This window comes from Stegodyphus dumicola, chromosome 8 (assembly GCF_044657685.1).
Source record: "Stegodyphus dumicola isolate Sdum_Otavi_A_Nest chromosome 8, ASM4465768v1".
NCBI classification, from domain to species: Eukaryota; Metazoa; Arthropoda; class Arachnida; order Araneae; family Eresidae; genus Stegodyphus; species Stegodyphus dumicola.
This window is the reverse complement of record NC_140775.1, coordinates 133,929,192-134,059,056: the sequence shown is the minus strand read 5'-3', so window position 1 is coordinate 134,059,056 and position 129,865 is coordinate 133,929,192. Positions and strand designations below refer to the sequence as shown.

The following is a 129,865-nucleotide window of genomic DNA, read 5'->3' as shown; positions in this document are numbered from 1 at the left end:
AAAAATATGTTTTGCCATTTGCACAGCCTATTGGCAATTTGCATTAAATATTCACGCATAAGAAATATCAGATTAGAAATTGGTTACTATTTTAATTATCAAAATTTAAGTTTTAATACTTAAATTCTAAACTGAAATGTGAAATTTGAACCTGTTTAAGAGAGACCAGTTTCTTTACGTCTGGTATTATTTCACTTAGTTTTAACCGCAAATTAGAATACACTTTTAATTTTGTTCTGTGTTTATTTTTCAAATATAACATGAAAAAAAAATTCTTGTTCACACAAATAGGTTCTGTAAAAAGGCACTAAACATTTAATAACTTAATTTGAAATGCCTTTAAATACTTTTTTTCGGTTCAGCCAAAAATCAACAAGTTCTTCAGTTAAATCTCGATCACAGGAAATTTCTATCAATTACTCCTTTTCTTCGCGAAATAAAATTTCAAGTACATTTGAATTAATCCAATTTTCTTTTTTAAAGCCCTCGGGAATATCCATGTTGAAGTTATTTATCAATGAAAAATAATGATTTTTTATGTCGGATACTAACTCTTATTTTATTTTCATATTATTTTCGGTTAGGAACTTTCAAAAAGTAGTAAAAAACTTAAAATATTATTATCCAATTATTTTATTATTAGCTCGAGTTTTCTTATCATTGCGTTTATTTTACCTCTAATGATAAACAAATTAACATTTTGTCCTTGTAATCCTAACTTTAATTCATTTAACTTTCCAAAAATATCAACTAAATATTCTAAACTCGTCAACCATAATTCGCTAAATAAACAATTTTGCAATTCAAATTTGAATCACAAAGAAAAATGAATAATTTTCTATAAACAATTTTTCTTTTCATTTCAAAATTCTTGATGCTAGTAGATTGTCTTGGATCTATCATTTGTGAATCATCACTTTTCCGCTTAGTCAATCCTAGTCAATTTTTCATTTTTAAAATCTATATTTGTTTTATTATTTTTGCACAAAAATTTAAATGTACAAGATTTAAAATAAATCCATAATATTGTTACGAATTTGGTATTTAAATAGCTAATGTTAGTTCAATTATGAATTAAATGGTTTTATCTCTCGCGCAATGCAGCGCGTGACGAATATTAAAAGAAAGCTAAGCCAGAAAATTGAAAATGCAAGAGCGCGTGCATTAAATAAATAAATATCTCTTTTTGATTTCGAGAAAGTACTGGAAAATTCTAGCGCGTGATTTTAAAATCTTATAAAAGGAGGAAAACATCTCAGTTTGTGGTACTCTACAAGCTGCACCTTGTTCATCTGCCCATCAGTTTTATTAAGCTCATGAAAAGCTATCTTAAAAACAGGACCTTTCAGGTAAAAATTAATGACTCTCTCTCTTCAAGAAAAAGAATTAAAAGCGGAGTGGCTCAAGGAAGCGTTCTGGGACCGCTTCTGTTTAATATCTACACGAATGATATGCCGGTTCCTTTGAATGCAAAAGTAGTGAAATATGCCGACGACACAGCAATTTTAACCAAGTCGCTAAAACCTCAGCTCGCTGTAGATAAACTTGAAAGCGCAGTAAATATCATAGCACACTATTATGATTCATGGAAATTAAAAGTAAATCCGTCAAAGAGCCAAATTCTCCTTTTCAGACGTCATCGGAAGTTCACTCCTGTAAATGTAAATATAAAAATTAATGATCAAGCCCTAGCAATTGTTTCAAGTACCAAGTATCTAGGAGTGGTCTTCGACTCACAGCTGTTATTCAAAGAACACACGGAGTATGCCTTGCGCAAAGCCACCGCTGCTAAAATGTCTCTTTACCCTTTAATAAGAAGAAATGCTAAATTAAATATCAGTCTCAAGAAGAAGATCTATACCAGCTTAATAAGACCCACCCTACTTTATGCAGTGCCTATCTGGGCCACTGTGTACAAGACTTATAGACACAAACTACAGGTCTTTCAGAACAAAATACTCAGACAAATTGTTGACTCCCCATGGTTCGTACGTAACCTGCAGATACATAAAGAACTAAAAATAAGACCCATAGATGATCAAATTCTCACCACGAGCCACAATTTCTATGCTAAAATAGAACTTTCTCAATACGAACATATCCGTAATCTGATAAATTATGATCCTACTATAGAAATTGCAGCAAAGCGCCCAAGAGGCATCTTCCATAACAGTAAATGGTGAAATGTGTATATATTGTACATAGTACTATTATCTTTATTTTATCTTCATTGTGTCATTTTACCAGTGTCTTTGAAACTTTATAGACTTATGGACATGATCCGTGTACCTGGATCTTCAAAGCACTGATCTTATATTTGTCATTTTCGTAATCTTCTTATTGTTATATCAGAGACTTTGTAATATTGTGGACTTATGGACATGATCCGTGTACCTGGATCTTCAAAGCTCTGATTATTTATTGCTAGTGTAAAATGTTTTTCACCATTTGCCACTTCGCTCAAATACCGCCGTCCCTATATGTACATAGTGTATAGTTACAGTAACTCATGTGCCTCAGTGTTGTACAAGAACTTTAGTGTTTAATTTCTCAGACCAAGACTTCACTGAATTGTGATATCTACTATTTCAAGATGCATTGGGCTGTGGACAGTTCACGGGAGGGTGACTCCCACGTGACTACCACTGTCCAATCTGTGTTTTACAGAAAGGATGAATTTGAATATTTTGTTTAGCTAATCTGTTGCACTTAGTTGTGTCATTTGTCTTCATTTAGATCGCGATATTAGTTTAATTATTCCAATCTAGATAACCTGTTTCAAAACTTGATAATTATTAATATTTCCAATATTTCTCATTGTACGCGTAAGCTGGTGACCACCCACGTGACAGGCTCCTGCCAATCATCTCCCTTACTCCACCTACATTTCCCAAAATTTGACAAGTTTCGCCTAGTTGGCGCGGCGTAAATCGCCTTAATTAAAATCTTAAGTACCAACGCCTTAGGGCAATTTACCAACAGAGACGGTTAAAGTAGCGGTTGGCTACTAATTGCCGCCTAGCCATTGACTCGATTTCGATTTCAGTTTGTGGTAGTTGCTTAGTTTGTTGTTGTTTAGAAAACTGCTCTTGTTGATTGTAGCGAATTCGCGGATTAGCGTTCTTTAGCTGTTTTGAATTACGTTCTATTGGACATTTGAGTAGTTAAAAGATAACTACTGTGAGATATTGTAATACTGCATGATAATTTGAGAATATTTAAGCATTTTTGTTGTGATAATAATAAATTTTTGTTCATTTTTCATCGAACTTGTGCTTTCATTTCATAACGAACCCATACGCACGCAACAATTTTTGGTGTCAGGAGTGGGATTTGAATGCCAATAACAAGAGCGATGGAAGAGCAATTAAGGCAGTTGATCTCAGCCTTTGCCTCGTTGAAAGAAGATATGAAATCTAATCAGGAAAGGATTGAAGCGGGACAAGAATCCGTTAAGGAAGAGTTGAAGGCCATTCAAGCTGGTCAATTAACTTTTAAAGACGAAATAAAAGCCGTACAAGTAAAGATTGAAGAAAGTCAATACGAAAAGAAAAGAGAAATTGCCTGCATAATGGAAACCAAATTCGATGCTATGGAAGGCAGAATAGATGAGGTTGAAAATAAAGTTGGGCAAATTGAAGAAAAAGTTTCTTCCGTAAAAGGTCAAATTGAAGAAAGAGTTTCTTCGATGAAAGAAGAAATAGAAGAAAGAGTTTCTTCTGTAAAAGACCATATAGAAGAGCGAGTTTCTGCCGTCGAGCAACAAATTGATGATAGGGTTTCAGCCGTTGCGAAAGAAGTTGACACTGTAAAGAAGAGCATAGCGAACGAAAGAAGCAATTCTGAGGGTTTTAAATTCTTACCGATGCCTGCTCGTCCATCTCTGAAGCTATCCACATATGATGGGAAGACATCCTGGCAAGTGTATAAAACACAATTTTCTATCGTTTCGGATGCGAATGGATGGGATTCCCAAACTAAGGCCTGTCATCTCGCCGCTTCTCTGAGAGCCGACGCAGCGGATATCCTGCAGACACTTCCAGAAAACCAAAGACTTGACTTCGAAGCTTTATCCGGCGCATTGGAGCTGCGCTATGGCGAGAAATGTTTAAAAGACTACAGCAGGTTTCAATTAAAATCCCGTCAACAGAAGCCCACCGAATCACTTCAGGTGCTCGCCACGGATGTTGAAAGGCTGTCACATCACGCCTTTTCGGAGTGCCCGACAGAAACAAGGGAATTCCTGTCCCTGCAATATTTCATCGATGGCATCCGGGATCCCGAAATACAGAAGGCTCTATGAATGGCAGATGTAAAGGATGTAAAAAGCGCTCTGTTGTACGCCGTGAAATTGGAGGCAGCCCAGCAGGCAACTCTTAGAGATCGCTACCCAGTCAGAGCTGTGCGAGTCCACGACCCAGGGGACCAATTGATGGCTCGTTTAGATGATTTATCCAGACAAGTTGATGCTTTGATACGGAGTAGCAGTGAGAACAAAGTAGCTGAGGTGATGATACAGCACTGGATTTCCAGGTTCGGGGTGCCTCTTCAGTTACATTCCGATCAGGGAAGGAATTTTACCTCGGTAGTAATCAAAGAACTATGCAAACTACTCGGCATTGACAAAACCCAAACGACGCCATTACATCCCCAGTCGGACGGCATGGTAGAGAGGTTCAATCGAACCATCCTTAATAACCTCTCATTAGTGGTTTCCAGAAACCAGCAGGACTGGGACAAGAAATTACCACTGTTTTTACTGGCTTACCGCAGTGCTGTTCACGAGACTACCGGCTATTCCCCATCACAGATGCTCTTCGGTCGTGACCTTCGTCTCCCTTGTGATCTATTGTTTGGTCGCCCTCCGGATTCTCCTTCATCGTCTGAGGAATATATTCAAGATCTCCAGGCCCGGTTTGAAGTGATGCACAACTTTGCACGAGAGAGAGTCAACTTGGCGACAGAGAAGATGAAGACCGGCTACGACACAAGAGCTACTGAACATCAATTCCACGAAGGAGACAAGGTGTGGTTGTGGAATCCGACTCGACGGAAAGGACTTTGTCCGAAATTACAGTCACCTTGGGATGGCCTGTACACAGTCCTAAATAGGCTGAATGACGTCGTGGTTCGGATTCGTAAGTCTTCGAACTCTAAACCTAAAGTCGTTCATTACGACAGGTTAGCCCATTATTATGGCCATAGTACGTAATGTAAATAATTGTAAATAGTATAAGACCATGGTCCTTTTTGTTTTTAAATGTATATTTGATTTGACTTGTATTTAGTATTTGATTTGCATTTAGTATTTGATTTGTATTTGATAGCATTTGATTTGTTTTATTTATTGCATTTATTGTTCATGTTGTTTATTATTGTAATGTAATGCTTATTAATGCATCTACGCCACAGTTGTAAGTTTGGCTTCCTGTCCAGGGATTGTACTGCCCGGGACGTGCATTGCTTGGGAAGGGGGCAGTGTTACGAATTTGGTATTTAAATAGTTAATGTTAGTTCAATTATGAATTAAATGGTTTTATCTCTTGCGCAGTGCAGCGCGTGACGAATATTAAAAGAAAGCTAAGCCAGAAAATTGAAAATGCAAGAGCGCGTGCATTAAATAAATAAATATCTCTTTTTGATTTCGAGAAAGTACTGGAAAATTCTAGCGCGTGATTTTAAAATCTTATAAAAGGAGGAAAACATCTCAGTTTGTGGTAGTTGCTTAGTTTGTTTTTGTTTAGAAAACTGCTCTCGTTGATTGTAGCGAATTCGAGGATTAGCGTTCTTTAGCTGTTTTGAATTACGTTCTATTGGACATTTGAGTAGTTAAAAGATAACTACTGTGAGATATTGTAATACTGCATGATAATTTGAGAATATTTAAGCATTTTTGTTGTGATAATAATAAATTTTTGTTCATTTTTCATCGGACTTGTGCATTCATTTCATAACGAACCCGTAAGTACGCAACAATATTAATATAAGTGCTCAAAATTTAAATGCGCGGCTTCTTCAAAAACAAAGGACGATGTTCTCAAATCGTGTAGAAGTAAGGAATACAAAGCAACAAGAAGATAGATACCTGCTGTTAGAGACAGCAAATCGACGTAAAAAAAATATTCTAATTGGAAATAGGACAATATGAGCCCGAAACATCTATTTCTATGACTCTTTTTAAAAACATCATTTATGACAATACTTTTATGTTTGTGGCTTAAAGAATATTTGTGATAATAAAAACGGATTGCTTAGCTAAAATCTATGAGCGGTTATTAACCTTGAACAAAGCTCCGATCGCATAAATTTACGAGTGTTGAGAAACCTTAAGCAGGTTGTTGGATTATTTAATTTTTTAAAAATACTTTGTTTCTTTGCATACCACCTATTTTTCTCTTGCGTACCACCGGTTGAGAATCGCTGATCTAGAGTTATCATAAACATGAAACAGAAACTCATCACGGTAGACCACTAATACTTATAATGTTATACATGTGTAAATGGGGGATATGGTGAGGAAAGAATAAAGCATATAGAACCGCGTTTGACAGGAGGATCAGTAACCATATTTCGTTGTGAAAGATCGTATCCGGCCACTTCAATGACTGTTATGGGACTGGATCGCTATCTGAAATACTTTTGATAATAGCAGAGTTGAGAACTGTCCCGGGTGCTGTAAAAGTTATTCATCTAAGTTATCCTTAATAGTTTCAGCTAAATTAGACGAAATCACTGGGGAAAAGATTATCATAGAAAACATAGATCATTTCACATAGTTACTTAATTTCCGTTTCTTCTCTGTTATAGTTCAGAATCCAAATTTTAACCTGTCTGCTTAGCTTAGATCTAAGAGCTTTACTTAAACTACGCTTACTGTCAAGCGAGAAGGCAGTCTTAAAAAGTACTTAAATAAATAAAAAACGAAAATTTATTTATTTATTTTGACTATCATTTGTTGTTTTTTTCTTAAATAAATTGCATGCAAAAATGAAGAGGGCAGCTGCCTACGAACAGCCGCAAAAACGTGGTGTAAAATATTTAACTTGGGGACCTAATTCAGCAGACTTTGGGAATAGTCTAGCTTTGATTATAGCAATTCAGAATCGATCTCTCACTTCCTGCTAAAATTTATAAATTTATAATGAATAGCAGCGTGAAGATACATGCAAAGTAATGAGCAATTATCTGAAGCAAGTATATGTTTTAGATACTTTAAAGATTAAGTAATGAATAGAATTAGTACTTAAATAGCTTGACTTTGTAACTTGCTAAGGTGTTGAAAGTTTGTGTAAGATTTGGACGAACTAATGCTTACATTTGATTGCAACTCCGAAACGTTTTAGGAGTACCTTCTCCAAAATAAGCTTACTACCATTTCCTCTTGTTTGTCTGAAAATGGCGATAAAATGGGGATGTGTAGGCATCATATTCATAAAATGTATTTTCGTGCAGGTTATGAGAAAACTTTACTGCATATTACCAGAAAACTAATTACGGCATACTGAAGAAGTAAATTGAATACTTGCTTGCTGTTTTCTTCACAGAAAATAAATTTCTATCGTAAAAATTAGCTTACTTTCGGAGAAGAATTTTTTTAGATTTCTTCCTCAAAAATCGTACTGTGGATGCAGTAAAGCGTAACATTATGTTTTCCCTAAAATTATTAGAAATAAAGCCATTTGATACTATTTTAAAATATAATATTTAGTATGAGTAACTAGATAGTTTGGAATTTTTTCACTTAAAGTTTTTTCTGATTTTATATCTTAATCTCAGAGGATGATTTGAAAAGTTTGTATGTTTATCTAACCTTAAATAAATTTTACAATTACAATTTCGTATTAGCCATAAAAATGGAATGATCCTTCAAATGAGCAATCCTTGAGTATGTGCAATACTTAAATAGCTCTTCTTGAGATGGAAATATGAATTTTAACATTATAATTTCATTTCGTAATCGTAATTGAGTAATCTATCCATTGATAATTCTGGGCCATTTTGGTATAAAAAATAATTTGAACAACGTATAGAAATTCACATCACATTGCAAAGGAATTTTGAATCTAAATTTTGTAATTTTAGTAAATATCTCCCAATGATTGCTCATTGTCTTATTTCCGATTGATTGATATTCAAATAGTTATTGTTCTTTGATATTTAAATGGAAATGCAAAGGAATGACAAATATGTGACGAAAAAATAATTTATTTACATCGCGCACATCTCTAAACACAAAAGCAGGTAAAGCGACGCAAATTTTAAGATATATATTTTAATAACTTTTTAGCTTTTTTTTCCTCTTTCAATACAACATAATTTTGGAAATCCCACAAACACAAGCAAACTTGTTTCCATTTCTTCGTAATATCTGCAAGAAAAACAAAAAAGCATAAATTATTATCTCTTTTTCAAAAATTTCAGTGAAGAACATGTACATAAATTTTAATATATGATTAATTTTTTAAACTATTATTTCATTGCAAATCCAGACGCATTAAGCAAAATTGAACACCTGTAACTAAGTGCTGCCTCAAATGTGTTTGTATGTAATTATTAATGGCACCGTAAAGGGCGGTGATTTGGTTAATCAGGTTAACCTTCACGTATCGGAAATTTAACGATTATTTTACGAATAAGTCAATTTATAGAGTGATCATATATGAACGTACTAGAAATGGTAGCGTACTTGAAAGTTATTTCAGTTGTAAAACTATATATATGCGGGAATATTATTTTTAAATAATATCGAACAATGCGAACAGAATTCTCATGCATACTTTTTGCCTTGACATGAAAATTTACAATTTCGATTATATAAATGTCTACGTATTTTAGCCATGTTTGAGACCTTTTTACTTCCTAGGAAGTATTGTAATAGCGAAAAATTTCAGGCATCACATTTCAACGAAAATATCCATTTTGATCGCTATCGAATGCAATTTAACGATGTGTTTGGGTGACATCTGTACGTAACGACAGAATAAAGGACTCTTTTTCCCCCAAAATAATTATAAAACTGATTTAAAATGAATTATCAAGAGAATTTTTTGGGGCGTTTGTGTGTACGTATCTCGCATAACTCAAAAACGAGTAGCCTCAGAGCGTTGATACTCGTATTTTGTATATAGAACTGCTATAACATGTAGATGTGCACCTCGTATTTTGGTTGCAATCGGCCTCACCAAACGTATATAAATATATTTATATATATATCCACTTTGTTACCCGGCTCAGTGATCTCAGTTTCTGCACCAAAAGTATATAAATATATGTATCTTTATTCTTATATGTTTGTAAATTGTGCATTTTTTGCTTTAAAAAAGATTGAATTATGTCGTTCTTAGCTTACGATTAAGGTTTTTATGCCTTTAGTGAATCTGCATGCAATATTTGTAGAATTATCAAAAATTTAAAAGTTGTTTATGTGCGGCTAAGCCTAATTATTTTTGCCATGGCGGCCGTGTTTGTTTACATTTGAAACAGCAGAATAGTGGATTTGTTGCTAATCTAGAGAAACTAAGCTTCGCAACAACAAAGATAATACCTTCTTTTATTATTGCGAATTAAATCGTGCTTAATCCATTCTGGAATTTATTCGAGGAAATAAGTGTTTAAGATTTACTTCGTAGATTTTAAGATAGATATTTTGAATTTTTATGTATTTTGCCTAGTCGCGAAGTGAGAACTGAATTAATTGAATGAGAAGTACTGAATCGTCTGTAAAAAATTGTTTGTTTGTTTCTTTTCTTTTTTTTTTTTTTTTTGCTTAATTTCTTTTATACATCGTTTTAGATTCATTAAAGTATTTGGATAGAATATGTGGCAACGATTAGATAATTCTTGAAATCATATAAATTTTGTGCATTCTGAGTTATGATATGAACAAGTAAATGTTACGAGTACAAATTTTAACTTACTGTAAAAAACTCTTTGAAGTTGATGCTAGGAAATAAGATACTAGATAGAGTGATAATAATAAGATGAATGAAATGTAACGCTGTTAAGTGAACCTAGCGCCAGAGTGTCGCTATGATAAAGAAATATAGTGAATTTTAAAAAGTGCATTTATTCTACGGTGGTTTATGCGCTATCGACGAAGTAGATTTAATTCAATCCAATAAGTTTAAATGAAATGCATGAAAAATGCGTATAATTTAATACTATTTCATACAAGGAAGTCATGTGGTGTACACATGAGCTGTTTTTTAAAGAATGTTACCATTGCAGATAAGTGATTATCTTTGAATATTCTACTGTAAAATTTAATAAATCTAAGTATCACACGATCATTGTAGATAATATCTGAATGCCTTACTGAAATCCATTAAATGAAATATTGGTTTTGTAGTTTAAATATAAAAGAATATTTGATGCAATTTTCCCCCTCAATTCAGAATTACAAATATTTGCATTATTTAAGTTTAGATGCAGGTTTGCAATCGCATTTTTGTTGTACCTACATGAACACAGTTAGGGCTATATGAAACGCACTCAAGGTGAATTATTTACAATCATAAATTCGAATAGTTATAGCTAATTACAATAGTTATAGCTAACCAGGAAAATATTGTGGTTAAATTACTGTAGAAAGAAACAGTTCACACTTAATATTATTTTCACACGGCCTCAGTTCAAAGCTTTAAATTGTTGTTGGATTCACTTTAAATGGTGAAATGTATTATTAGTGAAAGCAAAAATTATGTACTTAAGGACATCTTGATAGCTCAGCTGTCCTATAGTGTGTAGGTGAAACGTTACTATATTTCACGGGAATGAAGAGCAAAACATGCTCAAAAAGAAAACCCATTGTAGATAACACTATTCTCATTAGTATTTCAGTAGTCCAAATACATTTACTCGAAAAGATTCTTTCGAAGACAATGTTTAATTCTTTTTCATAAAGACAAGTATTAGACAAAAAACGTTTACAAAATGCAGTTATTTATATATCGAATTCATTACAATAGAATAATTATTAATGAACATGTACAGGCGAACTTCTGTCAGCGGACCCTCACGGGAACAAATCTGTTGCCCTGATCAGAGACTGTTTACAAACTGCGCACTGGTCTTCTATTTCGAGGATCCCGAGATTCAGGAATTGTTTAGCATTGTGGAGTAGCTATTGGCAGAAGTCCGACTGTATTTAAATAAAAATTATTGAAAGATATGCAAAATCCAATTTTACCTTAAGCAAAAATTATTCATACTTAAGCAAACATTTGGTTTATTGAATAATTAAGAACAGATACACATTAGAAAAGAACTATTTAAGTAGACAAGATTAGGCAGGCATTAGAAATGGCAACATTTTATATGTTATTCTTATGGAAAAATATTGAAAAATAATTACATGAACACTATTTCTACATTTGAAATGAAACTTTTGTTATATTTCTTGTCCCACGATATGTGCTGATGTATTTTTATCAGTAGAGATCGCATGATGGCTGTTATCACGTAAATAAAAGGTAAAGTGATCGCTAAGTCCGGTAAGCTTCTTGTTGTAGGTTGATATGTTAAAATAGCACTTTGCGTCTTTTCTTTGATGGAGGTAATTTAATCACATAGTTTTCTAATCAATGGAGGTAATTTAATCGCATTTCATCAGCAGAGATCTCATGGTTGCGGTTATCACTTTAATGTAAGGTATAGCGATCGCTTAGTAAGGTAAGCTTCTTGGTGTAGGTCGATATCATGATGGAATAGCACTTTGCGTCTTCTCTTCGATGGAGAAGTGTTATAGGGTTGCCACAGGGAATAGTGCCATAGGGATGTGTGATGCTTTGCTTGGGTACCATTAGGCTATAGCGTTTTTTCATAGATGAAAACATTAGGATTCACAGAAGTCACCTCTTCCAGGATTTGCTCGAGTAGGAGAATGCTTGTGTAATAGAGTAGACATTTTAGATTTAATCTTATTTCTATTTATAAATAGAGCGGAGAAGGAAGGAAGGAAAATGTGCACAGGAAGGCCAACACATCATCTACATCCTAGTATCTCTGAATTGAAATCTATTGCTGTAGAAGTGCAGGGCTTAGGGCAGAAGCTTCTTAATAACTTTGTCATTGGCAAGAAGGACAATTACGAGACCTATTTAGCTTCCCGCTCTCCGTTGTGAGACATGTATATAACTATTCCTTGTTCCAGAAAGTTGAGATAATCTTCCTGGATTATCTAAGGCGTCAAACTCTGAGAATCATTTTTTAAATTCGCATATCACAGGAATTTAATCTGCTTTTCATTTTGCTTACCTCGTGAAAGAGCTATCTCTGTACAAAAGTTCAGTGAAATTCACAAAGCACTTTATTGGGGTTGTATCCGCAATTTGAGCTTATTACATTAATTTTGTTCATACACATAGCATATTTAGTTTTTATTATAAAAATATTAGTTTTTTTCCTTTAATAACTAATCAAAAATGAAGCTGAGAAAGCAGGAACCCATAAAAGTGCTGTTTCATAGAAAGTGTTTCAAACATTTACCAATTTTGAACTTCTGCTAGGCGCAGTAAGAATAATAACAGAATTCTGCGAATAGACATTTTGCTGAATAGTTTTTAAATGCATGATTTGAATGAATATTACATTATCTTTTACCTTTAATGAAGAAGGAGCACATTTTACTTCCTGTCTTCGTCTTCATTCTGTAGGACATATTCCCTCAGAAGATCCTTCAGAAAGTAATCCTCGTTTATGTCATTCAAATCACTAAGAAAAGAGATATAAAACGTATTAATTACATAAACATTCGTAGATTTCTAAACTTTAAACTTGAACAGAAGCAAAATATTTGTTTATTCACTACCCCACAATTCCTCTTAAGTCGTACTCTGCGGAGAAAAATGTCGCTGCTGGGATTTAGCGAAATTAGAAGACAAGATCTGTTTATGTCTTAGGATACAACTGAAGTGCCCCTTGTATTTACGTTTAACTTAATTGCATCTAATATAAAACTTCCCTATGCGACTACTATAGGAAATTATGTAATTGATTTAAATGCAATTTTTTTCTGTCTGTACATTCTAGCTCTCAGCATCAGAGAAGGCAATAAAAGACTCCATTTTAACTTAAGATATTGTAGTAAAAGATATTAACTCTTGAACTCATGGAGTTCCCAAATCTTCTTCAAGAAAGAAAAGAAACAGTGCGAAAAAGTTCTATTAGAAATTTCATTTTGCATTCTGTTAACGATCTAAAATTTATTTTTTAGAATACGAAAATGTCGTACATTGGATTAATTTTTAAACTGTTAAGTAATTATTTTTGAAACCATTTCTTAATAAAGTTAATAAATGCTATTTCCAGCTAACAGTTGACATTTCAAAAATGTCTTATAATCTTATTGATTTTAATCGAAAATTTTGTTATTATTTATTATATTATTACCCATAAGCAACAGCCGTGCTTGATAACTGATAATAAATTACGGCAAAAATATTCCGATTAAAATCAGAAAACTCTTTGCTTGAAGTCACGTTCACCCAAGTTGATGCCATTCTTAATTTTTAACGAATACGCCATATTAATGTAATTATTTAGTTCGTTTGAATTGTTGGTCTTAAAATGATTCAAGTTAAATTATTCAACATTCAGCTATTAGTTTGTGTCCCTGACATATGATTTCTTTATGTTTTTTTAATCAAAAGCGAAATAAACGAAAATGAGACTGCGAAATATTCCGCTGAAATATCTTCGTCTGGAAGCTGTATTCAGAAAAGGTATAAACGATTTTCTTACAATAACGAAGTCACATATTTCCCTTTAAATGTCGTAGCATTAACTAGAAGATATTCTATATATAGTTCAGCTTTTTATATATATTTGACGGGCTTTCGGTTGCTCCTTTATCTCCAAATAATCTGTTAAATTATTAAGAATAAATAAGATTACAGTGATAAAGATAATTTAATTAAGTGGCGTCTGTAATAAATTCCATCGATCTAGAAACATTTATTTCCTTTCCGGTTTGTATGAGGCCCACCAGCAGCTGAGCGGTAAAATTGCTGAACACAGGTAGTTTGACCTGCCTTCGATTCCAGGCAAACAGACTGGCTGCATGTTTTCCCTATGCGCAACGCGGATATAAGCCGGTTTCTCTTAGAAAATCATTCCTTTTCTGAGGCAAATAGACCTTGCCTGCTTTGCCATAATCAAATTAGCCAAGCCAAACCGTTCCGTAATAGAATAAACAAAATTACTGTAATTATGGCACATTACTGTGGTAAAGTAGATTTAAATAAGGATCACTCATAAGTGAAGTCTATTCATCCTATTGAGCAGTTCATTTTCGAACTTGAGACATCCAATTCCATTCCATTTCTCGATGTCCTAATCGAACATAATTTAACTAATTTCAGTAATACTGTGTTCTGTAAACCTTTATATGTAAACCTTTCAGTAATACTGGGTTCTGTAAACCTAATTAACCTTGCATTACCCTTCAGATACTAGTATTCTGGTAAATTCTGCTATTAGAAGTTGGCTTTAATTTGTTCTTCCGTCTTCTGTGCATTCAAAGTTTGCTCCTCTAATTCAGATCTTGATTAAGAATTAAATTATTTAAAAACGACTGCAATTTACAGAGGTTTGTCATTTCGTATTATTGACCAAATGGTTTAGAAGTATTTTTCTCAGCACAAGAAAGTATAATCCTTCCTTTTGAGTAATTATAAGTATCCTGTCATTATTCTTTTTTCCACCTGTTAGTTATAAAACTGCCCGTATTTTACGTAAGTTTAACCTTCGTGTCCTTCTTATTATTAAATTCGCATCTTGATACGTAAGGACCATATTCAGACTGAACTCCTGGGATATCAATTGTATTCCTCTCCAGTGTGGTTGAGTATACATTGGTCAAACAAGGAGAAGCTTTAAATTTTGTATTAAAAAGTATGAGATTTATGTTCAGAAAAACCGAAATTTAAAAGACCTCTACTGCGCATCATTGCTGGTCAAAAAATCACATTTTCTATTTCTTTGCAGCCAAAATTACTTAAAAAAGAAAGCCTTTATTTTTCACAAAACGAATTAGAATTTCTGAAGATGTTTCACATACATAATATTATTCCAATACTGGTTAATGTTCCCGACTCTAATCACTCCTTCAGTGTGCCTTTTATTTCTCAGTTGTTTTCCGTCATGATTTTGATAATAGATGGCACTAGTAACTTTGCTTTTTAACAGTTAGCTGGAACCATCTCGAATATTTTGTCTCTTGTTATCCCGTAAGCAGACATTTTTTCACACTTTCGTCATTAATTTCCTCTACTTAACACTCGCAGCTGAAGAAAAACTTTCTATATAACCTTCGAAACTATCGTCCTGGAAATTATTCATGTTACCCCAAATTTTGTTGCTTAATATTGGTTTCTATAAAGGAGGTTTTATTGTTCATGAGTTAGAATCCATATTTTCGCTCTTTCATTATTCAAGTAAAATTGTTGCCATATTCAAAATTTTTTCAAACCATGAAAGCTACATATTTAGAGTGCATTTATTATTATTATTATTTTAGTTAGAGTTCTAAATTTTCTGATTTTTTAAAAAAGATCTGATGTTCCTAAGATAAGAGATTTAAGTATCTACACGAGTTTAATTATCAATACCAGTCATTCCAAAATTATGGCAAGATATAAAAATATTCCAAGTTTTCGCAATCTACGTCATTTCTCTAGAACTGTTTTTTAATTGCTTGTTTTAGGAAATCCCGGGTACTCTCAGATCCAGGGCGCCTAATATAGAAATAATGAATAGATTATTTTCGACGCAGTAATACGAAAATAGAACTGTATGTTTTGACTATCCAAAATAGCACAATTTTATGAACATTATTACGAAGCAGTTGACGTTGAGGTTTAACGAATGGTGGAAATTTGATCTTTAAAGTGTAGTTCTTAACTATGCATTTATTTCTCAGAAAGTCTAAATGAAATATGTCTTTAAGTTTTCGATTTCTAACTTCACTTCAAAGAAAATTTATTATTTTTAAAAATCATTATCTTTTATTCGACGACAGTAACAACTTTAAATAAAAAGAATTTATTTCTCAGTCATTAAAATAGTTATTTTGTGGTACGCATCATTATACTCATCTCAAATGTCAATTATTTATTTTTATTTAATTTGGTCATTTTATTTCATGCGCCATATCTCCCTAAAAGTTTCTGAAGCTCTCGTTTTTCAGATGATTAAGTGAAAAAAGCGAATAGAATATGATTGATTTGGTGATTAATGATTTGAAAACAAACGGTATGTATTCTTAAAATTAATATTTTTATTATTTACTTAAATTAACTGCATTTAAATTCCTGAGCATGAAGAAAATAAACAACTTATAAAGCAATATTTTTGGAACCAGGAAAAATGTGAGACAGTTATGCCGTCGCCGAAGTTCGAACTACAGACCTTCCAACGAAAAGCATGGAAAAAAAAAAAAAAAAAAAAAAAAAAAAAAAAACTTCTATTTTCCCCCACTTAAAGCGGCGATTGGGATGAATGTGGGGGCAGTCGCCAAATATAAGTGGAGACAAATTATCGTTCAAACACATTAATGTCCGAAGGCCATTTGTAGAAGGATTCAGAATTTTTGTGGAAGAAAACACTAAGATTCTCCGATGGTGTTTTTCGCTAAAATTGGGATGTAACTTCTCCGTTCTCACTGGTGTAAAATCGGTTGCGGCCTTATGGTGCCCCGTTTTCGCCGCGACATTCTCAGTGATGAGATGGCTGAGTGACCGATCAAATTGACAATTCCAAACAAATCCCAGTAGTAAATGGCCGACCTTTTGAAACCACAACAATATATAATTTCCTTAACCATATGTGAAATTTACTACATATTACCTAATAACAGAAAATTAAACACTCTACACAGTTTTAGAACCAACAAAAAGTTGCATAAAATTAGTTTCTACAGCAAAATAAATTTAATACAAGCAAGAAGGGGCAAATGAATGCATTTGGTTGCTAAATCGCAAAACAGAAATATATAGTTATGTATGGTAATAAAAAGCTACGAGAGCTGCGAATTTACTATTTGAAAAAAATCTGATGTGTACACCACATGACTTCCTTGTACGGAATATTAAATTATGCGCATTTTTTCTTGAATTTTATTTAAACTTATTAGATTGAATTAAACCTACTTCGCCGACAGCGCATAAACCACAATAGAATAAATGCATTCTTTAAAATTCACTTTATTTACCATAGCGACACTCTGGAGCTAGGTTTACTTAACAGTATTATATTTCATTCGTATTATAACCCAGAATGCACAAAATGTATATCATTTAAAGAATTATCTAATCGTTGCCACATGTTCTATTCAAATACTATAATAAAACTAGAACTATGTATAAAAGAAATTAAGAAAACAAAACAAAAAAAAAAACAGTTTTTCACAGACGATTGAGTATTTCTCATATAATTAATTCAGTTCTCACTTCGCGAGAAGGAAAAAATACATAAAAACTCAAAATATCTATATTAAAAATTACGAAGTAAATCTCAAACGCTTATTTCCTCGAAAAAGTTCCAGAAAGAATTAAGCATGATTTAATTGGCAATAATAAATGAATGCGTTATCTTTGTTGTTGCGAAGCTAAGTTTCTCTAGATTGGCAACGAATCCACTAGTCTCCTGTTTCAAATGCAAACATCAATGGCCGCCATTAAAAACAGGCTTAGCGGCAATTAAACAACTTTAAAATTGCTGATAATTCTAAACATATTGCACACAGATTTACTAAAAGCATAAAATCCTTAACAGGAAGATAAAAACAATATAATTCAATCATTTTTAAAGCAAAAAATGTACAATTTACAAACATATAAGAGTAAAGAAACTGAGATCACTGAGCCGGGTAACAAAGTGGATATATATATAAATATATTTATATACATTTGGTGAGGCCGATTGCAACCAAAATACGAGGTGCACATCTACATGTTATAGCAGTTCTATATACAAAATATCGACGCTCTGAGGCTACTCGTTTTTGAGTTATGCGAGATACGTACGCACAAACGCACGTACGTGCATACGTTCGTACAGACGCCACGAAAAATTCTCTTCAGAATTCAATTTAAAGCAGTTTTATAATTTTTTTGAAGGAAAAGAGTATTTTATTCTGTCCTTACTTACAGATATCACGCAAAAACATCGTTAAATTGCATTCGATAGCGGTCAAAATGGATATTTTCGTTGAAATATGCTGCCTGAAACTTTTCGCGATTATAATATTTCCTTTTTACTTCGTACAAGGAAGTAAAAAATAGTGCTGATAAAAAGGCAGTAATTGTTTTTAATAATTTAGGGAACATACAATGAATTTGTAATACATGGTATCTGTTTCTGGCCACGTAAATTGCCTAAAGGTTTAAATGGTTATTAAAATTTAATAATGATTTCATCTGATTTTAAATTAGTTTTGAAAAATGATGTAGAATTTAATTAAATTTAACAGCGTTCAGTTTTAAAATGCTGAATTAAAAATGATTATTAAATTTGCATGTGAAAGTACTAAGAGTTAGGAAATAGAGTTATGGTTAAAATGTCTTCATCATACAGAGCTGGATAATGTGTCGTAAAATAATTAACTGATTGGAGTATATGGCATCTATTTGTATGCCAGCATCTAACGAAGCGTCATCAGAATTGCAACTCTGAGAAAGTTCGTTATTGCAGTTCTTTCTTCGTAATTTATATTAGAGACATGTTCTGCATTTCCTAGTATTGTTCATTCGAAGAATACCTCTCGCTTGTGTGGTTAGAGCAGGAGTTAGTGTTTTGGAAAATTCAATTGAGCAAAAAGAATCTTTAAGTGTTTTCACATTTTCTTTTTGCCTTACTTCTCAACTTCCAGCTTTCTTTGAGAATATTGACGAATCATACTAATGCTATTTATTGCTGAGAATAATAACGATATCCTGAATATTAAATATATGCTAACCGTAATTTCTCCCGTGAAGAAAACATATCAAACGATCAGCATCGAACGTACCTCTCAACACTTACGAATGGGGAATGAACTTTCACTGAATCACAGAGGTAGATGTGTTCAAGAGATATACATGTAAATGTCCAAGATATAGTTAGAATACATTATTTATACTTTAAAAAATTAGTTTATAAATGTAAAACTGCTTTGATTTTATATTTAATATATGGTAAAACTAAGCACAAACAAAATTGAAGAATTCAAGTACACAAAAGTTTCATACTTCTCGAGATTTCTGGAAAGCTATAAGAGGATGAAATTACGGTTACAGCTAACACAGCAGTAAATTTGTAACATTTATTCAATTTCCATACAAGTTACCGAGATATCCACTTCAATGTAAAATGCACGAGCTCCTGTATTTTTACTTTTCCAGCGTAGCACTTTTTTAAAATTTGTCTCGTGCACGGGGGAATACAACAATTTATTTATAATTCTACTAAAATTAGCTATCTAAATACAAAATTCAGAACAATAAATATAATAATATTGTAATATTATTACAGTGTGTATTGCTTTTAAATAAATTGCACAGTTTGTTAATCAGTAACAGAAAGATTGAATCTAAGAGAAAAATTAAATACTTTACGCTTTGAAGAGTGGCTACACACTGGCACGTGGGGGATAAACATGTATTATTTCGGAAAATGGCAATACATGTCTTTTAAATTGCTATGGAAGAATTTAAGAACACACAAGTTTCATGTCCATGCTGAATCAAATTTTGATATTTGCAATAAACGTTTTATTTTTATGTAAAATTTGATTCTGATCGTCTGCTCTAAGCTGAGAATTTTCAAAAGCTAACTGCATGGATTTTATTCATATAAACATTCAAATAGGTTAATAAAATTGTAGAGAATGGGTGAATAATCGCCATAAGTACGCAGAATGTTAATGATTTTCATAGTTTGTTACAGATCAGCCAACTTGTGTTACATGAAATAACTTATTACCTATCCCTAGGCACAAAGTTTTTTGGGTTAGTTTTAAATCAATGCAATGAATCTTTATGTGCAACAAAAATGAAAATCATTCTAACACTAATATGGAAAGAGTTTTACGTCTATTAATATTATTCACAACTAACTCTAACTTGCTCATACTTCTGCATAAGTATTTAATGTGTTTTTTTCTCATATAAACAATTAGAAATATTCGACCTGTTTTTCTTATACATATCACTTAAAAAGAATTTTAATATTATGTATTTATAAATAGTTATGCACTTTATTCAGTGATTGAAATTTAATTTGATAATCTAAATGCTATATAAAATAAAAATGAAGCAAAATGAGTTACATAAAATGATCGAAATAGCTTTTCCGTGATTTAAAAAATGTTTTGTATGTGCGTATTTTTTGCAGGGGAAGTTTTGTCTGAAGTGCTTTCCTAGAATGTCATATTTTGCTTTAGTTTCTGGCTTTGTCAGCGTAGCTCCTCTGCTTCGCATGGAAATTAATAACTACCCTTAAAATATGAAGTGCATCTTCTTCTAATTAAACATCGAAAATTTTTCTGTCATTTTTTAACAATGAGATCTAGACAAATAATGTTCATCTAATTAAACAATGCCAGAATGTTCCACAAATAGATAGAATAGACAATTCAGCAAATCTCAAAACTATCGATGTTACTAAGAATGAATGAAAAAGATACTTATATCAAATTTGAAACTGCACTTTTTCAAAATTTAAAATTTTCAGACTATTGAATTTTAAATTGCTTAGATATTTTATAAATAAAACTTTTGATTCAGAATTTTATTAAAAGTATTACATTTTTTCTCAAAATTTAGAAGTATAGAAATAGTAACAAAAATTAAAAATAATATTTATTTGTTGTTTAAATTAAATTAACCCCTTTGAAACATGATAACGGACCATGTCGTTACTATTATTAAATCTTCAGTCTGATGCATCTCAGTAAATGGCGTGGTTGAAAATATTAGGACAGCTCGTGTATTTATTAGGTATATAGGCTATCCTACTAGGTTCTACAGTTTATATATCTATAACGACGGCATATACAACTAGCTATTTTCATTGTTAAGTTAACCATGATGAAATTCAGACAGAATAACTCCTTAGTAAATATTTAATTTTTTTATAACTTATTAAATAAATGGCTAAACAGTAAAGCATAAATAAGAATAAAACATGTTTAGATTATTTTTGCTCCTTCTATTAAACATGTTTAAATTATTTTTCTTCCTTCTTGATTTTCTGTGTATTAATTTAATACCTACGTATTCATTAAATACGTGTAATTAAATCCTAAAGGCAAATACTTTAGTTTAACCTAAGAGAGGAAAATGACAGCACTTTATGTGACAAGTTATCAAAGGTAACAGATACAGAGTAATTTCCAAATAAATTTTACATTTTCTCATTCGAGTATTTGCTAAGAAATATTTTTTTCCTCATAAATTTACTGTATTCGTCAAATCAAAGCAATTTAATTTTCAAAGAGAATATTTTAAAGTTCCTATTTTACTGTGAAATGAATTTTTGTTAAGTGAAGTTAATACATTCTTTTGGTACTTATTTGCTAATGTTCATTTTAGTCTGATTAACGACATAATTTCAACCTTACGTTGAGACTGTTATTTTATGAAATGTACAATTATGGTCTATTTTTCAAAATCCTTGATGTTCCGTTTTAAGTACTTTTGAGGGGAAAATGTTTTTTAAATTCCTAATTATTTTGAAAACGGTCCAAGAAGTTACTTTCAGCTCAATTATCTGAACATTATGTTAGCAGTTTTAAGAACATTTGCCGAAGTCTATACACACATATAAATATATGGTATTGCATGTATGAAAACAAAATGTGCTAGATTTCTTTAATTTTTTTATAGTTGTAATTTGCCCGTTTTCAGACTGGCTCATTTACTAAGATTAATTATTATTTAAAAAATTCGTTATACAACTTTCCCTTTGAAACAAACCTATCTCTATGAAAAAGCAACCACAAATTAAAGAATTTAAAAAGATCTTACACGTCTGTTGTTTTATCTCACCATCTATTTAACAGCTTAACGGGAGCGTTTTCTACTTGGGCGGAAAGGAGTGAGATATATGAGTTGAAGCAGTCCGGGGTAGCAAGAAGTAGCTACATGCTTTAATATAATGATCGGGTCTTCAAAACGTGGAGTGTTAAATAATGAGGACTATTTACATGTTTGTATTTTACATTTCATATTTTGGAACAGTTTGCATTCTAGCAGAAATACTTCTGCTGAGGTTTGATTTATAACATAACGAAATACAAAATCAAGAATGTTTTAACGTACTAAGGTATTTCTCCCACTTCCCTACGGTTGCATATTTTTCATGTTTTCTGCTTCCAATTAACCTAATGACTCTACAACGTGAAATGAACTGAATGCTAATTTTTAGATTTTACCCGATTCAACTAAATTCATCTATTCATCCATTTCAGTATCCACACGTATTATTCAATCATTTATGTGCTCGTAAGAGATATTCTTGGATTATAAATTATAGTGCTATAGAAAGCAGAGCATACTTTAAAATTATTCAAAAAGGAATAAATCCATTTATTTTATACATAACAGGAATTCCAAACGTACTTGTTCTCCCGTTTGATTCCAAATTCACGACCGACACATCTTGAATTCCAAGCTCATGTCTGACGTGATTATTATTTTATTTTATGAATCGAAACCTTTAATTTCATACCGTTATTTTAAATAAAAATGACATTTACCCAAGCTATTTATTTGCAAGTTAGATTTAAGAGGAGAGACGTATCAAACTTTATAGTAAGCAGCTCACAATAGAAATTACAAAGGCCTTCTTAACGATTCATTTCACCTGCATTTTGTAAGAGTTAAGCCTTTAGTTTTGTTTACAAGTTGCATATAAGCTTCACGAATGTTGTTTATGTTTTGAATACTGCAGTCGTTTAGTTTATTCAGAAATAGGGCAAAGCAAAGGTGTATGTAGAGAATACTGATAAACGATATATGAAATCTAAACTTAATTTTTTTCATATCAGATAAAGTCATGTGATCAAACTTATACCGTTAGCTAAGATGGCGCAGTCATTTACAAAAACAATTGGAACATGGATATTTAAAACTGACCAATGCCACTAATCATTCCCAGATCATTTTCAACAGTGATCTGGATAATAAACGATTATTGCACGGAATAACTTTCAGAGCGTGAGAACGGACGACATGGTCTCAATGCAATGTTGTTACCGTTGGCTCTGGCATAGTGCAAGAAACAACAGCTTGCAACGGGAAACATCCAGAAAAGAAGATAATATAAAAGGATTCGCTGCAGTTTTCGTGAGGGCTTTGAAGTGTTGGAAACGGGGAGCAGTTTAAAATAATTAAGCAAATCTATTAGTTTTGCTGATTATTGTACTTCAGTTTGCCGACGTAACATTTCAATGGTACTGTCTCATTTCCTCTAACCATGATGCAATCATGTATGGAACCGTATTTACGACTAGCCTCGTATTTACTAGCCTCATATAATTTCCGACTAGCCTCGTATAATTCATTTATTTAACTTTGTCATTACGACTGAATGGCAACAACTCATTTTATAACACAATATTCTAGAGATCACACAATACTTTAGAAATTACACAATATTTTAAAGGCTGTACGAGATACTATAAATGGGAATCTTCCGTAAAAGCGTACGAATTGTTGCACTCATTACTCGGAAAATAATAGTTGAATGATAAAAAAAATAAGACTGATTTTGGAATTTTGATATTTTTACTAATATTTGAAGAATATTTAAACTATTCCGAGAAACTGTATTGTCTGAAGATGCTATGCGGATTAGAAAAACTCGGATATCGGTCAGACTTTTAACTGCCAGTTTGTGTTGTCCGTTAGTCACTGAAACTGTTTGAAGAATAGAATGAATCCATCAAAAGCAATGATAAAAAATGAGTAGAAACAAATAAAAAGTCTTAATTTAAAGAAATATGCATTGTGCAATGAAATGAAATTGTTTTGTTACCTTATTTAAACTATAAGACCAGAACTCTGTTTAAAGACTGCACTATTGTAATATTAAATATAATGACACAGAAAAATATATCCAGAAAAAATTGCTATGTATATTCAGTAATCACGGGGCATCGCATTATTTAGGAATAATTTATCGGGAAGTTCGTAAATCTTCATGTACCAATACGTGAAATTTAAACAGGAATTATTCAATCTATGATAACTAAAACTTATTTGACATGGTAATGTTAAAGATATTTAACATTTAATAGAGCTGCGGCTAGAGAATTTGGATTTATTTTAAGTATTATACTTTTAATAAACATAATACGCTACAATATCAATTTGCAATCATAATTTAGATTTCTTATTATAAAATGTTCTATGATACAAATGGATCTTCTTGACCGATCATCTGTATCTGGTGCTACTGGCGAGACAAGTTGTCTAATGGTCGATGTTCCACTTTACGTAAACCTCTCACTCTTAAAAACTTGAGCAAACGGATTATTCGATACCGAGAAACGTATTGTTAGAAGTATCTTTTATTAATTATGGTAATAGACTAGAATAGGAATTATCTTAATGCTGCAAATGTTTACAAAAATAACCAGTTATATATATTATACATCATATGAAAATACATTATAAATTATATATTAGACATTTAATTTAAAATCAAATAAGGACCTAAATTATTATAAAATGCATGCATAAGCTTTTAAATCGTTGAGTTAGGTAAGTAATGCATGTTTTAACTTAAAAGTCTTATTCCACGTCGAACGAGAACACTTCTGAGAAATAGCGATTTGCCAAGTTTCATGGAATGGATGGTAAAAATAGGTTGTAAATTAATGAACATATGCCTCGTAAAATGGCAACATTTTTGATAGGCCACGTAGTATACGCATAAAGATTGTTAAACAAGTAGGTCTGTTCAACGGGGTCGACCGATGTATTTTCGGTTATGTTTCCCATTTCAATGAAATTTTAAAATATAAAAATGTAGAGGCATTTTCATGAAGATAGCCTGAAAAACGTTTTGGCCATATTTTGAGCATTAACTCAAGGAATCGCATATCAATCAAGTGCTGTTTAATTCAGAAAATAATATTGTTGACGACGATAAAAACAATATAGCGGAAAACTATTGGCAAAAGAAGTCATATATTCAGTTTTTTAGCATATGTTTTATTAAAATACAGAAAAGTATGTAAAGATGTAGGAAATAATATTCAAAATAATACATCTGTTTTATTCATCTGAATCCATAATTAATTCGGAATTAATCCATAATTAATTCGGAAAAGCTGCTGGGTATTTGTTATAGCAACGTTTTTAAAATTGCTATAAATTTCTGTTTATTTTTTATCAGTTTTTAATAATTTATAATTAAATACAAGTATACGGTTTGCTTGTAGCAGTGAGTAAGTGACGAAAAGGTAAATGACAAGTAAATGACGAAAAAGAAATCAGAGCAATAAATAACTTTTGATAGTTCAATTATCGAAAATAATAAGCACCAGAAAAATACAACATGCACTTCTACCAAGAATAAATTAAAAAATTAGCAGTAGTTCATGTGTCCTCGTTCATTGTTGCCAATTTCCGCTGAAATTATTATAGTGCTATTAAGGGTGTAAAAGGGTCACATAGCTATTATTATAGTCCTCTAAACTGTGAAATAGCCCAATTAATGAATGCTGGATATGCATTTATTTTCACACATCTTTAACAGAACTCAGATGACAACGTTTTTTCACTTAATTATTCTTTTTACAACTGCAAAAAATCTAATGACGTACATTTGAACGCCACAAGCTCAAACGAAGAAAAACCGAGGCCTGTAGCAGAAAGAAAATGTTAGATTGATATAGTACACTAAATACACAAGAAAGAGAGAGCAACTTGCAGATTTTTATAGGTTATAATCAACATCTGGTAGGATTATTTAAAATTAAATTTTTTTGAAAATAAGCTAGGAAACATGTCTAGAAATTTAAGCTCAAATTGCAGATCATATAGAAATAGAAAAAGAAAAATTGATTGAAAAAAAGTATTATCACAGATTTCAGTTATCCTCATGGAAATGAAATATTGAGCGCTAATTTAAAAATGAGGTGCCTCAACAATATTTTAAAAAATTATTTAAATTTTAGACGCAGACTATGAAAGAATTAGGGATGAAATTTAAATAATTCGCCTTTATTTCAAAAATTAGTTTTTGAATATGCGATATATAAATTCAATGTTTATCCTATGTCGTTCCTTTGAAACTCGAAAAGTATACTTTACGAAATTTTGTCAATCAGTCAATTTCAACCGAAAATATTTTAATCTTATTTTGCGCGCGGCTTAGCCTACGCACACATACATATATTTTTATAGTTTGAAACTTAAATTAAAAATTTTATGTAGCCTAGAATTGTGATTTCCAAAGAAAACAGTTATTTAGAAAGATTTTAAGAAGAGCTTCGTGATTCTACTTAACATTTTACGTGTAAGTAGATTAAAATATATATAATTTTTCCTCTTACTGCAAATCTCTGAAACCACCCACTTCTCATAATTTTTTGTTATACTAGTACAAATACTAGTTATTGATAAAAATGAGTGATTTGATGTTTGTCTATGGTTATTTATCCAGCTTGGGGTTTTAATCCTATGTCTCTGACGGCTAATTTGACATGAGAAGAAAAGGATTTATGTATTTTGCTTACTCTTCGTTGATACGCTTAAATAATAAGTATAAACACTACTGGTTTGGATCCCCAACCCAAATGCTATTGTCTTTATAATTTAACTTGTGTTATACATAGAATTATGAATTACACAGTGGATTGTTTCTGATTTAGAAGATTGTGAGGTTTATCTATTTATTAATTAATAGTTCATTTTAAGTTGAAAAGTCTTTCCTATTACTCTCTTTTCACAACTTTTCATGACAGAATGTAAATGAGATTAAGGTAGAAAAAGTGCTATTTAAGAAAGAGTAGATCCTGTCTGCCCATTCCAGGCCACGTTGTGCAGTGATTATAAGTGACGTTGAGTGTTTTAGCCATTGGGCTTTGTCTCGCCGATTTACTACAAACCAGAACCCTTTCTACATGTTAAAGTATTCTGTGAGACGTTAGAATAATCTAACACACTTGAATTTATTATTTGTTACGTATTTCTGTTCAGCCAGAAGTGTTTGGCTTTTTGTAACCCAATTTGGGTCATTTATTAATTTTATGTTTGGATAAAAGGGTATTATACACCCTTCTTCTGATTTCTGTTTCGGTTCAGAAGGCTAGAAGATAATTCTTCAATAGTCCTTTAAGTCTATGTTCCCATAAAGGCATAGGCTTTACAAGATAATGAAGTTTTAAAGTAGTTCCTTCTTGTGCCTGAGAATAATCAAGAATTATTTATAGAGTTTGATTTAAAATGCAAACTTTAAGTAAACCCTTTCTCTAGTTTATAACTAGATATAGAAAACTACATACTTAATTACTAAATCATGTGCTAAAAAATTCTGAAAATATAAAGTAAATACAGTGTATATCCAGATATAAACTGCGAAGTAAGATTTTTCAGCAAAACGTTAGCCGAATTGAAAAGCCATAAATAGCAGTTTGTAAAGAAAAAAAGTGGGGTACCAATATGTTTTCTTTTTGAATTCTCCCAACGTTTTAGCAAGTGCATCATTTCGCGCATTGCCAAGAGCTAACGAAGTTTACTTTGAATTTTAATTGTTGTAACCATTCTGGAGTAGTCGCAAGATTTCTCCCCCAATTTAGTAGCGCTCTTGCTAAAGACAAAAAAGGACAGCTTATTCAACTAGTTTTGAATAAAAAGTTGTCACTTTTCTAAGCAGTTCTATACATGAAACTGAAGATAATATTATCTACTAAGCGAATGACAACGAAATTACATAGGACGATGAAATTTAACAGGATTTGCCTCCAGAAAAAAAACTTCGCAAAATTACTGGAACTCCCAGAGTCAGATACTAACTACATTTGATTAAGGAACATTAGGATTAAATAAAAAATATGTTTTCAGTTACTTGGTCTATAATATCATTTTTCTGTTCAAATTATATACAAACAGAACTAAATTCGCATGTAACGCAACCTCTTAGTAATAAAATATTTATTAAAATTTCTTTGGTTATACATGGAAAGGTACGACAAATTTATTGTCGCAAATTATGAACATGAAATTTAAATTTTTGTTAACTGAAAATGTATCTCACTGTAAAGTTTACACATTTTTCCTGCAGAAGATGCTTGAGAAAAAGAAAATAATTTAACCTTACTACAAGTTGTGAATAAGTCTGCGATAGAAATGGGAAGATAATATAAGTAGCGAACTTATCAATTTCCTATTTTCTTTTACGAAGATGCTGTCATACTTTGCAACTATGAATGAACTGTAGCTCTTTCTTGGAGGAAACATTGTTCCTGATAGAAAAGCACATTGTTAACCGTGACCGGCTTTGAAAAAGTAGCCCCGAATTTAGTTGCCTAAGAATTATAGCCTTTGAAAAAGGACACATTCGTTCACATACTGTCAAAAGGATTTCTAGACAGTGCATTTTTTTCTGAATTTATGTTTTACTGAGAAGATGGCAACAACACCATATGGTTGCAGATAATTGGCTGCCCTCATGTCAAAAAAATAAGTTGTCCTTTGAGTCCATGCTCAATGATAATTTTAGCAGCATCTAGTTCACACTGAAATAAAATATACACATTAATTCTCCTTTTACCAAGTCATTAAAATAATAATTTTTTTTATTATAGGCGGATTGTGATAACTCTTAAATTAAAAATAATTGGTTTCCTAAAGTTAAATTTTTCGTGTAAAAGAGTTTTGCGATTACAGTCGTGCTAAATAAGATTGGAATCTAATGTACCTAAAAATAATGATGAAATCATGCCGAATCAGGAATACATATCTTCTATAAATGCTAAAATAAAAGTGCATTCAGTAGAAATGTGTAATTTTTTATTTATACAATATTTATTGCTTATTGTTAACAATAAAATAATTATAATATCAGTGTTGAACATAATCCTCAGGTAAGTTCAATGCACTTACCTGAGAAAGTATTTCATAAACATGTATAAGTACCACGAGGAAAGCATTGTTTCGGGGAAGTGCATAGCTGGGAGAACTTCGTCATTTTTCAAGAGCTTCTTCCTACTGAAAAATCGACTAAAAGCCAATTTCTAGCAATGATGTAGTGTTGAAAATCTTCATCATTACCCCCACATTGATGCAGAATCTCTTGCAAGCACAGCATGTCCTTTCATATAAGGTGCACTCTTGCGTACTTCTCTTGCGCACGCTTATCGAAATTTCAGGTCGGCATATAAGGTAGGATGAGATGATACTTTTCTAATGTCCATCAGTAATACTGTAGAAACATTAGGTTAATTGGGAAAGTCGGATAGATGAAAAATGAGCAACCGCCTTCGCCGGGAATCGAACCATGGACTTCTAGAATACCGGCCTAGTGTTCAGACCACCACTACACACCAAGGCACCCCAAGACGGTGGGTGAAATACCTCATAATATTATCTTTTGAATTGTAATGCGCTAGCGTTTCCTTTCCATGATTTCCATAACTGAAATATTGTCTTCCTGTGAGTACTGGGACAGGGCATGAATATTAATGATACCGTTTATCACAGTTCTTCAGTTATGTGCAAATTATTAACCTATCACCATATTGAATTTTCATCCGACGATGATCTTGAACAGATTTTACCCCGTAACTAAACAAAAACCTCTCAGAACTTCACTGCCCTTACTTGATACTCTGTTGTAATGCAGCCACAATTTATTGGAACTGCTTTTAATGTTTGTATTGGGTATCTTAACTATGTTATCATCATCCTTGACAGTTCTATGGCACTATCAAGCCTGATAAAGCTATAGAGCTATTACGGCCTTGCATAAACGACATAATACTTATGTAGGTAATATATTTAATCTTTATAAAACAATTTTCTGTATTCTACTGATGTTTTAATATTATGTATAATCTTATCTACGATTACAACGTTATTTGATTTCCAACTGGAAGAGATATGCAGAGGCTAAATCAAACCTTTCTAAGCAGTTTAATACTTTTCATATTCAAGAAGTAAACAAGATTAATGTCATTGCTAAATTAACTCCGCTTATATAAAAATTCATTTAAAGTCGCCAAATGAAACATCGAATAACAGAATATTTGGCTTTTAAAGGAATAAACATCCGACATCCCAACCCGCGATAACTGAATACAACGATGAATTGCTTTTATTAATGCAGCAAGAGATTCCGCTTTTCCTGATTTGACTGAGTGGACGCGGAAATGCTAACAAATGTGGATGAAGTCTGCAATCAGTTTTTTTTCCTCAATTTAGCATTCATCATCTGTGAATAGTTTGCTGACTAAAGTGCAAAAGTTCTGTTTCTGACCACGATTGATATTCCAATATTTGTCATTGCATTGGCATCGTAGTCAGCCACATACCCAGAAGAATTCATAGCGTCACAGTACTGGATGGAAGACTTCATTCAGCGGTGTGAAGTGTAAGAAAATCTACAACATTGCTCAAGCTGAAAGATACTGAAATAATTAAATCTGAAAGTTATAAGGAACTAGTTCGATACATTGTTACCACATATTTGACGGTGTCGAAAAAGAGATGTGCTAGTCTGGCTTTCAGCAGGTACTCATCATTCTAAAGACATGGATAAACTCCTGGCAGAAGGAAGAATGGATTAAATAATAATTACCACAGGAATGACTGCTATTTCCAAATTTTTTATATTGAAAAAACAAGCTGTTAAAGGACAATGTGCTCATGGAAATCAATGACTGCATTGAAAATATTTAAAATTAAATGAAGCGTAATCAGCGTGGAAACTTTGTGAAGCTTGTAGAGACATTAGGCATTATTTTGAACGCAGACAAGATGAAAAATAGCAAACGCGTTCCCCGGGAATCGAACCACGGACCTCTGGAATACCGGCCCAGCGTGCTGAACCACTACACCACGAAGGACGCTAGGAAAGTGGGAGAAATACCTTATATACTCCCTTTTTAAAGGACGACTAGGGTTTTAGGGGATCTAGTCGCCAAATCCTGGGTGCGGAGAATCATCATCCACAACCCTTTTAGTTCGGGCGCCACTGTAGTGTCATTAGGTATTTTGGAAGAAAGAGAAAAATATGCAAATATGCAACCGCCTTCACCGGGAATCGAACCACGGACCTCTGGAATACCGGCCCAGCGTGCTACCGTTACACCACGGAGGCACGCTAGGAAAGTGGGAGAAATACCTTATAAGCTTAACCTGAGAGATCACTATGAATATATTTGGATAAATATAAATTATTGTACATAAATAAATGTACAAATGTAGATATATTTACATGAGATTATTACATGTAGATTTATTTATTGATTTATATAAGTAAATATTAATTTCTGTGCGAGAAAAAATGAGACATACTTTGATAATAAGATGTAATGCGTCTTTATAAGTAAATATTAGTATAAGACTCTTATTTTCGAGGAAAAGGAAAATTATGCTAATTTCAATGAATAATGAAAGTAATAATCTCGGTAGCCTCCCTGCTTTATTCAAGCTGTCATAGTGTGAAAACGTTTTCAGCAGTCTTTTTGTAATGTAACAGTTTATTCGTCCATGAGTTGCTTAAAAAGTGCTACTTGGTTTTTTGCTAAAGGCTTAATAAGTTCAAGTCAATCTTATTATGCATAATTACTTCATAATAACTGTAGTTTTGGAAAACTGTATTTGTTAAATGTATTTGCATGTACATACATGCACATATATACATTTCTGAATCCGATCTCGATAACAGAAGGTACTGTAATTAATTTCAATTCGAAAATAAAGTAGTGCTATTGGTTATAAATGAAATATTTCTTTAATTCGATTTCATTATCAGTAATTATAAGGATGTTTTTCTGAATGTGCGTTATTAAAAGCATTAGACAGCACAAATTGTACTTTTCTCACAGACAAACATATTTGCAAATGTATTTGTATGATTTCAGGAAGAAATTTAACAATTGTATTTAGATTTAAAAAAGTATTTTTTAAAAAAACACCCTTTCGAAAGTTACATTTTCAACTACCAAATTTCAGAACTTTACGTCTGAGAGATAATTTGAGATATACATTTTTCAGAAAACTAATTGAAATACACTTGTTTTCTTCGGAGCTTAGAAAAAATACCAACGAAAATTTAAGTCCAATCATGCTTTATGGAATCAATTTCGGAGAGGAGATAATAAAGGAAGCTGTAACTTGGCAAGAAATAGTAATTTCATATTTGATAGTTGGATTTTTAAATTTGATTAATTTATTGTTCTTAATTATTTGTTATTAATTTCATCTTTAGTGAACAAGTACCCATGAAGTAAAAATACGTGTGAAGCTTGCAGATGTCAGATATTTTCCTCCAAATGCTTCATTTTAAAAATAGAAATTTAAATTGCTGAGAAGGGATATGCAAAATAATACTCATTTCTAACAAAATTTCTTTCTCTGATTTCTGTGATTATAAAGTATTTTTTCATTTTCTCTATCGCCAAAATGCTTTCTTTATTAACTTAAATCAACAATAATTATTCAAACATCAGAATTTCTAAGAAGTAGTCAGTTGAAAATAAGAATATCTTTACGATAAAAAATATTTTTATAATTTATTCATTCTGAAGAAGTAATGTATTAAACAGGATAAAGGAGTATTATGCTTGGAGCTCTGAAAATTCTTTACTTGTATATTCTTTAGGAGAGCTAAATGTTTTCATTGTAATAAAAATTTCTGTTTTGGTTTTTAGCACAATGTTTCGAATGATTAGATTTATAATTGAGATTTATTATATTTAATTATATTTCTACTAAATTATTAACTCAGTTTTATTAAAATGAATAAAATTTAACTTTCTGCTATATTCTAGTTTAAAACCCCTGCTAAATTTGGACATGAAACAGGTTTTGCTGCAGATGTCAGCTTAAGCAACTCAGTACAGTTGTTGTCTGTCACACTTATAACAACAATTTCTCAGCAATACAAATAGAAGTGTTAAAATAAGCAAAAGAATCGCATACTCAAATTCAGTCTTGATGGAATCTGTAAGATTTTCTAAAATTATTTAAATTTATTTCTGACGATCAGAGTGCAAACTACAAGTTACTTAAAATGTCTTGAAGATAATAATAAATAATAAGTACTGAAATCAAGGCTTTGAGATCGCTCTCTCTTCAATCTAATTCACATAAGAAGTTAAAAGAATCTCACATTCCAGATCTGACACCTTGTTTATTTTTGAGTGAGGTTTTCAGTTTCCATCGCGATGACCTAATTTATAGCAGCCAACCTATAGTGAAGACATGAAGCTCCTGGTTAGTTTGGTAAGATGAGGATTTTGCTTGTAATGTTAAGTTCACTATTTAATACTATGTTCACTATTACGCATTATTATATACTGTTTTTGAACTATCATGCATGCTATCTAAATTTAGTTATATGTGAAGACTATTAGACTTTTGAAAGGGAGAAACGTGAAAAATAAATTTTGACTTAGGATTTGCCATGGATTCGAACCATGGATTTTCCTGTTTCTAGCTGGATATGCTAATCACTCGGCAAGAATATGCAAGGAAGAATGCGATGATAACTTGCATTCTCTCGAACTTGAGACTAGGTAGGAGCTTCAAACGCAGTCTACCGTACACAGGAAGTGATTAGTGATTGTAGAAATTATTAAGCCTTTGGAAGTTTCAACATGAATAATCAGCTGTGCTTTCGATGAGGAGTGAATAACGGATTTTCCAGTTGCTAACTGGAGGTGCTAAGTGCTTGCAACACAACAGCATATACGGAAGAAAGGCGATAATTTTTATACAAACACAAATTTATATTAAGTCGCCCAACCGGTGCTGTGGTTAACGTCACTGATTGCGGTCCCGAAGGGCCCGGGTTCGGATCCCGGAAAAGGCATGGATGTTTGTAAATATATAAGGTCTCTGCGGCATGAGGACACTTTAAATATGCAGGGAGACGAAAGTTCTCTTGAGAGGTTCTCGGTAAGGGATGGGGAAGAGACCCTCGGACCCGTCCCTCCGCGTTGCTCTCCATCAAAAGTGGGGGCAGAACTGAGCCAATTCACCCTGTCAACTGTTAGGTGCTCCAGGCTGTTGCCAACGACAGGCGTAATCTAGCAATCCTTGCAACGAGAAATTTCAGGGGCTTAGAATGACTACTTCAGACAAGTGACCATAAGCAACAACAACAACATTATTAAACAAGAACGTCTATTCAACGGGGTTGACCAATCAATTTTCGGTTATGTTTTTAATTTTCATGAAATTTTAAAATATACAAATGTGGAAGTATTTTCATGAAGATAAGCTGGCCATATTATGAGCATTAACCCAATGAGTCACGTATCAATCTAGTACTGTTTAATTCAGATGATAATAATGTTGACGATGATAAAAACAATATAGCGGAACACAATTGCCAAAAGAAGTCATACATTCAGTTTTGTAGCATATTTTTCACTGAAATGCCGAAATGTGTGTAAAGATGCAAGAAAATAATATTCAAAATAATACAACTGTTTCACTAAGTTCCACAAAAGTTTAAATTCCATTAAGCCAAGCGACGCCGCAATTTGTTTACATTTGAAACTTAGTAGCGTAGGGAATTAAGTCAACTTCTGCGCCAACTTTAGTGTCTTTTTGGCGTGTCGGGCCGAAAGTTTTGTGGCCCCAAAACTTTGTCCTTCTACCTAATTTTAATTAATTTAAATTATAATTTTAATTGCAAAAATTGTTTCTTTAACGGTTTTTAACTTCATTTGGTGTTTTAGGTTTTTCTATATTTTATTTTACAGTCTATGAGGATGTTTCAAATTTTTACGTATTTTTTCCTTGACGTGAAGTCAGAAATATATCTGCCGCCCAACCGGTACAGTGATTAGCGTCACTGACTCTCATGCCGAAGGCCCCGGGCTCGAATCCAGGAGAAGGCATGGGTGTTTGTAAATGTACAGTGTCCGTGCAGCACGGGGCACTCTAAATATGCAAATATGCGGCGAGCTGAAAATTCTCTCGTGAGGTTGGTGGTAGTGAAGAGGGGTGGGAGACACTCGGACCCGTCCCTCGGGGTGCTCTCCATCAAGATTGGGGCGGAGCTGAGCTAAATCGCACTGCCACTTGTAAGGTGTTCTAGGCTGTTGCCAACGACAGGCGTAAACTTGCGCTCCTTGCGCTGTCTTGAGGAATTTCGTGGGCTTGGCCTGACTATAGGTCAGACAAATGAGCATTAGCAACAACATATGTATTAAAAGTAATGGATTGTACAATACTATGCATTTATGCATGTTTATAAGATTATATTTAGGATTAAGCTAAGCACAATTTTTATGTGAGTAATTTTTTATCAGGTAAACATTTTTGTTTAAAATATTTTTTTTTAATTAATAGCTCATAAAATAATGTGAAGGAAACAAAGTTTTAAAATAAAATTTGAATTTCAATTTAGAAAAGCATTACATTCAGGGAACTAGAGTAACAGTAAAAATATTACACCTTTAAATTTTAATACAAAATTATAAAACAATAACGATTAATGTCTAGTTTGACCATTTTTAGCTTATGAGACATTAAGAATTTCCTTTAATGTCTGAAAGTAACGACTTTAGCATTCATTAGATGTAATGGAACCTCAAGATTTGATTAACATCCTTTAATTTCAATTTCGCTGAGGGCATTTTTATTCACATTCCGTGTAGGAATATCCCATAGTTTCTCGATAGGACTTGGCACGGTATTTTAGAGGGGATTCGTTTAACAAATTTTAAATCTAAGCAAGATATAGATATTTATTTTCATCACCATCCAAACCGTTGATAAATTGTTTCTTAGAAATCGAAATAAAAAATAATGGAAATGAAAATTGAATTTATACATTTGTTTAATTATACGGTGTACTCAAAAAAGGGGCTACAGTTTTACTTTTTTAGATATTATCAAAAACTTTTCAGAGAATTTTATGAAAATAGACTCAATTCAATGGATCGGAAGAACCGTGAATATTAAATCTAATGTTTTACATGGTTTCATAGAGCAAACAAGCCAATTAGCAAAATAAGCATAACTCTTTTATACGTCAAATAAAAACAATCTCCTTTCCCAAAATCTGCAGAAAGCTGTGTAACTAATACTTTAATGGCGTTACCATAAATTCAATAACATAGGCTATTTAACTATCCATTAATCATGGATCCATTAATCTTGAAAATGAGCCATCTTTTTGTTTTGAAATTTATCCCTAAATATAAGGCCTACAATAGCCAGTGTATAAAACGGCTGAGCAGTGGTCTTATTCACTAGCAAATGCTCTGACTGCATGAGAGTTTATATGGCTTTCCTTATGTGTAACATGTATTCACTGGAATGTCTTCCACAAAAGCATCCTTCATCCGAGACGGGAATGAGAATTAGATATAAAGCAAGAACTTTCGTTGTTGATGATAGATGTTGGAGAATGATCTCAGTTATGCTATTCTGGAATAATTCCACGATTTAACGCTTGACAACGTGGAACAATTTCCATTTAGGTTTTTAATGAATGGAAAGCATTCAACTATCTCAGGTTGATGCGCTACATAGAAGATAAAAGTTTTATTTTATTCATACAGTGAACTCATATAAAATTTATGCAGAATCTTTGCCCTTTGCTGCGAACTCGTGAAATCATTCATAGCTAATAATTTAATCCGTTATGAATTCAAATAAGTATTCGAATTATTTAATCATGGAGTAAGAAAGACCTCGTGGAGATATTTGTGACCTCGTGGATATATAATAAGTATTCGAATTATTTAATCATGGAGTAAGAAAGACCTCGTGGAGATATTTGCACTTATTTAATAATGAAAAGGCTTATTAATTCAAACGTAACAGTACACCTTTTCCACCGAATCCCGTGCACGCGAAATTTGGGGCGAAATTCTCCCATAAGTGATATTTATTTTCCCAGGATAGGAAATTCGCTTAGTAAAAAAAAAAATAGCTGATTTTAATAGGGAAAACATCTGATCTGGACACCACATGACGTCTTTGTACGGCCTATTTAATTATATAAATTTTTGTTGCACTTCATTTAAATTTATTTTTTCGAATTTTATTGGAGATCTAATTTTCATTCAATCACAAGACACTGAAGTTCTACACAAACTGACTTAATTCACTATTCTAATAAGAGTTTCAAGTGTAAACAAATGGCTACCTCGTTAGGCCTAGCGCCACTTAAACTTTTATATTGTTATTAATTCTAAAACTATTGTATGAAAACAAGCTAATTCAACCACTTTTAAAGCAAAAATGCACATTTTCCCAACATATAAGAATCAAAATCCTGAGCTCGCCAAGCCGAGTAACAGGTTGGGAATATATATATATAGATAGATAGATATAGACAGACGTTTGATGCTGCCGATTGCAACGAAGGAGGGAGAGGCACAACTGAATGTAATGACAGTCTCATATATCAAATTTCAGCTTTCTATGTTTATTCATTTTTGAGTTATGCAAGATACATACATACGAACGTACCTTCGTACGTATGTACAGACGTTGCGAATAAAAGTCTTTTGAATCCATTTTAAATTCCCTTTACAGTCTGTTTTAGAAAAAAGATATTCTGTCCATACGTGCAAAAAATCATTCAAATGGATTCGAGAGTGGTCAAAATGTCAATTTTTTTTAAATACATTACCGAAATTTTTCGCCAGTACATTCTTTACTTCGTACAAGTAAAAAAAGTAAGAGTGAGTTTATACAGATGTTTATCATTTTTTTATCAGAGATAGCGGTCAAAATGGCTATTTTCTTTGAAATATGAAACCCGAAATTTTTTGCCATTACAGTATATTCTTAATTTCGCACAAGGAAGTAACAATAAAAAGAAGAGTGATTTTTTTTACAGATAATTATCACATTTTTTATCAGAGCTTTATTCAAACTTTTCTAATTAATGAATTTCGCGCATTTATAAGAAAATTTAGTTACATTTTTTGAGACAGCTTTTTGAGATTAATAGATGAAACATTTAATTAGTTTTATATATATCAACTCTTTGCGAATCAATGGTAGCAAATTTAATGTCTCTGATGATCTGAATGTTAAGTGAAATATAAGATTTCATTAAACTTTTAACAGTTTATTTTTCAAATTGTCTCAGGTAAACTCAAAATATTTTGTATCAAAAGTTTAAATATAAACAATAGTGCTGGTGCATGTCGATATATAAGTGTTTTACTATAATGAACGTCCGATATCTTTAATTGAGTATTGAACGAAGGGCGAAAAGTGACATAAAGCCAGGATAAACAGAACATTTTGAAATTTGAAGTAGCTCTGCATCCTAGCTAGTACTGATATAACATCCTTAGAATAAGGTGGCTATGAAGTGCTTAATACTGGCTAATTATTATTCTTATATAAAAAAAATTCAATCAAAATATGCCCACTCGAAATAAAATAAGAATACTTCAATTTCTTGGAAACTGACTTTCACTACTGTAGTTTTAATTTTCTGATATTTTACTTTCGTTCAGAGCTTTTGGTAAAGATTTTTGTTATGTAAACAGGGTATCACTAACTTAGCTATAATCAGTGGCGGGAAACTCCAGCGAGAAAAAAGTGGAATTAGTGTTTTCGCACCTATTACAATGTATGTCTTCTTGGAGGCTTTTTTTCATTAAGAGTGTTTTGAGGTCTACTGACTATCTAGATTTGTATTGTTGTGCTGTGACTTATCTCACTTTTCTGACAGTAACATCGGAACAAGCCCACGAAATTCATCGTGGCAAGGGGTGCAAGATTACACCTGTCGTTGGCAAGAACCTTGAGCACCATAAAGGTGACAGTATGACTTTGCTTAGCTCCGCCCCCCTCGAAATCATAAACAGCACCGCGGGGGACAAGTCCGAGAGTTTTCCACCCCCTCTTTCCCTACCACCAATATCACGAGAAGACTTTCGGCTCGCCGCATATTTAGAGTGCCCCGTATGCCGCGCAGACACTCTACACGTACAAACATCCATGCCTTTCCCGCGATTAGAACTGTGGCCTTTCGGTACGGTAGTCAGCGTCGCTAACCACTATACCGGTTAGGCGGCACTATCTAGATCTCAAAAGGCTTCTTTATAATAATGTAGTTATTGGTAAAATTGTTAATGTTTTTTCTTTGAAAAAAATATGATTTTATGCATTATTTTCATAGAAATTGCCTTGAAATGTACGCATTTGTTTATTTATTTGAATTATTAGAATGCTAAAACCAAATGGGACACTTATGGACATATTTTACTCTATGCTGAAACAAATATTTCACAATATCTTTTGTTTAAAATACTTAAAAGGAAGGAAAACCTCCGATCAGTATCCAGAATCACTCTAAACACAAATCTGCAGCCGTAATACCGAAATATATTTTTCTGGTGCCAATCTACATGATGAAATGAAAAGAAATTCAGTTGAGATCTTGTTAAATTGGAATGCTGAGTTCCCACTTTCCCTCTCTGTGTAGTTTTGAACTTAGCAATCGTGGGATTTGTTATCGTTGCCGTTTTTGTTTTGTTTATACGCTTGATATTCAGACTTTTTCATTGTTATGCACAAACAAAACGAAACGAACAAAACAAAAATAAACAAAACGAAATAACAAAACGAAAGACTCTTTTTATGAATTTGCGTATGACATCGCGTTGAATAAGAAAGGGCATTGTTGGTATGCAATATTAAAAAAGTAGCTGATGAGACTCGAGAAAGATACCGAATTTAAAACCATAAAGGCGATATATTATTTTGGGAATAAAAAATGATTCCTGCTTTGATATAGCGCTTTAATATTTAATCAGAAAGGGAAGCCAATAATATGATTCTTGTTCAAGCGATTTTAGCTGATCTCTTTAGAAATATTGCAAGTGATATCCTGAGCTGGCATCTGACTTAAAATTAAAAGATATAGAAATGTTTAAGTTCATTATTTAATTGGATGTTTTAATTAAATTCGTGAAAAAGCAAAATATGTTTTTACTATTACAATATTCTTTGTTGCATACATAAAACTAAAACTAAAATAAATTTGTTAACAATAGCGCATGTTTAATCAAAATATTCAGTGAGAAATTAAATTTAATCTCTATCTCTACATATAATAAAAGAAAGAGTCTGCGTCAAGAATAATTCACTTAGCGAACTTCTTAGTTTACAGCCACCTATTTTCCTTTCCCTTTTTACTTCCTTGTACGAAGTAAAAAGGAAGTATTGTAATCGCGAAAAGTTTCAGGCAGCATATTTCAACGAAAATATCCATTTTGACCGCTATCGAATACAATTTAACGATGTTTTTGCGTGATATCTGTACGTAAGAACAGAATAAAAGACTCGTTTCCTCCAAGAAAATTATAAAACTGCTGTAAAATTAATTCTAAAGAGAATTCTTCGTGGCGTCTGTACGAACGTATGTACGTACGTGCGAACGTACGTACGTATCTTGCATAACTCAAAAACGAGTAGCCTCAGAACGTTGAAATTTTGTATATAGGATTGCTATAACATGTAGATGTGCACCTCGTATTTTGGTTGCAATCGGCCGCACCAAACGTATATAAATATATTTATATATATATCCACTCTGTTACCCGGCTCAGTGATCTCAGCTTCTTTACTCGTATATGTTTGTAAATTGTACATTTTTTGCTTTAAAAATGATTGAATTATGTTGTTTTATCTTCCGGTTAATGTTTTTATGCCTTTAGTAAATCTGTATGCAATATGTTTAGAATTATCAGCAATTTTAAAGTTGTTTAATTGCCGCTAAGCCTGTTTTTAATGGCGGCCATTGATGTTTACATTTGAAACAGGAGACTAGTGGATTTGTTGCCAATCTAGAGAAACTTAGCTTCGCAACAACAAAGATAACGCATTCATTTATTATTGCCAATTAAATCATGCTTAATTCTTTCTGGAACTTTTTCGAGGAAATAAGCGTTTGAGATTTACTTCGTAATTTTTAATATAGATATTTTGAGTTTTTATGTATTTGTGCCTTCTCGCGAAGTGAGAACTGAATTAATTGAATGAGAAATACTCAATCGTCTGTGAAAAACTGTTTCTTCTTTGTTTTGTTTGCTTAATTTCTTTTATACATCATTCTAGTTTTATTATAGTATTTGAATAGAACATGTGGCAACGATTAGATAATTCTATTCTTTAAATGATATAAATTTTGTGCATTATGAGTTATAATATGAACGAAATATAATACTATTAAGTGAATCTAGCGCCAGAGTGTCGCTATGGTAAACAAATAGAGTAAATTTTAAAGAATGCATTTATTCTATTGGTCGGCAAAGTAGATTTAATTCAATGCTATAAGTTTAAATGAAATGCAAGAAAAATGCATAAAATGTAATATTCCGTATAAGAAAGTTATGTGGTGTACACATCAGATTTTTTGCATTGTACACGAGCGGGAAAAAGTTTTATCGTTCATACTGTCAAATAATTTTAACAAAGTGTGTAAACAACATTTGGCGTTATTAATGCTTATAACATACGTGCCACGTTTCGAAACGCGCCTGTATGTAAACTTACGTGTATCTTAAGAAATTTGGAATAAAAAAACTCTAACATTTTGCAGGTGTGGTTAGAAATATATCTACTTTAAGATAATGTAAATTACAGGTAAAAAAATTACAGTTTATAACACAAAAATGTTTTCCGAAAAATTTATAAAAAATAAGTAAAAATAAAATTTAAAAATAAATCATAAAACATGTGCGAATTTTATTTGGTTTCTTAAATTTCGAATTCTGGAAGAAGGATTCAAGTAAGTTTAATAAAAAAAGAGATATTAATAAATATATATCAATTTCAATTAACACTGAGGAGCTAAAATTGTGAGAGCTAATTTTTTAAAAACTATTAGGGCGATTTTTACAAAACTTGGTAATTTGGCGTAATTTGAGTCATAGAATCGAAGTATGGAAAAACATTAGCATGTCATTTTAGAAAAAGTCCATTTTTTTTTTGTCAAAATACCTACACATATCCTAAGTCTCTCTCTTTTTTTTCCACAGTGTGCATTTCTAAGCAATAGTTTTCAAACACTCTGTAGAAGTAATACTGCCTACTTTATGTAGCTGTGGTACTAACTACTATAATGACAATGTTTCATGTTTAATATTACATTAGAGTACTATTGAGTATTAAAATGTTAAAACGTTGTTACAAATGGGAAGTCAATGCATTGATTTACTTGTAAAATAAATGCGAAATAATGTCTTTATAACAAGCAGCCAATGTATCAAAATTTATTGTAATGTGTTTCATGTTATTTTAACGTATTTCATATTTTAATGTACTTCATGTAAATATTATTTCAAAATAATATTTAGTTTATTTCTCAGTTTTTTTTATTTCAGTGCATTTAGTACAACTACTAAAATATTAAAATGCCACAGAATATTTTCAGCAACTCTGGAAGGAAAAGAATTTCTTCAGTATATGCATTCTGAGAGAATTTTAATAACTTTAACAGAAAAGATTGAATTTCATCCTTTAGGGCTTTCATTAATTCTAAAATTCCAAGTTTACTATCTTGAAATTCAGTTTTAGTTATTAGTTAAAAATGAAATGTTTGGAATAAATGTTTGTTTAATCTATTTAAAACTGCTTAAAAACTTTTATTCTAGATAGCTTGTGAATAATTTTATATATGCTGTAACTATTAATCAAATGTTTCGAGCATTTGCTAAAACTATGTTTTTCCAAACAAGAAGCACTCACAAAAATAAAATGAGATAAAATCTTTTTTAATTTACATGTTTTAAGTTAATTCATATAGATTCTGTCAACTCTTGCTTATGTGTGAGTAAAACTAAGATTGTGTAAATGTTAACACGGATTGAAATAGAATTGTTTAACTGCTGAAACAGACTGAATTTAAATTAAAACTATCAAACAGAAATTTAACTGAACTAAATATAATAAATTCATATTTATGTCTTTTCTATGTATAGCTTCTGGTTGTTGCATTCTTTATCTACAGTTCGAAACCCGAAGAAGTCTTTTTTTGTAAGTGTATGTATTTAAGCGACAGGAGGACGCTCAAAATACTGACGAGCCAGAAGTTCTCTCGAGAGGTTTGTGGTAAGGAAGTAGAAAATCCTGGGATTCTTTCCCTGGGATGCTCACTGTAGAACTGAGATAGAATTTCCCCTTTTCGGAGGCTCGCGGGTGCAAAATCAGTCATTCCCTTTGGTGCCCTTTTGGCGATGAGATGGCTGATTGACCAATCGATATTAAATAACAATGATGTCAATGTATTTGAAATAACAACAACAAATATTGTTCCTCGAAATTCTGTAAACGTACAATTTATGTATATTCTTCACACGTTAAACGACTTACTTGTATTAAAAGGTTTTATTTCTCATATAATTTATTTACAATATTTTTGCTTTTATTATTTTTAATTAATGCAAAAATTATTAGCATTATTTTTGTCTTAACTGTAACCATGTAACTTTAAAAATTCTTTTACGTTTTATTTGATACTTTTTAGACTATGCTGGAAAGTCTTATGCATTTCGACTATGATAGAATGCTGAAAAGTTAAAAAAAAAAAAAAAAAAAAAAAAAAAAGATGGAAAGAAAGAAAGAAAATCCCTTCCTGTGAACATCAGAAAAGTAATTTTTGCTGATCAACGTAGCAACAAAACATAGCTGAAGATAATTTTTGAGCTCTTAAGATTTATCCGCTGGCTAATATTTTATTCAATGAGTTCAGTGTTATTTTGTTTCAGAAATCCAAATACATAACCACTTAAAATTACGGTACCGCTAACAATGAAAGATTAAATCCTTTGATCTAAAAAGCCATTATTAATAGAAGCTGCTCGATAGCTAAATTAATTGAACTATTTTTAATTCCTTGTATGAAGTAAACGAAGTACTGTTATCGCGAAAAATTTCGGGTACCCTATATCCATTTTGACCTCTCTCGATTCCACTTGAACGATGTTTTTTGCTGTACGTATGGCGAGAATAAAGGACACTTTTTCCAAAAATAGATTGTGAAAGAGATTTAAAGTAGATGCAGAAGAGATTTTTTCGTGACATCTGTACGTACGTGTGTACGTAAATATGTATCTATCTCGCATAACTCAAAGACGAGTAGCTTCAGAACGTTGCTTTCGGCCAGATAAGCATCTACTTAGATGTTAGCCATTTTGTTTTAGCCTTCACGTTTTTTCACGACTCAGTTTTGAACAAGACGCCATTTTGTTAGAATAGCCTCCGTCCTTCACTTTCGACACCCCATTTAAGCATAAAAGTCTTTCCCCTTTGGCCGTTAAGTAACATTGGCTATTGCTTATTTACGTTTTTCCCCCTTTCTACGAAGCTTCATCTTATTGGAGAATATTAACTACTTTTTTTTTCTGGTAGCACTCCTTTGGAATTCTTCTATTTACGACAAACCTTTGCAGCAGTGTTTGCTCACGTGATGTTGGTTAGGCTACCGCTATGGACGCAGGTATGTTTTGTCTTATTCTTATATATTTTTCTTTGGTCTTTGCAAGACCCATTTCGATACGTTATTATTATGTTTCTTCTAATTCTTCTCCTTAAAAAAGTTTATATTCTTCATGCTAGTAGGTATCTCCCTTGAAATTGTGTAATTTTTGGTCTAATAGCTTTTTAGCTATTTATGTTAATTGTATACTTGCCTAACTAGGCTTTCTTGTATAGTTTTTTCTTGCTTAATAGTAAATTTCACATTTACAATTTAAATTGCAAGCGCGTCGGTAAAAGAAACAATACAATTGAGACTTACTTTATTAGTTTGATTTTTCTATTAATGAAATTATTCTTTCAGTCTCAATTGTTATCGCTTGACGAAACGCGCTAACGGTATTAGCTTAATTCGAGTTTTGAGCCGCTTTTCCCTTCATAAGTCCGACTCAAACCTCGGGTTGGGCTAATTTACCATTTGTTGCAATTCTTTGTACATATTTACTGTGTGTTTCAAATGTTTTAAATTATTTGCGAGCATCTTTTAAAATTATAAAAATTTTTTGTATTAAAATTTATTATTTTTTACTCATCCATTTTTGATTTTGAAGCTATCTCGTTTTGTAATTTTTACACGATAACTTAGACTTCTTTAGTATTGTTAGTTGTTTTTACATAATGTAAATATTTTACACAGGAAATTTCTGGATCAATAGCTCTTAAAACATTCCTCTTCTTTGCAAATGTTTTTTAAATTTTGCAGGTCAATGCCCAAAATTCTTGAATACTAATATCTCTCTTGTTCGTGTTATCTTTCTACTTATATATATATATATACCCACTCTTTTACTGGCTGTGTGAGTTAACTCTTTTTATTCTTATATGTTGGTAAATTGTGCATTTTTTCTTTAAAAGCCATTCAGCTATATTGCTGTTATGTTAAGGTTTTAATGCCTTTAGTTAATCTGCATGCAATAGTTAAGGAGTTATCAACATTTAAAAGTTTAAGTTCCACTAAGCCAAACAACACTGCCGTTTGTTTACATCTGAAACCTTGTAGCATAGTTTTCAAGTCAGTTTCTGCACCAACTTCAGTGTCTTTTTGCCGAATGGGACCGAATGTTTTGTGCTCCGAAAAATATGTCTTTCTCCTTAATTTTAATTAATTAAATTCTAATTTTAATTGTAAAAATTGTTTCTTTAAAGGTTTTTAACTCTATTTGGTGTTTTATGTTTTTCTGTATTTTACAATTTTTAATGAGGATGTTTCAAATTTTTATTTATTTTTCCTTTGCCGCTAAGTGAGAAATGAATTGATAGAATGAGAAATATGTCTAATGAAATTTTGGGAAATATGTTAAAATAAAATGTAGCTAAAATGTGCATAATTTAATAGGCCATACATGGTAATCATGTAGTGTCTACATCAGATTTTTTAAAACTGATAAAAACCCGATTAAGGAGTTCAGAAATTTCGAAGATTTTCATGAACGATTATTTTTATTATCGGATGCCGTAGCGAACGAAATTCGAAATTCTGCTCTGAATAGTTTGTGTATCAAGCAAGAATACCAGCCAAAAATTCAACACAAAATAAAAATTTATCTGTGGTGAAATTTAAGAAAAAAAAAACTCTCGTTGCCTATTTTATTGAATTATTTCATAGTAAGGGTTAATTTATTTATGAATTACTGATGAGGTATTTTTCATATTTGCTTAATAAAAGCATTTTCTCATTTATTAAATTTGTATAAAAATAGCTGTTGGGAAACAGTCATACATTTATCTGGGTTAAAAATGAGAATTTGAGATGAGAAGGTGTTGTCGAAGGAATGATAATTTGTTAAAAATGTGAAAATGAGAGAAAAAAATTTACTTATAATATTCTTATTCATCTAATTTACTTATAATATCACTAAATGATGAAATTTAAGATTAGAACTATCGAATATATTTTTAAATATATGATACAGTTTGCAACCTACAAAATGAAAATCCTCATGCAATGCCATAGTTTTTAAAAAACTATTAACTGAGATCTAAGGCCTTTTAAAAAACATACCGACTGCTATTTTAAAATGCAGATTATTTCTAACTTTCAATTATTTCCATATTAATAGCAGTCGAAACATAATTGGGAGAAGCTTTGAAATAAATTGAAAAGAAATGTGACTTCCATATAATAGTTTTCAAAATTAACCGGCGTGTATCAGAACGATTTCCGTTTTCTAATTAAAGGAATAATATAAAAAAGATGGAAATGTTTTTAGAGGCAATGTGTTTTATATATTTTAAACATTTTGAGATAGAAAAGCAATTTGTTACTAGTAGTCTTTTCTAATTTGTGAATAATTTCATAGCTTAATTTTGTGTTTTGAAATAAGTATTTGACATTAAATTCGTTCAATTTGCAATGACGTGATAGTTGTTATCATCAATAGAATAAATGGAAAATTTATTTTTTAACAGGGTGATTAAAAGTGATTTTCGAAATTAATTTCTATACGAGATTATCAATGCAGAATAATAAATTCTTGTTATTTTTAGTGCGTACTGACTTTATGAAATATGCAGTGATATTAATGCAGAAATCAAACAACAAAAATAACGCTGATTTTTGTTGTTTGACTTCTGAATTAGTATTTATTCGGCGTGTTATTGTGTCTTAATTATGCAGTGATATTTTGCGAAGATCTGCAGTAATTTAGTTTCCATAATTTGATAAAGGGATATTATGGAGATAAATCATTTTATTCATATAATCGACATGCTTTAAAAACTTTAATTTGTTTAAGGAAAACATTATCCTCTTAAATGGCAATTTCAGAAGCTTATTAAACTTGAATAGAACCCTATCAACTTCAAGTGAGAATATATTTTAAGAAGTAATTTCGTAAATGTTTCTTTACTTCTTAATTGGATCTACTTCGTTTTTTAATTTTTATTTCAATACATAATTTGATAACATCATTGCTTTAATAATTTTGCAGCCAACGTTAATCTATAAAGTATAAAATACTAATCATTACCTGGCCACTTCTCTATACTGAACAAGAATCGAAGCGAAACATTCTTCTTGAATTTTGTTACAGTATATTCCTAAATGAAATAAATTATTTTACAGAAAAAAAGAAGTTCGTCAGAACAAAACATAACATTATTTGGCGTATATTTCGATAGCGGATAGATACAGGTCCCTCTTCATTAGGAGCAAAGAATTTTGCTGAATTTACGATACACAGATGCTGAATAATAGATAAATTTCGATAGCGAATAGATACACGTCACTCTTCATTAGGAGCAAAGAATTTTGCTGAATTTACTATACACAGATGCTGAATAATAGATAAATTGAAACCCTTGAGACAGATTTTCTATGTGAAATTACAAGAAAATTATTAATTATTATTATTAATTATATGTGGAAAATTACTGACTCGGAAAAACTACCATGTGTTATCCTGGTTCAGTTCAAAAGGCTCGTTTTATAGCAAGTCATAATATTTTAATAGAAACTATTGAAGAATTTTGAAATGAATATCTATACAACTTTACCGACTGTACAATACAATACAATACTATGCAATATTCTAGTTATACTTTGGACAAAGATCATGAACACAGGAATCGAAGTAGTCCTTTGATATTTTATATAAGTGGACATTAGTCGGGATAGATAATTTCAATAATCTTTTTTTATGAATTAATGTCTTAAATATATATTAATTTTAAAATTAATTTAATATATTAAAGGTATATATAAAATTTAAATGGATTGTTCTGAAAATAAAGAATTTATTCAAAAGGCCCCGTTTAAATCCTTATATGGCTGAAAGCTTACGTTCCTGGCTAAATCTTTAAAGCTGCAAAGTTACTAGGTTTATTTCGGAATAAGAAACAAGAAAAATCAGCTATGCCGTCGTTGCGATTCGAACTCCGGCTTTTTCGATTGCTAGCCAGATGTGCTTCTAATTTCACCACAAAGTTAGATATACGGTATGAGGAAGCAAGTACTCACAAAATTACTTAAATATTTCTTTGGAATATGAACCACGGAAAAATGATTAAAGGGCTTAGAGCCGAGAATTTATCCATAACAAATATTTACTCATGTAAACAAAAACTGAGAAAAATTGATATTAATTAACAAACACATTAACAAAAATACAATGGGGATAATTTTTTGCAGGAAATACTTGCTCATGTGTACGGAAACTTAGAAAAGAAACTGATATTAGTTAAAAAAATACATTACTAAAAATGCAATAGGGATAATTTTCCCATTTATTGTTAATATATGTGTTTAACAATGTAATCTGAGCTAAACTATATCCGATCATTCTTAGCTCTTGTTTCGACATTTGTTCAGACCCAAAAGTCATGAAGATTCAAATCATGCAGCATAGCTTAAAAGCAAGATGTTAATCTTAACCATAAAGTTATTAGAACTTTCTCTGTGTAACTACTGTATCTGTCTGAGCACTGTGTTTCTGGACGTCTCTAATCAACTAATTAGCGTGCTATGGTAAGTATTTTATGAATTTAACAATACTATATCCAATATTAGCGATCTAAGAAAGTCTAGGCAAGTTTTTTGAAAGTCAATCGTTTTAGTTTGGGTTGTCATTTTAACTGTGAACGACCAAGAGAGGATAAATAAATATTAAGTTTATTTTAAGTAGAATTGTGGTTAAATAATCATTAAAAAGCAATATGGTAAGGTAACTCTGTAATAGGCTTAATGCTTAATTTAATTACAAATCAACAGAAATTCTAATTTGGATAATAATCTAGCCTAAGTTACAAATTCTGTAGCTTTAATAATTCTTAGTTGTCAACGCCACAGAATGCTAACACCTTAGATATTTTACATAATATTACAAACGCAGCATTTAAAATTCAACGTTCAAGTAATCTCTAGTAGAAAAACCTTTAAGTGGGACACTGAGAATATTTTGAAAACTTTCATACATTCAAATATTACCGTTACTTTGATCTGTTTTTACAATTTGTATGATTTATTTTAAGAAAATAAAGTTCAATTACTATTATTAAATTAGGTTTAAACTTCTCGTTTTAGTAATAGGTAGAAAGAACAAATAAAAATTATGACAAAAACAGAAACAAAATAAATTAGTAGAAAAATGCAAATTAATTAAGACCTAAAAGAACTCAGCTGTAAATTAGTTTTTGAAAAGTAAAATTCAAATTAGCATTTTAAAGTAGGTAAAGAAATTTTCGTTGAAAAATGACAAATTAAAATAAATATAAAGTAGGATAGAAGAGATAATTGGAATTATATGACAAGAGAGATTTCGGTTGCCAAAAAGAAAACCTTTACTTTTCGTACATTCAATAAACCAGTGAGCTGAAATAAATTTCCTATTCAGATGCATTTTAACAGCTTCTTTTCATTTTCAAAAGATTTCTAATTTGTAACAGGTAATTTGCTACTTTATGCGAATAAAAAGAAGGAGCAATTTATGCACAAAAGTAAAGTTGATTGAATACGTTATAAAAAAATCCGTTTTCATTGCTGAAGTTCTGTATTTTAGAAAAGGCTGTCAAAAATCAATTAAAATAAACTTCATCTGTCAAAAATGTAAATTTCGTTATTTATATCTTAAATTCTAGAGAAGATTTATTGCTCGAATTCAGCGAACATTTCTAAACTGATAATCTGTATGTATTCGTGGATAAGAAAAAAGGGGTATGCTTGCCAAACTACTGCAAACATTAGTATTGTTTTCTGATTGGCTAAAGCCATCAACTCAAGAGCATTACGTAATATTCTTTTCTAAGAAATTAAATACAGAAGATAAAATATTGATTCTGTCGAAAAAAAGCAGCATTTCATAATACCATGTTTAGTGTTACTAACCTAGTATCACTTTAATAGAAACAAATGCTAACCTAGGCTACATAACCAAAGCATTTGTTAGTTTTTAGTATTAGTTAAATCTACAAAATCATTTTAATGAAGTAACATGCTACTTTTAGGAATTTTAGATTCTGTCTTTTGAATTAATTTTCAAATGTTAAGGAACAAATTCCATGATTATAAAAACAATGATAGTAAGGAATATAGTTAGCTGCACTGGTAATTATAAAAGTCAAGAAAATAATTTGTAGCCTAGTACCTATTTAGTGTCCAAGTAAAATAGTTGGTCCGCTGAATATTAATAGTTTGTCAGCGATTGGAACCCTGACGAATGAGCCCGCCGCATGTTTTTGTTTGGTTTATGTCCTTACGGCAGAGTCTCGAGGCTATCATATTAAAGGAAGGGATGCCTTCGTGGAGGACTTTCTAAGGGAAACTGGCTCGTAGCTTGTTACACATGGGGAAAACAGGAAAACGCCCAAGCAGCCAGCCCGTTCGCGGGATTCGAGCCTCGGACCTAACTACCTGGAACAGATCAGAGACTTTACCTTTAGGTCGGTGGTGGGCTCTCTCTCTTCATGAGTTGTTCCGTAATTTGCCATGTCTATTTAAACAAATGTGTTGTTGTTGCTGTAATCTCGTTTGCCTGAAATGAAAACAAGCCCACCAAATTCATCGTAACGAAGAGCCAAGATTGCGCCTGTCGTTGGCAAGGCTATTGGGTATCATGTAGGTGACAGTGCGTCTTTGCTTATTTCTGCCCTCAGTTTTAAAGGAGAGCACTGCGTAGTGCGGGTCTCAAGAATCTCCCAACCTTCTTCACATAACACTAACCTCTCGAGAGGACCACCGCATGTTTTGAGTGCCCCCATGCCTCGACACTATACATTTACAAACATCCATGATTTCTCCGGAACTAGAACCTGGGACCTTCGATACGGCAGTCAGAATCATTAACCACTATCCTGGTTGGGCGGCTAAATAAACATTTTTAGTATGGCTGCATATTATTACTAATTTTTTTATAAATCTTTTATTAATTTCAGAGAAAGAAAGGTAGGTTGTGTTAATAAACATAAATCCTAAAGCTGGGTAAAATCAACACGCCGAATGACGATTATTGAAGTGGCTAACTCAACAAGAATCAGCGTAATAGTTATAAATGTGCAGAACTAGTTTCGATGATTCAAATACGAAACTTTCTTCTTCATTCCTCCGGCTGAAGAAGAAGGTTCCATATTTAAATCTTCCTGACTAGTCTTGCAATTTATGAATATTACGCTGATTCGTGTTGTCTTAGCACCTCCATTAAATCATAAATCCTTTTATTTTGTAAATATCTTATCAATTATTGCAATGTCATGAATGACATATTGTTCACAATATCTCAGTTTGCATGATTCAGTACGATAGCAGGAGTTTAACTACATGGAAATGGACTAAGCTGAAACTCTAAATATAGATGAATTTTAATTGTAGTATAACCAACAGACAGCAGAAACATTTACTTTTTTATTCCAACAAGAATACCTAAAGTCATCCAACAGTAATGACGTTTTTTGTTGATGAGTTTTTTCCTTTTAGCCGGGAAGAAAATGGTGTACGGCTGCGTTTCAGTTTGCTGCGTTTCATTCTGTAAGGTAGTAAAGAGGATATTTCCATTAACAGCAACCTTTTGTTTGGTAGATTATGGCAAAGCACACTAGGCTATCTGTCTAAGGGGAGGGATGTCATCGTGTAGGACTTTCTAAGGGCAACTGGCTCGTATACATGTTACACATGGGGTAAAATCCCGAAATCGTCCCTGCAGCCAGCCCGTTCTCCTGGAATCGAACCCAGGTTGGAACTACCAGTGTTCAGAGATTTTACTGCTAGGCCTCTGATGGGCCTATTAACTGTAAGAAAAGACTTCACGTACGAGGCATATTTGCTAGAAAACATTGAATGTTTCTGTTATGAGTTTTGTGTAACGGTTAACTTGACGTGTTAGTAAACAGGTCCTTTTTTTCAAACCTTCACTTTGAGTTTATGATCTCTATGGTCGGAATGTAAGGCGGAACAATCAGTTCTCCCTCTGCATTTACGGTTCTGGTATTTGGGAACTTAAGACCTACTAAAATAGAAGTAATTTATTAAATCATATACAAAATTTAAAAATATTATTGAAGTGAAAGATATTCATGCTGTCTTACGAGAAAAAAGAGTCGGAAGGTGCTTACAACACTACTAATTTTGTTGTTTTATTACCAAATATGTTTCTATTACTCCAGTATAAATTTATTACTGGTAGTACATTGTTTTTTCCGACCGCAGGGAGAAAGCATGAATCAAATGTTAATAGATGAGACATTTCATTGTTTTAAATTTAATAAAACATAGAAAATGAAAATTTTCTCAATTAGTTAACGAACATTAGCAAAAGCATTTATTTCCTTTCCATGAAAAATTTTAATTATTCTGTTTTGAAAGAAATTGGACGTCTAGTTCCCTTTTATCCGAAAATTTACAAATACTTTTTTATTTCTTCAGCAGTTTTCTACCATAGCAGTCAAGTACAGAAACGTATTGTTTCTCACACTGAGTAACTTTCTCTGAATTACATGAGAATTAACTTCCTCTCTAATTAATAAATTAGAGAAATTTACATTCAAAGAAATTAATTTACTGTCGATAAATACAAATGCGTGCGGAAAAGTTCTAATTTAATTTTAAATATTTATTGTGAGAGTTAAGCAATGCCATATGAATGGGTATTTAAAAATTGTTTTAATTAATGTTTTAAAATAATATTTTTATTTGCAGACATGTGTTAAGTAAACAAAAATATATCTAAGTAAAAGGCTGCATTTAGAAACTGCCTTTTCAAAATAATATTTTAATTTTCCAAAGGATAAATATTTCGCCACTATATTGAATTTCAATTCAAAACTTTTGTATGTTGACTTACATAACTGAAATTTTTGCAACGAATATTTCCAAGACATTCAATTCGATTGCTCGAGTAGGAATATTTTCCGAAAATGTAATATATGTTTTCATTGTATATCCTAGTCCATGTTTTTCTATATGCTAAAATGCGACTCTGAGATTCGCACAAACTGTACTGTGGATATTCTACAATGTACATTAACCACGTTCTAACAATTGTGAAATAAACGGTATCGAAATATCTATTAAACGAGATTAAAAAAAATGTTAGGTAAAATTTTCTCGTTCATATATTTAAACTTTAAATGCATTGAATGCTGGATGAAACATTTAAAACTTTTGAAGCTTTTCAATTGCAAAACGTTTTTATTCTAGATAGAGGTAACTAAAGCGTAATTTAGGAGAAGCTATAATGCTGCTATGACGGATTATGAAGCTTGCAGCTATACTTTGTTTGGGAAATGAATGTGTAGAATACAAAGTAATAACTTATTACCAGCTATATTTTATGGCCAATTTCAGAACCAAGATAAGATTTAGGTATGAAATGTGTAGTTAGGCAAATCATTAAAAGACGTATCTATCCGTTTAATTCTAAAGAATCTGCGCGGAAACGTTTTTTAGTATCCGCGCAGATTCTTAAGGTGAAACAACATGAAAATCTTTCGAGGAGTACGCTTTAGGCGCAACTTTCTACTTTCGACCCCGAGAGACTGGTTTTAAGGAAGACTTTCATTTAACCTTTTCCCTAACCAAGATCAGAGAAATGGGAAAATCTCAATAATTGGACATTTTCTCTTATTTTGCGATGATTTTCATTTTTGTACTGAGTGAAAGCCACAACTAAATTTCAGTAACACAGACAAGAAGTAAAGCGGAAACAAAGCGTTTTCTAAAACTATGTCTTGTAATGTAATTAAAAATTAAGAATTGCTGTTCTAACTACTTGCAGAATATTCAGGAACTCATGTACATTGCGATGTTATAGATTATAGTTAAAAAATGTTTTGAAAAATTTAATCAAAGTTATTTAAAAATACAAATTTTATAAATAAATCATAAAAAATGGATGAATTTTATTTGGAATCAACCTGAATTTTGAATTGTGAAAGGAAGAATCAAATAAGGTTAATACAAAAAGAGATAATAAATAAAATAATTAATAAATAAGATTAATAAAATACGATTAATTAAATAAATATATAACCAAACTCAATTAGCATTGAAGAGATAAAATTTCGAGAGCAAAATTTTAAAAACTACTCGTGCGATTTTTACAAGACTTGGTAGTTTGGCGTAATTTGTGTCGTAGAATTGAACATAGAGCTAATTTTTTTTTCGCACTGTTCTTTAAAAATAAGCCATAAGATCAATGCTTTTCCAATTCCAAGAATCCGTAGTGATCCATATTAGACCGATCCTCTATATTGTTTACTTACATGACTGTTTTAACTCTTCCGTGTTCGCCTGCTATGCAGATGACACTATAAACATTGCAAAATGCAGAAAATCTGATCATGCGGTTGCAAAACTGCAGGAAAATTCCCGAAAATAGAACAATGAGAAAGGACTTAAAAGACGGAGATTCATCGATAAAATTATCATGTTCTTTTGATCAGAAAATTGGAACTTCCAAATAAAACAAAAAATAATGTCATCTTATTTTATAAGCAGGTATCTCAGGTAAATACTGCTAAATACCTCGGGGTTACCTTAACAAATCTTTCACCTGGTCATCTCATGTTAACAACGTTTGTGGCAAAGCAATGGGAGTTACGATATGACCTTTTTCCTTTGTTAAAAAATCTACTTACATATGTATCTCGCACCTGAGGAAATGCAAATGATATTCATAAACTTCATACGGTTCAAAATAAAATTCATCAAATAATTACAGGACTTCGTTTCTCATTAGAAATAGAAGACTACATTCTGAATTGAAGATATTATATACCGAGTGATCAAACAGTCAGTACAAATTTGAAAACTTAATAATTCACGCAATAATGTAGATAGAGAGGTAAAAATTGACACACATACTTAGAATGACATGGGGTTTTATTAGAACCGAAAAAAAAGTTAAAAAAATGTCGACAGATGGCGCTGGACAGCAAAACATCAGTGACTGCGCATGAAAATCGTGTATAAAAGGAGCTGTAATGACAGAATCAGATGCACCAGCATTCGCAGTATGTTGGCGTTACATGAAAAGGCGCTTTTAGTGAAGCTGTATTATCAGAATGGGGAATGTGCTAGTTCAGCGTTACGATCCTATCGCCATAGGAAGAGGATTCGAACGGGTAAAGGTCCGTTGACAAATGCAGGTGTGGCGAGAATGATTCCGAAGTTCGAGGCCACGAGTTGTTTACAAGACAGACCCCGTAGTGGCTGACCGAGCACAAGGCGTAATCCTGCTGATACAGTTCAGAAAGAAATGGAGACTGTAGCGGGTTCGTCTATTGCACGGGGAAGTTAGCGCTAGTGCAGTCGCACGTTGCACCGGTCTCCCAGCTTGGTCCAGCCGGTGCTTGGCCTCCCAAGTCCACAGACCTCAGTCCGTGCGATTATTGGCTTTGGGGTTACCTGAAGTTGCAAGTGTATCGTGATCGACCGACATCTCTAGAGATGCTGAAAGCAACATCCGACGCCAATGCCTCACCATAACTCCGGACATGCTTTACAGTGCTGTTCACAACATTATTCCTCGACTACAGCTATTGTTGAGGAATGATGGTGAACATATTGAGCATTTCCTCTAAAGAACATCATCTTTGCTTTGTCTTAATTTGTTATGCTAATTATTGCTTTTCTGCTCAGATTATTGCTTTTCTAATAAAACCCCATGTTATTCTAAGCATGTATGTAAATTTTTACCTCTCTATCTACATTATTCCGTGATTTATTAAGTTTTCAAATTTATACTGACTTTTTGATCACCCGGTATAATTGACTATCTTCACAGAATTGATAGTAAATTCTATGAGAAAGCTGCAGCCAGTAACATAGTTGACCATGCAAATCCTGCATACGAAGTGTTGAATGAAGATAAAAAAACAAAATAAATGTGCATTGTGGGGGATAAAAGGGACAGTTCTAAATCTTCCGTTCCACTGAGTTGATTGACGAAATTCAAATTCCATTTTTCATGTCTCGAAAGCACAACTTAGGATATATATTAGATTTATATATAGCACTGTTCTAATATAGGTATTTTGACACAAATTCGGACTTTTTCTGAAATGACATGCCATTTTTATCTATATTACAAATGATTCAAATTATGCCTAAATATTAAATTTCGTAAAATTTGGTGCGAAATTTACGGGGAAAATCAAAAATTTATCTTGGCGCATATTTTTCAATTTGCGCCAAGAATTATTCACTTCACGAATTTTTTAATATATGGCAACCAGTTTTCCTTTCCCTTTATACACTGGTGTGCAAAACTTAAGCAACAGGTGTTCCTTTTGGCATAACTCCACGAGAAATCATCTGAGAGACATGAAATTCAGAATTAAGAGACAGCATTTTGTATTTAAACGATGACGAAAGTATAATTACTCTAAAAATGAATACAATGCGTACAGTATAGAATCAAACAAAAACAGGCTTTATTGAACTCATAGTATCGTTACACATGATTGTCTATACAAGAGGAAGAACAACAAGCAGATGCACTGCGAATATTTTGCATTGCGTCTTTGTAGATGCACGCGACGCGCTTTGTAGACGCACTCCGTGTGAAAGAATTAAAATTCGCTATCATTAAAGTTAGTCTTGATAGACTGTTTTAAGGATCTTTAATTTTTTTTGGAATTTACAGTTTATTTTATAACAAGCATAAACAGATTTCTACTCCCCCTTTTAAAGGGCGACTGGGGTTTTTAGGGGACCTAGTCGCCAAATCCTGGATGAGGAGAATCCTCATCGAACACTCTTTTAATTCGGGATGTAGAGACATTATGTATTTTTTGGAAGCAGGCAAGATGAAAAATGAGCAATCGCCTTCGCCGGGAATCGACCCACGGACCTCTGGAATACCGGCCCAGCGTGCAGAACTACTACACCATGAAGGCACTCTAGCAAGCGGGAGATATACCTTATAATCTTTAAACTTTAATGTTGGGTTAGTTCATTAATATTTAAATAATATAGGATGACATTCGTCCACAATAATTGGCTGACTCGGCCAAGCTGTATAAAAGAACTCTTTTTCTTTCGCGTGATGGAATTCAGATGACTCCGCCATTAAGAAGATGACGCGATTGAAAGATATTTTCATGTAAAAGACGGTTATTTCACTTCAGCTGTAAATAATATCACCTATTTCCTTCTATGCATATAATCATCTTTTAACAACTATCCTTGTTTCATTAAATATTCAAATTATTATAAGTGAGACTAGTTTATTAGCTCCTAGACAGCCATCAGCCATCTTGGAATTCACAGACATCATACACCTAGACGGTAAGTACCGATCCTACTGTAATGTAAAGTAATTACTAAATTTTTGCAGTTAATAGATTATATATTTTTTGCTTATACAAAATCATGTAAAAAAGCTAGGGAGATGTCTATCGGATTTAGTATTTTGAAAACGTCATACATTATGTTAATGCTTACTTGAGTATATCAATACACATGGGGGATGCCTGCCTAAATGGTGGTACGTCTTCTTGAGGGACTTTATAAGAGAAACTAGCTCTTATTCACGTTACACACAAAGAAAACCATATAAAACTATACAGCTTTCCCATTACGGCCATATTTGTACCATACAGCTTTACCATACAACCATATAGCCATATACAAAAAAATATTTACATTTTTCTAGATAATTTTAATAAAAGGTATTTCTGTCAAATAAAATTTTGCATTTAGTTTAAAAAGCGTATTATTACAAAAGTATAGGTTATCCTAAATCTTTCGAATTTACTGTTAAACAACATGTGTAACGTGTATACGAGCCAGTTTCTCTTAGAAAGTCCTCCACGAAGGCATCCCTCCCTTTAAGCAGATAGCCTTCGTGTGCTTTGCCATAATTAAACAATCCAATCCAATCCTGTTAAAAAACACTGGAGATTTATCAGAGGTAATGGTAAGAATTTCACTGCATTAGATAAAGCGTAACACTTTTAGGTTTGTTTATGGAATATCGTTAAACAGTCATAGATTACTAGGAATTAAATTTTACCCCTAAATCACAAATGAATAGATTTCTGGGTGTTTTCTTTGTTCGAAAAAGCAATTTTTACTCTTAAGAAATTTATGGATAATATTGTATAGATTACATTCATACTAATTTTGTTTCAATAGGCTGTCTGTTTAATCAAGCATTAATTTCTTGATACTTATTACTCTTTGGCATCTTTGGTTTGATTACTAAAATAAAAATTCTTTATTATACATCATATATTTTTTAAAATAAAATTGTCAGTAACGTAAAATGCAATGTTATATGCAAGTGAAAGCTGCGAAACAAGCAAGTCAAAATAATGTTCTTAAACACATCGTATGCTCGAAAATTTGAGTTTGGAAGTAGGAAATAATATTTATTATATTGACTAATTTATAAATAATCTTTAAACCATTCATAAGTATAGTTTTCTAATGACAATATAAATGAATATAAGTTTTATATTTTAAAGCTGTTAAGATTCTGTTATAAAGCGAATAAGTACCTTTAGTGAAATTTGTGTCATAAAAGTAGAACTAAGTTTTTCAAGCAAAGTAAATGCATTTAATTATTCAGAAAAGAAATTAAGACGTTATTCTATTTTTACTTCCTTGAACGAAGTAAAGGAAGTAGTGTAATCACGAAAAATTTTGGGTATCCTATTTCAACGAAAAGATCCATTTTAATCGCTCTCGAAACCGTTGGAACAATGTTTTTGCGTGACATCTGTACATACTGGCAGGATAAAGGACTGTTTTCGCCAAAAACGATTATAAAATGGATTCAGAAGAGATTGTTCTTGTGACGTCTGTACGTAGGCACGTATGTATGTATCTCGCATAACTCAAGCACGAATAGACGTAGAACGTTGAAATCTTGTATATGAGACTGCTATAACTTGTAGTTTTGCATTTTTCGTTTCGTTGCAATCGGCCGCTCTCTATAAATATCATATATATATATATATATTTTCCCACTCTATTACCTGTCTTGGTGAGCTTAGTTTTCTTATTCTTATATGTTGATAGATTGTTCATTTTTTGATTTAAATGCAGTTGAATTATGTTGGTTTTATGTTCCGGTTAAGGTTTTTATGCCTTTTGTTAATCTGGATGCAATAGTTCTAGAATTATCAACAATTTAAAGTTACTGTACCTTCAATGTCTTTTTGCCGAATGGGACCAAAAGTAAACTTTCTGTTTTGTGCGCCGAAAATCTGCTTCTTGCCCACTGGAGGAATTGCTTGTTTTTGAGTAGAAACTCTAATTTTAATTGTAAAAATTGTTTCTTTAACTTTTATAACTCTATTTAGTGTTTTATGTTTTTCTGTATTTTACAGTATTTAGTGAAGATGTTTTGAGTTTTTATGCGTTTTTGCTTTGCCGCGAAGGGAGAACTGAATTAATTGAATGAGAAATATATATCTAATGAAATTTGAGGAAATAAGTCTAAATGAAATGCAGCAAATATCGTGTATAAGTTAATAGGCCGTACAAAAAAGTTAAGTGGTGTCCACAGTATGTTTTTGTAACGTAAACAAATCGGAAACGTCCTTTTGTTAAAGCACAACAGTGCTTCTATATAATTTTAAATTTTAATAGAAGCGACAGTCTTAAACTAGTGATGCTAAATACCGTCGTTTGTTTATTCTTTAAGAAATATCAATCACTTTCAGAGCTGAGCATCTTAGAGAAATGGTCTACCTGCTAGGACGTTCAACATAAATATTCTTATAAGATCTTTCGCTGACATTTTATGCAGATAAAACCAAATTTTCTGGTAAATAAGCTAGGAAATCTGTTATTTAATTATCATAGGTGTTATATTTATATACTGGATTTTATTTATTTAAAATAACTCTGACAAGAAAAAATGAACTCGCTTATGTATTTGAGAACTGTATCATACATTGAATTTACAGAGAATTAAAAGCTATGTTGTCGAACATAGTTTGCGATTAAACATTAAAAGCAGCGTTAGCGACTAATATCGATTTTTAAATTTTGACTATTTCATTCAATGAAAATATTTTCCCATAAATACTTAACGACTGCTGAAGCAGAACAGAACAGGTGCTCATTTTATATTGAAACAATACAAAATATAGAACAAAAATATCATCTCTATGTTAAATTGAGGTAATGAAATTTAATTTAAAGGAATGTAAGAATTTTTCCAATCAGATATCAAGTATTTCATATCTGGAATTAAATAGATTTATTCACAGCCACATAAGACAGAAAAATATCTAAATAACTGAAAAGATGCTTTAATCTTTAAAACCGAAAGAATATTCCTTTGGCAGAAACATCTTATTTTAAATGTCGTTCTCGTTTTATTTTCAAGGCATTTACCAAATTGATATTCATAAATCGTTTCGGATACGTGCGATAGTCTGAAAAATGGAGAATTGGATTTTCAAACAAGATTTCATATTCTGCTAAATACCTTCATAATATCAAAATTTCAAAACGAATAGAATTGTTTATTCTTTTAAGTATATTATATTCTCTTGAGTTGGAAACAAATAAAAAGGAATTTTGGCTGATTGCGTTTTGCTGAATAGTAAATCTGAATTGAAACTGAAAATGTCGAAGAGGGCAAAGGTTTCTTTTTCTCTACCGTGATAAAATATTTAACTGCAACGGCATACATGGTAGAATATACAATTAGGATTAACAATTTTCTGAACATGTAACAAAAGGATTTTATGCTATTAAAAACACACGACTGTAAAATAAATTTGGTATTTGAATTAATGTGGTTTTGAAACCCTTACACAGGAATTTAATCTACATCAGATGTCTAAAACCTTTGCCGGCTCAGAAAACACATAAAACTATAGTTGGGTTTTCGGAACCCTTATCCTTAGAAAAGTAAATATTAACGAAGATTGAAAACACGTCAATGTTGCTTACACTTTATGTGAAAAATAGAAAAAAGTATGGTTTGTTATAATTTTTTATCGAATGACTCGAAAGCAATTTCGATATGCGTAGTTATTAATTTGTTAATTGCTTTTACATTATGTAAGTTTAATAGGTGATATGTGGTATTTGATTGAAAAGGCCGCAGTCAAACTTGATTGAGGAATCTGTAAGCGTATTTCACGTTTGGCATTCAATTTATTTATGTTTTTAAATCAGGCGAAAATGGTGAAATAAGCATAGATTATTGTGAGGAAGGATATTAGGATCTTTATTGTTTGTCCAGAAATCTGATATATTCTGCATAAATTGGGAAATAAAAATCATGAAAATCTTGCTACAACTTAATTTAGAACATTGGGTCGATTGAGTTATGAATGTAAGCTGTGAATCCGTCGAGCTATAACACAATCCGTCGAGCTATCGAAAATGTGGATCAGTCGGCATTCACAGTTAAGCAAAAAATAATATCATTACACACATGAAATTTAATTTCATCTGTATTTCAAAGATAGTGCTAAACTAAAAATGTATACATACTGAAGTATGAGTTTTTTTTGTTGTCCCTTAAATTGTTTTGTTTACAATTGGTTGAACTGTGTCACCTACAAGTAAAAACAATATCTTGTAAAATCAGATAAGCTTTGTATTATTTTAGATAACCACAACAGCTGAAAATATACTTTCTAAATAGTTATTCCAGATGTTTTTTCTGGCAAGTGGTCGGCATTTTGACTCGGACTTGCGGAATCCCTACAGAAACTGCCTGGATACACGTTTCCGCTGAATGCAGTTTTAAAGCACTGATCTGGATATACATACAATGTTAGACATGAAAATCGCTACATCTGTGAAAGAAACTCATAATAAACTTGTTATAGTCGAGAATATTAAAATTCAGTTTAATACCGAATGTTGAAATTCAATCGAAAAGTACAATATGGTGGGATATCCAAACACTTAGCATTTCATGGCATGCATACATTACGTAATGAATCCTCAAAGCAGTTGAAAAAGCACAATGAAATACTAATTTTTCATTTGGAATTCGCTTTTACTCGTTTTTTGTGTTGGGGATGGTCTTTCGTCCCGCAAAAGAAATAAATCATGCCAGTACCACACCTCTATATTGGATCGTTGAAGAATTTCAATCTACCAGTACTACGGATTTATTGCACCATATTGCACTTTTCGAGTGAATTTCAATTTCAATAACCTCATAAATTCACTGGATACCAACTAGCGCAAGAACAAGTGATTATTGCGCTAGTTGACATCCAGGGATTTTATGAGATTTTGCAAGTGATGAATCCAGGAGCGGCATGCAGGTTCTCAACGTCTCACTCAACAAACAACGTGTGAGCTTGTAGACATTTTACCTGCATCGTACATTTAGAGATCATACAGCCACATCAAGAAACTGAATATGTTGCACATCATCATATATTCGCACGTATGATACGATGACATTGCGAATTGCTAACAAGGCGTCCATTGTCCATTGTGAAACCTCTGCGCGTAGTCATTTTTATGTATATTTTTATTATGGTAGCTACTGAAACATAGTATATGCGTTCATGAAGAAAAGGTTTCATGTGCAAAGATTTCAATATAACTTTTAACGGTAGGTAATTTTTGTAATTCTGTTAGGGAAAATGCCAAAATACGTTTGCAGAAAAAGCACTTTTTCTATAGTTCTTTGTTTTAAAAGAAAAGTTAAATGAAATATGCATTTTCCGTCTATCTTTATGCGCAAGAGTTTGCTCGAAAACTAATAAAATGGCTATAAATATATAGACTAATAAATAAATCGCTATAAATATATTATTATCATTTATAGTTACTAATTTATCTTTAACTACAATTGTTTTAAAATTCTGAATAGAAACTATTTTTGTTACAATAATTTCGGAAGTATTTTCAGCTTTAAAGTTAGTATTTTGTCATTTAATTATGCTACACAAATAAACCCTTTTCTCTTAGTAAAGCATAGAAAATTGAAATAATTAATAAAATGATTATCAAATACCTAAACTTTGGTGTACAAATCGGGCTTTTTGTATTATGTCAAGCTGAAGTATTTTTAATATATTAGTTAAATATATAATGCATTCATTAAAGGTTAGAAATTATTTAAAAATTTTACATACATTACATTTTTTCGTATGGTTTTTTCTAAGTATTAATTAAATATTCGGAGACTCTACTTTTGATTCATTTATTAAAATATTTGGTTAATTTTACCTATTCAGTTGCTATAGTTTAAATTAATGAAATACGATTCAGTCTGATTGTAATCTAATGCAAGTTAATTATATCATATCAAAAGAGGGAAATAAAATACAAATAAATCGCTTTTGTTTAAAATTTAATTTATCTGTAATTTTATGGTCCCCAATCTTTCCACAAAATGGTGGTAGCAATAGAAATCCTTCTTTGTTACATAAAATTCACAGCAAGTATTTTACTGGTTTGTTATATAGTGCTTCTAAATCGCGTAATCTTAAATTTCAAGGAACATTTGTTGTTAAAGAGTCAGGTGATTCATATATAATTCAAAATTGACCCGTATGTGTACCCGTTCTCGTTAGCCTTTATTTTTAAGTTTGTTTTTGAATTCATTCCAAAAAATAGCCTACAGATAAGAATCTTAAGGTTTGAACTACGAATAAAATATTCAAGAATGTCTAAATATATGAATATCTTTATAAATATTTAACAACTGCACTACGTTTACTCCTCGCGCCAAATTAATGTTATAATAACTCATGGGAAGAATTCGCTACATCAGCTCAGTTTTACATATCTTCAAGATCCAACTGCAGCGTTATATTCCTTACTATCATAGAGATAATGAGAAGCATGCCCAATGGGTTTCGCAGAAAGTCTGAAGCAAGCTAGGAAAGTAACAATCACGTACAAAGGAATTTATAGTAAGTTTTAATACTAGCCTAAGTGTTTTGGAGAGAGTTTCTGATACACCTTGAAAGTAAGGAATAATAACTAGAACGGTGTTGAGTTTCGATAAGCAAATGTATTTGAAACTTCGTGTAGAATATGGATATATTACAATTAAGATCGAGTCTGAAATTCTTAGAGCAACCATTGAGTTCAGTGATGAAGATAACAGAACTTTTCACTTGCTGATTTTCCTATTCCCTATGAATGACAGATTAAATAACAATTTTATTATGTAGAAAGGTTTAAAAAATAACATAATCAAATAAATGGATAAAATAGAGAGTGATTTGAGTGAAAATGAATCGCAAAAACAGCAGGAAAGGGATTTTTGTGGGCAAAATTTAAATCTTCGTGGAGCCTTTAACAGATATAAGGCATTAACGGAAAAGTTTGCAATTAGATAAGCATTGAAAAGAAGTTAAAAATTTTCCTTTGTTTGTACACATTTTCTTTTATTCGGTACCGTTTGATTTTTAAATAATAAATAATTTTTACTAATACTCCTCTGATTCTGCTCGATGCCTATAATATGTTATAAGACATTCGTTAAAGGCTTGAACTAAGTATTTTCTCTCTCTCTCACACACAGGGAAAAAAAGGAAACCAACCTTTCAGTTTGCGATACTCTTTATTCTGATTTGGTTTCGATTTTTTGAAATCTTTGAGGGGGTTTCGGTTCATCTAGATATTTTTTATTTCCAAGTTTCAAACACCCTTCTAAATTAATTAGGACTTCTTTGTCACTAAAATGATGTTCTTCATTAAAGGATGACTAACTTAAATATTAATACATGGTAAAATTGTAAATATATATGAAGCTAATTTCAGTAGAATAAAGTTTGTAAAGTGATAATAAAACAATAGATTATGCCTCCGTCTGGGAACAATTTGCTCCACGTACATTCGTTCACTCATCCTAAATACAGAATACATTTAGAGTCATCCGCTGAGCAAAATAAAGATGAAGAATGAATTCCTGAGAAAGAAATCAAAAGTCAATACAAATCATGCCATTTAAAACTGGTTGTACTGAAACATGGCCATTGCAAAATACAGACAATACAGAAAGATAGAAAGTGGCTAATGAGCGTGCCCCTATGTACTGGTAATATATACTAAAAAAATATGAGATAGGTTTCCTTAGAATGTTCTCCATGAATGTGCCAGATTGCCCTGGTATCCAGCCAGATTGCCCTGGTATACCTTTCCGTATTCAGACAAAAAACTAGCTTGACACCTAGGCTTGTGCAAATCACTCTATATGCATATATAGTTGTGATTTCCAAAATTTCTAAATAATTAAAATACTTCAAACAAAAAATAGTTTCATTGATTTTTCTAAACACGATTTGTGCAATTTAAAATTTTTCCTATTTTTTTCAGCTTTTACTTAAGTCATCTGCAGCGAAATCTGATCCCACGATACTCACAATGTGCATGAAAAAATTTCTATTTAATGTTTCCATGAACATCAAAATCTTTGAAGCATACATGACAAGTTCTATTAAAATTTTGCCACTAACACTACCTTTGAGATATCTTGATCTTTTTGATCTTATAATTAACATCTTGAAGAGCAATAGTGTAATTAAATATAAGAAATTAGAGGGACTTTTAAACCAGATGATTTCGTTGTCTGGTTTAATTACAAGTCAACACAAATCAGCAGCTATTAAAAATGAAGCGTTTGTGGAAGACCCACAAAATAATGGTGGCAGAATAAAATAGTCGGGATATGGAATCTGCTGAAATACAGAAACTTTAGATAAGAGAGTTACAAACTTAACTGCATTTTGGAGATTTCATTTAACTGTTCGTATACCTAAAACTTTACTTTAAGAAATTTGTTTAACTTACTCTGTTAATTCCGATAATCTGTACTTCGACAGTTGCAATAGAGAATGACGACTGTCAAAATGGTTTATCAATGTCGAAATGGTTAGTTCAATCTAAACAGCACAGAGCTGATAAATTTGGAGATAATTTGTGACATTTAAGAAAATTTATCATTTATTAACACTGGCAGAGAAAACTTAAGACGGTGTAAAAGTAATATTATTTTAGGAGGAAAGAAATACAACAGCGTCAAGCATCACAAATGAAATGATTACATTTTCTTTAAATGTAAGATGATATACGCGCCAGCGAAAATTTTGAACTGATCTAAGATGGCACTGTTAAATCAAGAGAGAGACGATATCTAGAAAATAAACAAATTCTGGAAAATAAACAGAAAGTAGTTTCAGCATTTTAAAAACTACTTGATTATGAATATAGGCCCCTTTAAGCCTTATAACTATGAACGTGGAAAGATATGATATTAGAATGTAGTGACATAATGTTAGATGTAAGCTTATTTCGTAAATTCTGAAAATTAAAGCAGACGGGCAATTTATTTAACTATTGCACGTGTGAAATGTTAACCATGCTTAAAAAGTTCCGTACTTTCGTATGAATTAATTTTACCAAGTAATCTAGTACTGTTCGATTAACGTTGCTTGTATGCGATGTTTTCTATGCTTTAAGATACCTCTGTAACTTCGTTTTATGTAGTTTGATAAATTTTGCTATATTCAGAACTGTTTATGCTGTTTACGTGTAGGGTTTGTTGCCCACATTTTAAAACTAGAATATTCAAACAATTCTGATAACTGATAGAACGTGAAATAGCTAGCTTACTAAGTTCTTACTTAGTTCTTAACTGGAGATGAACTAATTGGCGCTACACTGTTACAAAAAATAATATATATGTATTATATATATAATAATTTATTTCCTAAGCAGTATTGATTAATTGATTATATTATCTCCTAAGTTTAATTAAAGTAGAATTATTTTAAAAGTGTGCATCCATACTGGTAAGTTATATTTTGAAAGATGTTTTGAAGTAATTTGAAAGCAAAATGTTAATAATGTTTTAACGGGGACTGGAGTTAAATCATCACGAAGAATAATATTACAAGTATATTCAGACTAAATGGATTTAAGTTCATACAACATATTATATATATATATATATATATGTATTATATATATATATGTATATATATATATATGTATTATATATATATATATGTATATATATATATGTATTATATATATATATGTATATATATATATATGTATTATATATATATATGTATATATATATATATATATATATGTATTATATATATATATATGTATATATATATATATGTATTATATATATATATATATATATATGTATTATATATATATATATATATATATATATAAGAGCGAAATGCAGATGCTTTTGTTGTTTCCCTTTAAACGCATTAGCAAATTCTTTTATCTGATTCATATTCTATCTTTTATCGACTTGTGTGAAAATGTAATTGAAAGCATAAATCATACTTCTGGATGCGTCATTTTCCAGAGATAAGCTGATTTAGCTTGGAAATAAAAATTTCCAGTTTATCAACTCATCATTTTACGTTGCTTTTCATGAGGAATTCTTACTATAAAAATATTCTTCTTACTGGAATTCAATTTTGTTTTCTAATTTATTCAAGAGAATTTTTTTTTTATATTATTCACAAACAAATCTCGAATTTAAATTGATAGGCAACTTACCATGCTCTTTATTTGTTCGTAAATAATTTTAGAATTATTTGTGGAAAGATGGATCAACAAAGATTTATCGTGATGTTCTTATCATATCTATCAGATAGGCTTCTTAAATTGAAAATTCAGAATCTCAAAATGCTTTCTCCTTGAACCAAATTTTTGTTTCTCCTAAGGGAAGCCTTAAGTACAAAACCTAATCCTTATTTCCTCACTATGAAGTATTTTAAAATAAACTATTCATTAAAATATTAGAAGTATTTGTTTTCTGCGCTGTGATTGAATCATTTATACATGAAGTTGTAAGTGAAACATTCAAGTGTTTTAAAAAATGTTACTGATTCTTATCTTTTAACAAAGAAATAAATACTATTGTTCTGTTTAATTTTGCAGTTATTAGAATAATTAATTAACACAGTTAAGTAACTGAGTATTTGCGGCTCTAATATTTTGAGAAGAGGGATAATCCTGCAGAATTTGTTCATATTTTGTGTTATATATAGCGTTATTATTGCCATTCTGAAAGGAAAACTTATGCTTAATAAGCGGATCATGAACTGTAGCTGTTTTGATACGATTGGCATATTTAAATACCATTTAAAAGCAGAGCTAAGGGAAATTTATGGTTTTCTTACTTTTAAATACTCCTATTTCTGTTTTAGGTAATTAAATACTTTTATTTTGCCAAAACGATCTTCGCATAGTCCGTGACGAAATGGTGAAAATGTTTCACCAAATATAAAATTACGCGATCTAATACTATCTAAAAAAGTGAGATATATAAAATTAGTGCAAAATTCGTTGAACAATTTATAATCTCTTTAATAATGAAGCAAAATAATCAAATTATCTGTTTGAGTATACAAACTTCGATAATTACTTATTGTGTGAACAGTTTCCTGATTTGGAAATCTCTAAATTTAAAGTTTGCATAATATTCCCCTAGAACGTAGATGGTAATTTAAGAGAGAGATATGTTATATGAACGGGTAAATTACTATATTTAACAGAGAATCAGCAAAAGGATACAGTTTAAGTAAACATGTTTAAAAAAGCCTTTTGGGAATGTAATTTAATTGAGAAAGCAGAATTTTCACATTTAAAGACTTTAAAAATAAGTGAAATCACACTAAATTGAATTTCTGTGAAATATGGATCTATCTAAGCCTCAGAAAACAAACTTGCTGAAATGTTTCTTAAATTTTCATTTGGAAAGAAAAATAATATTGGTTTAAAGGCAAAGACTTCTGAGAAAGAAGGAAAACCTATTTCTGCCAACAAGAGGAAGGATCCATTACGCCGGTTTGGTGTCTTAGCATTCTCGAGTTTGAAAGATTTGGGATATTTCATTTTAACTGACTAACAGCTAAATTTATGTTAGTTCATTCTATTTCGTTTCAACACGCAGGTACTCAGCCAGAGTGTTAATTAAATTTAATATCAAGCGGAGTAAAATAAAGTGAGAAAAGGAATTGTAACTAGCGGCATTTGGAGGAAATACTTGTCTTTTGTCGCCACTGGTCTTGCTTATTGAAAGAAAAGACACTGATCAGAGTAGACTGAATTTCTGACATGTGCACGATTGGTAAGCTTTGCAGATTACTTGAGCTTTGTTACTAAGTTATACTGTAGCATCGCGCAGAAATTGTAGATTTACTAATCAATGCACTGTTCAGATCCAATGAGTTGTTGTTGTCGAGAAAACTTTAATTTGTGTCGTAATATCTTAGGTAAACTCACCAGCGCTAAGAAGTTAAATTCACCCCTTTATTTTGTTTTTTTATCTTGTGTGCATAGTCATAATTTGGAGAAAGCGATAAATTTCCAAGTGTGAGCAGAAAAGTAGTTAATTAAGTAGGTAAGACGCTCTTAGTCGTTATAAATTTCTTATTTTCAACAATCTACAGTGATATCTGCGAAAACAGCATCTTCAAAAAGACAGTTTAGGTAACTGACGAAAACAAATATTGAGATTATATAAATAATGGGGAAAGAAAGTATTTTGCTTAAGGAAAGAAAAGCAGAAGGTGAGGCATCTTTTAAAGGTAAGAAAAAATTAAGCGCAAAAGACTCAATGAAATGCTGCTAAAGACAAAAACAGAGGTAGCACTAAGTAAGGAAAAAAGAGGGCATCATAGAAATAGCAAACCAATAAAGGATACCGATGATAAAATTCTAATTCTAGAATGTTGACAAATTCGTAGCATATCTGCTTACAGACTGGAGAAGGATGATGATCTTCAGGATGATGTTTTGTAGATGGACGGAGTAATTTTAAATTTCAGTTGGAATAGTAAATCTTCCAGTATCACAGGTGTTCGTTTGTGTGCAATCAGGTATATTAAGATAAATAGTAATAAGTATTGTTACTAAGTTATTAATTATTATTAAAAGAAATAACTGCATTTACATAGTAGTATATTTTATCATCAGTATTATAGCATGTTATTAAAAGTATTAAGAAATATTTTCATGAAAAATATTGAACTGTAATTATATTATTTTTACATTTTAATAATAAGTTTTATATATACTACTAATATTAATTTAGTTCTTTTAATTCCTCAGTTCAGCTTGTCTACATCTACTTCCTGGAATTTAAACTGTGTCACTTGAAAACTAATGTACCTAATGTCATCTGCAATGCGACGGTTCTTATCCAATCACCATTCAAAATTTAAACAAAGGTTTCAACTCTATAAATAATTTTGCTGAAATGCGTATTACCCTTTTGCCTGCTCTGATGATACACGATGATGCTTATGCTCTTTTAGTGAAAATATATTTTTATAACAGCAGTTGTAGATACTCATAGATCCTGTTAATGTTTTCATAATTCGTTGAATAAAATGTAATGGAGTAACACGCAGGCGAAAACGCTGGAAATTTAAATGACTGAAAATTGCTTATATAATTGGCCCTTTATTATTAAAAGCACACAAATGGCTTTCATTCAAATGACGTGGTATTAAAAATAGTCTAATGATTCTTTCATTATTGGGCAGCTAAGACTAGAAACTTTAAATAAAATGGTCTTCAAGAGCGATTTCGTGTAAGACTCTCTTTATCAGGAATAAAACAAATGTTTTTGCAAAGGGGGGCAGAAAAGAACCATATCTTTATCGAAATCAATGGACGGAGCGAAGAGAAAATGAAAGTAGCGTCGTCTACGGAAGGAAATAGTAAGTAAACATGAAAAACTAAAATAATAGAATTTATACAGTGTTGAAAAGAAACTAGAATATGTGAACGTCATTAAGGAAATTCAATCACCAATAAACAAGGTGTGAGGATAATTTTCGTAGAACTAAAGTCAAAACATTCTTTATGTGAATAACTGTGATTAGACATCAGACATTTGTTTGTTTCTCCTTTTCGAATATAATATTCGAGTTCCTTGACGCGGAATTTTAATGCTAATTTATTTTACCTTATGTGTGTGAAACCACACTGAAGAGTAATTGTATAAATTATCCAAGAATTCTAATCAGAGATTAGATCTTTGAGGAACGAAAAATGAATTTTAGTGATAGGTGCAAAAATAACCTGAATGTTGAATTAATGGAGAAACCGAGTAATGTTACGGCATATAGAAGGATTAAATGGTAAAATGATGCAAGGTTGTTAGGATTATTGCTACCCGCACGATTTCCTTTGAAATGGCCAAAGAAACCCTTTTAAAGGATTTATCCGTAACAGTGACGGAAAGTCTTCTGTCAATGCCAATCCATTTTAAATAACTGAATTCCTGACAACGAAAAGATTTAAAGAAACCTCGGTAGCATGATATGTATAAGAAAGGAAAGATGTCATTTTTTTGCTTAGCAGACTCACGTGATTTCGCAGAGGGGAGCAAACACACAGTAAAAGATATTGTTGAAATTAATTGCGGATTCGAATGAAAAGTAGAGAATGTAAAAGTAGAAAAAGAGGTTGTCTGTATCCGTTTCAAAAGTTAAATTCATAACTTAATTCAGATGTATTAATAAGAGAGAATATCTTAGCTAAATATTCCTCATTATTGTTAGAAGTTATCAATATATCAAAATCAAAATCGAAAAATGATTTTTCTAATAACACCACCCCAATATAGTGTATGTAAATGTCAACAAGTTTCTAAACTTAAGGAATAACCCATAGCTGGTCCTTGAATTTATCGAAAGAAATGAGAAAGAAATGAGTCTAATCCGAGAAAACGTTCGTAAAAGAGGTAAATGAAAGAGGGAATCAGAGTACATGAAAGAGAATTGCCGAAGTCTGGTTTCAAGACACTTTTAATGCTCCCTCATATGAAACATTAATAAAAAGTGATTTAGCATTGAAAATAGACCATACCTGAATAAGTGAGGTGAATAATGCTTAATTTTATTGCGAACTTCAAAAGAATGTTCACAGTGTAAGTAACTGTAGAAAGTAACGAAAAATCATCTGGAAATCAATACTTATCTCTTCTATCTAACAGCCCTCGAAAACGATATATTTGTATTTGTATTTAATTTTTATGCTTTACCTCTAGCCAACATTTATACATAGGTAAAGGAGGTCGTTTCTGTTATAAAAATGAAGAATAAGTTTTAGTGAATATGTCTGAATTAAGGTCACACGTTTGTTTGCTATTTTTGCTATCTTACATTACATATGCTATGATGTTTGTCTGCCTATTTGAGACAACCTTTTCGTCGTCGGTAATTCTTATATGAAATTTCCAAAAGTATTCAGTTACCTATTTGGACCTTCTGCATTCATATAAAGAGTTGATCATATTTTATGTAAAATTGGACAACCGACAATGATACTTTATTTGAAGCCCATAAAGGCCTCTTCACAGTAGCAGGACTTATCTTTTGGTATACTAGTGCATCACCGGAGAGCCTGATTATCCAGACCTACCTTCATCGAGAAACTGGATAACTACGAACAGATTACAACCAGAGTTTTAATGATAAATAAAAGCTGTTGCAACAAGTGGAAATCTCTTCAAGAGTACAATATTGGCTTTTTTGGAACTAAGCCTCATAAATAATACCATCGCTAAAATAGAAGCGGAGCTGTCGAGCTAGTGAGTAGAAATCGAGCACAGTGATAAATCATAACAATTGAAAGACAGCATGAATAATTAGAATGACATAGAAAACAATAAACTAGGAAGTAAGCAAAAAATACAACATACATGAAAAGTTAACAAAAGCATAAAAAAACGAAGTTAAATACAACACACAGTGTTCGAGAATTTATGCAAACAGAAGCTAAAGCGAAAAACTGTATAATATCTCCTACAAATTAATTATTTCCACAGGAAGTACAACAGTTAAAGATGACTTCGAATAAACTGATTACACTTCGAATTCAATGAATAAAATATTTCATGTGATTAATTAAGTTATGCTATGATAGCTGAAATTTTATTACAGTTTCACACCTGACTGCTTGATTAATATTTTAACGTTAAATATAAAAGATTAATTGTAATTCTTTTAGGATTCGTAGATGATATTTTTAGCCCAAAGGGGAAATTTGTCCAGAAGGATTATCAATTTCGTTTTGGTATTTTCCATTGATTCACTATAAACGACGAATCCCTTTTTAAATCGTTGCCCCCAAATATTAGAACCCTGTATTATGTTAATATTATATTTAAAGAAATTAAATAATGGAGGATCTGCATAAGTTTATCTATGTTTCTCGTATTGTGATAAAACAACGGTACCAAAGCCATTAAATTTTGAATAACGCACGTCTCCACCCAAATATGGGCATCTAGAAGCCCAAATTTGGAGTTTGTTCTATTATCTATTTCATATTTTGTAAACGCATATATGAGTTTCCGATTAAGAAACTCAACGATTTCAAAGCGAGCAATGCCAACACTGTAAGGAAAAAAAGAATTATCTCCGGAGCGCGAGACTGTGTATCGGAAATTCTAAAGATATGCTGTTTTAAAATTATTTTGCGATATTGTTGCTGAATTTAATTTCATGCTTTAAGTGCGAAGAACATCAAATTTAATAAATAAAGGTAACACACGAAACTTTAACAAAAATGTCCTTTTGGGCGTAATATAAAACCTGAAAAGCTTTCAGAATTTTTATTTTTATTTATTTATTTAAAAGATGAAATTAAAAAAAAAATCATACAGTTTTACTCCTTCGTTAATACAGAGTAAAAGCTTTTGAAAGAAAATTTTTTCTTGAAATTTTTTCTGAAAATTTAAAACTATAATAGCTTAATTTAATTTTTCAAATAATAGAAAACGCTTTAATATTCCACCCCATATTTTCAGTTTTGAATCAGGAAAGTTTTGCATAAATTAGAAAAAATATCATTCACTATTAAAAACTTCTACATATACAAATGCGAAAAAGGCAACTCAAAATATAGAAAAACTACTTTTCCTGAGAGACTGCCATTCATAATATATTTTGTAATCTTCTGAACTATGTCTAAATTTATGCATAAAAATATTTCAAAGGATTTTCAATGAATTTTAAAAACTTTTTTATATCCAATAAAAGATATCTTAAAATATTTCCCTGTAACACAATGTTCTGTATTCTGTGTTATGTTTTCTGACTATAGTATCGTATGATGAATATAAAGTACTGCACATAATTTTACTTGAACCAACAACACTAAAAACTTAGCTGTAAAGCGCCTGACAATGTAACAAAAGTTATTGACGAAAAAGAAGCGTATGAAGAAAATCTATTGTTAGGCCGAATATTCTTTTTTCGAGACATGCGTTTCCAGGAAATATTAAAAATAAATTTGAATTTTATTACCGAAAGCCATATCTACTTATGGTTATATTTTACTTAAACATTAAAAAGTATATAAAAACATTTTTGTTAATATATCATAATTTCAATCATATTTCTCCGTAATCGGATTATTATTATTAATAATCGTATTAATCCATAAATTTTTTACAATCAATTTTATTATGTATAAGTTTGTAATATAAATGTATTACTACAGATTTTTGAAGTAATACAGCAGTTTAAAATCAGCCTTAAATTTTTATCTGATTTGTGCTTGCAATTTAATTTCAAGAGTGTTGTTTGCAGTGTATGCATGCATAGTTCTCAGAAAAACCTATTTTAGCAGGTGAACAAATTTTATATATAATACAAAATATATATTGCAAATATCTGTTTCATAAAATTAATTAGCCCACCAGCGGCCGAGCAGTAAAGTCGCTGAACACTGGTAGTTCGGTCCGAGGTTCGAATCCCGCGAACGGGTTGGCTGCATGTGCGTTTTCGTGGTTTTCCCCATGTGTAACGATTATACGAGCCAGTTTCCCTTAGTCCTTCAAAAAATATATAAGAAAATTGCCTTCATAAAAATTTAAAATGTTCTGGAGTCGTGGATGGACATCTTGGAAAGGGTTAAGAATATTAACGCTAACTTTGATTAAGCTCACATTTTGCTCATACAAAATTGTTAAAGGTTTCAAAACTAAGAGATGAAATAAAAAAATTTAAAAATCCAGAGCTTAAATGCTACAAAATCAAAAATGTAAAAATGAATCAAAAATCCAAAAATAAAAATTAAAAAAATTATCAAATATTCAAATTTAAAAATGAAAAAAAAAATTCAAAGATGAAATCAAAAATTTAAAAATCCAGAGCTTAATTTTATAAAACGGCGTAGCCGCTATTAGAAAATAAGAAATTATTCCAAATGTGTTATTGTAGATATGCGTTTGAAACAGAATATTAAAGCTGCAATGTAGCTTTTGCAATAACCTGAGGAAACGATGAGCATAAACTAGGGATTAATTCAGAAGGAGCAAAATATTTTAAAATTCTGATTATATTACACAATTAGAACAAAATTCGAGACTGAAGGAAACGTTTGAAATACACATATATTTCGGTTACAAAGTTGAGTTCTTTACTTAGTACCTACGCTTGTAATTTTTACCTATATTTCACATTAGAAAGATCCTAAGCACCATACGTGCTGCTTCTCTTGATCCTCACTTTTGCACTGAATCACTTTGGTATTATTATAAAGCTTATAGCTTATAAGGCTTATAAGGCTAAATTATTACTGAATGTTGCTTTTTTTTTTCAAAACCTATCTTCCAATGTATGTTATTAAAGAAAACGTATAGAGTTTGAAAACTCTGATGGGATTTTAAAATTCTGCAGCCGTTCAGATTTTTCCAAGCCTAATTTCAACAATGTATTCGGTTTTAAAATTCCTTAGTTTTGACGAAATTATATCAACCCCATTCTCAAGTTTATCTGTGATTGGGTCTTAATATTTTTGTTTTAAGGAAGTCTTTAAAACTGAAACGCTCATATTTTGTGTCCTTATAAAATGAGAGAACATAATAAATGAAACCTTATGTTTATAAAAAGTTTTTGAGTTAATTATTAATGAGCCCTTAATATGCAATTATTTATTAATTTTTATTAAACAAACAGCGATCTATAAAACTCCAGGTGTAAATTTCGTTAATATTTCTCTCATTTGAGTAAGCAAGTTTAATGGTCATATGTAACTTTTAAGTCGTATATGACTTCAAGAAAATGTAACAATACATTTAGTACTACTATGGATTTCGGTTGAGATAAAATGTTGCCTAAGGAAATATCATTCTGAAAATCAAGAAAGAATCTAAGAAGTGGAATTCTAACGATAACCGAGAAAGTCCTGATCAGTATAAAATCTGATGTTTCGAAAAGAAAACAAGTTAATAATATACCGTGGTACTTTTGTTAGTGCCATCCAGTATTTTAAAACTTGATAATGAAAAATTTTTCCTTTAAATTCATTTTATCTTAATTCAGTTATTTTTAATAACCATGTTCAAGTATTGGTAAAAGAAATAATGCCAGGGTTAAATAAAATGTGTTAGTAAAAGTTAATGAACGATATTTATGTCTAGAACGTGATTATTAATTCTATTTCATGAGCTTTCGATATGAGTTTAGATGATATACTACTATGCGCAGAAATTTCGTGGTTGTAGGGTAGTTTTGTGGGATCGGGATGTACTTGCTGCTTTATTGCCCTATTCAAAGGAAATGGTAGTAAAATCTCTCTTTGGATATTTGTCATAGACTGAGTATTGCGTAGTTTTTGATAGTTTGCACTGCTTGTACGTTGAACCCATAGAAACATTTTGATAAAAATAACAGTATAATCAAAGGGCAGTAATACAGCAAGTTAGGTTGCTGTTGAATGACAGTGATTTGAGTTTGAATAATTTGCTAAATCGCTGTTTCCCAATATGTGGCATCGCGCTGACTGGACGAAATCTGCCCTAAAATACAAATTATGCTGCTCGGATATGTCAATTTATACATTTCCTCTATGGGAAAGTTAAAGTCTTCTGGTAGCTAAAGTGAATTACAACAGAAAATTTCAACACGTGCCACATGCTTTCCGTGAACATAAAGATGTATCTTTTTCCGAAGGGGGATGTTAAAATTGTATTGGTAACAAAAGGTATGCAGAGTCATTAGGTCACATTAAAGCAGGAAACATGAGAAATGAGCAATGGCCTCCCCGGGACTCTCAAATCTGGATGTCTCGAATACGCACCGAGTGTACTACCGTTACACCACGAAGGCATGTTTCAAGGAAGGATAAAATACCTTAAATACTTCGCCTTTTAATAGACGACTGAGGATTAGGGAATCCAGTTGAGAAATCGTGGTGGTGACGAATTATTGTTCACCACCTTTTAATTCGGGGGCCACTACAGAGTTACAGGTTATTTTAAAGAAGGAGACTTAAAAAATTGGCAGTGCCCTCACCGGGACTCGAACCTAGACCTCTCAAATATGCGCGGAGTGTGCTACCGTTACACCACGAAGGCATGCTGGAAGGAGGGAGAAAATACTTTACAGGTATAATAAGATAGCATAGTTTCATAAGGTAAAAAGAATCTAAAATTGTATTATTTAATATAACGTTCAGTTACATCTAAATTCGGATTCGAATGATTTACCATTACGATAGAGGAAATGCCGTGTAATTACAGATTAAAGACTGGAAGCACATATGTTGACTTGTCACTGGCGCACATCATTTAAACCTAATAATGAATTCATACGAATGATGTGTATAATTTTACGAATATTGATACACATACATAACATTGACATTTCATTTAAACATTTTATCAATTTTAAAGGAAATGTACGATTAATTTCGGAAGAAACTACATAAGGCCAACAAAAACAAGATTTTTTAACTGGTAGATCATATGATGGTTCTAAAATAAGTTAAAAGTCATTGAAAAATAAGGGAATCCATACTTTTTTCTACTCTTTGACAGAATGAAAGACTCTCCTAATGAAAACAGAAGAATCTTATAAATTTGTTAGCAGAGATCGAGAGGCAATCTGTTCGTTTCTTTTTGCGTTGCTGATGTATTTTCTGCTGTGTTTTGTATAACAATGCTCTGATATCACATCTCGCAGCCGTTTTGTTTCCTATCGCTTAATTTCCTCATAGGTTTTTCCGGTATCTTTTCTTTTGTAATGATTTTGTGTGAATGTCGACCGTCAAGCGAAGCCACAAATTATACAAAAAATAAATTGTAAATAAGCTTAGGCACATTTCCAGTGATTACGACATAAAGGTGCTGGTAATTTATCCAACTTCCTTTTAAATGCAATATAATTTCTTTAGCCTATGATCTGGGAAGTTTCGGAAGTCTCCTAAGTCTTCGAATTTAAAATTACGTCTTATACATCATTCATTGATTTTACTGATGTAAAGTGTAACTCATTGCTTGTTCATTAGGAAAAAGCATTTGAAGGTTGTTTTAAGATAAATGCCATAATGAGTGTTTTAAGTAACATCTAAATTACATTACTACAGAACTATTGCGTCAAAGTATTTATTTTTAATGCAGTTTGAATTATCAAATTGTGTACATATACAACAATAAGTAATGCATGGAAAGAACCAGAAATTCAAGTTTTCCTTTCATGCTACTTTCCTTTCATGCTAGATGTGCCTCTTTAGTCCCATAAAACACATTCAAGAGTAATCAGTCCATGTCTTCGGTAAAATTTCCCTATCATTCGACATCACAACAGCAGTAATGCTGTCTTAGAGCTTTACTAACGTAGTTGGCATTGGGAATACGTTGTTGGCAATGCTACACAAGTTATGGACTAAAATCAACTAGCGTAGTATGGTTATTATGTTATCAATTTGAGTCACATAAAATATATATAATGTTTAAAGAAAAATTAATAACTTTCTCATTCATTTCATGTATGATTTTGTTCTATGTGTAATGTTTCTAAACATAAAAATTTCGAAAAGTGATGAATCACTTACAAATGCATTTTAGTATATCCAAAAACTCCACGTAGCCAAATTCGCCCAATGGTTCTCGGAATAAACCCATGATGAAATATCAGTGTTCAGTGGCTCATGATGAAATATCAGCCACAATACATTAGCGATCCTCTTTGCCATTTAGGGATTAAAATGCATAAAATGTGTAGTAAGAAAAGATTACATAGAATAATGAATGTTATTGCATATTAAAAAGTTACCTTTGATCTTGGATGAAAGAAAGAAATAAAGCAAATTAACATAACTAATTTGTATAAAAAGAAGAAATAACTGAGAACTACACAATAACTGCCTTATTCATTTTTTTGGCCTTTGGTAACGCACTATCATTGTTTAATACCTAAACGTTTAAAACTTCTTCGAAGTATTTATTGTGAAGTTGATGAATATGATGTTCTGGCATAATAAAAGATTTTGCCAGCTAAGGAAAGTATTTGTTCAAAGCTTCTTGTGCAGAAAATTCAGCGAAATGTATGCACAACTACGTCCTGAATAATTACATATTTTATTTATTAAATAAATGCTCACGTCTTCATCTGGCTTTCATTTATTGTGAAATGATATCGCAATTCTTTTATCATTTGACTTTGCCGTTTTGAATATGTTAAAGTATTAGATATTATATTTTATTTTTCATTTATGAATAATTAATACTTAAAGCAATAGGCCTGTTGTACCAGTTTAGTTTAAACTTTTTCCAAGCGGTAAACAGAAATCTCCTTGCCAAGATGGTATTATAGTTTCTTTCAAACTCACGATTCTTCTGTTTTTATTTCAAAACACTTTTTGAAACAAAGACTAAACCTCTAAACGTTTCTAAACCTTTAATCTTAAGTTTTCATAGTGAATTTGCATTGTTTTTAATTGTGATTGTTTTTTCTAACAAGTCTAGAAATTTTAATATGAAAGTGCATATTTATTGTCATTCCTAGAAATCTATTTTTGGGACTTACTCCTTCTGATTATGTTCGCTAAATACAGTGGAGATCAAATTTATTTAAAAATATACTATACATTTATTCTTATTTATAAAATAAAATTTAATTTCGCTTATCGTTATTGGATTCATTCTTTTTGACGGGGTATCATCTCTGAATTTTCCTAATTCCCGGCATTTCTATCGTTTCTGTCAATTAAGTCACATTGAGCCCTAATTTAGAAAACCGAAATATACGTTAAAGGATCTGCTTCAGCAGCTTAATTTAATTTTAATACTGAGTTTACGTATTCCCCGCCTAGTTAAAATGCAGTTAAGAAGCAACTGGAAACATTTTCATACTAAGGTACTTCCCACGAATCACCTCGTTATATGAATTAAAATTTTGAGCGCAAAAGTCACTTGCAACATAAACCTTTTGCAGTTTAAGGATAGAACTTTACTTGTATGTTTAACCAGAATCGTCTTAACTCTTTTACGCTACAGTATTTAAGTTATTTATAATAAACTTAATGAGACAACATGCAATGCGTACGCTGCTAGGAGTTATTGGGATTGCTTCTGAGAGGTGTACGGTAACGTTATTCGTTTCTGTATTTACAACGAGACCATAGGGAAATGATTAACCCTTTTGTATATATTACAGGCTGCTTGTTTGTTTGTTTATATTCCCTTGTTTTCCATTTATATACTTGAGGTTATTAAACTTAGAAGATTGCACAGATTGTTTTACAGATCAGATGAAGTTAACTGCGAGTACATATAAAGGAATTCACTATTTAAACAGTTCAAAGTGCTTGTAAATTCTGCTAAATCCAGATATAACTAGCATATGTTGTTATTGCTGTTGTTGTGACTTATCTCACTTGTCTGAGTGTAACATCAGAACAAGCCCTCGAAATTCATCATGGCAAGGAGAGCAAAATTGAGCATGTCGTTGGCAAGAGCCTTGAGCAGCATACAGTTGCCAGTACTACTTCGCCAACCCAATTTTGAAAGAGGTGATAGGGAAGAGAGGTCCTTCCACTTCTCTTCCCTATAACCAACCTCTTGAGAGGGCTTTTGGCTCGCCACTAATTCAGAGTGCCCCCATGCCGCATAGACATTATACATTTACAAACATCCATGCCTTCTCCGGGATTCGAGCTCGGGTACTTCGGTATAGCAGTAGACCGTCTAAGCAGAACATGACATATTCTAAAATGTAATACTCTTAAAAGATACATCATCTTTTAATTTTTTAATCAAAACTTATTTTGTAAATAAAGAAGGCATTAGAAGAATTAGTTTTTTCCTAAATTACTCTTCATCGAAGAATTTACTATATAGTTTCTTTTCAGTAAATGTTTTAAGACTTTTAAAATGTAAGATTGTAAGTTTTCTAAGTAAGCAGGTGAATTTAATGTTCAGGTATTTATTTGCTTATATGTTAGTTTAAATGCTTCTTTGTTGTAGTCTTACAACGCTCAATGTTTGGAAAGAAACAGAATTAAGGACTTGTAATTAATTGCAAATTCTCTAATACATTTAAAGTACTCTATTTACTGTAACCGCAATAAAAAGCAAATGTTGAGTGATAATTTCACGGACGTTATTGAAGTATATTAGAAAATATTAGTAATTAGTCTAAAATAATTTATAACAATGGCGTGGAGGGGACTAATCAGAAATCTGAATTCTGCTAGCTTTGCGAGCAAAATCGTCACAGTTAATTTTGAAGTCATTTAAGAAAGCTAGAGTTGACAACAGAAAGGAACTAATTTTTTTTACTGCCCACACCTTTAGTATATCTTTCAAATTGCATCCATTAAGTTGTTTATTATTATAATAGCTTGTAGACATTGTTCTATGCCTCCTAAAGATAAAAAAGATTGTTGATAAAACATCTGCATTTATAAAATAGGTTTTATTATTATTTGAAATTATTTGAGTACTTATTACTCTAATAATTATTTGAAATTATTAGAGTTTGTTCTAATTCAATGAATTTTAAACACATTCCTTTAACTATCTAGTTAATTAATCATTTAATGCTATTGTATACTATCTAACATTATCATTTTCCGAAGCAGCTATTAAATTCAAATTCTTATTTAAGATATGCAGCGTTTTAAGGTTCGGTTATCTTTTTAAATAGTTCTGGTAACATTTTACGTTTCTCTTTATGTTTTTTGTTTATATTATATCAGTTGAACTCATATATTTTCTAAAAGGCAAGCAGATGGAGCTGGAGTTTAAATAAAATCCTATGCTTTCATATAAAAATTTAGAATTCATTAAAGAAACAGTGGCAATGTCTTATATTATTATTCAGGCTCTTGAACGATTAGTAAATTTAACAGTAAAGTTACGAAAGTGAACTTTCTCTAAATTAGGACATGCAGTTTATGAGGATTTATTAATGTGCAATAACGCAAGGTATTATCATGGCAACCAAATTCTTATTTAATTTGCGTTTTGGATTTTTCCTTTTCAAGAAGCAAGTGGCTAGAATTAGAATGCAAATTCAAATAAATGGTTTAGTAAAGAATTGAATCAATTTTAAGAAATATTTTGCTTCTTAACAGTTTATGGCATGAAATGGGAATAAAGCAAGAGAATAAACTGCATCATATATTCAAATAATATGATTCTTTTATCAAATGTCTCAACGTTTAGGGAATTATACGAAACAGTTACAACAGTTAAATCAAAATATGAATATTTTTGGGTTGCAGGAGAGTAATTTTGCATTTTTAGTGTGAAATGAAACTTTTCCATATAAAAATGAACTTTAATTTGCGTTACTCAAATATCTAGCATTCTGTTCTATAAACTTTTGCCATGTTCTTGATAACTTCAAGATTTCGCGCTCGGAGAATTTTAGTCTTTTTCAGAAAAAAAAAGCAAGGAAATGTGATTTGAGGTCACTATTATTAATGACATTTTTACCATTTAAGATGTTTTATAAACTTCCAAATAAATGATAATCCGATGGTGTACGGTCGTGACTATTTGAGGCATTCCACTTACACACCACATTTCGTAAGTGCAGCTAAAGATGTGTGAGACATCACATTATCGTCGTGGAACACGACTTCTTTGCGATTTGCCAATTTTTGGTTTTTTTCACTTTGATTACGTCTTCCATTTTCATAAGCTGTTGGCAGTAAACCTTTGAGTTGATTGTTTGGTTTTTTGAAAAGCTCAAAATACACAACGACTTTGTATTCCCACTAAGTAGACAGCATGATCTTTTTCTGATGCAAGTTAAGCTTTCGATAGGATTTGTGCTGATACATCATACTTTCACCATGATACTTTTCGATTAACGTTATTGTAGACGACCGTTGTGTTAAGTGAATTTCTTTCATTTCATGCGAAACCCGAATATCGAGCTTCTTAGCGAGTTCAAGGCAGCTTATATGATTTTCAATTATTATATGTGATACATTTAACTTTTTGACAGTCTCTCGCACTGTAATATGGTGATTGGTTTGCATTTGGCTTTTATATTTCCATCATCATCTTCAGGAGGTTGACCAAATGTTAGTCATCTTCAAGTGGAAAATCTCGAAAAAGAAATTTTTTAAGCCAACTCTGATACATACGCTCTGTTAAGCAATCAACATCATAAATTTCACATATATATTTGTAAGCCTCGCCAGCGTTGTTTTCCTTTAGGAAAATAAAGAAGTAAAATATGTTAAAGATGCTTACTTTTGCACCCCATGTCAAAATTAACCGTTAACTAATAGCTGCAAACAAAAACACACGGGAATTTGTTTCTATAGCAGTTTAAAAGTGTCAGCTGCCCAATCGCCAAAAAATATAAGATTGTCAGAACAACAAAACAAACATATCTCTATCCATTTGTGCAAAACGAAATTACTTTCTTGCCAAACCAATACGCTTTTCTGGCAATTAAACTATTGAACAGCCATTTGTCAGAAGAGATAAATTTAGTTAAAAATGCATGATAGGTATGCAATATTGTTAAATAGAATAAACGGAAGTAGCTATACATATAAAACACCTTATAAACCCTTTTGTAAAAAGTAATTTACAGTTTATATAATTTATATATTATTGTCTATTTCTTTTGTATAAGGAATGTATAGTATATAAAATATCCTGTTTCTCACTTTAGAAGCAGAATGTATTGTAAAATATATTAATTTTCTGTTCTAGAACTTAGGAAGTTTAAAACGTTATCGGCTAAAATACACAGTGAATAAATTTTGAATCATACAGCATACTTACTGAAGATCATTTTGCACATTTTAAACTCAGTGGTTCTATTCAAACTCTGATTTTACCCTTAAGTGATACTGAATCAATTAATAAGTTAATACTATCAAAATTGTTGCTTTATACCTTAATAGTTTTAATTACCGAAACATCTTAATAAAATTTCTATCTTTTCCCATTATAATTTTACCTGATATTAATATTTTATTGCTTCTAATTATATATTCTTAAATAAAAAATATAACAAGCTTAACGCTATTTAGAAAATCTAAGCTGGAACAAGTTAATGTTATTAAAATAAATATCAAATTTTATTTGAGACGAAAAGGTCTGCTGGTCTTTATTTTACTTCCATTCGTTTTTCAGATATAAAAAATGCATGAGAAGTACCTTCGTTTAATTTTAGTCGAAAATAATTAAGATTTTGTTTTAAGCAAAATAATAAAATATCTTTCCTATTTAATTTTAACTCAGTAAAATTATTTTGATGCTAATGGCTTAGATTTAGAGCTTAAATAAATGACTGATTTCATTATTTTGTTGCAAAATGAAAATAGAAGAAATACTTCCGAAAATAAAACACGATTTCTTTGCCTAATTTATTTGAAAAAAATAGTTAAAATTTTATTTCAGAATAAATAAAGAGAATTTATGATTCAACAAAAATAAAAGGATTTTATGATTTAACTGCATAATCTCTGTATTTTCTGGAGGCAAGAACGGTGAAAATTAATTATACTTTCTTCGGGATTCGAACTATGATCTTCCACTTGTTAGCCAAATGTTCTAATTACTTGCATTATCAGAGCACATATGAGATATGCGATAATGTATTTATGGATAATGCAATGGGAGTTTTTTTCCCACTAAAGAGAGACGGGGAATAGGCACGAGACCCAGTAGGAAAATTGTAGGTGATGATGATGACCCCGCACTATATCTTATTACGAACAATTCAGGTTGTATTTTACATCTTTTCAGAGCTAAGGAACGTAAGAAATCAACTGCATCTTCATCGAGATTCCAACCATGGGCCTTATACTTACTATTAAACGTGCTAACCATTACTACAAAAATTCACGCTTGGAAGAACGCAGTAATTTCCAGCGTTCTGTTAAAAATAAAACAAGCAGAAATGAAAATCAACTTACATGCGTTTCAGGCAGTATTTATTAGTTCTAAAGAAGAAAAAAGGGGAAAGAGGGAGGAGAGATAACCAAATATAATCAGGAGGGTTTCGAGTATCTTCTTGGATTGTGCACCAGTTAGTGCATATTCGGATTTGTAAAATGTTCAGGAAATGCGAATATCGATCTATGAGCAGAGGCGATTTCACCAAAGATAACAGGATAGTTTCGTTTTGATTAGTTTGAAAGGAGAAGTACGCCCAGAATACACTTTTACGTGCTTAAACGTGGAGGTTACGTAGTGGAAACTACTGAATCTTGGTACAGAGCAAGCATGAACAAATTGCGCCTCATAGGGTATCTGTAGCTTTCTGGTGTTAAATGCGGCTTGAACACTTGATTAATCAATGAACACTTGATTTATTGAAATATATTTTGAAACCGAATCGCGCTAAGATACACCATTTTAACATTTAAAATTTCGTTATGTATATTTTAACTTTACAGCTTTAAACTGTGACCTAGTAGTTCAGTGTAATAAGCAAGAGGCAAATATTTCTATCTATGAGACTTACTATCATGACGTTGCGGTACTCTTAGAAATGGTGCTGGGTTGATGATATGCTTTAGACTTTACTTAAACAAATTACGGATAGATATATTTTCAATTCGCAATGAAAAAAAAAATTCACACTTGAAGGTCATTTTGCATCTAATAAATGAATTATATTGTATAAGGCTAAGTTTCGTTATGATCAGTTGAGTGAAAAACTCAACTACTATTTTTTATGCGAAACTGGTTACGTTAAAATAATGTTATGTTAAAATAATTGTTCTATCTGGAGTAACAACTTCGTTGCTCTACACAGTATCGAGTCTCTTTAAATTTCTTCTTTTTTTTAGAATTTTTTTCAAGTTATTGCGCTATTCTCAATTCAAATGAACAATTTTTTACACCACTCGAAAGACTAATGCGTTTCTTTCCATCTTCAGCATGCTGTTATTAAAATCAGTTAAAAAATTGGTAATCAGAAAAGGAAGAAAATTGGTAATCAGAAAAAAGGAGAGGTTTTACTATTTAAGAACAGCAACGCCGAGAGCAATGTGAAAAAGTTAAAAAAAATTGCATTGTAGAAATATACTTTTCTGGATACATAGTAACGAAAATAGCAATTATTTATTTATTTTCTTGAAAGTTAACTCTAATTAAGAATGAGAAGTCATTTTTTCTAGTTCGTTTCAAACATTTCTTTCTATTTGTAAACTATTTTTATACTTTTTTACTAATAAAATATCTACGTGTGTGACTTGTATACTCCTGACTTGCAGCTTTTAATGACATGAAGTTTCCCACTCATAGTACAAAAAGCAAATTTATTCTCTCTACTATCTATTATTTGCAGTAGGTCTTAGGAATTTATTTACGTATGTTTATGTTTCTCTCTGCTTTAATCTAAAGGTTATATCCTAGACTGTGCATTATTGTATTGAAACTGTAGACTGTGATGCATAGAACACATACCGTTATTTTGAAAGATCTATGATTATATATTCTGCGCCACGAAAAAAACATTAAACTTCAAAATAGTTGTTTTAAATCTTAAAATGTACTTGATTTTGAGAATACAATAAGACAAATGTTTTAACATGAAACGTATCTTATATTCATCTTACTTTTAGTGATGCAGAAAAATTTCGAAACTCTTGGAAAATTCCTGGCTAATGCATAAGAAAAAGAAAATAATGCATACTGTTGGTTTTGATTTAATGCCGATGATAAGTTGTACTTAGCGTTTTCAGGGCTTTCTTAAGCTTTAGAGAAAACAAATTTATGAGAGACATTTTAATTAGAAAATAAATTAAATTTAATATATTATTATCATATAACAAATAAAAGGCTAAGTTACAACAAACTTGAAACAGCAAACCTGTAAATATAGCGTATAAAATAAACTTTGACAAAAAAAAAAAAAAAAAAAAAAAAAAAAAAAATCGACGCTTAAATTAGTGCTTTTCTTAGACTTTGCTTGTACAAAGATTTTTATGATTTTGATGACGTACAAAGATGTAACCGCTATCATTTATTTTAGCTCAACGTCATATTTTCCCCGAAATTTATTTTCAATGCATTAAACATTTCTCCTCCTAATATAGTATCCAGGATCCTAGTAAATCTTTTTAACTAAGAAATTTTTAGTTCGTTCTCTGATGAGCCATTCAAGAGAAATGTGCTGAAGATTTAGTTAATATTTATCTTTGACAACGACACTGTAATAGTTTGTGTAGATACAGAATATACTCTGTCTTAGTAAAATTAAATTCAAAACTCACAAAAAAGTAAATTATATGTTATGATAAAATATATAAGTTGAAAAAGTAAACAATATGTTGATTTTAAAAGTTATGCTTGTACAAGAAAGCTATAAAAAAGAAAAATAACATGAAAATATCTTAAGTTATTAGCTTAAGTTAAGTACTTATATTGTCCAAAAATTGAATAAGCAAGCATTTTCTAAATATATTTACATAGCTGCGGTCGATTAGCGAAGAAATCAATAGAGGAAAAAATTTGAAGAAATCGTATTTTAAATCTATAACATGAAATCAGCAATAATTCCTAGAATCAGCAATATTCCCAGAACTTTGGTTTACATCTGTCCGGAATACACTCCAAAATATTTCCTCTATTATCTTTCCAGTGTAAGGAACAAAAATATTGTCACCCAGCTATCGAATTTATTAAAAGTGTTTGGAATTATGTTTAATGCATTTTAAGTAAAGTTAAAATTCAAATCATAAATGATAACTTATATTTCAGTACTTTAAAAGTTAAAAGCAATATATTTGTTAAACATCATTTACTTTTTCAAATAGAGGTAATTAATTTTAATTAATAACCAATTACAAGCGTTTGTGATTACAATTAAATACGTAAAATCAGTCATGATACACATTTTCGCTAACATGTTTCCAATCATTTCAGTGTAACGTCTTTAGCATTTAAGCCTGAAAAAGTGCAGTAAAACAGTAAAAAGAAAATTCTTTATGGTAACTTATAGTGAGAAAAATTAATAACTGTGAGATATAATTACTTATATCGTAAGCAAACATTATTCTAGAAAAACTAAGAAACTGTCATTTAATTGTTTACAAATATTCTCCAAGTAATACGTTATTTTGCCCTGCGTCAAAACAGTTCACGTGCTTCATTTATTAATGTAAAATTATTATTATACATTTACAAATACGCGTAATAGTTCGAAATTGAAATTAAACATTTAATGCAGAAAAATGTGAGATATTTAGAGGTAGAAAAAAATTAACTTACTTTGTCATGCTTCTTTTCTTAGTGAACAACTCCGTTCTGCAGCGGCAATTACCGTTAGACACACGATGAATCCTGCAGTAACGGGCGCAGTCAAGGCTCTGGCTGTCTGCCTTACTTACCAAAAGTATTGCCAAGACATACACAACCATCCAGGTTAAGAGAATCTGATTTTTGTTCACTACAGGCATTTTTTGGGGTGAGATTGAAGAAATTTTTCTCAAACTTACGAAACTAAGTAAGCAAATTATGAAGTGCTGTAGCTTTATAATTAACTAGCTCTAACCAACAAATAACGAAGGGTGAGAAGAGGGTTTAACGGTGTACTTCAGATAGCATCAAAACAGGGTATTTTTCAGTTTTTATATCATACTGCCCGTTAAGCGTCGGCGGAGAAGGTTGCCATAATTGCTGATGGTGAGTCGTTCGCCAACGCGAGTTATTCCATGTCAAAGCGAGCCGATGTAAATTTTCTTCTGAGCGCACTATTAAGAGTTAATACGCGCATTAATATGAGGACGAAATCTCTAATTGGCTACGAAATTTACAATAAAACATTTCAAAATTGTTTGTATTAGAATTTAGAATTATTGAGCTAAATTATTACTTATCGAAAAATTGAATGAATTGAAAGTATCGAAATACAATTATAAATGATAGAACTTTATAAAGCTTGCTAGTAGAATTTTCAATTACTATTTCGAACAACGACTTTCATTGTATTTTAATAGTTAGCGAAGGCTCAAAATTTTTTTTTTTTAAATTCGAGAAAATAGAAAGGATAGTCAAATCCTATTTCAATAAAACCTGACTTGGCAAAAATGATTAAGAAAACAACTTTGAATCACTGAATTTGGACACCAACTGCGTCCAGAGTTTTTTAAGCACATTATTTTAATTGCTTAACTTTTTTAAAATTAAGTATATACTACCTCGTAGAGTCATTCGGATATTTTTATAGCAGGAAAGATTAAAAATATGCAACGCCTGCCCCGGGAATCGAACCACGGACCTCTGGAATACGCGCCTAGCGTGTAGACCACTACACTACGAAGGCACGTTAAGAAGGCGGGAGAAATACCTTATATACTCCCCCTTTTGAAGGATGACTGGGGTTTTTAGGGGATCCAGTCGCCAAATTCTGGGTGTGGACAAACATCATCCACTGCCCTTTTAGTTCGGGCGCCAGTGTAGAGTTATTAGGAAATTTTTATATCAGTAAAGATGAAAAATAAGCAATGCCTTCGCCGGGAATCGAATCACGGACCTCTAGAATACGCGCCCAGCGTACAGACTACTACACTACGAAGGCAGGCTGAGAAGGCGGAGAAATACCTTATAACCTTATAGTAAAATTAAATTATCGCACTAATACAAAAATACAGAGCTGTGAAATTTATATCGGTATAATTATAGTGTATAGCGCTAAGCAAACAGCATATATAAATACTGCTAATATTTGCGAGGCAAACTAAAGCGATTAATCGTTATAAGTAATGCTTACAACCTATTCAAACAGACACATGAAAATTTGATCAGTAAAATGCTGTTTGGATTAAAATGTTAAACACATGAAAATAAATAAGTAAAACAAAAATCTGAAATCTTTCAGATTTTATATTACGCCTAAAGACGCGTTTTTAATTTTTTTTTGTTTTTGTTTTTCCGTTCTTTATTAAATATCATGTTCTTTTCAACTACACCGTAAAATTCAATTCAACAGCAATATCAGAAAAAAAAGAAACCTTGCGCATAAAATATCCTTGCTTGAAGATGCACGCAATGTCAATGTTAACGGAACGCTTTGAGATCGTTGAGTTTGTTAATCAAATATTCGTTAAAGTTTCACAAAGTATGAAATTAATAATAGAAGAAATTAATTAATTCCGAATTTGGGCTTCCAGATGCCCATATTAGAGTGGAGGACTACGTTATTCAAAATTTGATGTCTCTAGGTCCTGTTGTTTTTTTCACAGTGCGAGAAACATACATACAATCATGCAGATTCCTTTCTTTAAATATAATTCAGGGCTCTAATATTTTGTAGCAACAATTTTGAAAGTGATTCAGACTTTTATATTGAACCGACGCAAAATTCCAAACCGAAACTATTATCCCTTTAGAGCAAATTGCGCCTTTGGGCTAATAAAAAAGCAAATTCTGCGCGAAATAGCCCCTTTTAGTTTTGATGAAAAGAGTTCTAATGTTCTAGTGTAAAAAAAAAAAAAAGGATTATTGCAATAACCGCGCAAAAAATATTTTGCTTAGCTAAAACATTAGATTTATAGAAGGTACAATGTACAAAGTGTAGCCTGAACCCAAGTGCAACATTTCCTTTTATTCCTCTTCTTTTGAGAAAACTTAGTAATCCATATTATCAGCTTCGCAGAATTTCCTCTGAGGTCAAAAATGCAGTACTATCTTTAGTAGGAATGCCAAAAGTTGTCCAATGAGATCTTTTTCAACTAGTTTATCACGAATTAGAGGATATTGACCACATTGTCATAACCAAGACGTTTCATCTAGTTAGTTTGTTTGTTTGAATGAATATGACGTATCCTACAAGAAGTGACTAACGAGAGGATTCTAAACGTAAAGGACTTGCTGTTTTGACTGGGTTTGGGGGAAAAACTGAGCGAAACTGAAATTATTTGAACTACGCAAAAAGGTTTTAAAATTACTGATAATGCTCGTTCTGGTTAAATTTCGGTGACAAAAATGCAGCACAATAGAGACCATTTTCATGGACAGTATCCACTTGGGCGCAATTCCTTTTTTATTTGTTTTGATTTTAAGAGAAAATTATTTTTCTTTCGATTTCCGAAGCGAGCCTCTTTTACACACTTTTCTGGTAATCCAGAAATGCTTTGTGCCAGTGATCTCACACAGACAAACTACTGGCCTCATGCGGCCCTGAAGCAGTTTCATGAGAACCTCGAATCCTGTTTGTTGCAAAGTGAGGTTGGGAAGATTTTAAATATTCCAAGTCTTAGTTTATATCATTTTCAGTACCATGTAAAACAAACGAGAACAGCACACCAGAAACTCTAGAAATCGAGTTAGTTAATTTACAATGTGACATAAATCTTATTCAAAGATTTGAAGATACAGATTTGATTAATTTTTATTCGCCCTTCGCAAAAAATAAATATGCCCAGTTAAGAATTTTTGTACTAGGAATAATCGCTGGAAATATATTTAGATTTTCATGGTTGCTTTTTTCATGGTTGAAAATTAATAAGAAAAGAACCATTAAGTAAGCAAAATTTGAAAACGAGTTAAAATATTTTTTTAATTTGTTGATAAAATTTTTTTCAGTTTGCTAAACAAATATATTTTGGCCTATCAGCTCTTTTCAGATTGGGCATTTGGCCCTTAACGCAATTTGAGTTTGAGACCACTACCTTATTCAATTAAAAAAATTTTATCTCTCATAGTACATATTTCTACTTTTCTCATGACATATATCGATCTATTTACATTGCGTTTCAGAAATGTTAAGCGAATTATTTTTGGAGAGCAGATTTCGATGCAAATGTATTTTGTGGCTAGCTTAAATACAATTAAATTTCAAATAAAATTAAGAAACATTTATCCAATAATAATACTGTATTTTCCATATACAGAGTACATTCCACATGAAATATATTTAATTATACAGATTGATTCTGAAATAAAGCCAGGTAGAGAGAAAGGAATTTGTTACGGAGTGTGCGTGCGGAAATGTGACGAATAATAATATGGCACGTAAAGAAGCTATAAACAAGTGGTCAGTCAGGTAAAGTTAAAAAAAATCATATGTTTTAATAGCTCAACTTTTATAATAGGCGCTCGAAAATGCGACAGTCACTAATAATACAAAATTTATAGAAGCAGAACATAAACTGGAGTACATTAGCAAAGATTTCAGACATTTCATACACAATTATAACATCAACTGACGTCCCTAAATATTCATCGGATACAGTGGAAATTGTGTAGGTCGTAAGTTTAATGTGTCCCAAGAAGAAAAAAAAAACAGGACTGTCAAGTTTGGTAATCTTGGTGACAAAGAATCTTGCCCATTCTGTTTTACCTAATGTGGTTTTCGAAGCAATTTTTGCCATTAATGCTAATGTAAGCTGGCGATTGGTCATTATGAAATCGTGGACGATCAACTACAGAAACATCCGAAAGAAGTTCCGGCAAGATATCTTGGAAACGATGCAATAGGCATGGCCGTTCAAGCAACTAAACAGAATTTACGATCTTGCTAAATAGTTTTATACAATTCTATACTAAGTGGAAAATCTTTCCACATAGGCGTGGGATCTCATGAAATATGGATTGTCCTCTGCCCCCAGAGTAGAACTGAGGTTAGTAAACATTTCCGAATGTTCTAACGTAGCATCATCAGTGAATAAGACCTATAAAAGAAATTCAGAATTTCCAGCAATCTGCTATATATACATAAGGATAAAGTTAATACGCAGAAGATAAGCATCTGGTTTCGAAGCGTTCGCTCTCTACAAAGTGATAGTGATGCATCTTTTCCTCTCAAAGTCCTTCAAACGCTGGTTGGCTTACATGCAACGAATATCATCACTTATCTTCAACAGAATTATCCTCAAACGTACATATTACGACTTCTAAAATTGAAAAATTTTATCAATTTCTTTCTCTGTGCCCATCTAAGCTGAACGCATGAAACGATCCACTCTCGCAGATGTACTTGCTGATAACCTCAGCTGTTTGGCAGTTGTCTACTCGGGTTTCATTCTTCGTAAGCCCTTTCAGCAGTTATTTTGTTTGCGTCTTGAACCCCATTACAAGAAATGCACGTCGGAAAGCTCCTTGCTCCTTGTTCGTGCAGGGATGAAGCCTTGAAAACTACTCGGAGAAGAATTATTTATGCCAACGTACAGCTCTGATTGAGCTATTTTAATAGCGCTTTTTAACACCTTAATGCGTCATTTCCGCGCACACATTTCATGAAAATATTTGGTAATTTTGCTCCTGTTGCTGTTTTCATGTCTTTGACAGATTGAATTTTGAAATTAGCGCCTCCCGCGGGAAAACCCTTATGTTGGAGTAAATTTGAGCAAAAGGCTCTTCATTTCAAAGGCCATTGGACATAGATTACTTTCTTCTGAAGCAAAAAGTCACTCTGCCATAATAAATTTTAGATTGTCAATAAAATCATTGCAGTTAAATGTTGCCATTCTCTTTTCAAAAAATTATACCTAACGATTATTAACGGATACAAGTAAATCTGTCCAAAATCAAACTAATCCAATTTATTAATATTTTGATATAAATAGGTAAGGAAACCGTGGATAACAGTAAAGATTACCGTTTTCTAGTTTGCTTTCTAAGGTTGCTCCTTAACTTTTAACTATAATTTTTGATAAATTAAAATGAATTAACTTCTTTTGCAGTAATCGAAGATACAAAAACAAAACAGTTTTGAAAAACCTATAAAATTACAATTTTACAGGGAACAAAAATATCGCAAATCCCCCACCCCCAACGCCATATTTTAAATTTTGGCATGTATCTAAAGTCAAATTTATACCTAGAAATTTCAGTCTGTTGTTTCCTAACTAGCAATGTTTAATGTTGCCTCTATGCAAGTTGTGAAAATGGAATACTTATTATATTATAAAAAGTACAGATTGATTTAGTTTAATAAAATTGGAATAATTAATTAACTTGGACTAATAAAAATGGAATGGAAAAAGAATTATTTATTTGTGGTATTCTCCTTTTAATCTCTTTGGTATAATTGTGACATTCTTGTTTACATATGCTGCAATATTTTTCAGTTTAAATGTTTACGGCTTTTGATTGCTTCTGCTGCAGAAGATGGACTTTAGTCTGATAGCCTTCAAATAAATAGAATTTTATTGAAAATTCTCATCAATGGAAGGCTACATTTATGCTTATTATTACATTTTGCAATGACGTACTTCTTTCCAGTCTGACATTAACATGTATATTTATATGCGCAAGTAATAGCATAACATTTCCAATTTATTCCTATTGAAAAAATACTTGGTTTTTAGAGAAAACTGTTTTAAAAACGCGAAAAAACTAGAAATATCTTAATTTGAAAATTATTACATAAAATACATTTTTTGCTCGTTTTTGCTGTTAGACTGAAGGGGATTCATTAAAATAAAAGGAGTAGTAGTTGCCACTTCATTATCAATAAAAGCTGATTCATTTTTAAGACGGAAAGTAGTTATTATAAAATTTTAACATTTTATTTGTTCATTATTATTATACCGAAGAAGAAGTACTCTATCGGAGAACTAATTTAGGTTCTAAAACTTGTTTAAACGCTCTGGAAAACTTTTAAACACATTTTAGGATTACTTCTCCAAAATGGTGATAAAGAGGGCAGTGTGGCGAACCTTTCTTTCGCAGATTTGCAACTTCGCGTTTCTCGTGAGTGAACGTCAGAGCGCATGGCTCTGGTCTCAACCAATAAGATGGCAGCAGCGAAAACCAAACTAATATTTCTTCTAAGATATGCATATAATCTTGGAACTGGCACGAAATTTTGTTTATTATTTAATAGAAGAACGTCGATCGTAGACCGTTGCAGTCGATCCTAGTACCTAAATTTTTTGTTTCTTCCGCCCACTATTATTTCATGAAGCGTTGTTACCGCAGGTTGGATGTGACAATTTTGCAGCTACCGGATGTCATTCTCAGCTTACATTCCATTGGATTATGTTTTAACAATTGAATTACTACGCTTCCGTTTTATCATAACATATATATTAGTTTGGTATAAACTGTTGATATAATGTTTTGTGAGAAATAACTGCCGTGTTTATTCAAAAAGTAAAAACAAAAAAAAAAAAAAAAAAAAAAAAAAAAAAAACTTTTTATTTATTTCTTTTCTAAATTTTGCCAAATGATGTTTTGAAGAAGAGTTATTTATTACTTATTGTTTCATTTCGCCAAGTTCCGTTGCCAAAATCGTGATTTAAATCGATTTATATATGAAATCTTTCAAGTCTTTTCTAATTACAGATTGATATACATATTTGTGCAAGATGATTAATGCTTTCTTTAATTAGTAATTTAGTTTTAATTATATTTTAAACTCATTTCGTGTATAATAAAAGCTCTATTTTGTGGCAAACAAATAAAAACTTAAATAATAATAATCAGATCAGGTTGAAAAGAAAAGTTAAAAAATAAATAAATAAACTTTAAATGAGAAATCTTTTGAGATTGCTGTTTAGCAACTCGAATAAGCATTTACCATTAAAAGTTTCAAAAAATATAGAGAAGACACTTCAAAACAACAATAATAACAAAACAAAAAGATGTTTCAATTCGCTTCTTAACTAGTTTTCTTTTAGCCCAAAAGGGCTATTATTCTCGATACGGCATTTTGCGTCGAATCCCTATAAACGGCCGTATAATTTTTTTCAAATTGTTGCCATCATATTTTGAGTAACATAGTCCTTCACCCGAATATGGCAACTAGAAGCCCAAATTTGGAATTACGTTTATTATCTATTTCGTAAAACTTTAACGAATGTTTCATTAAAAAACTCAAGAATTTCAAAGCCAGCCGTGGCAACATTTTTTCTTCAGAGCGCGAGACTGTTAATCGGAAATTCTAAAAATGGGATGTTTTTAAATATTTTTTTGCATAGTGTGGCGTTAACCTATACACTCTTGAAACGTGTATGTGTATGTAAATGAAAAAAAAAACTTCCTTCTAAATGTAATATGAAATCCGAAAGCTTTCAATTTTTTTATTTTAAATTTCATTTATAAATGTTCATTTATTATTATTTTTTTGGGTGTGGAAAGATTATTCTTGAATAATATTAATACACAGGTCAAAACGAATTTTAATTTTTAAGGCTCTGGCACCTGTTTCTCTGTCTTCGCTGCATGTAAAATAATGTATAGAGAAAAATATCAAAATATTTAACAAATATTATATTATCGTTTTAATAAAATGAAAAAAAAAGAGGGATAGAAAAGTTCAATCTGTATGTTTCTGCAAAATTTTATCATCAACATTATATTTAATTTTAATGCAGATATTAATATTCAAAATTTTTTAAAGTATATATTTTATATAACAGGTTAAAGAATGAAAATTGCAAAAAAAATGTTGTTAAAATCTCCAGAGAAGCGACTATTTAAATGATTAACTTAAAGCTGTAATCAGAAACGCAATTTGTAATAATATAGTGTTAAATTTTCCATTTCATATATGTAAATAAATATACTGTATGTGTTTATTTTAGTTTTTAAACTTATCGACAATGTTTATTTTATAGTAAATTTTAAATTCATAGCAAAATTTTGTTTCATCCAACCTAAATTTCATTTTCATTTTAAATTTCAATGATTTTAAATAAAATTGAAGTTAAGATGTTCATATTTTAAAATATCACTATAAGCTTAGGTAAATATAATTTCAACATACCATTTGTAAATTTAGGTAAGTATAAAAAGAAAACAGAGCAGAATGTATTCTATTTCCAATTATTTTTAATGCGTTCTAAATTTAAAATTCATTTATAAATAATGTAACGAAATCTAAATAACGAACCATTTAAGCGGTCAATTTTAAATAAATACAAAATACGAAATATTTCTCTGGAATGTTAAGGAATATACAGTAAACTATAAGTTTTGGATGTTAGGTATTATAACTCTTTACTTATTTGTTATGTATGAAATAAACTGCTCACTTTATGGAGCGTATTAAGTAACCATAATATAAATCATTTAGCGCTTCAGACTCCTGAGAGATATTGTTCCATTATTATTCAGACGACACAATTCATTATAACTACGTTTCGAAAATCATAGTTATTTAGTTACATAAAACAAGGATACATACGCTTTGTTGACATTAACTCAAAATAATTATTTCTGCATATATCTTCATTTTCCCTTTAAATAAAAGCGTTGCATGTAAATATGTTGTACTAAGAAATAACTGGCAATTATGATTAAATAAAGTATTTAATGACCTTCCTGCTAAAAATTAGTTAAGTCAAATTAGAGGGATAATATACATATCATGAGGAAAATGAATGACATAAATGGATGCCTCTTATATAAGTGATCTTAACAAAATTTCTGAAATAGAGTCTCATATCTTCTGTTTAGTTCATTAAAAATATAACTCTCTTAAACACAGCCTTTCTTGATTTGATAATTCTTACTCTGTTTCAGCTGAAAGCCCAAGTAAGCGTAATCGTGCCTAAAAGAGCGTAGAAAGTACAAGAAATGCACGTTGTATTTATATAGTTCTAGAACTAAATTCGGACAAAATTGGAAGTTGAAAAAAAAAAAAAAAAAAAAAACAGCTGCTGTTTACTTATTATTTTCACTATACTATCTCTGTAAATACAGACAACGATTAATACATACATTCAATTGCTTCATTCCTTTATAAAACTCAGTTTCATTTTAAATATAATTTAGATTTCCAGTTAAGAATTTCTGAATCTCGTGATTGCTGTTAAAATAACGATCTTTGACGTCAGATTTTATTTTTGGGGAAAATGAATTTTTAGGCGACAAATGCAGTGAATAAGTTGATGGTAGAGAATTGTGTTATTTTCCTTGCTATGAACAGCTTGTTAACATCATTTATCGAAAATGAGGTTGTGTAACGGCGCACTGTTATGTAACAGAAACTAGTTATTAGAGTGAGCCTTTATAAGCGTAACGCGCTAGATTCTTTTCTGAAATCTGCCATTACGTCTTCATATAACGCACAGTTCACAATCTACATCTTAAACATAACTACTTATTATTTCTTTTAGTTTATAAACGGTCACCGTTATAATATTTACTGGAGATATTTGAAAACGAAGTTTCTGTGTATGTGGTGAAATAATAAAACCAAGAATAAAATTCCAGTTTTATTCCTGAATCATAAGCAAAATACTAAATGTCATTTACAGCTACAATTTATTTCCATGAAAAAAGACTAATTCCTGCCATTTTGATTTCAAATCATAAAGCCTACTCTGCATATGATAGATAAAGCAAGAACACACTTTTCTTTCTTTTTTTTTTAAATCTTCCACATCAGTGTTATGAACAATGCCTTTACTGTATTTAAGCTCATTAGTATTGTTCAAAACGATAGATGATCATTTTTCAGCAATATTAGTTGAATGTTTCCTGTTTTCCAAGCTTTGCCAGCGAGCATTTGCTGGATCAACATCTTTGCGTCCATCACAAGATATCATTACTGAGAAAAACATTGGATCATGTCAATATTTGATTTCTGTTATGCTTTACACAACATTTCAAAAGTCACATTGCAAGTTTTCCCGTTTCAAAGCAAAATCTTATTATTATTCTTTGCTCACCTTTCAAATCCATGGCAACAGATTTAACGGAATCAAAGTAAACGACCAATTGCATTGAAAATTCTATTATTAAGTAGACGATATTTTAGGGAAAGCAAGTAGAAGTTTCATTCTAATAAATACTATCAATTATCGATTGGCAGGTTTGCTGTAGTTTCTTAAACATGTAATCCTAAAACACTGTAAACGCACTGTGTATTTTGCTTATACCCTGATTGTAAGAGGAAATTCGAGGAAAATATTAAAATAATGACATATCTTTTATCTGTATCTCTTTCAAGGATAAATCAAGTAAAGAATGCCAGAAATGTATTTTAGACAGTCAGTTCATTAAGTGACTGCAGTATATTATGGCATCTTGAGTTTAACCGTTAAGGTCATCTCAAACGCAATAATAGCTTGATAGCCACTAAAAGTTGTGCTCTACACGTGACTTACTACTACCTCAAAAATCAGTTATAGGGAATAATTCATGTTCTTTTCTTTTCTGCGGAACTCCATGTTTAATAAGGTATGAAGCGATAGCAAATCTTTAAACTCAACCAATGGCCAAAGACTAAGCTCTCTGAACATTGGAAGTTCATTCTGGGTTCAAATCCCGGAAAATGGACTATAATTTTATATAACATTTTATTAATGTGCATTCATTCATGTAATTTATCGACATTTTATATAGTCTATAAGGTATTTTCTCTCTCTCTTTCACGAGTGTCTTTGTGATGTAACTGGAAAGCTCGTCCGTCTAGCTGTCAGAAGGTATGTAGTTCCAATCCTGGAAGAAACGTAGCACATTTTTAACATCTCTTGCTCCGAAATAAAATGTCTAATGCTCTATACAAGTCTACCAAAAATTATGTACACTACGTACTATAATAGTTCATTTATTTAAATATTTTTGCATTGTTTTTCGAAACAGATAAGAGACGATTTGAAATGAAAGTTAGTTTTCTTCATAAAGTTTCTTCTTCTTCTTCTTTATTATATTACATAAATGTAAAGAAAATACTTAACTATATTTTAATTAAGTAAACTTAAATAATCTATAAGTCGAAGTTTCTAAAATTCGGAAGTAAAATATTCAGAAATAGGAAACTTTTCCTTATAAAGACAGAAGAGAAAAACGTCAAAATAAAATATTATCATCATCGTAAACATAAAAATAACTTTTATCTTTTCATCAAAGATGAAATTCCGCTGTTAGAAATAATATTAGTAACCTTGCTATATTTCCATTTCTTTCATTCTATCCTTTTTGTTCTTTTGATTCATTCCCATTCCCAATTACGAAATTGCACAGATTTTTCAGAAATCCTATTTTCCAATCATTTTCTCCCCTATCAATAACATCCCTGGTTCGATTTTTAAAATTCCATTTCTGCTTTGGACTTCCTTTCATTCTTGGAGACTTTATGACATATCTTGTCAGTATGGTGTGAGATATATCAGCTAAACTAAAACAGCGCTAACATTTCGCAAGAAACGCAGATTTTATGTCCGAAATGGCGATATTGGCAATTCTTCGACCATAGTTGGAAATTTAATCATAATTTTCACTTTACGCAAAAATTAACCAAAATGCTTCTTCCATTGGCTAATTGAATTTTCTAGAAGCTTTTCGTATTCACAAAGATTTAATTAATGATTTTAATCCACTCCTTCCTAAGCCTTGTAAAATTTTATTAATTTAATTTTTAAATTTTCGTTACTATTTCTGCCGACAAATGGCGCTACCTTCTCGTTAGCTCTACTCCGTTTAGATATAAATACAACTTTGGCTTTCGTTTCGTTGCAGTTTTCTTTACTCCTGATGAAAAAGGACCTGTACCTGATTACCTTCGAAATCAGTAGAGTTTTGTCTAAAATCTACGCCAAACATAAAAGATTGTTGCTATGCTAAATTTTATAAGCGTTTAAATTATAATAAATATTCCTTATAGTCGTACATATTGCTCATTATAATTATTATATATTCCTTATGATTGTTTATTGAAATCATTAAGGAATAAAAACAAGATAAGCATTTTTTCACTGCCCATTAGACACTCGCCCTGCTTACAGACTTGCATGTTGAGTTACTGGAAAAAATTTGCAGAAACATTGATAAAAATGTGTACTGCTGACAATCATATACCAACAAACGAAAAACTGTTTACATAAAGTGCTGTAAACAATGATAGTACAGGAAAATGCAATGTAATTATGATCACACTATAAAGCTTATTTATGATATAATGAAACTTCTGCACAATAACAGAAGTATCATACGTGCAGTCATATAAGTATGTGTAATAACATAAGGTTTTCTAAAGAGCATTTTAGAAGCTCTGTATTGCAGAACGTTGCGCTCAACTAGTACAACGTAAAGTAGTTAGCGTCGCAATATAAGAACAATAGAAACAAAGTATAGTATAAATAATAGATTTAAAAGAGCATGTAACAAAGGCAGTGATAATATAGAATTACTGGCACATATAAAAAAGGATACAATACCGAAACATAAAACAAAGTAAGAAATTCTGTAATGTACATAATACAGAACTGATAGCTTGCAGTGTAATAAGCAGCATTAATGGCAGTAATAGCATAAACATACAGTTTGCAATGTATATGTAAATTAGAAAAATGTATATGCAGTTAGAAATTAGGAATACGTAAATTTGTGTATGTGCAATTAAAAAAGTAACAAATCATATCCAATGCTTGCAAGGTATTAATGTGTGGTGTTATAGGTAGAAGGAAACTTTGATTTAGCTCTCCCGAGTTAGATATTAATCAAAGCTGAGCGTTCAGCAACAAGACTAAAGCTGAGTTTAATAGCTCTGTATATGTTCTAGCTTGCTTATTAGGCAGCGTGTTCTCGGTCCTGAACAATAAGCAGGCTAAACAGAACATACAGATCAAGCGTTTAATAAACGTTTACAATTAGATTGAGATCTAGCAATAATTAAATTCTTTTACTGAAAATATGATAATTATTTTGACACTTGTAGTTTAAAAAGCAATTATTTTAAAATCTGTAAGGAATAATTAACTTTATTTTCAATTTTTGGTTTTTTTAGCATAGCTCAGTGGTCTCTACACTACTTTCACTTATTTCGTGATGCATCCCTTTTTGTCTGTTACCTTTTAACGAAAACGTCCAGTAATACTACGGAGGAATTCTAAACATGACTGTCTTTAATATTACTCTACCATCCGCCGTTAGTAATGAGTAACGCAATACGTTTATTTCCTATTTGGGATAATAATAAATGGTTCAGAATACTCGTAGCATACATTTAATAGTTATAAAAGTTTGGTTTAAGCATACAGAAATAATTTCATCGATTCAGGTTTGTCTTTAAAAGCATTTGAAGCCTTACCAAATGCCATAATGCACGATGCATGTGATCTTTTGAAAATATTTAATCAAAATTTCAGACGTGAGTAGTGCACTTATGAAACTGATGCCAGCAATAAAACTGGTCATGTTTCCGTTAGATGCACGTTAATGCATATTTTCAACAGAAAATTTGAATTCTTTTTCTCGATAATTTAAGACAGATATTTAGAAATACTACCTAAAAATAAGATTTAGAACATCCAAATAGATTTTCATTTGTGGTTAAGAATAAAAAAGTAAGCTTAGAATTTGCGCAGTTTCCATGCTGTGATAGAAAACAAACCGATATAAATAAAAATTTAAATACTTAAAATATTTCAAATGGGAATAAGAATTAGTTACGATCTAAATTGGGTGACAATAAGTAAGAAATAATTTCCATCCCATTTCGATCAATTAATATCACTATGGGCTTGTCCGTATGAGGTAGAAGTGGTAAATCTTATAGCACAAGTTCGTCCTAAAGAACACCCAGTATCTTGGCCCGAACCTGCCTACCGCAACACTTTGCCGGAAATTTGGTATTCTCAGCACATTTTGTATAGCAATGAGAAATATTCGAACATAATTTAGTAAGACTTGTCCACCATCGCTACCTAACCAAGGAGATCATGATTAAGAACTCGGATCCTGTATTTTATGCAATCAGAGCTAAGACTATCAGAGCATACGTGTCACTACAATAAACGAACTCAGGAGTTGTAGGTGATAATAAGACATCTTAATAATGAAATAGTATAAAAACAATAAAAACTTCTTAACAATTGCGATTATTTGCGTATGCGATTATTCTATGTCGAACTAAGCATGATATCAGATTTTCTTTTCTTTTGAATTAAAGTAGGGGTCCCGTAGCTCGTGGGGCACGAGTGGCCCGCTGAAGGCATTTTAATGGCCCTGCATTTGACTTTAAAGAAAAGTTGAATAATTTTAAGAAATTTTGATTTCGAGAAAATTTGCCTTGTCAGCTTTTTGTCGTAAACAGAATTTTTTCTCTTATTCTTGATATTTAAAACATTTTATTGACATGCCTAATATTACTTGAGATAAAATTTTCTGAAAATGGGGAATTTTAGGCAGTTTGCTTTATTTGCAGTGATAGTGTTATGGCAGTGTTATTGCATTGATAGGTTCGATTCCCGGCGAAGGGGTTGCATATGTTTCATCTTTCCTGCTTCCAAAATACCTAATGACACTACAGTGGCGCCCGAACTAAAAGGGTTGTGGATGATGATTCTCCACACCCAGGATTTGGCGACTAGGTCCCTTAAAACCCTAGTCTCCCTTTAAAAAGTGGAGTATATAAGGTAATCCTCCCGCTTTCCTAGCGTCCTTCGTGGTTTAGTGGTTCTGCACATTGGGCCGGTATTCCAGAGGTCCGTGGTTTGATTCCCGGCTAAGGGGTTGCATATTTTTCATCTTTTCTGCTTTCAATGAACATAATGACTCTACAGTGTAGCTGTGATGAAGGAATTCAACATTAAGAGACATAATGATACTAAGCACAGTGAGAAATATTCTGCATTGGAAGGTCATTTTCGAAGTGATGAGGTCAGTGAATTAAAATAAAAACTAAATTTTCAGCAGACTTTCTTCACCACAGCCGATGAAGAATCTGAAACTAGTGTTATTGTTAGTTACATGATAGCAGAAAAAATTGCTAAGCCTGGAAAACCCTTTGCTTATGGAGAATTTGCAAAAGAATATCTTCATAGTGTAGTTGATGTGCTTTGTCCATCACAGGCTCAAATCATATCGAATATTAACTTGTCTGGTGTGACAGTAGCTAGGCGCATAGAGGATGTCGCAACATATATATTCAGTAAATTAAAATCCAAAGGCAAACAATTTGAGTTTTATTCTGTTGCAATGGATGAATCAATAGATGTAACAGATACTGCACAAGTAGCCATTTTTATACATGGTGTTGATAGAGACAATTGTAGAGGAATTTGCCAGTATCGTTGCACTTAAAGGTATAACACGAGGAATAGATTTGTATTCGAGTCTGACACAAACTTTGGATAAATGTGAGTTAGACTTCAGTAATATATCTGCTGTAAACACGGATGGTGCTAAATCTATGACTGGAGAGAAAATAGGATTAACAACATTATTCCAATCTAATGTGAATCTGATGGAAATAATACTATGATGACTTTCCACTGCATCATCCAACAAGAAAATTTGTGCAAGAAGTCCTTCTCAAACTTTGAACATGGGATGAATGTTGTTGTAGAAGTGGTTAATTTCATTCGGTCTAAAGGAGTTAATAGCAGGCAATTTCAACAGTTCTTGAGCGATCTGAAAGCTGAATATGGTTATGTTGTGTATTACGCGGAAGTACGTTGGTTGAACCAAGGAAAGATGTTTCAGCGCCTGTTTTCTTTGAAAAGCGAAGTTCAGCAGTTTATGGAATCTAAAGGGAAATCTATTCACGATTTCAGTGATGAGAAATGGTTGAGAGACTTTGCAGTTCTTGCCGATATTACGGATTATCTCAATGATTTGAACTACCGCTTACTGGGAAAAGATCTACTTGTTCATAATTTTTTTTTACTTTGTGAAAGCTTTTGAGACAAAATTAATCCTGTGGGGAATTATTATTAGATTTACAGTGTGACTGCAGTAAAATGCAAGTTTCTCGAAAATCCTACGCTAATTTATTTTTATTCGAAGTACGTGACCGAAGACAAGTATCCAGGAATTCGTAAACATGCACTCTTCAGGTCTTCTATCTTTGGCAGTACCTATATATGTGAACAGCATTTTAGTAAATTGAAAATCCTAAAATCAAAAACAAGAACACGGCTGACAGACAGACATTTGGAGGAAACGTTAAGAATTTCAATAACACAGATTAAACGGGATATTTAAGCTTTAATTAATTAAAACTAAATCAATTAAATCGCATTAAAACTAAAGTAACTACCATCTCCCGCCAGTAATTCAGTTTTTTTCTTTTGTTTACTGTTATGTAGAGAAATTATCTGATAGCGTTGTAAAAACTATGTGAAGGATTGTTATGATTTATGGAAATCTTAATTTTTATTTGATTATGAATTATTTATTTTAAGGCTTTAATTTTGGGGAAAAACAGATGCTTCTGGGAATATTATTTAGTTTAAAAGAGTATTATTTATTTTCCTCTATTTGCAAATCTTGTACAAACTTTTATTCATTGTGAAAGAAGCAGGGAAAGGGAGGCAATTTTTGCCAAGTCATGATTTCGCGCGCCTTGTCCTTTAGAATGTTCGAGAAAGAATTTTCATTGTTAGTTGACCTTAAGAGAGGAACGTACGTGACGGAAAGGTCAAAGGTTGCTACTTGTCTTTCAATGTAAGTCATTCAGGGTTTTGGCGATTGAGGGTCCGGTTGTTGGCTAAGTGAAGAAAGGCGCGCATGCGCGATCACCCTTATTTCCGAATTCTGGAGTTGAAAGCGCAAATTTTGCCAAAATTAAGGGGGCGATAAGTGAAGCCATAGTGGGAGCCCGTTTTGTGAAGGAGACGAAGGAAATTCGAGTTGGATTCACACTTACTCTTGACTCACTCACTCTTGGACTCGCTGATTTTCGAGCCGGCTGGACTAGTGGACGTTGCTCTTGAAAACTGGCTTGAAGGAAATTCGAGTTGGATTCTCTCTCTTACTGACTGGCGGGTGGAACTTAGTTGGAACGTTACTCGTGAAGCTTGCTCTTGGGATGAGTAAGAACAGGCGAGCCGTAATTGCCTAGAAAAAAAAAAGTTTCTGACCGGAGGCTGAAAACCCTCTTCCTTGCGGCGTGCTGGTAAAGAGGCGAAATTTGAACGAGTTACCTGCGTGTTGACATAGGACTTTAAGGACCAAGCGGATAGCCGTCCTGGGCAGCAGTGCTCCTGTTTCTGTTCTACAGTGAAAAAAATAAAGTACCAGTGTCAAGATGAGCCCGGCCGACATCAACGCTTGATAAGATACGAGTCTTCCACTTCAAGATGTTCCCTCAAGATAAGTTTTATTTTTTTGGTGTGTTTGAACTTTAGGCAAGCTTTTCAAAAACGTCCTTAGCAGAAAAAAACAACGTCGAATCTAAAATTTAACTCTCAGGCCTTAAATTGTTTCCCTTTCCTTTCTTTTAAATCACCAGACAAACCTTAAGTTTTTTTATGAATGTAAATGAACAGACTCTCAGATGAGGTTAAGATTTTTCTTATTGTGTTGTAATTGAATAAACTGATATTTAATCTGGAACCTCTTACAGTATGTTTTCTTTATATATTTTAATATGAACTTTTCCTTTATATCTTGTATATGTTTTATGTTTTCGATCCTCTCACGGCGCGGTCCCGGAATGCATTTTTTTTACAACGCAAAAATGCTGTACACGTTTCACTATACGATCACTACCTTTCACGGCAAGTAGTTTCATATTTAACATTTAACATATAGGAATTTCAGATATAACATGGTACCCTGAAGTAAAGCTATTTAACCTTGGTGTCGAAACATTCCATATAACATTACTGTAAATGCATTTTCTTTAAAGCATCATTCTGTACAATCATATTTATGCTTTTTTTCATAGTTAAAAAAAGTTGCAAAATATTTTAATTTGATTTCCATTTGACTTTTGGAAACCAATGTATATATATATATATATATATATATATACTAATCTGTAACACTATCTCTTCGACTAGAATAAATTGTCGTCTTGCAATACAAACCTCCCTTTTTTTATAAATTTTCTGACTACACTATTTTTTCAGACATGTGGCCCTCGAATCTTTGTGAATTTATTGATGTGGCCCTCGGGCGTGAAAGGTTGAAGACCCCTAAATTAAAGTAAAATTTAAATGTTTGTACTATTTGCCAGTTAGATGCACTGTAAACCATTCCCACTAAATATATTTAAATTGAATTAATCAAAAGTAATATTAAACATAAAATAGGGCAAACAATTCAGAATTAGAAGAATTGCGAGGACTTTTTTAAGTAATGAATAATTTTAATTTGTAAGATTTGTTAAAGAATCAGACAGCGAAATCTGAGAAAACTGACTGTGTTTTAAATAGTGAGTGTCATAAATCCTAATAAATTCTAATATAAAAATGCCAACAACAAGCAATACGTACGGATTGAAAATGATTTGGTAGCTTAACTCGTCATACACACACATGCTCTTGACTAATTGGTTTCTTGAAAACCTAAGTATGCATCATTTCGCAGGAGATGTGAATGATCTCTGTACATTTATATAGGTTATCGATATATTCTTCCTAACACTTCAGTTGTTCAGTTCCTAACACTTTTCAGTTGTTCACTTATTTCTGCATTAATACAGTTTGGACCACACTAAGTTTCAGACTTCAAGTGAGAAAACTGTCTTTGCTGACTGTTACGAACAAAGAATCAAGCTTCTAAAAGTATATATTGATGTAATATGCAATTATACAGTTGTCCCAAAATAAATTTTTAACTTTTTGATCATTAATAATACTAATAATACGAGTCATGAGATACTTGTTGTTGACAGGTATTAATATACTTGCTGTCGCCTCACGTTTTAAAGTAAGAGATACTGAAAATGTGACTCATTAGCTGCAGTGCTAAAGAACAGGTCTGCAAAAGCTGATATGACTTCAAAAGAATGGGAGACACTCCTTCGTATGTCTCATGTCATTCCGCGTACTGAGTTTTGTGGCCAGTACAAGGAAAGTTTTTAACACAGATCCCTAACTACATCTGTTGTTACACTCTACATCATCCGTTGTTTAGATCCCATACAGCTTCCTCCTTCTCAGATGTGCCATGTAATATCATAACTGTTACACCTGACTATAGCGTAGTGTCAAATGTCGTCCTCCATCATCTTAGTACTTCAAACACATTGTCAGTTTCATAGTAACATTTTATAACTCATTCACTTGCTCTAAATAAAACAGACCTACACTTCTGTTATTTAGTGTATTCTGATGCCTAACTTGCAGGTGTGCTGTAGTACTAAAACAACAGAATCCACCACATACACTGAGTGCTGATGTTGCAATTCCCACTGCAAAATACTCAATCGGTTCATCTTTATTTATTTACTTTTGCTGTTATTAGTGTCTAAAAATATAAACCTTTATGGTGTTAAAAATATTAGTGTTTTTGTTGATAATATCCGCGCTCGAAAATACCAACGGAAAGTTTGAGAAAGGGTCTATAGTAGGCGAAAACTTTCAGTAATTGAGTGGTCAACTTTGACCTATTGTTTCCCAATTTCGAAAATGTACTTTTTGACAGGACAGGCTTGATAGCGTCTGAGCATAAAGCCAAAATGCCTCACAAGCGATGGAAACCAAAATTATGAAGATAGAACCCTTCATAGGTTTTCGCGTTTTCATTGCGGAAGCACTGTCCGACATTGGTGCAAAGTTCACCAGTTTGTCTTTTTAGAATGTCACGCCCTGTTGTTTCCGCGATTCCATAATCCAATTCCATCTGCTGCCTTGTAGCGCTGTTTGCTACTTTTCAAATTAATTCCAGTTTTTGTGCAATCGTCAACACAACCTTCTTTTGTTTTCCTGACATTTTAAATTGGTAACGAAAAACACAAAATCAAAAAGCACAAGCACTGAACACGATAAAAGCTAAGAAAGTAACTCTGAAAAGTTCGCAAACACTATCAGGCTTAAACTAACAATAGCGAGTGGGAGGAAGTAGACGTGTCAATAAGATTAAGACGAGAAAGGGCGGTGGAGCGGGCACTGCAAGGGTGAGTAAGAAATCACTGTATATATAATAAAAAGATTGGAAGAAACTACAACTATATTAATTTACAGTTTTACTTAGATTGATTATCAGCATTAGTTCGATTATCAGCAAACGAGATTTAAATGTCCACACAATGCAGGTTTTGCCCATTTATTGTATAATGTATTGCTAATCCAAACCGGTTATTACATATCCGCCTATTTGGTCGGGGGATACTATTCTTTTAAGGGCTTTAAACACATAACGGACAGCACTTTCTGCCCCTCCACTAAATTTGCGCAAATGGCTAGGGAATAGCCGTAATTAGTTAGTAATTAAGGTAGAATTGAACTGAGGATCAAGTTTATTCTCACTTTCGAATAAGAACCATAAATTCTGTGTAATTTCTGTAACTAAAACTCTGTTTATTCTGTTTTTAAAATGGCTTGCACATTGTAAGGAGTTTTAACCTAAAATTGTAGGTGACTCTGTAACACTGTGAGCATTAGTAACTCATTTAACTAAGAAATCGTTTTTTTCGCTTCATGTAATACTTACATGTGTTGGTGGAATCCAGGATAAAAGTGGGCTGTTTGCTCACAAATGTTAGCTGCATCGTTTGGATTTGTCGATATGCAGCTGTTGACAGCTGTTTCTGCTAAGATGGAAGCTTTGACGGAATAGATAAAGACCCATCCTGAAAATAAAATGGCTTGTCAAAAATAACTGAAACGATTTAGCAGACGAATTTATCCGCCGAATGTCGTGGAATTAAGCAGTGATTTACGGAAAATATTTTTAAAGCATTAACATTTTCTTAAGGGAATTTTACTGTGGGTTTGGAAAGGAAATAAGAAATGCCGCATGAACATGCCTGATAATAAAGCGACTAGCAAATTTATGTTAGTGAATGCCAAACCGTTGCTGATTTCTTGAAAAGGGCGAAGTCAATTTTTCCTGTTTTCAGGAAAATATTATGTTCTAAAATACTATCTGAATTAATATGTGATGGACTATGACTCGTCACCAGCTTTCTTTGGTTGAGTGGAACAATATGTTGTGTTCCACTTTGTTTTCAAACGGAGTTGATAAGGAGGAAAAGCAAATAATTAAGAAGAATTCTCTTGCATGCACTTGTAAAGCAATTGTTAGCATATCAAAAGCGCAATGGATTTTTACCATTTACACCTTGATAGTCTACTATAAATTCTTCGTCTAGATAACCTAGCGAAACTTCTATGTCTGGTCTACAAATGATCTTCGGTTACTATAACTTTATCCTCTAGCGTAGAGATAGACATAAAAAATTAAACAAAATTTTTCTATTACTTTTAGTGATTAAGGGAGTTAATACAACATTAATCTAACCGTGGTTTTGAAATGACTGAATTTTTTGAAAGGGCTGAACGGGCTGAAGTAGAATTTAGATTTCACATAAATGAAGCAAAACGGAAAAGAACTATTATTTAGGTTTACTAAACATAATATTTATATATTAATAAACATATGAATAATACATATGTATTAAATAATGTAAACCTTAAATTTATATATGCTGTTATAGCATACCGTATAAAAATTTTTCAGTTTTACCTGTGATTTTGAATGTAACACAGACCTCCAAATTCATAGTATCAAAGATTTAACTTAGTTAAAATTAAACTTAGGAAACATAATATAGTCTAAATAGTAGAAATTATCTACAGTCTACATACAGTTGATGGGAAAGAGACTTAATTTACAGTTAATTAAATATAAAATTGCGTGAACTTTGCTGTTGTTACACTACAGCTACTGCTGTTGTGTAACAACAGCTGTTAGTCACTGTAAAACTGTTTTTGCGGTAAGCATAGTATAGGGACCGATAAAACAACTACGGGCTTCCCGAGTCCCTCTTGATCTCGGAAGCTAAATTGCATCAGGTTATTATATTTGCAAATGTTTCGTTATCATACAAAATATTTTCGAAAACATCGAAAACGCTTTTGGTATTAGATTACGTTTTTTGCTTATGCGAAATTTTACAACGGTCGTCGAGATCTTGTTATAAATAATAGGATTTTTCAAATGCACATGCAGAAAAAGGGTCCCTAAGTAAAACATGTTATTTTCTAAGTTTATGAAGTTTCAAATTTCTGTTTAACTGTATAAAAAATAGAGTACATTTTTATTCCCAAAAATTCATCGATAAAATTCGTTAATGTTTCCAAAGACTTGACGTGTGTGTTTTTGCTGAAAAGCATTGTAGGTCCCGAAGTATAAGGTTATTCTCCGTGGAATTTTAATTTGATATAATCATTTCTAGTGAGTTGAGATGTATGCAAATTTCGACTAGTTTAGGCATCCGTAATAAAGTGACGGAATTGAGGGCCAATTATATTATAATAGGCTTTCAATTTTATCTCCTATTATATTAGAATATGATTCAAATAATAACAAATTTAAAAATCCTTACTTTTTACAAAGATATTCAAATAAATATATATGATAAAGAACAACAAAATATGTGTTATATAACTGAAAGACTCAAAAACCTTTTGTTTTGGAATAAGAACTTCAAGTGTTCTTCAAATTAGCAACAGAAAAGTTAAATGTATGTAAATTATTAAAAGGAAAAAAGAAAATGTAAGGAGTAAAATTAAAGTTTTAAAATTATTAGTGTTTAAAAAACTATAATTATATTTAAATGATAAATTGAAGAACACGTGAAATACTCCTGAAATAAAATATCTTTAAGAACATGCTCTATGCCGGCCTGCATTACGAACACACTAAAAATCTTACAATTGTGTACATGGGCAACTCTCCTAAGTAGAACATGTAGCAAAGCTGCGTGTTTTACGAAAATGACAAATGAAATGGGAAAGACCTCGGAGAGAGGAATATAGTGCCAACATTTATGAGTTATATATTTTCGACTTTCTATTACTTCAAAACACAATTATCAGTTTATCAAGGGTCTTTGTGTTGGCAATAAAATACTATTTTAATTAAAACTTTTTAAAACAAACTAACAACAACCATAAGTAAATATTGTACGTTCAGAACATACAACACGTGCAACAAACAAACATTTACTACTTAAGATTTTTTCCCCAAGAATTATTACAAGGTATTTTAAGCATATGTATATTATCTTCTGTGGGTGCTTCTGTTTGCCTATGAGAGAAAATTCCGCGTAGAAATTAATGCAAACAAAAGAGTCCTTTTTTGCTTGAAGAATGATTGTAATAGATCAGACGATTTTCTTTGCACTCTTTTACCCACTCTCTTACAGGGGTTATTGAGATGGAAAATTCCGTTATCAGCAGGCGTAAAATATTTTTAAGGTATAGGACAAAATTGGTAAGTACATTTGCAAAGAGGCCTTACTTTAATCTTTATACAGGCCTTACTTTAATTCTGTAATTGCCTTTCAAACAAACTACACAACACATTTATTTGGTGTTCTTAAACTTGCTTTCTTCTTGAGCCCTTGTTAAGATAAAAGTTTGAAAAAAAAACAAAAGAAAAAAACCTGAAAGTTTTCAAATCTTAAACGGTCGCTCAAAAGGGATTTTTAAAATTTTTTCACGCTCTCAGTGAGCTGGCAGTTTACCACTTTGCCTTTACACTCACTCCTACTAACCCATGTTTTTGCCTTTTTAGCTTTGTTATTAAGGAAAATTTTCTTCGCACTTAGCGATATAAAATTCAACAGTAAAATTACAAAAGTTTTAAAAGCAGCATAGAAATATGAGTTTACAATTCCCGATGCAGCTTTAAGTGCTGGCATCTATTTTCTGTCTTCCCCCCAGGCTTTTCTCAGTTCATCATATCAATGCCCAGTTTTTTTACTAAGAGGGCTTACGAAACTTCTTTCTTGCCTTTTTATTATTATACCAGAAGGGCCATTAGTCTCGAAACTGCATTTTGCGCCGAATAACTGAAAGTATTGGATCAATTTTCAAATTGTTGCCACCAAATATTATCGCCCTGTATTATATTTAAAGAAATTAAATCATGAAGGATCTATAAATGCTTCTCACATTTTGATGAAACAGCAGTTCCTAGAGCTATCAAAGTTTGAGTAACATAGTGGAGTGCTATGCTACTCAAACTTTGATGTTTTTGATAGGCACCTGAAAGCCCGAGTTTTAAATTTCGAGTTTGTTTTATTATCTATTTCATATTTTGTAAAACTTTAACGAATGTTTGATTGAAAAAACTAAATGCTTTTAAAGTGAGAAATGGCAACACTGTACGGAATAAAACATTTTTACCTCCAGCCCGCGAGTCTGTCTATCGGAAATTCTAAATACGTGCTATTTTTTAATACTTTTAGCCCTAAAGAGCGTTAGTTCAAATACGCTCAAAACGTTTTTGTGTGTGTTTAAACGAAAACAAAAACTCACCTTTGGGCGTAATATCATGTGTGAAATCTTTCAGAATTTTTTTAACGTCTTATGTTTACTTTTTTTGGGAGGTAGAGATAAGTATTCAAATTATGATTCCATTTGGTATTTAAATATTTATTTATTTATTTTAATTACTAATTATTATTATATAATTACTAATTATTAATTAAATTAATTTATTTATTTTAATTAATTATTTAATTTACCAGTTAAAAATATCTAAGTACAGGAAAGAAACTTGTCATGCTAATACTGTAAGGATCTTAAGTTTTACTAACGTTTATTTTTTTTTAAATCTTTACTATCACTTCTTATTTTCTACTTCCGGCCAGAATTATAAGCGTGAAAGTTTTTATGCAAAGTTTGTCTGGCGAACGCCAAGTATTTAAGTTGTGGCCTTTTGCCAAGCGAGAGAGAGGAAGCAGTGAGTCAAAGCAGGCCGCTTATCTTAGAAGTTACGCAGTTGCTGTTTGCCTTCCAGGCCAGAGGTTTTAATCCTCTTGATAAATTAAACGTATTGTAGTGTTCACAGTCTCTGTGCTACGTACGCTTCCTGTTATTATAAGGCCAATCTTCCACGTTTATTATTCTAAAGTTAAATTAGAGTTTAGTTTTATTTTTATACTTTTACGTGAGACACCAAGCAGCGGGTCAGTGTATTCCGAAGTACGGAAGTTATTGTATATAGAGAAAAATAAAGGGTTTTGTATACCCTTCGTCTGTATCCTGTCTACTTACCACAATTAGTGAACATAGCTTTAGTAAGCTCTCTGTTCCGAGTCAGGTCCTTGTATGTTCCCGAAGAAGGTTAGAAGGAACATTGACCCTGATAGTGGCGCCCAACGAAGAAGAATAACCATGGCCGAGTTTCAAGAAGAACCTGTGCTGCCTGCAGAAATGGCTCAGAATCCAGAAATGCCAGCTGCCGCCCTGGAAATATTTGGTTACATCGTCCAGACCATGCGCGCAGCGATGAAACCAGAAGCAACATTTAGTGGAAACTCACCGGTAACCAGTTTTTTGGAAAAATTGGATGACCACTTCATGCTCTACCCCGTGCACGAGTTTCAAAAAGTTACCTTAGCTACCAGCGCTTTGAGGGCCAAGCGCGTAACTGGTTCAAATGTATAGGCAGAAGTCTCTTGGGTCAAGCAGGAAGTCCCACCTATACTTACGAGAATTTCAAGACTGCCCTAGTAAAAGCCTTCCCTGTTGTAAGGGATCGTGCGAAATTAGAAACGGAACTTTTTAGTATATATCAGCAAAGAATCGAAAATCTCTCAAGCTTTATTTTAAAAAAAATTCACGTCTTCAAACTCTTGTATGGAAACCGTCCGGATCCTGAGATAATTCAAGTGATTTTGCCGAGGTTACTGCCCCAAGTGCAAGACTTTATTGAATTAAGAAATCCGACTACACTGGAAAAGTTATTTGAGCTAGCAATCCAGTTTGAAAGTAGAAGAACGGCGGACGTCGAAAGAAGACGCCAATATCAACAGCGAAACCAATTTGGTACGCCAAGATTACAGCAAACTCAAGAACACGGCTACGGAGAAAAAGCGAATCAGTGGGCAAGGAAACCCGAGCATTCAAAAACAGCCGGCGAACGTCGACAGTTCAATAGCAACCCAGGAAAAAAGTCTCAAGGCCAGGGGAAAAAGAAGGAAAGCACGGAAAGGAAAAATAATTTAAACTAAAACGGATTTCTGCTGACGGGAGGGTGCGGAAATCCGAAGGCCAAGAAAACCCCTCTTCCTACAAGTTAAATACAGTATTGGTGAAAAATCTGACTCTTCCGAAGATTGAAGTCTTGGTGAATAATATCCCAGCCACCGCACTCCTGGATACCGGCGCGCAGTGTTCCCGTGTGGCAGAAGAGTTTTTTAGGAAGTATTTTCGCAAATACCGCATATATAATGCGGATAATACGATAGTGTTAGCGGCGCAAGGAGAAAAATGTAAGTGCGTAGGTAAAGTACCTTTGTATATCCGTATCGAGGACGAACAAATAAAGGTGATGTTTTTTATAGTAAAGAATCTGCAAGCACATTTAATTTTAGGAATAGATTTTCTTTCAGAAGCACAAGCTACGCTGGATTTTAATGAAGCGTCCCTTAAGCTGACAATGAAACCAGTTCGTACTGAAAACGCTGAACCGCCGATGTTAAAACTTGACCACCTCCCTAATGACGAGCAAGGAAGAATCCGACAAGTGGTAAGTGAATTTGCTTCGTTATTTAGTGATATTCCAGGATTTACTCAGGTTACTAACCATAGTATTGACACCGGAGATGCAATGCCAGTTCGTCAAAAACCATACCGGTATGATAAGAATAAGGAAAAAATTATAGAATGGCATATTACCGATATGCTACGTAAAAAGATCATAATGCCCATCTCAAGTAGTTATGCTAGCCCGGTGGTTTTATGTAAGAAAAATAATGACTATCCTTTGGAGCATCCAAAAAGGTGGAGATTCGCTATTGATTACCGTAAATTAAACTCCATAACTAAATATCCGGTATATCCGTTACCGATCATAGAAGAAATTTTAAGGAACATAAAATCAACCAAATTTATGACGACTTTAGACTTAACGACTGGTTATTTTCAAATAGGGGTGAGGCCTGAGGACGTGCCTAAGACTGCTTTTATAACCAAGTCTGGCACTTATGCATTTTTGCGTATGCCGTTTGGCCTTTCAGGGGCCCCGGCAACATTTCAGCGATGCATGGACATTGTGTTAAGACCTGTTCTTGGAAAGTCCACATTTATCTATTTAGACGATATCATTATTACTAGTGATAATCTCGACCAACACGCGCAGGATTTAAGACAGGTGTTTTCTTTATTAAATGAGGCCGGTCTAAAAGTGAATGTCGAAAAGTGCAAATTTGCAGCCCCTGAATTAAAATATATAGGTTACAAAATATCTCAAAAAGGGATCGAGACAGATGAATCAAAAATAATCGCTGTACAAAAGTATCCGACTCCAAACACGGCAAAGAAGCTCTCTTCTTTTCTAGGACTTTGTTCATATTATAGGTCCTTTATAAAAGGTTTTGCGGCTATCGCGGAGCCATTGTTAAAATTAAAAAGAAAAAAGGCAAGATTCTCGTGGACCGCCGAAGCCAATAGTGCTTTCGAAAAATTAAAACAAGCATTAACGCAAGCCCCTGTATTGAAATTTCCTGAAAAAGATGAGAATTTAGAAATTTCAGCAGATGCTTCGGATTATGCGGTAGGAGCGGTACTTTCGCAAAATCAGCAGCCCGTGGCATTTTTTAGCCGAACTTTAAATCAAACACAAAGAAACTATTCCGCGACCGAGAGAGAGGCACTTGCAGTTCTGTTAGCAGTGCAAAAGTTCCGAGTCTATTTTGGAAAGGCGCCGATAACAGTGTACTCTGATCATGCGGCGGTAACTAGATTGTACTCAGAAAAAAATTTATCCCCAAGGTTAATAAGATGGGCACTCAAGCTGCAAGAATATAATCTGGTAATCAAGCATACCCCCGGAAAGGAAAATATCGTAGCAGATGCCCTATCAAGAATTAAAATAGAGGAACAAGGTAATACCGCAAAAGTGGCAATGCTTACAGCATGTACAATAAATTCCAGAGAAACTGTAATAACCGAACTGGGTAAGGATCCTGAGTTTGGAAGCATTTATGAGCATTTGAAGGATCCTGAAAATTTTAGCCACCAAGATATTGTGGCGATAAGAAATAGGGCGGCCCATTACGAACTAATAGATGGTCTATTATTTTATACAAAAACTACGAATTCCAACAACGAATTTCGACCTGTTATCCCAGCTAGTCTTAGATTAAATATCCTGCAGGAGCTCCATGACAGCCCTTTAGCTTCTCATGCTGGTACTCGAAAAACTATCCAACGCGTACGCGAGGCAGTCTACTTTCCTGAACTGCAAAAGTTAACAAGGGCGTATGTCCAGTCCTGCCCAACATGTCAAGCAGTTAATTATATTAATTTCCGCCCGGCCGGGTTTCTAAATAGTATTAAATCCGAATTTCCAAATGAAATAATTGGCATCGATTTATTGGGCCCTTTCCCAAAAAGTCAGTTAAATAAAAGTCGCTATCTCCTTGTTATGGTTGATCATTTTAGTAAATGGACCGAAATTGTTCCCTTAAAACGAGCCTCCGCGAAATTAGTTACTGATTCTATTTTAAATAAATATAGTTTAAAATACGGGGCGCCCCTAAAAGTTATATCGGATAATGGTCCTCAATTTGTAAGTAAGATATTTGAAGACATGTGCCAAAAACTGGGCATACGTCATTTAAAAATGGTCCCGTATCGGCCGCAATCAAATATAGCGGAACGGGTCAATAGAAATATAGTGAAAATTATCCGTAGTTATGTTAAAAATTTTCATAAAAGCTGGGATAACTATGTCAATGAATTTGCTTTCGCCCTTAGGACCGCAAAACATGATACAACGGGCAAAACTCCTGCTGAGTTATTTCTAGGCAGAAAGATTATAACACCGTTAGATAAATTATTTTATGTGCAACAAAGAGCCCCAGAATTTAAAATGGGTGATATAGAAAAACTAATAAAAGAAGCAAAAAAGAATACGGAAGTAGCACAAAGAAAACAGAAGCTCTATTATGATTTGAAACGACGGGGAGTAACTTATAAAGTAGGGGATGAAGTTTTAAAAATTAAGCATTCACTTTCTTCAGCACCAGAAGATAAAACTGCCAAATTTTTTCCACGATTTGAAGGACCATATGTTATAGAAAAAATAACTCACGCTGTAGTAGTGTTAAAAGCCAGAAATTGTGAAACCTGTTCCGCAAACATTGATCAAATCAAGCCCTACTTCGATCGTAATAAAATGCAAATCTTTTCAGATCTTTTGCAGGATCCGGCACGGCAGACACCGCAGGTACAAGCTCCAGAGGTGGAAAAACGACAAGTACAAGGGCAAGCCAATGAGAGACAGAAGCAAGTGAAAAGAAAATTGCCCCGCGGAAAAATTGAAGGTAACAAGAAAAAGAAGCCGTTCCACCGTCCAGAAAAGAGAGTTCACGAACACCCCCAGAATGAAGAAGGGAGAAGGACGACGTATGTGAAGAGAACTAGGAGAAATGACGGCAACTATAACCCGGCTTTAAAACGGTAGATCTACTTATCCGACAGAACTCTCCGCAGCAAAAGTCGCCGAACTGCGGAAGGTTCATCAGCGGCGGAGGAAAAGTTACAAGGAAAATTTGAACGGCCAACAACGAGGTCCAAGCAGGAACACGACAGAAGTTTCCCGGTTCCGCCAAGACCAGCTGCCATCAAACGGCCAAGACCACAAGCAGAGGAGAAAAAGAAGGTATTCAAGGGTGGCCGAACTGGTGAAAAAAGGAAGCTTCCAGAGGAAAGCACTGAAGGGCGAGCCCGTACAAGAAGGAGGATAAATCACACTACTATCTGCAGTACCTTTAAAGACTGGGCCCAGAAAAGGATGTCCGAATATTACAAAGATAAGTAAAATTTTATGTTACTTTGCAAACTTAAGTTAATCTTTCATTCTTACTGCAAGTGGCAGATTTCAAGACGTTTTACCTCATGCGAGGTCTACCTTTATCGCCAAAAGGGCGAGAAATGAGTTGTTACCGATTTTGGTATTATGTTTTTCAATTACTCGCGCGTAAAACTAAAGTTGATGTATAATAGCGTTGTGTAAAGACTTAAATATTGTAAAAAGTTATTGTATAAATTTTATTTAAAGCATTCTAGCAAGAAAGAAGTTTTAGTCTGAAAGACTTTTTGAAATGTATTATTTCAATGTAGAAAGAATTGGCACTTGCTTTGAAAAGAATAGAAGTTAACAATGTACTACTAATGTATGTTTTCAAATGTGTAAAATTAACAGCATGTTGATATGTTCTTATATACATATGTTCTGTTATTTTAAATGTTAAGAAATACCGTGATATGGTAAAAGTGAAAGTAATGTTAAAAATTTGTTATTCGTGTGACTGTAAAGACTAAATCATGGCGAATATGTGTTAAAGGTTGAATGATGTAGTTAGGCTCTCTGACGCTACACTTTAGAGTTAGCCACTTTTAGAATAGTACGTCAGGGTTTAGAGTTGAAATTAGGGTGTGTTAAGAGGTCTCGTTATGTTGAATTTCAACACGTTAGTGTTTTGATTGTAGGAGGAAGTGTGGCACACGTAGACAGAAACACATTCGTGTTTGGTGTTCTTTTACAACACATGTCAGAGAGCACGGGGAGAGATAATTAAAATAGTCATGAATGAAATAAGAATGTTAAGAGAAGTATAATTGTATATGTTACTTGCAATTTCATTGTGTAACATTGCATTAAACTAGTTTTCCTTCCAGATATCTGGAAGGAACCAGAATTGAATAAAAGCTCCTGTTTAGATGCAGTACAGATGAAAAAAAATTTTTGTATCCTGGGAGCTGCTATTGTAACAAATTTCTTTCTTTTAAATTTCTAGTTTCTAGCGAAGTTATGTTTGTAAAAGATTGGCCTCACGTTAGATTCTAGAGCTAAAAGTTTTCAACAAGGTCGTTTTAGACCTCAGTTTCAAACTAATTAACTCTGGCGGGAAGTATGTAAGGATCTTAAGTTTTACTAACGTTTTTTTTTTTAAATCTTTACTATCACTTCTTATTTTCTACTTCCGGCCAGAATTATAAGCGTGAAAGTTTTTATGCAAAGTTTGTCTGGCGAACGCCAAGTATTTAAGTTGTGGCCTTTTGCCAAGCGAGAGAGAGGAAGCAGTGAGTCAAAGCAGGCCGCTTATCTTAGAAGTTACGCAGTTGCTGTTTGCCTTCCAGGCCAGAGGTTTTAATCCTCTTGATAAATTAAACGTATTGTAGTGTTCACAGTCTCTGTGCTACATACGCTTCCTGTTATTATAAGGCCAATCTTCCACGTTTATTATTCTAAAGTTAAATTAGAGTTTAGTTTTATTTTTATACTTTTACGTTAGACCCCAAGCAGCGGGTCAGTGTATTCCGAAGTACGGAAGTTATTGTATATAGAGAAAAATAAAGGGTTTTGTATACCCTTCGTCTGTATCCTGTCTACTTACCACAATTACGATAGTATGCCGATACGACGATCAGTCGGTATGGTATCAGGTACTCCAAATCTAGCAGTCCATCCAGAGTAAATAGTCTCAGCTACAGTTTCACAGTTTAATTAGGCATCCGAAAAGCTTCCGGCCACTTAAGTGAATCTATCTGTACAAATTAAAATATATCAGTAGTCTTTTGATGGGGGAAGTGGTCCGATTATATCTATACATATATGGCTGAACCTAACATCAGGTAAAGGAAATGTACCAAGAAGACGTTTAGTATGCCGATGAAGTGTAAATGTTTGGCACATTAAACAGTTTTTGCACCAGTTCTTTATATCACTATTGAGTGATTTCCATAGCTTTAGTAAGCTCTCTGTTCTACATAGCTTTAGTAATAGCTTCTACATAGCTTTAGTAAGCTCTCTGTTCCGAGTCAGGTCCTTGTATGTTCCCGAAGAAGGTTAGAAGGAACATTGACCCTGATAATACAAAGTCAAAAGTCAAAAATATGATAACTGTTGTTCCAAAGATAGCTTATCATTACTATGGCAACTCGTTACTATGCGATGACTCTAATTGTTGCCACGGTGGTCCCCTTCCAGTCCAGAGGACGATTTAAGAAGCTTGGTATGGTTGAACAATTTTTACGCTTCTGCCATACTTAGTGAAAGTTGGGAACGTTTGGTTTAAGCTAGAATCAGGTCCAGACTCTTTGTTGATACTTACAGGATTTTCATCTCGAGAGTCTACTATTCTCGAGAGTCACTGTACTCAGGCTTTAAACGATGTACGGATACTGCAGATTTATTGCTATTTATATCGATTGTAAGACAATTTTCAGTCCTAACTAATACTTTGAATGGTTCCTGGTATCGTTGCTCTAACGCACTGTTTCACACGTTTCGCACAGTGTCTCGTCTAAGGAAGACATGCGAGCTTGCAGGTAAGTCATCATGAATGAACACGTTGCTCGAAGAGTGCCGCGAAGCAGGAGATGGTCGAATAAGTCGTATCTGTTGACAACGATTTTCAACAAAGTCTTTTGCAGGAACCCCATTTGAAAAAGAATTGCGAAAAAATTCTCTTGGAAGTTTCAAACAAGTTCCATAGACCATTTAAGCTGGTAAAGATTCAATATTTTCTTTAATGCATGACCTCATTCCAAGCAAAACTGCTAACACTTTACTCCATCTAAATGTTGCATGAACTTTAATGGATGATTTTAGTTGTGGATGCATACGTTCTACAATACCTTTATAAATAGAATGAAAGGCAGTAGTTCTTATTTTGTGAGTTCCTAGGAATTTTATGAGTGATCCAAACAATTCATTTTCGAAGTCGGTACCACGATCAGTCGTTATGGTATCAGGTACTCCAAATCTAGCAGTCCATCCAGAGTAAAAAGTCTCAGCTACAGTTTCACAGTTTAATTAGGCATCCGAAAAGCTTCCGACCACTTAAGTGAATCTATCTGTACAAATTAAAATATATCTGTAGTCTTTTGATGGGGGAAGTGGTCCGATTATATCTATACATATATGGCTGAACCTAACATCAGGTAAAGGAAATGTACCAAGACGTTTAGTATGCCGATGAAGTGTAAATGTTTGGCACATTAAACAGTTTTTGCACCAGTTCTTTATATCACTATTGAGTGATTTCCATACTAATCGAGATTTTATTAGGTTTGCAGTTGCTTTTACTCCTGGATGAGTTAAGTTGTGTATCGTTCCAAAAACTTGAAATCTGAACTTTTTAGGTACATACGGTCGAATGTTTTTTGAAGATATAGTACAATAGAGTTGGAAGATTTGCTAAAGGAAAATTTAATTGCTTAAAAACAAGGCCAGCCTAAGATTTAAGAAGGGTTTGAAACACGCTATCATGTTCCTGAGCACGAGTCAATTCATAATAAACAATAACTTGAGGCAATTGAATTTCTGAAATTTTCGAAAACGCATCTGCTACTGTGTTATTACTTCCAGAAACGCATTTCAAATCGGAAGTGAATTGTGATATAAATTCTAAATGACAAATCTGACGAGGTGTTGCTTTATCGTGTTTTTGTTGTAAAGCATAAATCAAATTTTTGTGATCACTAAACACCACGAAGTCCTGACCTTCGACCATGTTCCGAAAACATTTAACTGCCAAAAGCTCTCTATCGTAAGCGCTGTATTTACGTTCAGAAGGTGTTCATTTTCAGGAATAAAATCCTAAGGGTTGAACCTTATCACCAACATATTGTTGTAAAACGGCTCCAATAGCTATTTCTGAAGCATCGGTAACTAACGAAAGTTTCGCAGTTTGAACAGGATGCACCAATATAGTAGCATTGGATAACAGTTGCTTGCATAAGTTGAATGCATCTTTTGTTTTATAATCTTAAGTAAGTTCTGACGTGCCCTTCTTAATTTTTCCTTTGACCAGATCATAAAGAAAAGCTTGCGTCTCAGTTGCATTTTGTATAAAATGATGGTAGAAGTTAAGCATTGCAAGAAATCACCTTAGATCCTTTACAGTCTTAGATAGTGGGTATCCGGATAGAGCTTTCATCTTTTCTGGTAATGGGGATATACCATCCGAAGAAACTAGAAAAACCTAGGAATCGGATTTCATTTTGCCCAAAAACGTATTTAGATAAATTAACTTAAAGTCCGTTGTTCTACAATCGTTCAAATACCATTTCTAAATCGGCTTTGTGTGTGCTTTTATTTTTTGATGCTAGTAGTACATCATCGTGGTAAGCATAACAGCAATATAAACCTCGTAAAACTTGATCAAGGAATCTTTAAAATGTTTGAGCTGCATTTTTTAACCCAAATGTCATGTTTGTATACTCATTTAATCCAAAGAGGATTGAGAAACGTCTTGCATATGTGGTAAAGGGTAACAATCAGACAAGAAAATTCAATTTCATGAAATCACCATATCATTCTAACATGTTGTCTTCAAATATGCAGGTCAATCAATTTGGAAGGTACAGATAAGTATTCAAATTATGTCTCCATTGGTATTTAAATATTTATTTATTTATGTTACTTAAATAGCAGTTAAAGTATCTAAGTACAGGAAAGAAACTTGTAGGGTTAATATTTATTTTAACTAACATTTATTTTAAGTGTAAACTATCTTTCCTGTCAAGCCTTACTTTTCCCCTGGAACTGCCAATGCCAGAGTATGTAAATTTTAGTAGAACGCGCAAGGATTCAAATTATCAGCGGAAGTATTCTGAGTTAAACAGAAAAGGAAACGAGTTCAAGGTGTGCTGTTCTTACTTCACGAGCGCGGAGGTAGTTGGCCAGAAATTGAAGAACCCCGCGTTTCGGCCTGTGTGCTTGCCTGGAAGTATTGTTAATCGTTCAACGTGATCTTCAAGTTTGCTGAATTAGCAGCGGTATTGTAAAACGCGGTGAGGTTAATTACTTTTAGAGAGCCTCGTAGTTAGAGTCTTGTCTTTAGTTTCTTTTCAGGTTATTATTTTTATTTGACCGCCGAGTTGGCGCAGTTTGTGAGCGTCAAGAGCACGCACTTGTAATTTATTACACTGAATAAAAAGGGACTTAAACCCTTAACAAGACTCTGTCTTTTATCCAGTTTTCACAGTCACCTCTTGGTTGCGTGCAAGTTGGAGGCGCGCAACGCTACATTGGCGCCCGAACACTTATCGAACTGAAATGGCCGAAAATTGGATGGAAGCCGCTGGACAACACCAAGAAATGACAAGCCAATTGGAAGGATTTGGATACCTGGTCCAGACTTTGAGAGCGTCAATTAAGCCAAACGTCCATTTCGACGGAAAAAATTCGGTGGCGGTATTTTTAGAAGGTCTAGAAAACCACTTTCAGCTCTACCCTGTTCCTGAAAGACAAAAAGTTGCCATCGCCACATCCGCACTAAGAGGACAGGCCGCGCTATGGTGGAAAAATATAGGCAAATTTTTATTAGGGGAATTTGGAAGCCAGACATATACATTTGAAAATTTCAAAAAATCGTTAGTAAAGGCCTTCCCCATAGTGAAAGATCGAGCAAGGCTGGAAGCTGAACTATATAGTTTCTATCAACGGGATATAGAAGATTTGACGGACTTTATTCTACGAAAAATTAAGCTGACGGATATGCTGTATGGGAAGAAACCCGATGCGGAAATTATTGAAATAATCTTACCAAGATTGTTGCCCGCTGTTCAAGACTACTTCGAAATTAGAAACCCAAGCACATTGCAGGAGCTCTTCGAATTGGCGGTGAAGTTTCAAAATCGCAGAATAGCGGAAAAAGCTAGAGGGCCAACGTATTCTCAAAGTACCCGAAGGAAATCTTCAAATGAGGAAACCAGAAATGGAAATCGCTCTTATGGGGGAAAGAGCTATCAAGCTAACTCATCGAAACTCGAAGGTCAAGGCCCAAACAAAAGATTCGAAAATAAAAATCCGCGTACCCAGAAGGCACAGATTGAAAGGAAAGCTTTAAACGAGTAGAGGGGCCTGTGAAAGGGAGGGTCCAGACACCAGAAGTTTTAAAAAAAAACCCTCAAAAAGACATTTAAATACGGTCATCGTAAAAAACTCACATCTACCAATTATACAAGTCCTGGTTGGCGATGTACCAGTACAAGCCCTCATCGATACAGGAGCAGAAGGGAATTTTATGAGCGAAAATTTCTTCAAAAAGAATTTTTATAGGGTACGATTATTTAAAACCAAAAATACGGAAATTATAGCGGCGCAAGGAACAACATGTCACTGCATCGGGAAATTATCATTAAACATACAGGTAAAAGAGGAAAGCCTCAAAGTATTAATTTTTGTAGTGAAAAATCTGCAAAATTCTCTTATTTTAGGTATGGAGATTTTAAGGGCCGCGAGGGCCAAATTGAATTTTCAAGACAGTTCCGTGATACTGGAGATGGACCAGAGGGTGGTGGAACCTGTGGAGACACAGCAAGTGGACCTTAGCCATCTGAATGACCATGAAAGGCAAGCCATCCAGCAAGTGGTGAGTAATTTTGCTAACTTGTTTTCAGAAAAACCGGGAAATTGTCAGATAGTTACGCATAAGATACAAGTAACTGCCGAAAAACCTTGTAGGACTAAACCTTATCGGTACGACAAACAAAAAGACGTAATCATCGAAGAACATATTCAGGAGATGTTAAAGAATAAAATAATAACGCCCATAAATAGTGAGTACGCGAGTCCAGTCGTACTCTGTAGGAAAAAGAACGAGTTTCCTCCTTCGGATAAAAGGGCTTGGAGGTTTGCTATCGATTACAGAAAACTAAATAGTATTACTAAATTTCCAGTTTACCCTTTGCCAGTTATAGAGGAAATCATTAGACAGATCAAATCGACAAGATACATGTCTACTTTGAACTTAACGTCTGGCTACTATCAAATAGCTATGAGACCCGAAGACGTACATAAAACCGCGTTTATAACAAAATCGGGCACTTATGCATTTTTACGCATGACCTTTGGGTTGTGTGGGGCCCCATCAACATTCCAGAGAGCTATGGACATTGTTCTAAAGCCTGTCCTAGGAAAATCAACTTTAATTTATCTAGATGATATAATTATAACGAGTAGTACGTTGGAACAACACATTAATGATCTAGAACAAGTTTTTAAATTATTAAAAGAGGCCGGTCTTACAATTAACGCCTCAAAATGCAAGTTCGCAACTAAAGAACTTAAATATCTCGGTTATAAAATTTCGCAAAAGGTATAGAAACGCAAGATTCAAAAATAAAAGCCATCAAGAATTTTCCACCGCCCAACACCGCCAAGAAACTTTCTTCTTTCCTTGGGTTATGTTCTTACTATCGGTCTTTCATAAAATATTTCGCTAATATTGTTGAACCTCTCTTAGTAATCAAAAGAAAGAAAGGTAAATTTACGTGGACAGCGGAAGCAAACACAGCTTTTGAAAGATTAAAAGAAGCGCTCATCAGTGCCCCTGTTTTAAAATTCCCGGAGGGGGACGAAAACCTGGAAATTGCAGCAGATGCGTCAGACTATGCGGTGGGTGCGGTTCGTATGCAAAATAGCCATCCTCTGGCATTTTTTAGTAAAACATTGAATCAGACACAAAGGAATTATACAGCTACAGAAAGAGAAACGTTAGCCGTATTAATGGCTGTACACAAATTTCGAGTTTATTTCGGCAAAGCGCCAGTAACAGTCTTTTCGGATCATGCGGCTGTTGGTAGACTCGGGGAAAAACCTAACGCCCAGGTTAATAAGATGGGCTTTAAAACTCCAAGAATATAATATCAGAATAAAATATAAACCGGGTAAGGAAAACAATGTAGCTGACGCACTTTCTCGTATAAAACTGGACGATGAAGGAAATGAACTTAAATGCGCTGTGTTGACTTCAAAAATTTTAGATTCTAGAGATACGATTATCACTGAACTGAAAGCTGATCCTGAATTTGGAAATATCTATGCATATTTGAAAGACCCCCGAAAGCTTTGAGCACACAGATATCGATGCGATAAGAAATAGAGCAGAAAACTATGAAATAATAGATAATTTATTATTTTATACGAAAACAACAAACGAAAATCTTGAATACAAACCAGTCATCCCAGCCTCGCTTCGATTAAGCATTTTGAAGGAATTACAGGGCGCGGGCCATTTAGGGGTCAGAAAGACTTTAAAAAGGGTACGCGAGGCGGTATATTTCCCGCAATTATACAAAATAGTAACGGCGTATGTCAGGTCCTGCAATCAATGTCAGTTAATAAATGATATTAATTACAGCCCGGCCGGGTACTTAAATAGCATTCGCGCTACATTTCCGAATGAAATTTTAGGCATAGATCTTCTTGGTTCCTTCCCCCAGAGCGAGTTAAATAAAAATCGTTTTCTTTTAGTAATAGTAGATCATTTTTCAAAATGGACAGAAATTGTACCACTTAAACGCGCGTCAGCCAAAACAGTCGCAGATGCATTCTTACACAGATACATTTTAAAATACGGTGCACCGATAAAAGTCATTAGCGATAACGGAAAACAATTCATTAGTCAAATATTTGAAAACATATGCAATGGACTTGGTATACGCCATATCAAAATGGTTCCGTATAGACCACAGGCAAACATAGCAGAAAGAGTGAATAAAAACATAGTAAAAATAATTCGCAGTTACATGAGCACACATCACAAGCGTTGCCATGGCTACATAAATGAATTAGCTTATGCTTTAAGAACGGCAAATCACGATACTACGGGAAAAACCACAGCAGAATTATTTTTAGGCAGAAAGTTAATTACGCCTTTAGATAAATTATTCTTTGTGCAACAAAGAGAGCAGGAGTTTAAACAGAAAGATGTGCAAAAACTGATTGATCAGGCGCTTAAAAGCTCGGATACGGCAAGAAATAAGCAAAAAACATATTATGATAGAAAACGCCGTGAAGCAGATTTTAAAGTTGGGGATAAAGTATTTAAGCGGAAATTTTTTTTATCAAGTGCCCCAGACAATTTTACGGCAAAGCTAGCTCCAAAATTTGAAGGCCCATATGTAATTCAGGAAACCAAAGGTGTCGTATTATATCTTAAGAACGAGAGAGGGGAGGTCTGTAAAGCAAGTCCCGACCAGGTGAAAAAATACTATAATCCAAATGATTTTGAAATCCTTAAAAGTTTCTTGCAGGACTCAAGTCTAAACGAAGTAGAAGGTCCAGAGATAACAACAACTGTTCCACCACCCAAGAAGCAGAGAACTGAAGAGAGACCTAGCCCTTCTACAACCCGGACGACGGTACCAAAAAGAAAAAGGAAAAACTTTCAAACTCCAGTATTTAAGAAAAACAAGAATACAGATGCACCGCGTAAAGAAACCGTGGTAAAGAGCAAAACACTACCTACAACGGATCGCAGGAGAAATTATACATCAAGGAGAACGCGCCCAGGGCCAGAGAGTCAGGTGCCAGCAAGGCCGCCGTTCCGGAAACTGAAACGGCAACAGGAGGAACAAAAATACCAGGAACAGAAGAAATTCAAGAAGGACTCCAGACCGGAGGACGTCAAGACCAGCCGTCGCATGGAAAAACGGAAACGACAACAACCAGACGATTACTCCGCCAAGAGGCCAGCATGCAGAGGACGCAAAAGAAAAACTAATGTGGACGACACTCGGAGGTCAGTAAGGAGAAGATTGACGTCCATGAAACCTATAACTTGGGAACAATATTGCCACAAAAGAATGACGGAGTTTCAAGCATCGAAAACTCAAAGATAAGTTAAAATCTTCTATAAAATTTTTTTCTCTTTTGTTCCGAAATGTTATGCATATGTACGAAGTTCTATGTTTTGACGAAAGTCAATATGTCTCGGTTGAGACTTAGTTTTGTTTTACTTTATTTAGCTAAGGCAAAAGTATTATATTCTTTAAGTATAAAAGCTAAGAACAAACATTTTCTGTTGGTCGAAAGACTAATTCTGTTATGTTAAAGCCAAAATTTGGCCGAAGATAAAAATAACTTCGTATTCTTGTATTAATAAGAATTTTAGTTTCAGTGCCGCCAGCTTGGCGAAGAATGAGTAAAGTAAAAATTTATTTCTCTTATTCATTTTATGGTAAATTGTAAAAATCATATGTATTAAAATTTTGTAAATGTACGTAAATACTTGAATGTTATGTAAAAGTAGAATTTAGTCTAGAAGCATAGAATTTTAGATGCTAAAAGTAAAATGCTCAAAAGGAATGAATTCAAAATTTAAGTATTAAAATGTAGATAAAGTCATGCTTTAAAGCGAAAGCCTGCATGTTTAAAGATGAATGAGGGGGAAGTTAGAATGAATGTGTTTTGTAGGGTTCTCCACCTACACTTGAATTTTTAAGAATGTTAAAGTAGCTCATTGAGTTGTAGAATGTCGAGTAAGGTGTG

General features: G+C 32.3%; 1 long non-coding RNA gene across 1 annotated transcript; it reads right to left on the bottom strand.

Moving 5' to 3' along the window:
* Positions 1-8,189: 8,189 nt before the first annotated feature.
* LOC146995969 (uncharacterized) lies at positions 8,190-89,381 on the bottom strand. Its single transcript, XR_015042897.1, has 3 exons — positions 89,039-89,381; positions 12,601-12,711; positions 8,190-8,368 (listed from the first exon to the last, which is right to left on the bottom strand). It is a non-coding gene; the product is annotated as an uncharacterized LOC146995969 (long non-coding RNA).
* Positions 89,382-129,865: the final 40,484 nt, after the last annotated feature.